At 44.6% G+C, this 144179-nt stretch overlaps 2 protein-coding genes across 7 annotated transcripts; one reads left to right on the top strand and one right to left on the bottom strand.

Annotated features, from left to right (window-relative positions):
* Positions 1–7346: 7346 nt before the first annotated feature.
* LOC129343979 (ATP-binding cassette sub-family C member 12-like) lies at positions 7347–88187 on the bottom strand. 6 transcript variants are annotated; one of them, XM_055000423.1, is made up of 31 exons: positions 88119–88187; positions 77911–78036; positions 74204–74370; positions 73229–73381; positions 68912–69059; positions 67395–67628; positions 66362–66535; positions 64471–64618; positions 63971–64119; positions 62963–63070; positions 58936–59199; positions 56317–56388; positions 54455–54579; positions 48898–48970; positions 45765–45968; positions 43507–43641; positions 41544–41649; positions 41387–41452; positions 39446–39535; positions 37775–37878; positions 36085–36279; positions 33846–34072; positions 29405–29542; positions 27458–27644; positions 22773–22862; positions 20791–20980; positions 19671–19830; positions 16830–16908; positions 14999–15112; positions 10284–10448; positions 7347–8385 (listed from the first exon to the last, which is right to left on the bottom strand). In XM_055000423.1, exons 2-31 carry the CDS (start codon positions 78007–78009, stop codon positions 8293–8295), a joined length of 4257 nt encoding a protein of 1418 aa, XP_054856398.1. In that variant the 5' UTR covers positions 78010–78036; positions 88119–88187; the 3' UTR covers positions 7347–8292. The 6 variants fall into 6 exon arrangements, 5 of the variants coding, with proteins under 5 accessions (XP_054856398.1, XP_054856397.1, XP_054856400.1 ...); XM_055000422.1 differs by having other exon boundaries at positions 39446–39538; XR_008598355.1 differs by lacking the exons at positions 7347–8385; positions 10284–10448 and having other exon boundaries at positions 15093–15112; positions 19681–19830; positions 39446–39538.
* A 4960-nt stretch (positions 88188–93147) lies between these two features.
* Positions 93148–143782, top strand: LONP2 (lon peptidase 2, peroxisomal). The gene is made up of 15 exons (XM_055000212.1): positions 93148–93446; positions 95582–95816; positions 97528–97659; positions 98461–98583; positions 100514–100668; positions 101147–101241; positions 101633–101891; positions 113402–113543; positions 124688–124838; positions 125936–126062; positions 128452–128585; positions 135808–135950; positions 139339–139546; positions 140542–140732; positions 142668–143782. Exons 1-15 carry the CDS (start codon positions 93199–93201, stop codon positions 142887–142889), a joined length of 2565 nt encoding a protein of 854 aa, XP_054856187.1. The 5' UTR covers positions 93148–93198; the 3' UTR covers positions 142890–143782.
* The last annotated feature ends 397 nt before the right edge of the window (positions 143783–144179 follow it).

The following is a 144179-nucleotide window of genomic DNA, read 5'->3' on the forward strand; positions in this document are numbered from 1 at the left end:
ATCAGAGCCCTGTCTTGTACGCGTGCCCAGTTTATCATACCCACTCATATGTCTGAAAGCTTTCCAGATGCGTGTGCTGCAATATCATCAGACAGAATCCCTTTCCCCTCCCGCTGCATCGCAAACGGTGTCACTCACCAGCTGTCGTCTCTCGGCAAAAGTGCCGATGCTAAATTCATTACTGTTCGAAATGCTCGGCTCCTTGACGGGCCTGGCTGGGAATTTGCTGTCTGCTAGACAGCAATTATTGTTGCTGTCACTTCACCCTGCCTTTCCCCTCCTCCTCCTCCTCTCCCCCCCCCTTGGGGAAGCCTCCCCAAACGACCCTGTTTTTCATTCTGATCAAGAGCAGAATTTCTACAGCATTCGGCATCTGCTCCAGGAGAACATCGCTGCTGCACACCCACGCAGGGTTTTTTTTTTCTTCCAAATCATCTAACAATCCTTACTCAAACTCCATTCCTATTTTCTTTTGCATGTATTTTATTCCTTCCTTTATCTCCACTTATAATTCTAGGCCCCCTCAAATCACTGCCATATATCACTGTCATCAGAGAGAGCAGTTCCCCTTGTGTCAATGTCAGCCAGGCATCAAAGACCTTACCTACAGCTATGATCTCTCTTCTACCCCATCTCCTCTCTGCTGTTGCTTTGCTTCTTGGCCCCATGTTCCCTGGCTCTGCAGAGAGGGTGTCATACTGGGCATTGATTTGTCTACCTACTAAAGGTTATACATTCTGGCTGATCTGCCTTTCAAAAGATTACTCAGAGGAGTTAGCCAGTAGGGAAGATCTTGCAGTAGCACAATATAGAGTTTATCGGGAGACTACTTCATTTAGAATAATGAAGTTAGGGTCAGGTGGGTAGTTGTGTTCGTCTGTAGTAGACGAGCCAGTAGCACCTTAAAGACCAGCTAGACAGACAGACAGACAGACAGAGAAGGCTCATTGGTTTACAGTGCAATCCTAAGGCAAGTTCCACCCTTCTGTCCATTGACTTCAAGGGGTTAAAAGGGTATAAATTTGCTTAAGACTGCATTATTAAGGATTGTTTCATAGCAGCGTTGAATAATATTGGATGTTGCTTTGGAATTTGTATAATTTGCTTCCCTTTTTATCAGCAAGCTGGTTCTGACTCTAGAATCTGCAGAGGACCAAAACAGCATATGGACAAAAAATCCTGGGCCGTCGTCACACGGCCCCTTATTTCGTCAGTTTTGTGCTAGAAATCGTTTCCTCTGTTATCATTATCAGAACGGATTCTCCCATCTTTTGATGACTGCTTGTGCTGCCAGTCGGTCACATTACCAGGGAAAAGCACAATTGATGGGCAGTCAAAGTGCCTCTGGAAACGGGGCCAAAAAATCCCACCCCCTTTAAAAAAAAAAATTCTGCATATTTGAGCTATATCGCACTTCTGTTATACCAATGTTGCACTGGGCCAACACTGATATATATATATATTAAAAGGGGGGGTCAAGACGGGCAGCGAAGCAGAGAATCCACTGCTACTTGGCACTAAAATTTCAGAGGAAATGTCAGTGTACTCAGTTGGTGTAAACTGCTTCAGTTGTTCTTGCATGGCAGAATATCGCAATAGCGCTATAAGGCTTACCTTTAAAAAAAAATTACTTCGAGGCTTAATTGCGGGTCACTCTGGGGCTTGTGGGAGTGTGGGGTGGGAGAATCAGTGTTAGGTGGGACAGATGATTGGGAAAATGAGCACTTTGGCATTGCAAAGCGTTCACAGTCAATTCAGGGCATTCACATGGAAGCGGATGAGGACGACATAAAGAGTTACGAAGTATGATTTGGGGAGAATGGCGAAATCGCAACAGAACCGGAATAAGGTGAGCATTCAGCAGGAGATGGCGCTAGTTTGGCGCTAAATTTATGGTCGTGTGACGACGGCCCTGGTCTAAATCCCAGAACTGTATGGCCAGGCTCTTTGAAAGGGAGATCTGGGAATGACGTCCTTCGGATCCGCCAGCTCCTTCTTCCTTGCTGACTCCCCTATCAGAATAACTTTTTGTGCTCAGAAAAAAAAATCTAGATAGGCATGCTATGAGGCTCTGTCTGCCGATGGCGATCCTCACTGGAGACATTACTCTATGTATCCTCGTTTCCACAGACTAGGTAGATAAGCACTGTAGGCAGGGCCTTTTCTGTAGTGGCACCCAAGCTCTGGAGCTCCCTTCCAACAGGAGCTCTCCAGGTGCTGAATTTACAAGCTTTTAGTTGTTAAGTGAAGATGTTATTTTTTATGGTGTTGCCTGCTTTGCTTGTAAATGGATTGGCTGATATAGCAGTTAAAACGAGTGCAAGGGTGACGCCATTGGGGCTTTTAATTTGGAAAAAAGGCAACTGGGAGGACATGTCCGAGAACTGCCGACTCCCTGCTGTGAAAAGAGAGTGACCAGAGAGAACATTAGCTCTTAACTCTACAATTCCTGTCATCTAATGAATGGTTGGGCAGTCAGTTTGCTGTTTCTCCACATGCTGAAAAACTGAAATTTATTCTCTTCCTGCACAGAAATAAATGGAGGAAATCCACCCAATAGACTCGGCAGGAATGATACAGAGGAAGCTAAACCATCAATTCTTAACTTAGGAGTTCTCTAGCCGCAGGGGACAGGTGAACAGAGCTGATGCTATCTTGATTTTAAAGGCTCCAGTGCAGGGCTGTGGCCACCCTACCTCACTAGGTGAAGACTTGCAAGAAATCAGAGATTTCTTCAGCACCAGCAGAAAATTCAATAACCCGTTTCAGGGCTAGCTCATGATATTTTGCAGCTCGTTTTGGGCTAGGATTGCCAGCCTCCAGGTAGTGGCTGGAGATCTCCCAGAATTACAACTGATCTCCAGGCCACAGGGATCAGTTTCCCTGGAGAAAATGGCTGCTTTGGAGAGGAGACTGTATGGCATTATTCCCTGCAGAAGTCCTTCCCCTCTACAAATCCCACCCTCCTCAGGCTCTACCTCCAAAATCTCCAGGAATTTCCCCGCTAGAACCTGGCAACCTGCCCAGCAGCAGTTAAGTTTAGGAAACAATGTGCCTCTTCTGGTTCCTGGTTTTGCTGATTCCTGGGCATAGAATTCCCAGGGCCCCCCTCCCCTCCTCCATCAGGCCCCCTGCACTCATCTTCCTTCCCTCCCACCTATCTACATGCCCCTCACCTGCCTATATGTCCTTATAACAATAATATCAATAACAATAACAATAACAACAATAACAACAACAACAATAATAATAATAATTGATTTATATACTGCCCTTCAGGACAACTTAATGATCACCCAGAGCAGTTTACAGAGTAAATTATTATTACCCCCCCCCAAATCACCCTGTGAGGTGGGTGTGGCTGAGAGAGCTCTGAGAAAGCTGTGACTGATCCAAGGTTACCCAGCTGGCTTTAAGTGGAGGAGGGGGGAATCAAACCCGATTCTCCAGATTAGAGACCTGCTGCTTTTAACCACTACACCAAACTGGCTCTCTTGCCCATTTGCAAATCCTCCCACTGCTCATGCTTACAGATGCCCAACCACCTGCAGCTGTTTCCCCTCTGGCAATGGTACTGTGTGTAGTTTCTTCCAATTTATGGGAACTTCTCAGAAGCTAAGCAGGATCAGCCTTGGTTAGTAATTGGATGGGAGACCTCCAACGAAGACCAGGGTTGCAGAGGCAAGCAATGGCAAACTGCCTCTGTTAATCTCTTGCCATGAAAACTGGGGAAGGGGGGGTGTCACCACAAGTCAGCTATCACTTGAGGGCACTCTCTGCTACCCTTGCTGTAAAGACACCAGATGTGAGGCTTCCCCAAATCCCAGATCCAGGACTGCTTAGAAGTATTTCCCATGGAATTTAACTAGATTTTGCTTTCTAGACTGTGTTCTGTGGTTTGTGCAAATCAGCAAGTGCAGGTGTTAAAATCTAGGGGGCATGTCATGCTGTTGGCAGCCGCTGAGATAATCACAGGGTTTCTCCCTTAGCTTGAGAGAGAACGTAGGATCCTATTCTTCCAGAAACATTTCCCCCCTCTTTTGGCCAGTATTTCAAGGCCTGTTAAAGGATTAGTCAATGTATTGACAGTCATTGTTCAACCGGCAGGCCGTTGCCAATAAATGCATTAAGGGAATCTTGCTGGGTAGGTCTATCGCACTGTACTGAGGAAGAGAGTTAAAAAAAAAAAACAGCTGTGAGCACTGGACTGGATGGAGCTCAGTCATATGCCCTGGAGTGGTTGTACAGCGTTTCATCTCTCTTGCTGTCAGAATATGCGGCAACGGGTTGCAGGAAGAGCGTAACTTATTGTGAAAGTTGCCCATATTGCGTCAGGCAGAGAGGGGCCAGCCCCTATGGTCAAATATTCATGAGCGTTCCCTTTCAGAATGATCAATAGCCCCGCTCAGAGGCTTGGGCTTAGCAGGGGATCCTAGGTTTGTAGAGGTAAACAAAAAATGTACACTGCTAAATCTGCCGCCGTGTGTAACTTACACAGACAGACTTTATTTTGGATTGTCGTTCTTAGTTCGAGCTTCACTTTCTTCTGCCAGTAGACTGGCCTACTGGGGGGCTTCCGGCAACATTCCCTGTTGCTTTGCTTTTGCAGTCGAGATCTGACGGACCTCGGGCCATTTATCTGTGCCGTCTGCCCTTACAGCATTTTCTCCGATCTATTCAGTGCCGTACTTGGGTTATTATTATTGTATATTTTATATTTATTGACTATTGTCAATACATTTTATCTTTTATATTTATTGATTATTGTCTATTTTATGTTTATGGACCTGTCTGTATTGTATACTTTATATTTATTGACTATTGTTTATATATGATTATCTTTTATCTTTTTGTATGTTTACTACTGTTGTAACTCGCCCTGAGTCTACTTGCAGGGAGGGCCAGTTAAAAATCCAATAAATGACACAAAACTAAACTACAGATGAGTCATATGCTTGATACCAGTTTAACCAAAGAGGATTTTGCTTCCCCCCCACTGGCGTTTCGAAAGGCACCTGAATGCATCCCTCGTAACTGTAGCTATTGTGCGTTACCCCTCAGGCGTACGATGTGCTGCTTCGGTATCCCGTAGGAACACTTTTGGATCACTGCTTGTAGCTACTTGAAAGCACCTCTCGTGCTCTTTCTGTTCCTCCTCCAAAGTGGTGAGAAACAAGAGAATTGCTTGGTAAAATTAAAGCTAGGAGATGGCCAAGGTAATGAAAAAACCAGCAATTAATGCAAAACTCGAGCCAACTTTATATAATAAAGATATAAAACAATGCTGACAACCTGGGAGCTTTAGAGCTGCAGTAACCGGCAACTATTAAATGGGTATATTCATACTTTCCAACAAGACTATTTATTATCAATTTTGAGCGGTCATAGGATATGTAAATATTAATCTAGGGTGTGCATGCCTGCAATTTTGCTATCCTTTTGAGAGCTCTGCTAATTGGCCCGAATGGCCCTTCCATGTTTCCCCGGGTGATAAATAAAGTTCTTCTGTTTTGCAAAGAAGTAAAGAATGGGCCACTATAGACGAGGGCATAGGCTGGGAGTTGATAGATGATATTGGATCCTGATCAATCAGTGCTTCAGGATCAACTTGGGCTGTTTGGTTGGTAGATCACCTGGGATTTCATGGAGTTACTCCTCTCTGCAATGCAGCTTGCTGAGGGAGTGGTTGTTGAGAGAGTGTGCGGAAAGTTTTTGGAAGGAACGGGATGGTGCAAGTTGCAGTTGCTGAACTGATGTTGCTTTTGGACTACAACTTCTTACTTCTGCAACTGTTCAGATTGCTCAATGGAGCTCTTTCTTACCAAAAGAAACAGAAGAGATAAGCTTCCTTGATTTTCCTACTGCTTGGAGGAGGATGAGGGCAAAATCAAATTGTACCTATAAACTTCAAAAGGTACAGCGTGCATCCGTGGTGCCCCCTGCTAGAAAGGGGGGGTTGTTCTACTGGTTTAAACTGGAACACCACTTGCACTGGGCCACTCAAAGACATATTGACTTTGTAGAATTCCACACTCAAAGCTGCTCTTTGCATTCTGTAGCTGCTGTCCTCCTTCATGCCGCATTTCTCTTGGGGATGTGGCCACAATTTACAGGAGTACAGCCTCGGGCTGGGACCTGAAATTCTCCCAGAATTTCAACCCGTCTTTAGACTACAGAGATCAGTTCCCCTGGAGGAGATGGCAACTTTGGATGGTGGACTCTATGACATCATATCCCTTGCCCCCGAGCTGCTTTCCTTTCCCAAATTCTGCCCACCCAATGGAGAGAGGATTCCAGGGGGAGAGCCACTTAAACTGGAGGATAGATCCTAAGGTTGGACCATTGGCTTGGTTCAGATATACCATGAAACCGTAGTTTCTGTTCATTACAGTTAGTTTGGGAAATCAGGATTCAGCTCACAGACGGTCACTCCAGTCCTGGATGGCCTTGACAGATGCTGGTTGCATCACATTTGTCCAATAGCCAGCCAAGTAAGCCAGGAAGACGTCAGAACATCTGTGTTCACATGCAAAATCAAAAAGAGTCCAGTAGCACTTTTAAGACTAACCAACTTTATTGTAGCATAAGCTTTCGAGAATCACAGTTCTCTTCATCAGATGCATAAAGCTTATGCTACAATAAAGTTGGTTAGTCTTAAAGGTGCTACTGGACTCTGATTTTGCTACTACAGACTAACACAGCTAACTCCTCTGCATCTGTGTTCACATGTTATCTGAAGCCCTAGTTAAGATGAACTGCAGTCAGTAAACCAACTTCAAAACCATGGTGTTTTTATTCTGGTTTGACAGACCCTAACTGGCCCTAGTTACTTTAAATAAGCCATGGTTCCACATGCAACCATTGGCCAACTCAACCATTGTTCCACTCGGGGCTCCCAAATGGTTAAAAGCAAACTTGATCATAAGCAATGTGTTTGTGTGCAAAAGGCAATGGTGGCTGTGAAATATTTCTGTTGGAAATAATAAATTAGTAGGAAATTGAACAAAAGAGGGGAAACAAAGACGGCGTGAGACTGGGTGAGATTTTTTTGCTATCTAATCCAATGACAAAAGAGGAAAACAGCTTGCCATGTTTTCTCCAAGAAGACCATCTTTTATGTCACTTTTGTTCCTGACTTGCAGAGAAGAGTGACAATTATTACAAGAGATGTGGGAATACCGGCCACTGATCCAGCCAAAGCTATGCCTTTTCATACCCCAGCCAAAGCTATGTCCTTTCATACCAGCTTCCAACGGGTAAGTTATTCCTGGACTTAAAATTGCTCCTTTTGGAATCTGTGGTACCTCCCGTGTTGCCTGGATCATGTTCACTAAGTTCACTCAAAATGTTACAACATATTTTTATTGCATACATTGAACTGCATGCAAAAAATAAAGGCCGCAATCCTGCACACAGCCAGGCTGCTTAAATCCCATTTGAGCCCCTTGGATTTCATCAGCTAAAAGCTCCCCAAAATTCTCCAGAACTATACTGGTTCTTGACAAGCAAATGCTAGGTGTGACTAAGAGCGGGACCACAAGTGACGCCTGACACAGATTGGACACTTGTCAGCTTCCCTCAAGTTTTGATGGGAAATGTAGGCAGCTTGGCGGAATGTTGGACAAGTGACAGTTGAAAGTGCATTGGACAGCAGTTGGAGAGTCAAGCTGCAAGACCAGGATGCCTACATTTCCCATCAAAACTTGAAGGGAGCTGACAAGTGTCCAACCTGTGTCAGGCGTCACTTGTGGTCCCACTCTAAGTTCTATGGAACTCAGTGACACTTGCTTTTGCCACTGTTAACTTACTCCATTGGTTTCAAGAGCCATGTCTACTACGGCTGAATCGGGGACATTAAGACTGCATTATTGAGCTTTATGTCATTTATTTGTGTTGGACTATAAATAGTTCATTCTTCTTGGATGCTAAGCATCTAAGATAATGCCCCTCTAGAATGTTTATTGACCAAATAGCCATTTTAACATATTTGTGTTTCCATAGAAGAGGCTATTTTTTTTAAAAAAAAACTTTGAACGTGATACAAAATCAGTGGTCCATTGATGTGTATATCGGCCTGAAACTTCTTATTTTCCTCATTCCATTCTTCGTTTGGACATCTAGAATTATACCAAGTTTCCAAAGTTCCTCATAGACATGACCCTACAACAAAGCTTATTATATTCCTTTGTTGATGGTGGTTTGGATACTAGATTGTTTTTTCCTTTTTTCTCTTCTCCTCCATAATGTCCGCGGGGCCGAAAAAGCAAACACCAAATATGACTTTTTTTGTTTCTATGATGTAATTTTGTTCATGGCGGCCAAAAGTGATGCAAATGCAGAGTCGGGATTCTGTGTGAGCTCATCCGGCTTGCCAAATTCGGATACCTGAAAGTCAGCAGAAAAAAAAAATTGAATAAATGTCAGCTGCATTGGTAAATGTTAAGTAGGAAGCCAGAATACAGTGAGCTTTTTTTGTTTGAGTTTCCAATCCTGTAAAAATTGTCTTGGGGATGAACAATAGAAAGCAAAGAAGGAGTTACAGCAGGAAAGATTTTCTTCCTAGAAACTTCAGGGCAGCAAACAGTGTACAGATGGGGGGGGACCCCACTGAGTAGGGTCTTGGGACACTTAAAACAGTCCCTCCCTTCTCACTGCACCCTGTATCAAAGTATTGTTTTTCTCAGGTGGGAGAAAAAAAACCCTAAATATGCAATGACTGCCTCCCTCCCTATGTCCCTCGATGGCAGCTTTGCTCATCTGAACAGGGTCTCTTGCAGGTACCAGCCTGCATATGGGTGAAATCAACAGCAGCCTGTACACAGGCTTTCTTTGTGGTGGCCCCTACCCTGTGGAACCGTCTGCCTGAGGAGGTCAGGAGAACCCCCACTCTCCTGGCTTTCCGCAAACGATGCAAAACCGAATTATTCAAAAAGGCTTTTTACTCAGATAGGAGGGAAGTATTGTAGGGAGGGGATCTCAGATGCTTTGCTAATAATCCGCCCTGAGCTTGCTGATGCGGGGAGAGCAGAATATAAATCCAATTAAATCGATCGATCGATCGATCAATCAAGCAATCAAGCAATCAATCAATGAGTTAGGGACCATAGACTTCGCCACTACGTTGCCTTGCATATTATTTGTTGCTTTGAATATGTACTCCTATATACTACCTGTACTTCATGTTATCTGTGTCAGTCCTAGAATTGATTCTGTGCTGTTTCAGCAATTCTTCTACTTTGTATTAGATCCTTGCTAATGCTGTATCTTTGTAAAATCCTATGATAGTGTTGTGGAAATGTCCTTGACACTGTATGGAAAAGTCTCTGATATTGATTGTACTAATCTCACACTATGTAATCCACCTTGAGTCTCAGTGAGAAAGGCAGACTATAAATGATATAAATAAAAATAAATGAACTTGAGCCTGCCAGTCAATTAAGATCCTTCTTTGCATTACTCCACTTTCACAGGCCAAATGGGTAAGCTCTGGAGTCAAGGTCTTTTCTGTAGTGGCACCCAAGTTCTGGAGCTCCCTCCTTATAGATGCTCACCTGGTGCCGAATTCATGAGCTTTCAGGCAGCAGGAAAAGACCAGACTCTTAAAATTCCCATCCCCCCTTTTATTAGTTGCTTCTTTGCATCATAGATCCAGAGGAGTTAGCCATGTCAGCCTGTAGTCGCAAAATAGTAAAGAGTCCAGTAGCACCTTAAAGACTTGCAAACTTTATTGCAGCATAAGCTTTCGAGAACCACATGATGCATCTGATGAAGAGAGCTGTGGTTCTCGAAAGCTTATACTACAATAAAGTTGGCTAGCCTTAAACATGCTACTGGACTTTTTACTATTTTGCATCAGCCTGCTTTTATCTCATGGTTTTCCTGATCAGCCTTTCCTGGTTTTCTGTTGGCAATGTTAGGATTTTTAAGAGCTCCCTGAAGCTATACTTAAAGCTATGTTAAACACTGCATTGCCTTTTCTCTCTCTGTTTTTGCTCCTGTTTTTAATCTTGTATCTTGTTGTTGCATTATTTTACTGTCTTTAGATTTTGTTTCAGGGCATCTCACTGTTATTTATATGGAAATGAATATATAAACATTTATATCCACCTATTTATATGATGAATTTTGGGACAGCTATTCTGCCATTCCAGATCTTCTCATTAAAGAACTCTGATATCTTCTAAGATATTCAAGGGATTTTTGAGAACACTGCTTGGAAGCCCCTGGAATAAAGATGGACTATGAAGCTTTAATGAGCTTTTCTGACTTCTCTAATTCGGTACCTTTCCGTTGTCCATAACTAAAATGCGATCACATTCAAGGACGGTGTTTATACGATGAGCGATGGTCAGAACTGTGCAGTCTTTGAAAGCTTCTTTGATGGTCTGCTGAATTTTCGTGTCTGTCTCAGAATCAATGGAGGCTGTGGCCTCATCCAGAAGTATGATCTATACGAGAAGCAGGGTTTGTGTTAACACTCTAGAGAACTCCTCAAGCAAGATAGGTGTTTCTGCATGCAGAAGTCAAAGGGGCCAAGTCACGTGTGACTCCTCCCCACCCACAATGTGGGAAGGGGAATCTTGAATATGTAAAGGCAGGGCTTTTTTTCAAGGTGGAACGGAGTTCCGGAACCTCTTGAAAATGGTCACATGGCTAGTGGCCCTGCCCCCTGATCACCAGACAGAAGGGAGTTTAGATTGCCCTAATCTCAACTCCCCTCTGTCTGGAGATCAGGGGGCAGGGCCACCAGCCATGTGACCATTTTCTCCAAGGGCAACCCACTGAGTTCCACCACCTCTTTTCCCAGAAAAAAGCCCTGTGTAAAGGCAAGGAAGATGTCTATGTTATATAAATGGGAAACATATAACCAATCTTATCTTCCCCGTAAGGGTGCTACTCTGGTTGAAACAGACACCTCCATATGTGTTCGGGAATTTTTGGGGTGCTCTATTGTTTTCTGTATGTGACTCTTGTTTGACTAAAGAACTTATGAATAAAACCCTTCCCCTTGTGTGCTCATCACTAGAGATGGGTACAAACCGGGAAAAAACCGAACCATGTGGTTCATGGTTCATCAAATTTCACGAACCATGAACCACGAACTTTCATGAACCTGCCCCTGGTTTGTGAACCGGCTCGTTTGGTTTGTGAAAACATCACATCCAGGTCAGAAAATCATCACTTCCAGGCCAGCAGAAGTTCACTTCCGAGTCAGCAGAAGGTCTGCAGGAAGTCCATCCCCTGTTGCCTAGGAAACTGATTGATTGGCACCAGGCTGTCTGCAGTGACGAACCAAAAAATGAACCAAACGAACCAGCCTAAAAGTTTGTGGTGGTTTGTCAGAAATGGGATCTGATGAACTGTGGTTCGTGAACCACGAACCGGCCTGGTTCGTGCTTAATTTTGGTTCGTATTTCAGTTTGTGCCCATCTTTACTCATCACCCCTCATTCTATTCTGTATTTTGGTTGTAATAACACAAAGGCCTAGCTGTGTACAGTCAGTTTGCACACTGAGAACAAATGAAGGGTACATGTTTCTTTTTTGCCCTGTTTTTAGCCTTGGGGATTTTCTTCCTTAGCCATGTAGAGTTAACCACAGAGCCTTTCTGATAGTTTATGTTACATGACCTGAAAAGAAACATCATCTTGACCTGTCAATCTATCATGTTCCGAACATCACAAGACATTCACTGGATTGTTTATATATTCTTGTAATGATCCTCTGTACTGAAAGCAATTGTTGTTTACTTGCATCATGCCTATGTGATGGTATAAATGTAAGTGCTGCTTGATTTTTGGCATGCACCCTGCTGTGACAGCGTGTGCGTCCGGCTTATCTGAGAACTCATCATAATAAACCTTTTCTGCTTCTAAGATCACTACGTTTGAAGCCTCGATTTATTATTCAGACAAGGAGAGAAGGGGGACCTAGTAACTGGCAAACAGAGGTAATTAAAGTTTCCCCCTTTGGAATTTGGAAATGAGAAAAGGCATTTCACCCAGTCCAACTTTTTCCGTGCTTGCATTCTCACGGGGCATAACTGGGCCCTTGTTTTTCTCCCTTTAGCTAACATTGCTTGACCAGGTGGAGAGAAGAGGAGTGGCCGGGGATAGAGGAGAGGTACAGAACCTCTAATTCCCTGTACTGGCTGCACTGATGCCTGCTAGGGTTGCCAACTCCATCTTGTGAAAATTCCTGGAGATTTGGAGGTGGCGCCTGGAGAAGGTAGAGTTTGGGGAGGGGAAAGAGTTTAGCAGGGATACTATGGAGTCTTCCCTCCAAGGCAGCCATTTTCTCCAGGGGAATGGATCACTGTGATCTGGAGATCAATTGCAATTCTGGGAGAACTCTAGGCCCCACTTGGAAGTTGGCAACATGAGTATGTGCCAATGTATATGCCCCTTGGAAGGAGGGGGCAAAAACAGGGCTCTGTTATGTCCTGTGGGGAGATCTGTCCATGTGGATGCAGTTTGCCCAGCTGATTGTGTTGAGGCCTTTTATTTTAAAATATGGCTTGTCAGGGCTTTTTTCTGGGAAAAGAGGTGGTGGAACTCTCAAGAGGGAAATGAGGGAATAACACACGGGCCCCCTTACAAAATGGCCATTTCCTCCAGGGAAACTGATCTCTGTCTGGAGATCAGGGGGTGGGGCCACTGGGCACGAGAGGTGCCGGAACTCCGTTCCACTGCGTTCCTGCTGAAAAAAAGCCCTGTGGCTTGTCTTTTGAACTCAAAAAGGCAATAAGGTTGCAGGTTTCAAGCTGTGTTTTCTGAGAAGGAAGCTGTTAAACATTGTTTCAAGTTTTGAAATTATTTGTGCATCAAACTATGATCCCAAGAAGAATGCCCTTAAAGCCCCGACCGGTTTTCCCTGAGTGACTATTTAAATGAACAAATATTTAGACTCATTATTAGCCAGCACTGATCAAGCTGACATTTTCCAAGAAAGGCGTGTGTGTGCTTGTGTGAAAAAGTGTGCTGGTAATCTAAGCAACAGCACCATCTTCCTATTCGGCTGAGAACAACATCTCAGGTAGCAGCATCAACAGGAATGGAAGAAGGACCCCTGGCCCTGCGAGAAAAATGTGTAAAATGGCTGTACATCTTTAAACAGCGAGAGGATCCCGGTGTTGTCATTTCTTTAATACACTTATCACTTATATCATGGGATGCATGAAATGAGCCTAAATATATTAACAGTGCTCCTTGATTGTGCTACAAACAGTTTCATCATGCTTGTGAGAGGAACCAAAGCTGTATAACAAAACAAAATGAAGCAAAACAGACACTGCCATGGAAATAGATCCAGAGGAGTTAGCTGCATTAGTCTGTAGTCGCAAAATAGTAAAGAGTCCAGTAGCACCTTTAAGACTAAACAACTTGATTGTAGCATCAGCTTTCAAGAACCACAGCTCTCTTCGTCAGATGCATGGAGGGTATGCATCTGATGAAGAGAGGTGTGGTTCTCGAAAGCTGATGCTACAATAAAGTTGGTTGGTCTTACAGGTGCTACTGGACTCTTTATTTCTATGGGAAACAGCTGAATGGGGGTATCCAAGCAGAATAAAAGAAGGAAAAAATGGAAGAAGTCCAAGGCATCAAAATTATCTACCTCAAAAGCTTGTGTAGCTTTACAAGCTGCACAGAAGGGAGACTTGCAGGAGGCATGCAATCACTGCAAATTGGAGCAAGCAGAACTAAAATTCTGGTTGGACCAAGCAGGACTTACAGAGATGTGAATTGCCAGCATCAGAGCAATGAATCATATCATACTGTGATGTATCAGAGTGATAGTTTGGCTACCTAAACACGCCTGTATTCGGAGACTTGGAATCCAAAAAAGGGGGAGGGGTTGGAAAACTATTTGGGGGTCTTTCTTGACACTACTATGGGAACAGGTGACATGCTGAGCCCATCTGTCCAGCTTTTCACGTCTGATTTTTGGAAGGATCCTTATTACAAGATGATAAGACAGCCAAGTTACCCTGGATGAAAGACTTCACTGCCGGGTAATCTAATTATCAGTATGCTCTCAGACTCAATTGATAGGCGATGTTGACAGCGCTGTATCTTCAAATCCAGGTCTGTTCCGACCACATCTAAACCCCAGTGGGGTGCAATTAACATGGCCAGAGGAGCGCATCGGTGATGACGTCACCTTTCCTCTCCTACCTGCTGCTCTTACCCCTGCAGTCTGTCCCCAAAGATTCCTCCCCCTTGCGGTAGGCTTTGATGCCTGCAGCCAGTTTGGCAGGCAGAAAAATTGCCCAGGGAAAGGAATGGCAAAAGTTGACAAACAGGTGCGGGATGAATGTACACAGAGCAAGAGAGGGAGTGCGTGAAGGGATGAGCCGCTGCTCGGCTCTCGTGACCAGGGTAAATGCCCATCGTCATTTTGGGGTCAGGAAGGAATTTCTCTCCAGGCCAGATTGGCCAGGGATCCTGGAGGTTTTTTGCCTTCCTCTGAGCATAGAGCAGGGTTCACTGGGGGAGGTGAGGGGGGATAGCTGTGAATTTCTGGCGTTGTGCAGTAGGCTGGACTAGATGACCCTTGGGGTTCCTTCCAGCTCTATGTTTCTATGATCCAACCCCTCGTCTCTCCGGAGCTTTATCTTATTTTGTTTCAGACAAGATTAAGGCAGCCACATACCTGTTACTATTATGTATAGTGTGAGCCTATACATAATAGCATCACACATGCAGTGTGAGCCTATACATAATCAGCATGGAGAAAGGCCTTCTCTGACATCTGCTGGCCATGATCCTTCATGGGAGAAGTAAGGAAGTGCGTCTTTTGTATATGACATGAAAGTGTGTCTTTTGTATCTGAAAAGCATTTGCTCTACCACAGAGGCATCAGTTCCTTTGGAGCTAGTGGACCTCTTGCACAGTCACCATACAGCTAACCAGAAATGTACACTGCACAGTCCGTGTGGGACCTTCTTTTGTATTCCAGACCGACCCTAGTAGCGCCAGCTGGGCTGTTTCACAACTCACTCTGGAATTTCGAAGGAGGGCTCTTGCCATACAGAGTAGCTGCCGTTCCCCCACGGAGAAATTTTCTCCATTCTCAACAACTTCTGCCTGAAGCTTTCCTGGCAGTTTGGAAACCTGAAAAGAAACAGGCGCATTCTGTTATTGCTTGCGAATGCTGCACTGCATCTGGCTACCGCCCCAAGATGCCTGCCTGCCAGGTCTTGGCATGCGCCATTGATTTCTTGATCAACTCTTCCTCCAGCCAGTTTCTGTCCTTCATACCACTAAACATTCCAACGGGCTTTCCAACTGCCTGGGCCCAGAGGAGAATTCCCTACCACCAGCTTGCATCTCCCAACCTTGAGAAATTGAGGAGTGGGAGAAAAAAAAATGGCCTTCGTATCGACACTCTAGGAATTCCCCTTAATCTCTTTACCATAGAAATTAGGGGAAATTCCTAGAGCATCAGCAGGAATTAGCAGCACGCCCTCCCCAAACTCTACACTCCCCCAGGAATCACTTTCCAAATTTGGAATTTGCCTAGATAGTATCAGGGATTATAGTGCTACATCTCATTTGACCCTAAGATTATGGTTTCTGGTGAAGTATCAGGAAAGACTATTTGTCAGATGTTGTGTCAAAATGCTACTGAGCATGCTCAGTTACCACAGAGCATGTGCTGTAAAAGGAGGTGAAGCTTTTTGCCCTTTTCTTGCCCACAATTTATCTACAGATTTATCTATACAATAGAGAATTTGGTCAAAATAAGTCTAACTTAAGAAAAGTAGGCTTCGTGCCTGCGTAACGATATTTTAGACCCAAATATGGAAATAAACTTGAGGAGGGAGCAAGTAATAATAAAAAATAATAATAACTGTGGTTATATACTGCTCTTCTAGACAGATGAGGGCCTCACCCAGAGTGGTGAACAAGTTAGTGTTATTATCCCCACAATACAGCTGTGGCGCTGGGGTTGAGAGGAATGGCTTACCCAAGACTGCCTACTGAGCTCATGGTAATAGAGGGATTCAAACCAGCAGAGTGCTGATTAACAGCCAAACCACTTGACCACTGTGCCACAGCAGCTCTCTACAATAGTGAGGCTGTAATGCTGCAAAATACCTCTAAAACAAATAGTTTCTGACACTACATCAGTTACTCATCAGGTTCAACGCTTCAAATTGCCCCAGCCTGGTGGGAAATTCCACCCTTGAGAAACTGAGGAGTGGGGGGGGGGGAATGGCCTCCATAGTGATGCTCTAGGAATGTCCCTTAGTCTCTATGGTCTTGCATAGAGCTTAGGAAAATTCCTAGAGTGTCACCTAGAAGTGACATCACATCCCCACAAACTCCCTTGGCACCACCACCCCAAATCTCCCAGTATTCGCCTAGGCAGTGTTGGAAACCCTATCAGGTCCAGACCAGCTTAACTTCGACAATGATATCAGTTATGGCACTCCCTGACCATCCGCCCGCTTCTCTCTTTGCAGTGTGGATGTGGTACCCTCATATTCAAAGGCCACCCTCCTCCCAAATCTTTTACTAATCATTAAGATCTGCCATATGCTGCAATCATCAATTATTTCTGTCATTTAAAATTTTAAAAAGGAAGGAACAATGGGGGGGGAAAGTATTTAGAGAGCATTAATTGTTTAAAAATCTTAATGGGATGGAATACTATAGTGCCACCGCATTATTCGTTGCGGCTGTTTCCGTCTATTGTGATTAATGACACGCAGTTAACCAAGAATCACAATGTTCAATTTATTGTCATTTTAAATCAAGTAAATAATAGAGAGGGATGGGGGTGGGGGGTGGGGAATCTAGGGAAGTGAAAAAATAAACAACATACTGTGCTTTGCATAAATGTTCCGTCCAGTGCTTGCCAGATTTGATCATCTGTATAGTTGTTAAAAGGATCTAAGTTATACCTGTAATGCAGGAATTACAAAGAAAGAAACACGTTCATTTTTTAAAAAGAAATCCAAATGGTTGTCTCCTGTAGTATTTCTAGTGGAAGGTTCACCTGATCCATAAGCACTTCAAGAAAGATTGCTGGGGGCACCTTGTTCAGGGGCCTGCAGTACTGGACCGCTTGGTCCAATTTCCTTGAAACTTGGCGGGTCTTTAGTGGGCAGGCAGCACTAAGAGCCAAGCTACAAGTGACGCCTGACACAGGTTGGACACTTGTCAGCTTCCCTCAAGTTTTGATGAGAAATGTAGGCATCCTGGTCTTGCAGCTGTAATGGAGAGCTAAGCTCTAAAACCAGGACGCCTACATTTCCCATCAAAACTTGAGGGAAGCTGACAAGTGTCCAACCTGGGAAAGGCGTCACTTGTAGCTTGGCTCTCATCACTCTCCTGCAATTCTAGTGTCATTTGGTTGAAAAATGGCCAATCCAGCCCCATCCAAAACTCCCACACAGGGAATAATAGCAGAACCGTGTATCTCCTTCTTGAGTCTGTGAAAGGAAACAAGCAACAGAACACAGCAAAAAAGGACACTGGATGCAGTTTTCAGCAGAGAGGTAAAAATTTCTTATTGTTATTCTTATTGTTGTTCTTAATAGTTAGGAAAAATGGGTTAAAATAGTTAAAAATCAAAGTTACAATGGATCTTGAATCAATAGTTTGCTTTTAAAAATATTTACTTCTAAAGGGAAAAGGTACACAGGGTTCCTACAAAATAAGAAACTCTACAAGCTACATCTTGACACTATGGAGTACAAACTTAAAAACCATGGACAATCGAGATTCTTCTTCTTGACCTTTTGGGAAGGAAGTCACCTGACCTATTGACCAATAACTGTCTACAAACACATCAGTTTCCCCGGGATTTGAATCAGATAAGGCTATTGGCTCTGTGTCAGGTTTTCTTCCAGGTCAACACAAACTCTAGAAACACTAGGTAACACAGTAACCCCACAATGACTGAATGTCAGACCTTGCAACATGTATTCCAACACTAACAACTGTAAGATTAGGAAAATGAAATGAGCAGCTTCAGCAGGTCTTACTTAGGAACAGTTTCTGAAACATGGCATGCACCACTTATTCACAGTTTCTAGATTGTACACTTCCAGGAGAAAACTGTTTAATGCACTTCCATAAAGGAGCATGCTCGTTTATAGCCTATTGCCACTGGTATATTTAACAATGGGTGCCTTTCAGCCTCAGCTCCCTGGGGGAATCGTGGGACATGTGTCTGTCAAGTGTTGGGAGAAGTAATGTTAGCTGGGAAACGTAGTTTTGAAAGACAGAACCGGCGGAGATCACTCTGGAGGGGATGGATTCTCTCATGGCCCTTCATCGCTTCTTGTGTGGCGGACTGTCTCCCCTTCTGGAGCTTTTACCCTGCCGCCCTTGTTGCTTAAAACTTTGAATTAACCAAGCCTCGGCAGGGCACTGGTGCCAGAAGGGGAGACATCAGAGACAGCAGAGGGCTGTGAGAGAATCCATCCCCTCCAGAGCGATCTCTGCCGGTTCTGTCATTTAAAACTACGCTTCCCATCTAACATTGCGTCTCCCAACACGTGAAAAGCACGTGTCAAAAATATTGTGTAGATTGACTCTCAGACTTCTAGTATGGCGTTAGAGAGACAGGCAGACAGGCAGAACGACAGACAGAGACAAGTGACAGAGATATCAACCATTCCATGCATGAAGTCACAACTGACTTATGGCAACCTCAACAATGGGAGTTCAAGGCAAGTGAGAAGCAGAGGTGGTTTGCCCTTGCCTTCCTCCACAGAGTCTTCCTTGGTGGTTGCCCATCCAAGTACTGACCCTGCTTAGCTTCCAGGATCTGACAAGATCAGGCTATACACCGTGCTACCCTTCCCTCCATCAACCATTTCAGTAAGCAGCAAATTGATTCATCTCAGTGCAGTAAATACTGGAAAAGAGGGAGGACTCTCCAGTCCTCAGGAGATACATTCAGGGAGTTGTGCGCAATGAAAGGATCCAGATTGCAGCGGGAGTGGAGGAGGGCAACTGTTGTAAATTTATATGGTTGTAATATTTATTGGCTCCAGTCCAGATATAATCTGGATCCTCATCAAGCAAGACTCCCTATTATTTTTAACAACTGATTATTTATGGTGTATTATTTGCGTGCTGTCTTTGACAGCTCCTTATGAATCACTCCTTATGAATTTAGACACTAGTCCTTTTCACATTACGTTCCAAGGATGACGAATGAAAATGGGAGGAGGAGGAGGAGATCACAGCATCCTCCTTCACACCTGACTGAAACACATTTGTTGCCAAGTGCGCATCGGTTGTATGTGTGTATGAATGTTCACACAAAGGCAGCTTACTGTACCAACATTCCTGGTAATGGGGGAAGGAATCATATATCTGTACCAGGACTCCTATGTTCTTACTAGCAACCAAGCCCGTTTTTTAAAAAAAACAGTCTCTAGAAAATGGAGCGCCATTGGGAGGGATGGGTCACGTCCCCTGAGCTTCCCACAGTGGTGCGCCCTCTAGAGGAATGGGCTGCCTTGCCTGGGCTTCCTATTGCGGCAGCGCCCTCTGATGGTGCACCAGGATAAAAGGTGCATCGTCGCCAATACGGCTTGCCTTTTATATAATAGGAAATGAAAATGGAGAGGGTTCCTTGAAAATTAGCATTATTGGTTAGGTTTCGCTTTTGCAGGAGGGGTTAATTTGTAATTATGACAACAGCTACCTTACTGTACCTACAAACAGAACGGGATCTTGAGGAATGACTGAAAGCTTCGTCCGGAGAGATTCCAAACTTATTGTACAAATGTTGACCCCGTCGATCAGGATGGTGCCGGCAGCGGGTTCTACAAGTCGAAACAGGGCTACCCCTAATGATGATTTACCTGTCGGGGTTGAGAGAGCAGCATTCATTATTACAAATTACACTGTGAGAACAGGTGCCAGACAAGATTTTCAGGATTATGATATCTGAGGTTTAAAGCATTTTTTTAAAATAATGAAAATGACAGGCAATTTATAACCCAGCTTCTTCTGCAGATTCCAGTTTTTTGGCAAAGGTTCAGTAAAACCCATATAATAAATGGTGGGCTGGGTATCATCCAATTCATGTCACGAGTACCCAACAGTGTCTTCGTCTCAGGGTTTACAGCGGGAGAGTTTTCATCATACAGGACTGGGTGAAGAGGTAACGTAGTGCAGTGGTTAAAGTGGCTGAGAAGTTGTGGGGAGATCTGGGTTCAAATCCCTGCTCTGGCATGAAAGTAGATGGCTGATTGTAAGGGATGTCGCTGTTTCTTGGCTTAACCTACCTCCCAGGGCTGTGGAAGAATGAACTGTTGATTGTATCGGCTCGATGTATTGCTTATGAATAGTTGACTCCAGATGGATTGATTGTGTATAACTTTTGCATATATTTGTTTATTGACTATTAAGAACACACTGTAAATTCTGGATATATATTTGGATATTAAGCATTGATTGTATGGTTTGAGAACCGTTCTGGGAGCTTTGTAGTCTTTAACATTGTATACTCCCAGGTTTTTGCCCTTTGGTTTTGTGCAACATTCGGAAAGCAGCATGGCTGATCATGGGGAGGTATGTGCAGACATCGCCTTTGCGCATCATGCACGGCCAGCGTGTTCATGCCTAATTCAGATCGCCACACATCCCTTCAGTGCGCAGATACATCATGCATACGGGCCTTTTGGCTTTGCACTCTCACATACGTATCCAGAGGTTGTGCAGAGAGAATCCCCTCCGCACATGTGTGCTCCGCCAGTCATCAGGACAGATGTCTCACTGGCCAGGACATAAATCAGCAAAACAGAAGCCGAGATTCTCACCAGAGCCTGTCCGGCCAACAATCCCAATTTTTTCTCTGCCGTGGATGCTCAGATTTATGTCAATGAGAACCAAGGGGCTGTTTTCTCTGTATTTCATGTGATAGCCTTTAAACGTGATTTCTCCCTGGTCTGGCCAGTTTGGGGAAGGGCTGACAAGTCTGGCACCCTCTTTGGCCTCAGGAACGCAGGTCTGAAAGAAAGGGATATTTAAAAAAAGTAATTTTAATCTTCTGCCACAGTACTGGGAGCCAGTATAGTGATGAGAATAAGCTATGATCTGGGAGGTCCTGGGAGATTTGTCTTTCAAATCTTATGAACTCACTAGGTAGCCTAAGGCAAGACTCACTCTCCCTCTTCCCCCTGCTTCCCCCTCTCTCTTCCCCCTTCCCCCTTCCTCATTCCCCTCCCTTCCCCTCCCCCTATCCCTTCCCTTTCCTCTTCCTTCTCCCTCCCTTCCCTCCCCGCCCCTCCCTTCTCCCTTCCCCTCCCTCTCCCCTCCCGCCCCCTCCCCTCCATCTCCCTGCCCCTTCCGTGCCATCTCTTCTTCTCTCTCTCCCTCTCCCCACATCCTCAATTTCCTAATCTGCAATTTAGGGATAGTAATATTGGGCTACCTTACAGAGTTGTTGTGGGGGTTACCATAAGATAATATATAGGAAGCGCTTCAAAGCAATGCTGGAGTTACTATAGCAGGTCTAAGGACAATTATACAGTTAGTCATGGATCGGGGTTGTTAAAGAGACTGGGACATTTCCATAATTGATGGTCAAGGAACATAAAAACATGTTGCCGCTTTTCATAGGGCTTCAAAATCCTTGTGTCAGACTCGTAGCAAAGACAGATGTCACATTTTAGTGGAGCAAAGATGGCTCAAAAGAGCCTTTGTTCCTCTGAATACACAGTTTCATATCCTGGGGCAAGCTTTGCTGATATTAACTGCGCAAGGTTTCAGTGTACTAGTGAAAAACTCGGTGGGGTGAGGCACTACCTGGCTAGGAGCTGTGCTGTTATTCACACACTCCATTCTCCAGAGTAATATCTTTTCTTCAATATATTTGGTAAGGCGAAGAACAAACATACACACAAAGCAATGTGGTACAAATACCCATCATGAATAACAGTCTCAGAGTCCCTCTACACAAAACATCTTACATGGGGACGCTCAAGTGACTTACTTTCTGTGTGGTCTGATATTCAAGCACACTCTGTCTCCCTAGCATGTGTATCCACAATGGGAGAACAAGTATAAAATCTTTCACTTGATCCTACTTGTGTAAGATGTCTTGTGTAGAGAGAGACTCTCATTTACCAAACACAAAGCATAAAATCTATAATGGAACAAATTGCTATATCAGATGAAGGAAACAGTAAAACCAGCTTTCTGGCTGCATTTATCCCAGGTTCACAAGGAGTTAGCTAAAGTGAAAGTTGGCTGGAAAAGGAAGGCATTAACCAGGCTCCTAAACACTGGAAAGGATGGTGCCAGAGTTGCCTCTGGGAGGGGCAGATTCTACAGTCGCGGTGCCACCACAGAAAAGGTCCCGTCCCATGTGGCCACCTGCCAAATCACTGATGGTGCTGACTGAATGAACATCATGACCCCATTATCCCAGTAGGCGCATATGGGAGTGTGTGGCCTTGCATATATATTATATACATACGTGTGCATGCATATGCGCATGAGCACATGTATGAATAAACACATATGTTGCTTGAAATGATATTGTTTAAGAAAGACTGTCAGTGTACCTGAAACACATGGGGAGGTACAAGACAGAACTGACCGGCATTTGAGTCAGACTGTAAGTCAGATTGTAAAACTGGATTCACACCATGTATTGAAAGTCTGCCACGACTGCTGCTAAGGTAAAAGGGTCTGTCTTTATTAGGTCTGTCTTTATTAGCATCCTAGTGAGTAGGTGGTCTGGGAATCTAGGACTCCAAACAATCATTTTAATTCTCCAGCCAAGATCCTGCCTTACCGTGATATATTCCATGACTTGTTCAACAGAAGTAAATTTAGCTTCAGTCTCGGTTCCGGTTCTTACACACACCTGAAGGAGTCCACTTAACTATAAAGAAAGGGAGAAAGAGGAATAATTGTTACTAGCTACCTTTATGTACAATATATGCAGAAATGTGGCAGCACGTCACAGTGAAGGCAATAAAACCCAGTTCCCGAGATCCAAAGAATGGCCCGACTAGAGTTCTGCTGGTATTTCCTGCAAAATAAAAAATCATGTGTGGACGTCACCTATCTGCATATGTACATATTTGCATCCTAGTCTATACCAGTCCAGAAAACTTGGCCCAATCAGGTTTTCCTGTACGTTGATCTTTAAATATATCCACACCCACACATTACATTGGGTTGCAAAGGGTGATAAAAGGTGGGAGGCACTGTTTTTGATATCCATGTTTTTGTCTTTTCTTCCTCTAGGGATTTTACAGTTCTCCCCCCATTTTGTCCTCGCAACAAACCTGAGAAGTAGATTGGGCTGTGATGCAACGACTGGCCCAAGGTCACTCCATAAATTTCTTAATCTGAGGGCCAAGCTACAAGTGACGAATGACACTTGAACGGCAAGTGGATTGAGTGGAGGGCAAGTGAACAGGGAGAAATACACTTGCCGTTCAAGTGTCATTCGTCATGTGTAGCTTGGCCCTGACATTCTAACCACCACACTCAACTGGCTATCAATGAATGCCATGATGACAACTTAACAAGAACTCTGAGAGGGGATTTATAATCAGCCCAAAAGCTGTGTCCTCATACCCACAGCTGATTTTCTTTTGGCAATCAGAACGCTTAATTCCTGTTCAACTTGTATTGCTTAAAAATATATATATATATATATTTAAACAGAGATCATTTCGTAGAAAAAGAGCTGGAGGAACTCATTAGCATGACTCATTAGCATAACTCATTAGCATATGCCATGCCCCTTGACAGCACCAGAAGTGTGTCATTGGCATAACTGATTTCCATATGCCACACCCCCTGACATCACCTGTCCTGGCTGTTTTGGACCCAATCCTGGCCATTCAGGGCCAAAATTGGGCCCAAAATGACAAAAAGGGGCTGAAAATGGCCGAAAAGGGGCCCAAAATGGTCAGGATCAGGTCGCTGCTGAGTGGGAGAGTGATCCAAAACCTGTCAGAGACCCAATCCGGGACATTTCGGCCCCAATCTAGGCTGAAACAGGCCCAAAATGGCCAAGAGTCAGGTGAGTGGGGCCACCTGACATGTGACCTTTTGGGGCAACTGCCGGAACTGTGTTCTGGCACATTCCCCCTCAAAATGAGCCCTGTATTTAAATGTCCAATGTAGATCGGTCTGTCTCCTCATGGCACAGATTGGGCCTTTGCCTCAGCTTCTTCCAGTTGTCCTCTTGCTTGCTGGATCTTGGCCATCCCAGTGTCCTGGGCTCTTTGCTCAAGCCTCTTAACAAACATCTCTTTGCCCAGATCAGGGTGACAGGTCACTGGTAGTCAGGCAGAAGCCAAAATTTTTGTCTGAGACAGGCCTTCTAAAAAGGCCCTGAAATCCCTACATTAAGGGGGGGGGGTGGTCTCAGTTCCAGGTTGGGAAATTCCTGGTCATTTTGGGGGGTAGAGCCTAGAGAGGGTGGGGTTTTGGGCAGGATGGGACCTCAGCAGCTTATCATGCCATACAGTCCAACCTCCATAGCAGCCATCTTCTCCAGGGGAACTGATCTCTATGGCCTGAAGATCAGTTGAAATTCTGGGAGGTCTCCAGCCACCACCTGGGAGGTCTCCAGCCACCAATATACACAGATGCTCCTCCACCTAACCAAGACCAATATAAACAGAACAAACTGTATGCAGAGGAGGAACAGTGATAATGAAAATACCAATTAACCCAAATACCAATGATCAGTTTAGTGATTCAAATGGGTTGATTGGTATTTTCATTATCATTATTTCACCACCTGGAGGCTGGCAATGCTACGAGGTAGACTTGAAAGGCCTGTAATTCTGCATTCATACATTTTCCATAGTCTAACAGGATCAGGTAATAGATAATGTGAACAACCACTGCCTGATAACCTCGAAAGCTGCCACCCATCTGAGCAGACAATACTAATGCTGATGGACCAGGAGTCTGGTTTGATATGACAGAGCTTCTTGCGCTCAGTGGACTTAGATGGGTATAATGTTGCTTGGGATGGCAGAGTGAGTCACTTCAAGGCTAAGAAGAAACCTAAACCCAGTCCTAGCCTGACACTCTAGCTAGGGTTACCAGCCTCCAGGTGGTGGCTGGAGATCTCCCAAAATTACAACTCATCTCCAGGCCACAGAGATCAGTTTGCCTAGAGAAAACGGCTGCTTGGGAGGGTGGACTCTGTGGCATTATAACCTGGCAAGGTCCTAACTCTAGCCACTATAGTACACAATAGGGTAGCCAGGTCCCCTTGTCCTCCCAGTGGAAGTGGGGCAGATCTGGCTCTTACCTGTTTCTTGCCTTCTTTTTCCTTTGCTCGCATGAGTGCAGGGCTCGCAGGTCTGCAGCTGCATGGTGACATCACCAAGCAGGCACAGGGGGCGCGCCCACTTCACAGCAGGCCAGGTAAGTGGAGGCAGGGGGGAGGGTGGTAGTGGGAGATCCCCTGCCCTCACCCTAGCACACAAGCTCTTGGCTAAGGTGTACCGTCTTATGATAGGTTGGAGCCAATAGTTCTGCAGAACAGCCGTATACTAAAGCCATCTTGCTATGGGATCACACCGGCAAGACACTTTTATCAGTGTATATTGGAGAAGATTCATGGGTAGTGGATTTTCTATCTTTTAAAAAAAAAACGGTTGTGTGTGTCATTCCTACAGGGTTGCCAACCTCTAGGTGGTGCCTGGAGATCTTGCAGAATTACAACTGATCTCCAGGTGTCTTCAATCGTCTGAAGAAGGGAGCCCTGACTCTTGAAAGCTTACACCCAGAAACTCTTGTTGGCCTCTAAGGTGCTGCTGGACTGAAATCCATCAGACCTCCAGATGACAGAGATTCTCTTGGAGAAAATGGCTGTTTGGGAAGATGGACTCTATGGTGTTATACCCTGCTGAGGCCCTTCCCTCCTGAGTTCCAGCCCCTGAGAATTCATCCACAACCATCCATACAACCTGTTGCTTTTCCTGGACAGCTTTTCCTGAGCAAAGTGAGAGGAACTATTCAAAGCTGAAAAGAGTCTTTAAGGAGAAGAAAGTGACTCACAAACCCAGCAACCAATCTCCACGCCCTGAAGCAATTTCAGAGCTATTACAACTGCCTGTGGAGACTAAGAAACTACAGTCCTTGAAAAAAATATCTTTCACAATTTGACTATAGGGGCCTATGTTTCACTGACTTCTCTGCTGACTCCTAGGAAATGTATTTGTCCTTTGGAAACTGTGTTAAATAAAGCAGGTTGTGTGATTCACCATGAAGAAGAAAAGAATTAGCTACCTCATACTTGAGGGAAAATATTACACTTTAGGCAAAAGTCTGCCTTTCCCTCCTGTATTAATGTGTATAAAATACATGCTTTAGTAGCACATCATTAATCCTGAAATGGTAAATAGAAGGGCTCTTGGGATTCGCTGTATACAAGCTGTAAATGTCACGGAGGGAACTCCTGGCCTGAGGTGAGGAAAGGTTAAGACGACAAATGCAGATAAGTGCCTCAGAGAGAGCGAGTAAAGCTGGAAATATTTCCATTCCTGGTTTGAAAGTGGAAAGGTCAAGGAAAGAGTGTGTGTGTCGGGGGGAGACACCATGCCCAAACTACAACAGGGGTTGTAGATAAGGATGCTTAGGGTGGCTTTTAACTAAAACAACATATTGATTTCTATGTACGATTAAAATCAAAGCACCAACGTGCTTGGCGTTTCTTCACACACACACACACACACACACACACACAAGCCTTCGACAATACAACACACAGGTTTGTTTGGTAGAACTTGAAGATGACTTATTGCAGGCCGTACATTGATCCTCTATCCTCCATTTTGAGAGGCAATTGCTAACTACAATTGATGCTGGCTGGCCATTCTTTTGTGGGACAATTAAGAGCCAAGCTACAAGAGACGAATTACATGAGGAGGAGTACGTGAAGAGAGTCGCAATGTTAGCTGCGAAGCTGAGTTTTAAGAGAGATGAGAAGGTTTTGTCAATTTCCCCTCTCTACAAAGCCAGGGAGATCCCTGCTCAGAGGGTTTGTTAATTTCCTCTTCTCCTCTTAGAAGGGGCAGTGAAACTGACAGAAAGGCAAAGAGGAAATTAACAAACCCTCTGAGGAGTGATCTTCGCTGGCTCTGTAGAGAGGGGAAATTGACAAAGCCTTCTGATCTCTTTTAAAACTCAGCTTCCCGGCAAACACTGTGACTCCCTTCACGTGCTCCTCCTCTTGTAATTCATCTCTTGTAGCTTAGATCTCAGACAGCCAGTTTTGTGTGGTGGTAGAATGATGGACTATGGCTGTGGATACTGACTTTGGGGCTGACCTTGAGCGAGGCACTTTCTCATCTTAAGCTACCTGGCAGCGGCCATTTCAAAGACAGAATGGAGAAGGGACAATGGTATACACCAAACAGAATTCCTGGGAGGAAAGGGAGGAGGAAAAGCCATGAGAGAGAAGTGTGAGGTAATCGAGGATTCTCACATGTCTTTCACCTGAATAATGTAAGACAAAGCCAAGCCTTTGGCTGCGGCACTAATAGAAGAAGGGGAGAGGACCACAAAGAGGGCTACGATCAAGGTCACGGTGTTCATGAGGACGTCGGTCCTAAGGGCAAACCACCGCAGTGCGCAGTTAAACAGCATGAAGTGGCCCGAGTTCTCGTCATTCAACTCTTTAAATCTGAAAGAAACAAGCAAGCAAACAAAGATGGATACTCGCCACAGTTTGGCTTGAACACACAAACGCTGGGCTGTTTCTCTGATTTTATCAGCTGCATGTTTGTCAAAATTTTCATTCCCGGCTTATAGTCTGTTGGAATTATTTATTTATACAGTTTGCTTGGGGGACAGTCTGCAAATTTGCAGTGCGGTCCTAACCACAGACTTCACTGAAGGCCACAGACTTCGCTGGCTTTGGACAGAGTTTGGCAAAAGCTGGACTTTCAAACCCGTGCCCAGGCCAAACTTTTCAATGCACAAGCATGCTTTTTCTTATAGGAGAAAAATATCCTGCACTGATTTAGTTTACCCATGTATGATGGGTTTTCCTAACATACTTCCAACCACCCACCTCCAGTCTATGAATTTGGGATGATTATTAATCCTGAGTTTTTGACTCAAAAAATCCATGTTTTTTTTCATTTCTGCTTTGTGTGACAGACAGTGGAAGCATGGATAGCTCCATCAGTAGCTATCAGTCATGCTAATTCAATGCTCAGAGGCAATACATCTCATAATGGGGCAGGAATTGGGGTGGGACGCTTTGCCCTATTTGTGCATCTTTCAGGATGTTTGGTTTACTCCTACAGGTAACAGGATGCTGCATTAAATTCACCACCTAGTAGAGCTCTATTTACTTTCTCATGTGCCCATCAGTTTTTTAATTTTTTTCCCTGCCATTTTATATTTCTTGGCCCCAAATTTCTCCATACCATATGCTCATTATTCAGCCCTATTTGTGCATAAATAATAATAAAATTAATAACAATCAATTTATATACTACCCTTCAGGATGACTTAACACCCACTCAGAGTGGTTTACAAAGTATGCCATTATTATCCCCACAACAAAACACCCTGTGGAGTGGGTGGAGCTGAGAGAGCTAGAAGCTGTGACTGACCCAAGGTCACCCAGGTGGCTTCAAGTGAAGGAGTGGGGAATCAAACCTGGCTCTCCAGATTAGAGTCCTGCTGCTCTTAACCACTACGCCACACTGGCTCAAATAAATCAGCATTACACTTTGCACTGGTACCATATATATAAATGAGGCACATCCATATAAATATTGCATACATTGATGCAAAATTATCGTACGGCATGCAAAAGCAACAGTGAAAAGCAGAGGACCAAAATCACCGGGGGGAAAAGATGTAAACCATTACAAAAAGAAAAGAAATAAGGAACGTTGACTAATCCCTAGGAATCGATGTTGGGCGCATAAAGACTTCTCTGGGCAATTCCACTAGCTCAGATTTGTGGGAGCTGCTGGCCCAGGGTGTTTCGGGTGCCCTTCTTCCTCAGCTACCCTCTTGGTTGCAAGACTCCTGGGTTTTGTTGAAATCTTACATCGAGAAAAACCAGCTCTGAACAATGGCGCCCTGCTTGGAAAGAACATAAAGGACTCCAAGGAGGAGGCCATGCGACTGCGCGCATAATGATCTCTTTGAGACAATTTTGAGAAATCCACGGAGCAAAACCGGCAGCATCCCCACGGCTTCTCATTTTCTGCAAATGAAAAAAAAACCACAGGGCCTCCACTGCCTATGTAGCACAATAACAGAGCGGTTTCATCAATGTCTCGGCAGGTGTAAAACCTGCAGTATTGGTGGCGAGGTGGAGAATAACAGCACTCTTTATCCATCCTGTCCAAGAGACCGACTGAGCAAATACAATTGGATGGGGGGGGGGAAGGAGAAAGAGTGCCAAAGTAGGTGACTTACCGGGCGATATAAGCATCCTTCTTGTTGTAGGCATGAATCGTACTAAGACCTTGGACCGAAGAAGTTATCAGAGAGAACCAAGGAGACCTGCTCATGTTTTCCACTCGTTTTAGTTCACGGATGGCCCTCTGAAAAATGCTGCCGCAAAAATGCAATATACAGTAAGATCGTGGCTTTGGACTCAGACTTGCAATATCCATTTGTGACCAGCTTTCTAGATTGGACAACTCTGAGAGTACCAAAAAAAAAAAACCCTAAACAGATGGGCTGCTGGGAGATCTTTGATTGAATCTTCCCAGCACCATTAGAAGTTCAGAGTCGCTCTACACAAGATCCAGAGGAGTTAGCCATGTTAGTCTGTAGCAGCAAAATAGTAACGAGTCCAGTAGCACCTTTAAGACTAACCAACTTTACTGTAGCATAAGCTTTCGAGAACCACAGTTCTCTTCGTTAGTTGGTTAGTCTTAAAGGTGCTACTGGACTCTCTACACAAGACATCTTACACGGGAACGCTCAAGTGACTTACTTTCTGTGCGGATGGCCCTCAAGTGTACTCTGTCTCCCTAGCAGTGCATGTGTATCCAAAGTGAGAGAACAAGTGTAAGATCTTTCATTTGATCCTACTTGTGTAAGACGTCTTGTGTAGAGAGACTCTTAGAGCCAAGCTACAAGTGACACCTTACACAGGTTGGACACTTGTCAGCTTCCCTCAAGTTTTGATGGGAAATGTAGGTGTCCTGGTTTTACAGCTTGGCTCTCCATTACAGCTGCAAGACCAGGATGTCTACATTTCCCATCAAAGCTTGAGGGAAGCTGACAAGTGTCCAACCTGTGTCAGGTGTCACTTGTAGCTTGGCTCTAAGTTTCACATATATGGAGCCCCTGATTTGGATTGGGGCTGTCCAAGGTGATAAGAGGAGTTGAATCCTTCCACCCCTGCATTGCTTTACCTATCAAAAACACCTGTTCCCACTCCTGTTCACCTTGGAAGGAAACATGATAGGGAAAACGACTTTTGAAGGGTGTATTTTCTCCCTTTCAGGATTTATAGCAACACAAAGAGAAGGTTTTTAATAGGCAAATTCATGCATGGATGGACATTTTAATCTTCCTACCTGTCTCCCTGTGCTGAGCTGAAGTGTGTGCTCCTGAAACTGAGATTTCAAAAACTGATGGGAAGCCTGTGATCTGGCCATGTCTAGCTTGACCCAAACAGTGCAATCTTAAGCAGAGTTACTCCAGTCTAAGCCCACTGGTTTCAATGGGCTTAGACTGGAGTAACTCTTCTTAGGATTGTACCGAAAAAGTCCTACCAGTAGATACCTTGAACAATTTTGGAGGTTAGAATAGCTGGATGTGTGTGTGTGTTACAGCTTATGGGTGTACAGTTTGAAGGGGCATGTCCCCTTAGCCTGGAAGAGGGGGGCCCTGTAACCCCTATAATATTCTGATGCTGCGTCTGACCTTCTGCATTCTCCCATTCACATCACTGGGTCCGCAGCCAGCACACAACCTCGCCACCCTCTGCAATGAACCCTGGTTTCTAGAAATACATCTGCAGTGTTTTTGAGGTGTGCTTGCATGCAGTAAATAATGAAAAGCGCTGCTGGTTTTTTCCAGCAGAGTTACTGAATTGTGGCGCATTTGCCACAATCGCTTGCAAACGCTTCATGCGCCACTGAGCCTGTGTGCGATTTGCCCCTTCTAAGCCTGGTTCTGTTTTTGACTCACAACTTCTTGTGGGTCTATGGAATCCCCTCCTTTTCTGAACCGTGCAGCCTGCAATAAAGGTAACCAGAGCTTCAAATAATGCCTCTTCTTGCATTCTCTTCTACCACTCCTGTTTCCAGAAAAGGGGTTTCAGAGGTCTTTAGAATATACTTGTTTATCTCCATATAATGGAACGAATGGTGAATAATAATGCAAGCTCTGATGTATTCCATTTGATACACTAGCGACAAGAGACTCATAGAACATTAACATTCTGCTTGTACTACGTGGCTCATTATGTCTCTGAGAGTCTACCTTCTTATCCCCAAGCTACCTTATAGTTGCTCTGCCGTCCCTGGACTGCCAATGCTCTCTAGGCAGGCAGGTAGAGAATGAAGTGCAAGGTATCAAACTCTGGGGCACATCCAGACAGTCCCCACACACATGTGGGCAGCACACTCCATATACTCCCATTGTCCTGATTTAACTGGGATAGCCTCAGTTTTCTGGAATCTGATCAATCACTATTCCTGCTTTATTTTTCATTTTGCTTTTTTCTGGTTGTCTCATTAAAAAAAAATTGATTAGCGCTTCTTATTAGTTCTTTGTCTTTAACGGTTAGGTGCAAATAAATCTTTTGACTGCAGGGCGCATGAATTTAAAGGCATGCACATGAACAAAAAAGGCCCATACAGCGCATGGTGCAAATGAAACACCTGCTGAGATTTTATTTTCAACTGCTGAGAATGCATTACATTTTTCAAATGATTTAAGGTTTTTTTCAAACAGCAAAGGATAGGCTAGGGCAGAATATCTGAATACATAATTATACATAACTTTCAGAGTCTCTATACACGAGACGTCTTACACGAGGATGCTCAAGTGTACGCAAGGTTAGCCGGGAAGCATAGTTCATAAAGACAGAGGTTCTGTCAATTTCACCTCTCTACACAGAGCCGGAAGAGATCGCTCCTGAGAGGGTTTGTTAATTTCATCTTTGTATCCCCCCCCCAAAGGGGAGGTGAAATTGACAGATCCTTCTGGGAGGTAAAGATGAAATTAACAAACCCTCTCAGGAGCGATCTCTGCTGGCTCTGTGTAGAGAGGTGAAATTGACAGAGCTTCCCGGCTAACATTGCGTCTCCCTACACTTGAGCGTCCTCGTGTAAAAAGTCTTGCGTAGAGAGTCTCTTGGGGCCAAGCTACAAGTAATGAATGACACTTGAATGGCAAGTGGATTGAGTGGAGGGCAAGTGAACAGGGAGAAATACACTTGCTATTCAAGTGTCATTCGTCACATGTAGCTTGGCCCTCAGTCATAAGTAATGGTTGGGGCTTGGGTAGTAATTTTTGGAATCGGAATACAAACATATTACAAGCATGCCCTATTTTTACTACACGAAACACTGGAAGGCAGGGCTTTTTTTCTGGGAAAAGAGGTGGTGGAACTCAGTGGGTTGCCCTCGGAGAAAATGGTCACATGCATGGAGGCCCCGCCCCCTGATCTCCAGACAGAGGGGAGTTGAGATTGCCTTCCATGCTGCTGAGCGGCGCAGAGGTCAATCTCAAGTCCCCTCTGTCTGGAGATCAGGGGGCGGGGCCACCAGCCATGTGACCATTTTCAAGAGGTTCCGGAACTCCGTTCCACTGCATTCCTGCTGAAAAAAGCCCTGCTGGAAGGTATGGTACTCTTCATAATGGATAGGCAATTTGCCTTTCAAGAGTGACTCCAAGAGGAGTGGGGTGCAAAAACCTGTTTTGTCTGAAGAGCACATGCATTCAAAGGCATTCGCGTGAACGATCAGGTCTCATGGTGTGGACAGCACAGGATTGCTACTTTTTGTTTTTGCAAAAGAAAAACTCGGTAACCAACGCAGGAAGTGTGAATCTCTGTCATGGCCTTTCCGGGCCCCACGATCACCCTGTGAGTAGGAAAAGGTGCAGGAATGCACTTCTGCAAGCATAAAACAGGGTGGTTGGGCATGCCACTTACTCAGTGGGGTAGGAGATCTCCTGCCTTCAGCTCATATTACTTAAATTGCCATTGGTGTGATGGTGTTGCATCACTTCTGGGGAATGAAAACTAAGAAGTGACATCACTCCAAAAAGTGACATTATATCATAGAGTTTCCAGCAATTCCTAGAGTTGAGTGACATCACTTCTGGGTTTTCATTCCCTGAAAGTGGCATAATACTGTTGGCTGACAGCACCCTCATGTCCCTGCCCCCTGAATGCCAGCCACCAGCAAGCAGCCTAACTGGGTATGCACATTGGATGCATATCTGCTTTTATATGTTTTTATGTAAATTAAAATGTTGTGCTCCGCCCTGAGCCCACTCGGTGGGGAGGGTGGACTAAAAATCTAATAAATAAATAAATAAATAAATAAATAAATAAATAAATAAATAAATGAATGAATGAATGAATGAATGAATGAATGAATGAATAAATAAAGGGTTATGCCTAATTATGCCTTGCTTTAATACACTGCAGGTTTTACTGGTGTGTGATAGATCAAGATGGGTAGCTGTGTTAATCTGTCTGTAGCAGTAGAAAAGAGCAAGAGTACAGTAGCACCTATAAGACTCACAAAATTTGTGGTAGGGTATGAGCTTTCTTGAGTCACACGAAATCTGAAGAAGTGAGCTGTGACTCACGAAAGCTCATACCCTAACACAAATTTTGTCAGAACACAACTTAATTCTTATAGAAGCAGAGCTTCCAACTTACTGGAAGAGAAGAATGAAAATAATCGTTATGACAGCCACGACGATGAGGAGGAAAGGAAACACAACAGCAATTATGACGAGGATGGAGACCACCATAAAAAACTGCTGTAGAAAAATCTCAGCGTGAAATGGGAGCCTCACGTCCAATTCATCCATATCCTTCGAAAAACGGTTCATTAGTCTGCCAGTGGGAGTCATATCAAAGAAGCTCATTGGACTCTGTAAGATCTGTAGATAAAAGGGAGGGGGGAACCCCCCCATTAACAACAACAACAAAACAGAATGGCAGATGTGTCTCTTACAGCATTGGTATGCTGTTCCTTTTGTTTTGTGACTGGAGAGTGGTCTTCTTTGTTTAAAAAACTCATTTCAAGAAGAACAAACGTATTTTTGTTTCTCATTGCCGCAGTGGCTTAAAAAGGGAAGGAGGAAATACTGTAAAACTCTCCAAAATCACAATAATGGAAATAAACGATACTAGTCAAAGCTGGCATAATTTCAGGATGCCTATCCTGGACTTGGTAAAACACATCATAGGATAACACTGTTGGAAAAAGCTGAAATGTGTCTGTCCACCCCTTCTCGGTCTACACAATCCATATTACGTGTGGGCAGAATACTTCAGAAAAAGATCTGCAAGGCAAGGAGATCCAGGTATCTCGAGGAAGAAAGCCAAGCCAGACCTTGCAATGGAAGGCACACCTAGATTCTCTAGTCTGTTTCCCCGTGAAAAATTGTCACTGTCTGGCCTTGGGAGGGGCCGTGGCTCAGTGGCAGAGCACACGCTTTGCATGCAGAACGTCCCAAGCAGAACCTTTGGAATCACCAGCTAAAAGGTGATATGAAAGCAGAAGGTGACGCAAAAGAGCCACTGCCAGAGTAGACAAGACTGGCCTTGCTAGATCAATGGTCCACTCAGTATCAGAAAATACCGTGCTCACATGTCTAAGGTCATTGGTTGGCTGCCAGCATTGTAGCTAGACCTCTGTCCCCCTGGATTGGCTCAATGGCAGGGCCACACTGGTTGGGGGGGGGGCATGGATACGGTGAAGAATCAAAATGTCACAGATGAAATTTTTCAGTGTATGAAAAAGGAGTTTTGAGGGATCTGAGAAAAATATTCTGGAAGTTTTCGCTCAGTTTCACTTCTTTTTGCTACCATTACAACAACAACAATATTCGATTTATATACCGACCTTCGGGACAACTTAACGCCCACTCAGAGCGGTTTACAAAATATATTATTATTATCCCCACATTAAAACACCCTGTGAGGTGGGAGGGACTGAGAGAGCTCCAAGAGAGCTGTGACTGACCCCAGGTCACTCAGCTGGCTTCAAGCAGAGGAGTGAGTAATCAAACCTGGCTCTCCAGATTAGAGTCCTGCCGCTATTAACCACTACACCAAACTGGCTCTCTCTCTTCTTAATAGCTGTTTTCATGCTATTTTTCAAAAAGAGAATTCATGTTGGTTGCATGACCTAGCCAATCAGGGATCCCATAGCCATTGGGACAAGATCTCGGCACACATGGCCAATTAGATTTGGCTACTTGGTACTGTTCTGAAGCCAAGCCAGAGTGACGGCAATGCTTCTTCCCTCACTTGGGACGGAATTACACGTGCTCTCCATTTCTTGGATGCTCTGAATGAATGACTGCCAAAACAAGAGTTCAAAAGAAGAAAGTGTGCGAGTTTTTTTCCCCGATGAAACAATCCTCCCTTTCCAATTTTGGCTCTCAGCTCTGTTAACTACGTGATAAGAACGTGCAGGGCTCATTTCGAGGGGGAACGCGCAGGAACACAGTTCTGGTAGTTCCCCAAAGAGGTCACATGTCAGGTGGCCCTGACCACCTGACTTTTGGCCATTTGGGGCCCGTTTCAGCCTGGATTGGGGCCGAAATGGCCTGGATCGGGCCTCTGATGGGTGGTGGATCACTCTCCCGCTCATCAGTGGCCCAATCCTGACCATTTGGGCCCCTTTTCAGCCATTTTTGCCATTTTGGGCCCAATTTCGGCCCTGAATGGCCAGGATTGGGTCCAAAACAGCCAGAATAGGTGATGTCAGGGGGTGTGGCATATGCAAATCAGTTGCACTAATGACACACTTCCGATGATGGCAAGAGGCGTGGCACATGCTAATGAGTTATGCTAATGAGTTATGCTAATGAGTTCCTCCAGCTCTTTTTCTATGAAATGACCCCAGAGAACATGCATTTGCAAAAAAATAAAATTGTGGTACCTTGCGAAACATGGTGTCATGGAGAAATGATGAAGCTTTTAGCGTTGTCTTGGTGAAAACAAAACCTTTGATGATGCTCAGAACTATCATGGCGACCATGCTCATGCCGTAGATCAGCTGATAGAAGTGCAGATTTGGGTTATCGGTGATGCTTCCTGCGTTGCAAGTTGTGTTCGCTGCAAAGCTGCAGTTCGCCTTTAAAGAATGGGTTAAAAAAATCTCAGATAGAGTATTCCCCCCCTCCCCTTAAATAATGACAAATAGAGACAAAGGAACATCGGACAGTTCTCTGTGCTAGCTAATACGATAACTTTGCCCAGTGGGCAAAACAGTGATTACATTATAAAGGAAAGGAAGCAGATGGTGTCGCATCTTAAACAATTAAATCAATTCCAGAATGGGAGCTCTGGCGACCAATATGTCAAGCTTTGCTTGCTTCGCTAGATCCCAGAACTGCACTTTCATTCAAAAATTCATTCCATAATAAGGCAATTGCTTCTTATGTGACTTATTCTGTAGATATTTATAAATTGGGGTTTTGGACCCACCGGAGGGCTGCAGGAATCTTGGAAAACAGAAGACCAATTTGCTAGCCATTCGGTCCGGAGACCATCCGTGTGTCAAAGTGTCAGGTGTGCATGAATGAAGTAACACATACATGTAAGACAGGCAAAGACAGGCATACTATTTGGACCAGATTCTTTCTCAATGGTGCTAGCCTGGCTTCTTCATTTGAATGACCACACCAGAGAATCAACCTCTGTCTCAGCTAGATTGGAGCCCAGTGGCGCCTTAGAAACCAACAAAGGAGTAAGCTTTTGAGAGTCAGAGCTCCCTTCTCCAGACACCCTTCTTCTGTCTCAGGGACAAGCTACACATGACGAATGACACTTGAACAGCAAGTGTATTTCTCCCTGTTCACTTGCCCTCCACTCAATCCACTTGCCGTTCAAGTGTCATTCGTCATGTGTAGCTTGGCCCTGAGCCATCACCCTTCCTTCTCACACACTTCAGGAATGGTTGTGTTTCTGATTCCTTATTATTTAAAGGACTGCATGTCAGTTGATTCATGGAAACTTAATCCGTGGCCTTGTTTTTAAAAAGGGGGACATTCTGCAAACCATTACGAAAACACTTTGGAGTTTGGGGGAAGTGCTTTGCTGATGGCGCAGGTGCTGGTAATCAATGCTATCTGCTGTCTTTTTTTTTTTTTGCAGAGGCAGGCATGAAAACCCCTCTAGGGGTTGCTGTAAGTCAGCTGTGACTGAGGGCGCTCTCCTCTTGGTGGGTAAATGCCTGGGAGGGCCATTGGCAGCCAGGAGCAAACTAAGCCACGTGGCCATTACGATGCTGTTAATGCTGCACGGGCCATTTGACTCCCTTTCTCCAGGGTTGTTTGAACATCCCAATTCACCCTGGAAGGATTGGAATGTCCTCTCCACTGGAAGCCGGAGAGGAGGCAAAAATTGAAACCAGCAGCGATTAATGCACAAAACGGGATTTGTTACTCACATCAGGAAGACTAACCCAAGTTTGTTGCTCAAGCTTTGGTTGAAATAAACCATGGTTCATGGTGACACCTGAATGCAGCCTGAGAGGCTGAGAGCATCTTAAAGGGGAATACGTTTATTGTAGTAGGAGCTTTCGGGGGCCACATTCTCCGATTCAGAGTGCTGAGTGACATGCTTACCCCTGAGCCCTGTTCCAGCCAAAAACTCAACCACCAGTTGCTGAACGCCGAACAGCCAATCATCAAGACGAAGAGCAGCACAATGAAGAACGATAATAGGAAACCTAAAAATGGAACATCGGACCCAATGAGTAACTGTTGGCACAGGACCCCTTCATGCACTGTACTCATGTGTGACTCTTTGGGGCTGCAACCCAATGCACAGTGCACCTTGGGAGTGTGTCCTGTAAAACTCAGTGGGAGTTTTTACATCTGTGAAGCGGGTTGATCCACACATTACAAGGTCCATGTGGCCGACCTTGTCCGGATGTGTTCTAGGAACTCTGTGCTTGAAATGTAATTCCCACGTGTCTGTGGGCTCAATTCAGATTGGGGTCATGGCATGCACGAAGAAGGGCCTGAAGTCTTTCCTCTGTGCTGTTTTCCCTTCCTGAAATGGCCACTGTTTGCCCTGGTGGGGAAGGCTAACATGTACTAAGGGCTACAGATAAGCTTCCCCAACTGAACAAATACGAAGTCCATGGAACAGTTCTAACTTGGGAAAATGCCACAGCAGGGGGGGGGGAGACATAAACCCCCTCCCCCTGCAAGCTGCTATCCCTATCCAAATTGAGCCCACACATGCCCAGGACTTAAGTTTCTAGCACAGAATTCCTGGACCACATCTCTCCACAATCCACAGGTCTTTTTGACAAGTAGATTGGCCGTCTAAGTAGATGTGCATTAGAGACATTCTTGTTTAACCTTTGTACTTAACTTTGTGCAGAGCTCTCATTCTGGCACCATGAACATAATAATAATTCTAACAGTAAACATAATGGTCCGATACCTTGGGGCAGAGAAACAGGGGAAACTGGAGGGGAAACTGGTCCGTGAATTCTCAGCATTCTCACAAAACTACAAGCCCCATAATTCTTAGGGCAGGTATAACAACCTATTTCAGTGTGTATTGCAGATGACCCCACTGGTTCAAAACATATGTTGATGATTCTGCACTCTAGCCAGAGTCCGTTTTGACATAAGGCACAGTGAATTTTTCAGACAAGTTTGAGTCCCAGCTATTCTCCTTTTACAAATCAAACGTTGCTGGTATTAAAAGAGTGCTAGGTTTCGCACTGAGAGCCAGTGTGGCTACAGAGGCATTCCCCCATCTCCTGGAGCTTGTGGGGACATTTGGAGTTTTGAAAATGGAGCTCATAAAATGTTAGGAGGTTCCAAACCAAGCGTCCTTCCACAATGGAGGCAGCCATTTGTGAATGGAGCTCTCTGTATACACAAATGTTTCCTGGGTTCTAAGCCTCATCTGCTCCAACAAGACGTAGGAAAGCTGGGAAAGGCTGTTTGATTTGGGGAAAGGATGTGGGGAAGGAAGAAGCAAATGGGTGCTATGAAAGCCCTTGTGCCCATGGGTGCCATGTTGGGGATCCCTGGGTTACAGTGTTGGCCTAAGCCTTGGGAGACCTAAGTTCAAATCCATCTTGGCACTGAAGGTCACCAGATGACCTTGCATCTATCACTTGACCTACTTCTCATGGTTGTTATGGACACACATTGTGCAGGATAGCCACTGTAGGCTGTCTTGGCAGGAGAAGAAATGGATAGCTACACATCAAGCATCTTCAAACAATGACAATCTCGTCTCCTAGAAAAGCAGTATATTGTGGGATGTACCTCCGGAGGCCTTAATGTAAGCATGGTAAGTTTTCCACGTCACCGAACCTTCTTGTTTTTGTTCTTTCTGAACCAGTTGGTTTACAGGAGCTGCTGCAGAGAAAACATCAAGTATTTATTCACCCCCAAACATGCAGAGCCCACAAATCTCACGCATTTTAGGTAAAATTGGACATTACCCGAGTCTATCCACTAAAATAAACATTTGAGGCTTCGCGGGCGCTTCGGCAACATTTATTCCCACTGCCAGCCTCCCCAGGATGAAACCATATGGTAAACATTCCCTCTTGCTTTCTAATGGCTGTTGAATGAATCGGAATCCGTGAGCAGAATGGAAAGGGAGAAGGGCATTGATTGGCTGAAAATGATCAATATCCCGCCGCTCGGAATGCAGAGACTTACTGATATGCCTGGTCTCCCTTCTGATTGTATAGAAAATGAAATGCAAAGGTCAAGAAGGGGGGGGGGAATGGAGAAGGGGCCAATTTCTGCTTTCACTTAAAGTTGTCTTTATCACCAAACTGTTTAAGTTCATAATTCATCCTCAAGTGGGGACACTGTTTACAGCTGAACTGTGACAGCTGAAGAGAACTGTGATTCTCGAAAGCTTACAATAAAATTGGTTAGTCTTAAAGGTGCTACTGGACTCTTTTTGATTTTGTTTACAGCTAGTATGGCAAAACGGTTAAAGAATTGAACTAGGATGGGGAGAACTCAGATCAAATCTCCTCTCTCTCATGGAAGCTCAACAGGTGACCTTGGGCCAGTCACGTTCTTTCCCTGCCTAATTCAAAGGATAAAGTGGAGGAGTAGAGGACGATGTGATAAGCTACTGTGGATACCGATTGGGGAGAAACGTGGGGCACAAAAAATGCATACTAATAATTTCTTTTCCTATCTGGACTTCTGTAGTATCCCCGTAACTTTGTTTTGCCCCCCCCCCCAAACATCTTCTGCATGCCCTTTCCTTGAAGAAGTTTCCGGAACACAAATGTGACAGGTTTCAAAAATAAGTCACATTTCCAGCCCAATAGAGCATTTTATAAAAGGACTGGAGGAGGGAAATCAGAGAGAATGGCTCAGCATTAATTTTCTCCTGCTACAGGGCTCGTGAACTGTTCAGGGCAGAGATTGCCAACTGATCTCCTGCCGATTGCCAGCCACGGCCCGGAAACCCTGGTTACTGGACAGTCCTGGCATTACTCAAAGCGGTGTCAGCAGCCAAATAAAATAAAGTAAAATGAAAAATGGCCTCATATGAGCCAAGGCAGATCTGTGAGTTTGCCCAGTGTGGTAAATAGTGACTCCGTGGGTCATCTCAGGACAGGGAAATGGTTCAGTGGGGAATGCACATGCCCCCTTCTCCCTGTGGTCCCTATCTGAATTGGGCCCCATATGCCAGAGAGTTAAGCTTCATGTTTGGTTGGACGGAACCTGGAATGGACCTGGAAACAGTGAAATATGTCATTAGACTCTTGGACAGTTGAAGAAATGCCTGTTACTGGATGCGTCCATCCTAACGGACACCAAATGCTCCAATCTGCCCGTCTCCTTTCTCAAGGAGTGAATGACCTCTCCGTTGGTGAAGACATTTTTGTACGAGGTAGGGGTTGACAGAGAAGCTGTGCGCTCAAATCAAGTGCAGTTCAGCATGTGAGCATCCATTTCCACTCAAGTGTGGACATGTTCAGAAATATATTCAGCTGGTAATATGAAGTAGGTGAGCCTGATCTCATCGGATCTCAGAAGCTAAGCAGGATCAGCCTTGGTAAGTATTTGGATGGGAGACCTCCAACCAAGTCCAGGGTTGCAGAGGCAGGCAATGGCAAACCACCTCTGTTAGTCTTGCCATGAAAACCCCACCAGGGGTTGCCGTAAGTCAGTTATGACTTGAGGGCACTCTCCACTCCAAACTGAAGCACAAGGGACTATGTAACATACCTGTGTCTGTTCCTTCTTCAGGGTCCTTCTTGGATTCCTGCTTCGTTTCCTCAGATCTATCAAAAGCTGCAGAGAGTAGGAATCAATCAGGAAAGCCTTCCTTGCTATTAGCAAAAAGTAGATAAAGGCTGGCTATGTTTGTAATAAATTATTTTACCAGGGGTTTCAATTCCTTTGCCATTTGGTTCTGTGGTGTTTTCCTGAACTTCCTCTGGCGTTCCTGTCACTGAATTTGAAATAAATTTGTAATCATTGCTTGGAGGCTGCAATAAACAAATACATAAATGCATATTTTACTTAACAGCGTAACAACAGCCTGTTGGAACAGACAGTGAATCCACATAGTCCATGAAACCATTTCATTTCTGTTTCATCTTTGGTCAGTATCCAACACTCCATTTTTAATTTTATATTCTTGACCTGGCTATATAAGATTTACGGGCAAAGGCAACTCTTACAAGGCACATTGCCCCGATTTATTTCATACTGTTCTGGGGCAGAATTCCCTCCATGTTATTTTCAACTTCATCCCAGCCTTCTTTGTGTGCTAGGTCATATATGTTTAGTTTATGTATTTTATTGATGAGATGCTGTCTGTGATATTTTCATACCACTGAGGAAGGCTTTGGGGTTGAAATGCATCTGGTTTTATTGGTTCGGTACATAAAGCAATGAGCTGTACTATTATACCTGTATATTAGTAGTGATTTTACAAAGTTTTAGCATGTATATGTAGAACCATATAATGTTTTAAATCTAATTTATGTTTTTTTCATTAAACTTTATACCTGTTTTTAATTCATATTTTTAGTTATTTTTTACAATTTTATTTTCCCCCCTGTTGTTTCAACCTTCTTCGTTACCCTTGGCTTGCAGGGTGGTTGTTTTCTCTCTCTTTTGTTGTCCTTATTTGCATTAATTTTGGAGCCAGTTTGGTGTAGTGGTTAAGAGTGCGGGACTCTAATCTGGAGAACCGGGTTTGATTCCCCACTCCTCCACTTGAAGCCAGCTGGGTGACCTTGGGCTAGTCACAGTTCGCTGGAGCTCTCTCAGCCTCACCTACCTCACAGGGTGTTTTGTTGTGGGGATAATGGTAACATACTTTGTAAACCGCTCTGAGTGGGTGTTAAGTCATCCTGAAGGGCGGTATATAAATCGAATGTTATTGTTGTTGTTGTTGTTGTTGTTGTTAATGCAGGGACTCCATATCTTTCTTGCAACAGATACACTGGGCAAATAGGAAGCCAATTTGCCTGTCGAGTGACTTGACATTCACAGTTACGAATGACTTAATTATCTGTACCTACTACAGAATAAGCTATAGAAAACATTTATTATACTGATGTTCCATGTACTTGAATATGCCTACGGATAAAATTTGGACATGGTATAGGATGAGGCCTCCAGGACTATGACTGCAGCGTAGGAAATTCCTGGATATTTGGAGGTGGAGCCTGGGAACGGTGAAGTTTGAAAAGGAACACAGCAGAGATGTGATGTTATACAGTCTACCCTTCAAAGCTGCCTTTTTCTCCAGGATAAGCTTTCAAGAACCACAGTTCTCTTCGTCAGATGCATCTGACAAAGAGAACTGTAGTTCTCGAAAGCTTATGCTACAGTAAAGGTTAGTCTAAAGGTGCTAATGGACTCTTTACTATTTTGCTACTACAGACTAACACGGCTAACTCCTCTGGATCTTTTTCTCCAGGGGAGACGATCTCTGGAGATGTTATAATTCCGAGAGAACTCTAGGCCCCTCCTGGAGGTTGTTAACCCTACCCAGGACTATGCTTGGCTCTGGGCCAAGCATTCTTTCTCTGCTTTCTGGGCCAATAGTCAGACCTGTAGCATGTAAGTCCATAAGAACATAGGAAGAATCCTGCTAGCTTGAGCTAATTGTCCACCGAGTCCAGCATCATCGGGCCAAGCTACACATGACGAATGACACTTGAACGGCAAGTGGATTGAGTGGAGGGCAAGTGAACAGGGAGAAATACACTTGCTGTTCAAGTGTCATTCGTCATGTGTAGCTTGGCCCATCATTGCAACAATGGGCAACAGGAAGTCCTCATGCTAAAACATCACCACTCCATAAGAATATGTTAAATACGTAAACCCACCGTTGTTTCTTCCATGTGCAGATTCTGAATGAGATGAGCGTAGCGCCCGTTCGCTTCCATCAGCTCTGTGTGGGTTCCACTCTCACATATTTCTCCATCTTCTAGCAATATGATTTCATCACAAAACTCTAAATACTGAATTTTTTTTTTAAGAAAGGGAGAAAAATAGAATGTATGGGAAACAAAGATTTATGTACTCAGAATATTCAAAATAAATGGCTTGGATCAAGAGCTGCCATCCCAAGGCTAGCAACCAGTGGGAAACATATTGATGGGAGAGGGGGGGGGTTCCTCTGTGGCAACACGACATCACTTCCGGCATGACCTGGAAGTGATGTCATTGTGTGGGAGCAGCACTATAGCATTTGGGCAAATGGTAAAGAGTCGCCTCAACGTGGTGACATCACCACTGGGTTGTGGTAGAGGTCTTGTCACTACAACCCTGGTGATGGTGACTCCCCCCCCCCCCCCCCGTTCTTCTTACTGCTGGCTTACTAAGAGCTGCAAGTATGAGGACTCTCACCAGACCAGGAGATTTTGAAGTCTTATTTAGATACAGCAATGCTCAAGCCAAAGCATAAAGAGACATAGCACAGTTCCACTTGCGCAAGATCTTGGGCAACACCTAGCACTTTCTTCCCCTTATATTACAGTGCCCATGAATCAATCACATGAGATCTTGTACAAGCAGAAATGCAAGTGGGGATACAGCAAGTTGGACTTGGCACAAGCAGCTAATACGGGGGTTTTCTGGCTTCTCCGCTTATGCAAGAAGTCTAGCTCAAATGGAAATTTTGTACCGGATCCAATCCAATATCAGGTTTCAGTTCATGGTTCAGAAAGTATCAGAAGATCTATGTCCAGTCATGGTTTCCCAGACCTGGCCCAAGCAAAGGAGCTGACAGAAAGCTTTGGGAGGCATTGCCACTTGGTGGCAGAACCCGTGGCTTGTATGTCAAGCAGTTCCCCTAATTTCAAGCAACACAACTACTCAGAGTTTCTTCCAACCAAAAGCTCCATATCTCTGTTTTTCTGTTTTATATTTTTGAATCTGTTCACCTGGCTGCTTGTGCCGTGATTTTTATGCCACCTACTGGTGTATTGCTGTTATATTTATCACTTGAGGAAAACACACGCACAAAAGAAAAAGCCATAAAAGAGCCCTGTTGAGATAAAGCCAAACACAACAGCAGGAAGATTGTTTTCACAGAGTCCTCAGTCATGAGAAATGAATCTCTGGAAGCAATGATGTACCACCAAACATCTTCTGCCAAAGAAATCATAAGTTTCAGGTGCAGAAAGAGGCTATAGGAAGCTACACTGGTCCAAAGCAAAATTTGTAAACAACAACTTTAAAATCATGGCCTGAGACAACTTTTTCTCCTTGCCCCCCGTCCTAAGAAAACAACCAGACTGATGAAACGTCCTAGAGAACTTGAAACATTGCACACTATTTTTGGTGTCATTTTTGTCTGGTCCTAATAAAAGCTGTTATGTAGCTTTCACTTTTGAAGTTTCAAAAAAAAAAAAAAGATCTATCTGCTTTGTGAAAGGATTTTTCTTTCTATCCTTGTCTGTTCTCTAAGGAACTCAGAACAGCATTTTACCTCAAAGCAATTCTGGAAACCGATCCAAAGATCTTCTGCCTGACTCTTTCAAATACATGAGGAACAGTCAGGCAAGAAACTTGTTCCAGGGGCCTGTGATATATCGTTGCCAACCTCCAGGTGGGATGTGGAGGTCTGGGATTACAATTGAACTCCATCCTACAGAGATCAGTTCCCCTAAAGGAAGTAGCAGCTATGGAAGGCAGACTCTTTGTTATACTCTAGAGTCTATGGTATACCATAGAGTCTAGGAGAAATAGAAGTCCTAGACTGACATCACATCCCTGCTAAACTTCCTCACCAGGAACTGTCCCCAAATCTTGAGGAAATTCCCAAGCCAGAGCTGGCAATGCTTGAATTATGGTTGAGAACCTCCAAGTGAGGCTTAGAAATCACCCAGAATTACAACTAATTTCCTGGCTATAAAGATCAGTTCCTCTGGAGAAAATGGCTGCTTTGGAGGGTGGGCTCTTTGGCATTAGACCCTGCTGAGGCCCCTCCCTCCATGAATCCCACCTTCCCTAGGCAGCACCCCAAATCTCCAGGAATTTCCCAACCTGGAGTAGGCAACCCTACTGCAATGGCAACCCATGGCAAAAAAGGACCACATTTCCAAAGAACGTGAAACCAAAATCTTTTTTCATTCATTACCTGCAGCTGATGAGTCACTAGGAGTACCGTTCTCCCTTGCAGAGCTTCTTTGATGCATTTTTCAAAGATGTTTTTCCCGACATGTGCGTCGACAGCGGACAACGGATCATCCAGCAAGTAAATATCTCTGTTCGCGTACACGGCACGAGCTAAGCTGATTCGCTGCTTCTGACCTCCAGAAAGATTAAGTCCCCTTTCACCTATCTGCAGAAGGCAGAATTGTGATACAAGTTCATAGGCGGTAATCTATTCTATTCTTTATTTTGAATATTTGAGAGCCAGTGTGGTGTAGTGGTTAGAGCACCCGACTAGGATCTGGGAGACCCAGGTCCGAATCCCCACTCTGCCATTTTTTAAACCCCCAAATATCTGGGTTGATAGGAATGATGTCTTGAGAAGCATAAGAACGTAAGATGAGCCCTGCTGGATCAGTTTAGTAGTCCATCTAGTTCAACATCCTCTTTTCATTCATTGGACAACTGGGTGCCCTAAAAAACCAACAAACTGGGCATAAAGGTCAAGGACATCCCCTAATGTTGCCCCCTAGCACAAAGTTTCAAAGGTTTGTTGCCTCTAAATATGAATGATGATGATGATAGTTCAGAAATCTATGAGAACATGATGCTATGTCTATTCTTGGTATCTATCTGAGGGCCAAGCTATACATGACGAATGACACTTGGACAGCAAGTGGATTGAGTGGAGGGCAAGTGAACAGGGAGAAATACACTTGCCGTTCAAGTGTCATTCGTCACTTGTAGCTTGGCCCTAAGTCTGTAATCCTAAGACCGCTTTTCTGAGAGTAAACCCTTTGAATAAATGAGACTTATGAGTAGCGTTTCTTAGGATTGCTCTGTGAGCTTCCCAGAGTCAGGGGACATTTAAACAAGATCACTGCTATCATACCAGAGATCTGTGACTCTCGCACATATGCCAGGCCATTATGCTAAACTTAGGCCATTTCCACATGTCCTTAAAGGGACGGCCCACTCACCAAATGCTGGCAGCTTTCCCCTTTGACTCCAAATGTCTCTGTTTTCAGAACGGTTGCAGGCTGCTTGGCTTCCATTTTTTCATTGGAAATTGCAGTCCCAGAAAAGGTGCCAAAATATTGCTTTAAAGTCATATGGTTTATCTCTCTACAAAGGGAGTCCACATGGGTGTATCTCCAGATTTAGAGTTGGATCAAGGGCAAAATTTCCTCTTGTGCTGGAGCTCTTGTGCAAGTGGAAATGCAAGGGTGGGAGGGGAAGCTTGCAGTAGCCATTTGAACGAAGAGCAACTTATCGTATCCCAACTTCTTGTATGTCAGTCTTAGGAGACATTATAATTCCCCACGCTTGCCAGTTTGTTCTGATTCATATCCCTATGAGATAGTTACATCTTTGCTTATTGATAAGGATCCAAAAATGACCTCACAAATGCAAAATTATTTTACTCTTTTTGGAGAGTGGGTAATAAATGATTAAGAACAACTATATGCCGCTCAAGATCACTGTGTCACAGAGCTTTTATTGGAAGAGAGGAGAGGAAAGGATCTCCACTTGCATTTTTGCTTGTGCAAGATCTTCTGCAACAGATTTTGGGACACTATAATAAATAGGGAGGAAAGTGTGAGATGTTACACAATATCTTGTGCATTGCTGGATCCAAGCCTTAATCTTCTAGACACATGTCCACATGACAAGCACTCAGAAAATGTCTGCAGATGGGACATTCAAATGAGGCACCCAGGGTTTGTGTGTGTGTTTTTTCCCTGAATACCTGTAGCAATTGTACTGTAATAGCCAGTCCCGAAGTACTTTAAAAAAAAACCCCTCAAATCCCATGTTGAGTCATACAAAATGTTCCCAGTTAAGAATGCTTCTAATAAAAATTTAAACTGACAAGATGGCCTAGAGGGACGCATTGCCATGTTCTATTATTGCCACATCCTATTATTGTAGCCTTCTCCCCTTAAAACCTTATTTCAGTCACTCACATGGAAACAGGCAGCAAGAGGGTTTGTAAAATGGATCAAAAAGGGGAAGATCTAAACAAGGTTCTCCTCTTTGGCCCAACTCACCCAACAGGGTTAAAATGGTTGAGGGAAAGACCAGAGAGCTGGGGGGGGGGGACACCATTTCCCAGCAAGGTATTGACTGTTGCAATCATTGTACATCAGGAATTGGATGGGAGTTTAATGCTTGCTGGACATCACTGGGCACTGGGGGGATGCCAAAGTTGCTAACCTTCAGGTGGTTGCTGTGTTGTGTGTGTGTTATGTGCCATCAAGTTGCCTCCAACCTATGGCGACCCTATGAAGGAAAGACCCCCCCCAAATATCCTATCATTAACAGACTTGCTCAGATCTTGCAAACAGGAGGACGTGGCTTTTTTATTGAGTCAAGCCATCTCATTTTAGGTCTTCCTCTTTTCCTACTGCCTTCCACTTTTCCTAGCATGATTGACTTTTCCAGAGAATCTTATCTACTCATGATGTGATCAAAGTACGATAGCCTCAGAGCCAAGCTACAAGTGACATTTTTCACGTGAAGGACACTTGATCGTTTTCGCAAGTTTTTCTGGGAACTGAAGTCCCTCTCCCCCACCCCTTTTCCTTCTGTTCCTTTCCCTCTCTGTTAGAATCGCTGTCTGAAGAGCCAGAGAAAGCCAGCAGCATCAGCTTTTGCAAATCATCTTGCTCCTGGGGAGCTGCTCTGGAGAAAGCTGACATGTTGGTGAAGCTGAGCAGGATGCCCAGGGAAGGGAGAAAGTTGCAGCTGCCCGCCCCCAAAGACCGTTGAGAGCAGGCTTGTGACTGGAGGAACGATTTGCAAAAGCTGCTGTTGCCTTAGGCTTTCTCTGGCTCTTCAGGCAGCGATTCTAACAGAGAGGGGAAGGAACAGAAGGAAAAGGGGCGGGGGAGAGGGACTTCAGTTCCCAGAAAAACTTGTGAAAACAATCAAGTGTCCTTCACGTGAAAAATGTCACTTGTAGCTTGGCTCTGAGTTTTGTCGTTTTAGCTTTTAGGGAGAATTCAGGCTTGATTTGATCTAGTACCCACTTCAGTCAACAGCTGAATTGTGAAAAGACCAGCTTGTCTTTGGAGCTGAAAAATCTGAATGAAGTCAGTTTGTAAAATGATACTTACTTCAGTCATGTCTCCGTATGGAAGAATGGCCATATCTGATTTCAGACTGCAAACACTGATAGCGTAATTGTACCTAAGGAATCAGAAGGAAATGGAATTCAGTCTTCTTTCACATCTGTTCTCTTTAAAACCAAAGGTCTTCCATGAACTAGCTTTATACATGCTCATTGGAATGGGAAGTACAACGAGCGTGGCTTTTTATCCCGTGAGACCCTTTTGATGCCTGATCAATCATCTTAAAAAACAGGAAGGCTAATTTGGTTGCACAGGATTGATATTCTGCATTTATACAACTTTCGATGGTATGTATTTATGGCCTAGCTCAAAGCAGGGCTTTTACAGTGTGATCCTATGGAGAGTTACTCCAGTCTAATCCCATTGACTTCAATAGGCTTAGACTGGAGTAACTCTTCATAGGATTGCACTGCTAATCTACAAAGTGTGTTTGGATTTTATTGCATTAGTGTTTGCAAAAGTCCTAAGAGGTACGTCAATATTATTACTTCCATTTCGGACATAGCGAATTGAGGCCAATGGCCTATCCAAGGCCACACAATAAATCTATGGCAGACATGGAATTTGAGCCCATATTTCTCCTATACGAATGGCACCTCCTCCCCTCCTCATTCTCCTGTAATGTGTGAATCAGTTTTTCATGTTGAGGAAGGTCAACAGAGTAAGAAACAGAGCCAAGCTACAAGTAACGCCTGACACAGGTTGGACACTTGTCAGCTTCCCTCAAGTTTTGATGGGAAATGTAGGCATCCTGGTCTTGCAGCTGGAATGGAGAGCCAAGCTGTAAAACCAGGACGCCTACATTTCCCATCAAAACCTGAGGGAAGCTGACAAGTGTCCAACCCGTGTAAAGTGTCACTTGTAGCTTGGCTCAGAGAAAGGCCTTTTTTTTAAAAAAAGCCTTGGCAGGTCTTCCTGTTTATCACATGTCTGTTGTGTCTTTTCCACCACTGGTCTTGGACGCCTCTTTTAGCCAGCATATACATTTTAAAAAATCTTCCCCTTCTGTTCCCTTAATTCTCCCATGATTCTGTTCATGGCCTCATCCTCGTCTGCTTTCTTCAGTAGCACCAGGATTAGCTAAACCAGTCAACAGCAGTACAGAACGTGAGCACTGACCAATTGGGCCAGAGATTGACCCAAATGGTGGCAGCTGGAAGGGGGGCAAAGAAAGAGGAGGGAAGAATGGGATTAAGCTGCTCTTGTAGGTCACATAGATGAGGGGCGGGCAAACTACAAGAACAGGAATTGAGGGAACTGACAGAAAGAGCCACAATTCTGAACAAGATCATCCTGGGACCATTTGGTGTAGTGGTTAAGAAAGGCAGGACTCTAATCTGGAGAGCCCGGTTTGATTCCCCACTCCTCCGCCTGAAGCCAGCTGGGTGACCTAGGGTCAGTCATTAAGAGCAGCAGGACTCTAATCTGGAGAGCCAGGTTTGATTCCCCACTCCTCCGCTTGAAGCCTGCTGGGTGACCTGGGATCAGTCAGAGCTTCTCGGAGCTCTCTCAGCCTCACCCACCTTCAGAGTGATTGTTGTGGGGATAATAATAACATACTTTGTAAACCGCTCTGAGTGGGCTTTAAGTTGTCCTGAAGGGTGGTATATAAATCGAATGTTGTTGTCATTGTTATTTTGAATATTAAATTAGCCATGAACACAGCAATATTTTTGTTGCTCTTTTCTTTCAGGATGGGACACAAAGAAACCGAGATGGAAGCAAATGGAATACAAGCCTAAAAGAGGCCCAATAGGATTGCCACCTCAGGGCTAGGGGATTTGTGGGCTGCAGCCTGGCACGCCTACTGCCAGCTGCCAGTCTCTGGCCTGTTGATGTGCTCATGTGGATCTGGCACATAAGCAATGGGAACGTTCTTTCCTTTGCTCTATTGGAAGCTGCTCTCGTTACTCCCTAGATTTTACATTACTGGATTCTGATGAAGTACTCTAAAGCCTGTGATCTTGAAATAAAAAAGAAATGCCCTGTTGAACACAGATGTCTGTTTCCAGCAGCCAATATTCTATGCCTACTAGAGTGTGTTCCTGTAGGACCTGGCCAATGCTTATCCATCTTATGTAATGCTTGGGTCAGCAGGGTCCTCTTCCATTTGGGGAGTGTTTTTCTGCTATGCATATTATCTCCCTGCAGCAACATCGACTGTTAACAAGACACTACAGCTATGCCCTGGAGTCATTTTCAGGAAGTGGGAAATGAAAGGGGGAGGTTGTGTTTTGTTTTGCTAAACAGGGCTCCAAAGCATGGCCTCCTATAACAAGAACTGCTGCAACCTAATTGAAGAACACACAACAAAATGTTATACTTGGCTCCTATTTAAGCACATTCGTGTGGGGAAAATACCTCGTAAACTAATAAGGAGAAAATTGTTTCTTGATTTCTTTAACTACAAAGGACTGGCTGGGGACGAGCCATCAGAATTTATAAGCAAGGAAATTCTGCTGCTATAATGTAATTTTAGACCATCACACACAATGAGATAGTTAGCAACGGTTTCCTCTTATGGTGAGGCATACAGATGGCTATGCATACCCCAGAAAGATGATATACTCAATCTATAGAAGATCTAAGGTTGCCCACTCTGACTTTAGAAATTTCTGGAGATTTGGGGGTAGAGATTTCCCTGATGGGAAGAATTATGGCTGTGAAAACAGGGGTTTGGAGCAGTGAGGACAGTAAACATTACGTTTTGGTCAGCGACTCAAAGTTCAAACTTGGGCTGTTGCTGTGAATCAGCGGGGAGAGGCCGTTGCTCCGCAGACACAGAATGTCCCAAGCTCAGTCCCTGGTGAAAAAGAATCTCAGATAATCTAACTGGGGAAAATCCCAGAAAGCCACTACCAAGCAGAACTCGATGACCTAGATAGCCTGGCTCAGCGTGAAGTCGTTTCATGTGACCCAGGTGCAGAGGTCAGAATCTAAAGCAAATGTCTCAAATTTGAATGCAGGGCTTTTTTTCAGCTGGAACGCGGTGGAACGGAGTTCCAGAACCTCTTGAAAATGGTCACATGGCTGGTGGCCCCGCCCCCTGATCTCCAGACAGAGGGGAGTTTAGATTGCCCTCTGCGCCGCTCCAGCAGCGCGGAGGGCAATCTAAACTTCCCTCTGTCTGGAGATCAGGGGGCGGGGCCACCAGCCATGTGACCATTTTCTACAAGGGCAACCCACTGAGTTCCACCATCTCTTTTCCCAGAAAAAAAGCCCTGTTTGAATGCAATTATCTCTTCAAAACAAAACAATTCAGTCTCTGGTCATTCCTAGGTAACAGGGCTGGTAAAGAGGTCTATCTGAATCCTTGAGCTACTGCCAGTATTTTATCATTTTTATTTATTTATTAAGTTCGTAGTCCGCTCTCCCCGCAAGCAGGCTCAGAGCGGATCACATCCATTTAAAAACTCAAAGATAAGCAATTAAAACTGGTAGCATAAAAGAGCAGTTGCAGTTTGACAGCCTGCCCTCAGCAGTGCACATCGTACAATCCCGCATATAGCCATTTGGGCCCATGGTGGCTGATGGCGAACAACAGATAAAAAGAGCAAATGGGCTAGGAGGGGACGCTCCCCCCTCCAGTAGGAGACTGGAGAGGAGAGCCATTTACTTCAGCCACCGGAGGCCTGGCAGAACATCTCCATCTTACAGGCCTGGCGGAATAATAGTAAATCCCACTGGGCCCGAGTTCTATCAGACAGAGAGTTCCACCAGGTTGGGGCCAGGGCTAAAGAGGTCGAGGCAAGACAGACTTATTTGGGGCCAGGGACCACCAGTAGTTGTTTATCTGCTGAGTGGAGCACCCTCCAGGGAATAGGCAATACCAGGTCTGAGTAGGGTTGCCAGGTCCAGGTTGGGAAATTCCTGGAGATTTGGGGGGTGGAGTCTGAAGAGGGTGGGGTTTGGGGAGGGGCCTCAGCGAGATATAATTCCATAGAGTTCACCCTTCAAAGCAGCCATTTTCTCCAGAGAAACTGATCTCTGTTGCCTGGAGGTCTGTTGTAATTCCGGGAGTGTACAGGCTTCTGCCCTCTTCCATTTATTCTCCACAACAATGCTATGAGGTCAGTTAAGCTAAACAATGGGTCCAGGGTCGCCCAGGGAACTTCATGGCAGAGCGGGGATTTGAACTGGGGGAATCTCAGTTCTTCTTCCAACCCCTTTCTGGCTCCCCAGTCTGACTTCTCTGAAAGCCAATTTCCTTACGCTCAGAAAAGTACGGTTTAATTATTCCCACAAAATTGAAAGCCGGTGTATCCTGATTGAAGTGACACCAATTAACCGTGTCAAGTCTCATTAGTTTGGATTTCTAGGGACGCCTCTGTGGGTGAGCCGGTGGCGTATTTAACACCTTGGTTCTTTTTTTACTTCCTTCCTACCCTCTACTTTGGAGATTTAGACACACAAGCTGAAGCAGCTGTAATCTGACACACGGTACATGTTGACATGAAAAGAGTGATAATTGAACTGCCAGGACGGGAAGTCGTGTCCTCAGGAACCAAAACACATGGCTGGCAAGGGCAAACCCATTAAAAACAATAAAGGCCTACCGTTGCCAAGCCTAACACTTCCTCTGTTCCCTGAGACAGTTTAAATTGCAAACAGAAATGTCTCCTGTAGGCTTAAAGTGTTGGGAAGAGTAGAGAGTAGTGATGGGCACAAACCGAAATATGAACCAAAATTAAGCATGAACCAGGCCGATTCGTGGTTCGCAAACCAGCGGTTCGTCAGAGCCCATTTCTGATGAACCGCCATGAACTTTAGGCTGGTTTGTTTGGTTCGTTTTTTGGTTTGTCACTGCAGACAGCCTGGTGCCAATCAATCAGTTTTCTAGGCAACAGGGGACGGACTTCCTGCAGACCTTCTGCTGACCCAGAAGTGAACTTCTGCTGACCTGGAAGTGATGATTTTCTGACCTGGCTGTGATGTTTTCACGAACCAAACGAACCGGTTCGTGAACCAGGGGCAGGTTCGTGAATGTTCATGGTTCATGAAATTTGACGAACCATGAACCACATAGTTCGTTTTTTTTTCCAGTTCGTGCCCATCTCTAGTAGAGAGACTAGTTTTCTTGGATTCTTCAGAAAATCCACTATTCATAGGGTTGCCAACTCTGGGTTGGGAAATTCCTAGATATTTAGGGTGGAGCCTGGGAAGGTAGGGTTTGTGGAGGGGAGGGACCTCAGCAGGATATAATGCCATAGAGTTCACCCTCCAGAGCAGCCAATTTCTCCAGGGGTGTTGATCTTTGTAGTCTAGAGATTGGTTGAAATTCCAGGAGATCTCCAGGCCCTACCTGGAGAATGGCAACCCTACCTCTATATTCTCCATGTAGCCAATTACATGGGGTGGGGGAAGGTAAATCAAGGCAAAAATACAGGGAGGGAATTTAAATGCCTTCCCTGCCCAGCAACCTTTTTTTGCTCAAAGACACTGTTTGTTTGTTTTTTAAGTTCTTAAAACTAATTAGTTTAAACAAACCCAGCTTAAGTCCTACTTGAGCCATGCCTAGGTTTGACGCTCGTTTATCCTTTACCTTTGCTCCTCAAATGGTTCCCCAAACAGGATGTTTTCTCTGACGCTCCCATGAAATATCCAGGCCTGCTGAGACACGTACGCCAAAGTGCCATCCACAGCAACTGTCCCTTGATGCAGGTGCATCTGGAAGGAGGAGACCGGGAGTAAAAAGATCAAATATGCCTCTCTGGGCTCAGCTGCTATTTACAAATAGGGATAAGCCAGTCCAATGACTCCCATTGCTCTCTGATTCGGTGCATTGTCATTGTCGTGGGTGTCAGTTTGCCTCGTTTTTGCGGTGGTTGTCGATCATCATTTTTGCTTTTTTTCATGCCATTTCAGTGCAACCCCCGCCCCAGTTTTGTGGTCCCAATCCAAATCAGCCCCATTCCACTGGCCCTGCAGCTGATACTTAATAATAAAACCCATAACGAGGATCTGTTCATCGTCTTCTGTCATCTCACCATTGGCCCATAAGATGCCTTAAGGCCACTTGCTGGTATATATTATCCAGATCCAGAGATCCTTATGTGCTTGGGTGCACATGGATTTTTCTTACATGTGTAGGATCCCTTGTCCCTGCTAAAGGCTGATAGAGACCTATATGTACAAAGGAACTGTGGTACAGGTTGAAGTTAATGGTTGCGCATCAGAGCTTTGAACTTGGAATTGAACTCTGCATTGAGGTGCGTGCAATTATGATATCAACACATCAGGAAGGCACTGGGTATTCCATAACTTCTATGTCTGCACTTTGCAAGCACAGAATGTTGCCATTTTTATTGTCTCAATCCACATTACTGATTTAGGCAGAAATTACCATTATTTGTTCACTTAACCCAGATGACATTAGTAGCAGCTTATTGCATCCCACTGTTTTCTGCACTGTTTTTTCTGTTTTCTTCCCAGACCCAATTGATTATTTCCTTACAAGCAGTTGTAGTGATACACAGTCTCATTTGGGTGGCCAGCGCATGACTAATGTTTCTAAGGGCTACTCTCCTTTAAAATTTTCCTTCTGTCATTTTACTTCTAGCTTAATGAATTATTCCCAGTTCTCTCACTTGCAGCATTCAAGAATCAACTGTAAAGTGTCTATTCTTTTTTGAGAGACTGTGTGTGGGGGGTAAAAACAGTCTTTCACTTTGTAGCCAACCAAAGTCACTGTTTATTTATTCCATTTTATTTTAAGTTTTTCCTGTAATTTCCCTATTATGAAAATGAGCAGAAGGAAGACAGTGAAGAAGAAGACAAAGACAACGAAGACAAAGACAAAAATGAAGACGACGAGGACAAAGACAATGAAGAAGAAGAAGATGAAGACAATGAAGACGAAGACAAAAATGAAGACAAAGATGACAAGGACAAAGAAGAAGAAGAAGAAGAAGAAGAAGAAGAAGAAGAAGAAGAAGCACAGCAATGACTTGGCTGGTTATAAAATTAAAAATCCCTTCCTTTCCTCCCCAAAGGAACAAGAACAAATAATAAAGCATTGATTCACAAGTGCTTCTAGACGACAGATCATTCATCAGAGAACAAAAAGTAATCAATGAGGTTGAAAACAAATGGAAAAAAACCAAATGGAGAAAAAAATCAAACAAAAAGCAGAATCTTTCCTTACTCCTGATATAGTAGGATTTTGCCCGTGTGTGTGAATTTTTAAGGGGGGAGATAGTTCTATATTAACAGCCATGCAGAATCAAATCTGCTTGCCAGTGAATGATAAAAAGGACTCCTACAGCAATGCAAGTGTTGCAGCATGGACTACACCAAATTTAACAGGAAAAATAAATAAAACCATAGAAAACATTCCACTCTGTTTGGTCTTGGAAATAAGACTGATTTTAAAAAAAAACAGAAAAAGTTGCAAATATTGCATACCTGTCCTAGTATTGCTGCTATGATCGAGCTCTTCCCACTTCCAACATTTCCACAAATTCCTAAAACCTGGCCCTAAAATATATATAATAAGGTATAAACATTGAAGATTATGTATTTAAAGCTGTATTGTATTTCCCCAAATGAATGCTTTATACGCAGAATCAATACTCAAAATACTTTTCTAAAATATAGTACCATGGCAATTCATTGGAAGCTTAATAAGGAGCAACATTCTTTTCTCAGCAAAGATATCCAAAGTATTGGTAATGTCACAGAAAGGCTAGCATCTGAAGTGTGTTTGGATCTCAGACTTAAAAAAAAAATATTTAAGCACTTCTGTTTTACTTTTCAAAAGTACTCAAGATACCACTGACACAAAAAAAATTTAAAAACACAAATTTCAAAATATTAAAACAATAAGCAACAAGAGAATCCATCCCACCCCTTATTACTGAACTATCCTCTGGTACCTCCTTTAAGGATTTAAAGATCAATTAGCTCTTTGAATTGGGGCCAGAAACTACGGCCAAAGTATGGGTGGCGGGGAGGGGGGGGTGAGAATCTGTATATTTCACTAGGGCCTCGGAGAGAAGCCCTGTTGCTGTTACTGTGATATGGTTTATTTACATCATTTCTAAAATAAAATTGGTTCTTTTATGAGGCATAAAATGTTTCAGGTGAGAGGTAATCATGTGTGTGGATATGTCAGGAAGGAGTGTTATAAACCCATTCTCAGACCAGGGAAATTATTCTTGGGCCTGCCCTGAAAACCAACTGGAAGCTAGTGAGGTTGGGATAAAATTAGAATGAAATGCCACCGAATGTTCAGGGTGATTTATCACTTTGCTCTTCTTCTTAGCTCTACACTTAGCATGTTTGCCTGCATTTACCCAAAGTGAGCCCTCTGTGAAATTATACCTTAAATGTTCTCTGTCAAATTTTCCCAGTTTAAAAGAGCTCTCCCCCCACCCCCACCCCACGCTTTTTCAAGTACTGAAATGGCCACCTACCCAACCTCTTGGGAGTTTTGGCACTTGAAAAGGCATAGGGGGGAGAAGGAAGTAGGGTTGCCAGCTCCAGGTTGAGAAATTCCTGGAGATTTTTGGGGTGGAGCCTGGAGAGGGCAGGGAGAAATCTCTGCAGGGTATAATCCCATACAGTTCATCTTCCAAAGCAGCCATTTTCTCCAGGGGAACTGATCTCTATGGCTTGGAGATCAGTTGTAATTCTGGGAGATCTCCAGCAACCACCTAGAGGCTGGCAAGCTTAGGGAATGAGCACCTCAGCTTGCTGCTCTGTGGGCTCAATCAGGATCAGGCCCTGTTTGTATTTTTAAATAGCTTTAAAATGGCAGCAGCATCCATGGGTCGGATCGATAGATGCCGTCACGTCTAGTTTAGCCCATGATAAAGATTTTTTAAAAAACAAAAAATGTAGGGGGATAAGAAAGTGGGTAAAGAGTATGTTTCCCACCTCTCCTATAAAATAGAACTTGGGGGAACCTAAATGATGTTGAGGGGCGATAGATTCAGGATGGACAAAAAGATGGAATTCTTTACTGAACATATGGAATTTGCTTCCAGCAGAGAAAATGACGGCCAGTAACTGAGATGGCTTTGAAAGGGCAACAGACAGTTTTGTGGAGGAAATGTCCATCAATGGCTACTAGCCATCATGACTAAAGGGATCCTCATTATGGAAGCAGTACACTGTTCAAGCAAGGCTGCCAACCTCCAGGTGGAGACTGGAGATCTCCCAGAATTTCAGCTGATCTACAGATGACAGAGATTAGTTGCCCTGGAGAAAACGACTGCTTTAGAGAGTGGACTTTCTGGGATTGCTGAGGTCCCTCCACTTCCCAAACTCCACCCTCCCCAGGCTCCACTCTCAAATTCCCATGAATTTCCCAACCTCGAGCTGGCAAGACTCAACTGAAGACCAGTGGAAGCGGGCAACTTGGGGGTGGGGGTCCTTGCCTCTTTGCCGTGTTTGCAGGACCTCCGGAGCAACAAGTTGGCCACTTAACGAAAGAGGATGCGAAACTAGGTGGAACACTGCTCTGATACAGCAAGACACGTTTCACGTTTTTAAACATTTGTAGTTAGTTTGAAGCAGGGCTTTTTTTCAGCAGGATCGAGGTGGAACAGAGTTCCGGAACCTCTTGAAAATGGTCACATGGCTGGTGACCCCGCCCCCTGATCTCCAGACAGAGGGGAGTTTAGATTGCCCTCCATGTAGCAGTGTGGAGGGCAATCTAAACTCCTCTATGTCTGGAGATCAGGGGGCGGGGCCACTGGCCACATGACCATTTTCTCCGAGGGCAACCCACTGAGTTCCACCACCTCTTTTCCCAGGAAAAAAGCCCTGTTTTGAAGTATTTCTAAAGCGGAGAAGGAGGAATGGAGGCACCTCTCATGTTCTTATGCCACAATGACCTCCCCAGCCAATCACTTGTAGAATCCCATCCCCTATCCCTGATCTTTTCTGGGATATGGAGAAGGTGACGGGGGAAGGAATGCGGCGGACGGTAAGCAGAGCAACCACTTTATCTACATCTTAAGCAGCTCTATGCAAACTTCAGCTGAATTCAATGTACATATTATTTTAAGGTCTACACACTTTCTTTACAGCAAAATGGATCTTGCGCAAGGCCATGCCGTCATTCTTCTCCTTGGCTGGTTGAATTGATATCTGAGAGTGGGAAAGGACAGGTTGCAGGCCTTTGTGGGCGCTGTTCCCATTAGCGATAGTTGCCTCTCCGGATGTGGCAGTGCGTTCACTCGGACTTCCCCAGGACAGCGTGGCATTCTCCAGCACGAAGGCGTTTTCAGAGTCGTTCAGGTTGGTCACATAGGGAGGAGGAACTTTAGCGAGAAGAATTTTCTAAGAGAGAAGAGCCAGAGTCAAGCACAACACAGCAGTGGAGAGCTCTCAGGGCAACCAAGGCCGTTTACACATGGCTTACCTTCTTCCGAAAACTTCCGAAAAACAGCGTCTTTGCACGCGAAATCATACAAGAAGACATTGTTATCATGGAAAACAGCATCTTCTCACGCGATTTCGTGCGATAACAGCTTGTGAAGACGCTGGTTTTCGGAAGTGTTTGGAAGAAGGTAAGCCGTGTGTAAATGGCCCGACTCAGGTTGCCAGCTCTGTAATTCAGAGGTAGAGAACAAACTTGGCATGCCAAAATCCCCCAGGTGTGATTCATAACCTCAAGAAGAATCTTAGGAAAAGCTTCTGTTGGACAGTCTACTAACGAGAGCATGCAATACTGACCAAGACAAACTAAGGGACTAGCAGTAGGGAAGGAGCCATGATAAAAGAAAAGAGCATCTGCTTGGCATCTCCAATTAAAAGGACCAAGTAGGAGGTGTTGTGAAAGACCTCGGCCTAATTTCCTGGAGACCCTCTGCCAGTCTGAATAGACAATACAGATCTTGTTGGACCCGTGGTCTGATTCAGAATAAGGCTGTTTTGTGTTCAGTACAAGGCTAGGTTTAACATCTAAATCATTCATTCATTCATTCATTCATTCATTCATAGTCCACCTTTCTCACCGAGATTAAAGGCAAATTACAACAGTATGAGTGGAAATACAATATAATCGACAGCTAGGACATACACTGAGCAAAATGCAACAACGATCAAACAGTTAATGACATTCCAGGAAACAGAGACAATAGAGAATGGTAGCAATTTTTTTTTTAAATAAGCGTAAAGCCATGCACAGGGATGAAATCTTTCTGAAACAAAGCATAACTAATTTCCATGGCATAATCCGGAGGAAAAGGGTATGGGGGCACTGTGGCGGGCTAAGAGGGAAGTCCACCAATTGCATGTAGTGATGGCACCAAAATTTACAACTACTTAGTTTGGTATGTCAGCAGGATTTGAGTCCAGTGGCACCTCTGAGACCAACAAAGATTTTCAGGGTATGAGGTTTTGAGGGTCAAAGCTGCCTTCTTCAATGGTTTGGTATATGAATTTGTCCAGCTTGTAATACTTGACTTACAAGCCAAAGGTACTTGTACAATGCTACAATGCTACTTCTCGTTGAAGTAATTCCCCAACATCAGTACATTAAATACAATTCCGCACATGCAAAATAAACGTTCAACAGAGAGCCACTTGGGCCAAAGGCACAAGGAAAGATGCCGTTTAAAGGCTCACTTCTCACTGAAACTCTCCCTGATGGTGGAGCATAACCAAAGCACCTAACCAAGCACCCCTTTCTTTGGTGACTCTCTTTGCTGTTCAGGTCACTTCTCCAGATTAATTCTTGCAAATATTTTATGTAGTTTTTGTTTTCCCCATACCCCGACCCTTGTCCCTAGGTGTCTGGATTTGGGGGCTAGGGGCTTGAACATCCTAATAGTAGGGTGGGTGCAAGGCAGGTGAGATTCCCAAAGGCACGATCTGTATGTCTGTACTAAGGACAGGGCTGTCAGAAAATAGATGAGCTTTGTCTGAATGCTTGCCAAGATGATTCATAAATATCGAGGAGATTCCAAACTTGCCCATCACTTGGTTGTTGTACACTTACAGAGCCATCATATGCAGATAGCTTTAGGTGGGTAGCCATGTTGCTCTTCAGTAGAAGAGCAAAATTTGGGTCCAGTAGCACCTTAAAGACCAACGAGATCTCCAGGGTACGAGTTTTTGAGAGTATGAGCTCCCTTCATCAGATATAAGGAGTGGGAAAAGTCTTCATATCTGACAAAGGGAGCTCAGACACTCGAAAGCTCCTACCCTGGAAATCTAATTGGTCTTTAAGATGTTACTGGACCTGAAACTTGTTCATCATGAGTGTGTGTGTTATGTGCCATCAAGTCAATTCCAACCTATGGCGACCCTATGAATGAAAGACCTCCAAAACGTTCTGTTTCTTACAGACTTGCTCAGATCCTGCAAACTGGAGGCCGTGGCTTCTTTTATTGAGTCAAGCCATCTCGTTTTAGGTCTTCCTCTTTTCCTGCTGCCTTCCACTTTTCCTAGCATTATTTACTTTTCCGAGAATCTTGTCTTCTCATGATGTGACCAAAGTACAAGAGCCTCAGGTTTTGTCATTTTAGCTTCTAAGGAGAATTCAGGCTTGATTTGATCTAGTGCACACTTATTTGTCTTTTTGGCTGTCCACGGTATCTGCAAAACTCTCCTCCAGCACCACATTTCAAATGAATCAATTTTTTTCCTGTCAGCTTTCTTTACCATCCAACTTTCACATCTACACACGGCAATGGGGAATACCATAGTCTGGATTATCTTGATCTTGGTTCCCAGAGAGACATCTTTATCTTTAAGCATCTTATCTAGCTCTCTCACAGCTGCTCTTCCAAGTCTAAATCTTCTGATTTCTTCATTGCAGTCTCTCTGTTGGTTGATGATTGAGCCAAGGAATAGAAAATCTCAAACAACTTCAATTTCCTCATTTGTCTTCTTGATGTTCAGTTGTAATCCTGCTTTGGCGCTTTCCCCTTTAACCTTCATCAGTGGTCATTTCAAGATTTCATTATTTTCTGCCAGTAATGTGGTGTCATCTGCATATCTCAAATTGTTAATGTTCCTTCCATCAATTTTCACTCCACCTTCTTCTAGATCAAATCCAGCTTTCCTTATGATATGCTCTGCACAGAGGTTGAACAGGTAGGGAGATAATATATATCCTTGTCTGACTCCTTTGCCAATTGGAAACCATTCTGTTTCCCCATATTCTGTCCAGACAGTAGCCTCTTGTCCAGAGTACAAGTTGCACATCAAAACAATCAGATGTTGTGGAACTCCCATTTTTTTTAAAGACTCTCCATAGCTTTTCATGATCTACACAATCGAAAGCTTTGTTGTAATCTATAAAACACAGGCTGATTTTCTTCTGAAATTCCCTGGTATGTTCCATTAGCCATCGTAAAGATGTTACTGGACCTGAAACTTGTTCATCATAGGCAGAGTTATTCCTCTTTAAGCCCATGGACTTCAATGGATTTAAAAGGATTTAACTCTGGTTAGCATTACACTGTTGAATAAACAACTCCTGGAATTCTAATATGTGTTGATAAAAGGTAAAGGTAGTCCCCTGTGCAAGCACTGAGAGCCAGGCTATAAATGACGCCTGACACAGGTTGGACACTTTTCAGCTTCCCTCAAGTTTTGATGGGAAATGTAGGCATCTTGGTCTTGTAGCTTGCCTCTCCATTACAGCTGCAAGACTAGGATGCCTACATTTCCCATCAAAACTTGAGGGAAGCTGACAAGTGTCCAACCTGTGTCAGGCGTCACTTGTAGCTTGGCTCTGAGTCATTCCTGACCCCTGGGGGGACATCACATCACAACGTTTTCTTGGCAGACTTTTTGTTACGGGGTGGTTTGCCATTGCCTTCCCCAGTCATCTACACTTTACCCCCAGGAAACTGGGTACTCATTTTACCGACCTTGGAAGGATGGAAGGCTGAGTCAACCTTGAGCTGACTACTTGAACCCAGCTTCCGCCAGGATTGAACTCAGGTTGTGAGCAGAGCTTGGGCTGCAGTACTGCAGCTTAGCACTCTTTTTAAAAGAATGGTATAATATAGGGACCTTTATCAGTGGCCTTTCCCCCCTGTAATCTCAACAAATCCAAAACTATTTACGATCGCCTTTGGTGCCTTACCTTCAGTCTTTTAAGAGAAACATTTGCTTCCGCTGCTGCTTTCACAGAGAAAGGCAAAATGGCGATTGAAAACCTCATTACGTTCAGCATTGCGATTACACTGAAAGCCTGTAAAAGAAAATGTGTTCGCATAACCTTAATATTACCTTGTAAGCATGCTTTATGTTTCACCTTTAACTGGGCTTCCAGAACAATAGCTATCCCTTAATTATTACAGTAAATGGGGATACTCACTGAGGTCTGAGCAAAGTGAGGTATTCAAAGGTTGTTTGAATTCAGTTCTGTTGGTTCTGTTTTCAAGTGCCCATCCCTCGTGATTCCAGCTCCCCCCCTCCACCATCGTCTCCTGAAATTCTGTGTGTGTGTTTTGCAATGTGGACAGTAAGAGTTACCCTTTTCATTTACGGACAGCACTTTAAGTCTGCATTTTATAAAAAGAAAAAAACCGGGCCCCTCTATGAGTTTCTCTACACGACACATGAAGAACACGTGTCGGGAGATACAATGTTAGCCTGGAAGGGTAGTTTAAAAAGACAGAGCTGGTGGCAGAGCAAAGGCTTTGCTAGTCACTGGAGCTGTGTGAAGGGACTGTGAAATGCCAGAAGTGAAACATCAGCCCATGATAACCTCTCCAGGTCCAAGCCCAGCTCTAGGAGGCAGCTCCAGCCCATTTCCATTCCTCGCTGCCCTCCGGTTGTGATCCCACACCATTTTAGACTGGAGAGTGACATTGACAGAGCCTTCAGGGAGGTAAAAATGAAACTAAATAAACCCTCTGAGGAGTGATCTCTGCCGGCTCTGTCTTTTTAAACTGCACTTCCCGGCTAACAATGCCTATCTCTATACTTGACAAACATGCACTGAGGAGTCTCATGTAAAGAGACTCAATGACAGGCTGTGAGACTGCCTTTTATTAGGAAAGTGAGTGGGTAGCTGTGTTGGTCTGTAGTAGAAGAGCAAAAGACCAAGTAATTACACGTTTAGAAATTGACCTAGGGTAAATCTTACCACTGAGGCTACGAGTTCTTGTTTCAAAAGGGTGTGGAAGGCAAATGTCATGACAATGGCCAAGGTAGATACAATTGGCGCAAGGCCCGAGTTCACACTCTGGACATATCCCGCTTTTTCTAATATTTTCCTCTCCGCTTTCCTGATGCCTGCAAAAGGTATTAACTTGTCATAACGCAACAAAGTGATAAATCACACACTCTTTAAGACAATGATATGTAATTCTGTAAATGATGGCCTGGCAGCTTAAATGATCAGTGAATCACAGATATTGTAAGGAATTATCTAGTTAAGGCACTGCACTGAATTTCAGAAAGAAAGAAAGAAAGAAAGAAAGAAAGAAAGAAAGAAAGAAAGAAAGAAAGAAAGAAAGAAAGAAAGAAAGAAAGAAAGAGAAAGAAAAAGAAAAAGAAAAAGAAAAAGAAAAAGAAAAAGAAAAAGAAAAAGAAAAAGAAAAAGAAAAAGAAAAAGGAAGAAGGGTCTTTATCCCCTCCCCATACCTCTGACAGTTTTTGCAAAGGACATTTCCCAAGCGTACATCTTGATCAGCTTGATACAAGTCAAAATCTCATTCATTATCCTCACTCGTTGGTCGGTCACCAAAATGGCACCTCTCCGGAATACGGCTGTGAGTTTAGCCATGAGCATCTGTAAGGAACAGGCCAAGCACCGTTAATATGGAAATAAGCAGGGGTGCAAGATCAGTCGGCTGAATCTTCAAGTTACAATTGTTTTGCTAAATTAAAAAAACACACATGCAGCAGAGGAATGTCTGTAATTTATTAATTTTTTTGCATTATGGGCTAATAGCATATGCAAAGAGTATTTAGACTGGGAAAGGACAGAGTTTGGCACCGCCGTACTCAGCTCTGCTGCTCCAATTGAAATGGGAACTCCCCCACTTTCAATTTTACAGTTTTTTTAAAAAAACAGGAGCTCAGATAACTGCAACTGTCTTGCTTGTTAGTGTGTAAAGACCCAGGGACACTCAACTTGCTGTAGGTAAGTAATCATTATCAGTAATTATTATTGTTTGGAGGCATCTAATTTTCAGTATCTGGCAAAGTGGACTACAACAGTTTATAGAAAGGAGTAAGAGTCCAGTAGCACCTATAAGACTAACAAAATTTATGGTAGGGTATGAGCTTTCCTGAGTCACAACCCACTTCAGATACAGCTAGAATGTGAATCCATCTGTCCTTATATCTTGGTGAGTGGAGTGATTTCAGATGCTGAATGACAATAACAGGTAAATGACAATAGCTGGTGAATGACAATAGCAGGCGTGATTGCATAGGGTGGGGTATGCAGAGGAGTGGTGGGTATGGAGAAATCAGCATTGGTAATGAGACAGGAAGCCTAGGTCTTGATTCAATCCAGGTGCATGCATTGTCTTGAGCTTCATTATCAGTTGCAATTCAGGAGTCTCTTTTGATCTGTCTTGATCTACAAAAGTTGATGTTGGAGTAAAGACTAGAGATGGGCACAGACAGAAAAAAAACGAACATGATGTTTGTTGTTTGTTGCCATCCACGAACAGGGACTCACGAAGATGGCCGTGTTCATGAACATGTTCGTGGTTGGCTGTTCGTGGGGGCCAGCAGGCTCTCCTCCAGCCATCATCCAAGTCAAGATCCCTACTGCACCACTCCCAGAAACCTGACCTGAGCAGGCACCAGGAAAGGTACCAATAATAAATAATAACTTGGCCCAGAGCCTGGCAGCAGCCCTGGAACTTGAAGGGTAGATCCCTATCCCACCACACACAAAGAAAATTCAAGCTCCAATGCACTCTCTATCAAAATGCCAACAGCATCTGTCTCTCTCCCTCTCCACTGTCTGCAAAGTCAAAGCTGGGAGCCCCCCTCCCCCCTGCATTTGCTCCCTTGTTGTAACAAATTTGGAGCTCCACACTTGAAAGGAATACCTGCCTATCAAGCTAAATTGGGCTTACATTGGGGTTTCCAGGGCAACAGCAGGAGTTCAGACAATCCCTGCCTAAGTTGCCAAGGGAATTGATTGCAGGTGCCAGATTGTCTAGCTTAACAAACAGCAACGAACAAGGCTTGCAATGACCACCTGTTCATTTAGAATGGGGTCTCACGAACAGCTTGTTCGCAAACAGCAGATTGGGCTGTTTGTGGCTTTTTTTTTTGTTCGTATTGCTGTTCATGCCCATCTCTAGTAAAGACTTCCCTTTGGCTAGATCCATATATCATTGGCTATTGCACAACTGTTGCACTATATAGCAATCTTTTGCCTTTGGACTTCCCTGGAGCAGTCAGAACAATCCAGTTATGAATGGCTGCTATAGTTCAATGATTGCCCAATATTCAGCAACAAGCGGATGCAGCCTAAAACATTCATTGTTTAAGAAACTGATTGTGTTACCTGTAAGGGTATGAACAGAATATAAACAAATGTTCCGATGAGTGCCGTGGGACCAAGAATAATACACGAATAGATGGCACAGACAACCATTAGTACAGGCACGGTGATTGGTAGGGGGCAAAACAAGGCAGCTTCAAACATCCGATAGCCGTCGTTGGCTAACAAATTGATCACCTGAAAGACGCAAAGGAACAGCAGTGAGTTCGTGGCCAATCAGTTGGCCAGGCTGGATCAAAGGGCTTTGGTGCTTTCAGTGAACTGTGATTTTGCCCACCCTGCCTTCAATATAGAGAAATATGAGAAATACAGTCTTTGATACTTTTGTAGTGCGTGCATGCTCATTAGCCAATGCACATTAGCCAATTGCAAATTTTCCTGGTAAGTTAAACAGGCTCACCTTTCTCACCTGTTTGGCACCTGCCCTCCTGCTTAATCCGGTTGTCAGTCAAGTGAAAAAAAATCTACATGATCTGTGTTTCCAGAATTTACGCACAAAAGGTTATAGGGCCAACTCAACATATCACAAGAGATCCATGATTAGGATCTCTCCCAGTTTTTCAAAACTAAGTAGCAACTCCAGGTGGCTGCTTTGAAAAATAGAGAAAAAGGTGATTAGGGGAAGAAAAGTGTGACCCTTTCTTTCCATGATTCTTTCATGGTTCCAGGCTACCATTAGCTTCACAGAAGGAAAAAGACAGGTTGTATCTGTCTTTTTACTCCCACTGAGAAAACTGCAGCTTTAGTTGGGAATATGGGCTATAAAAATCATGGAAGAGGCATAAGTTGTAAAGTGTTAGATGTTCACGCCCGAATGGACCCTCCCTTATCTTCAAAGCTAGTGTTGCTAATTAGCTTAAGAAAAACAAAGGTGGGACATTCTAATAATCTTCTATCGGTCTAGTTTGGCCTTAGACGAATGCAAACACAGCACTGATATTTTCTTTTTATAAATGTTTCCCCAAACAGCTATTCCAAATGGAACTCTCCAGGTGATTTACTTGGATACAGAGGTTTACGTTTTCTAACAACTTACTTCTCCAAAGGAAATGTGGGACAAAGTTTTAAACGCCAGCAGATTCTCGAAGGCCACGGTGGACACGGCAACTTTCAATCTGATAGCGGTGCGGTAGTTGATAGCCCATGCCAGTGCCCAGAACGTTACTTTAGTCAATTCTGCAAGAAAGAGCGCTACACAGAGGCCAATCCCCCGAAGTAGGTCTGTGGAGCCGCTTTCGCTGTGCTGGAGGATGTTATGTATTAGTAGAGTCTGCAAAGGAATTTCCAAAATTATTTTGAGAAGTGGGAAAGTGCCTTACAAACAACGTTAGGTCTATTCACCTTTCGAACTTACAATATTGTGCAGTACAGAGTGTTCTATTTTCCTATCGCTTTTCCAAGACACTAAAGAGGCCTTAAAAGAAATCAATTTTGTATCATTTTGAATGAACACAACATGCTGTCATACACTAAATCAGGCCATTGCTCTATGGAAGTCAGTGCTGTATTCTTTGATGGATGACAGCCAGGGCTCATTTCGAGGGGGAACGCACAGAAATGCAGCTCCAGCAGTTCCCCAAAGAGGTTACATGTCAGGTGGCCCTGCCCACCTGACTCTCAGCCATTTTGGGCCCGTTTCAGCCTAGATTGGGGTCAAAATGGCCCAGATCAGGCCTCTGACTGGTGGTGAATCACTCTCCCACTCATCAGCGGCCTGATCCTGTCCATTTTGGGCCCCTTTTCGGCCATTTTCAGCCCCCTTTTGCCATTTTGGGCTCAATTTCGGCCCTGAATGGCCAGGATTGGGTCCAAAACAGCCAGGATAAGTGATGTCAGGGGGTGTGGCATATGCAAATCAGTTATGCTAATGACACACTTCTGGTGATGTCAAGGGGCATGGCATATGCTGTTATGCTTATGAGTTACGCTAATGAGTTCCTCCAGCTCTTTTTCTACAAAATGACCCCTGACGACTGCTCAACAGGGTCAAGATCTTTCACATCTCCTAGTTGCTCATCTTCTGAACTGGAGATGCCAGGGATTGAACCTGTGGCCTTGTGCACACAAAAGAGAGAACTCTTCCTTTCATGGGAGGCATGGGCGGACAGCTCTGACAATAAAGGAAAGGAGTAGGATCCCCTCCAAACATCTATATTGGGACCAGGGCTATTCTACTTAATAATAATGGGCTACTGAAAGCCAGTTACCGTGGGGAATAGCAGCAGGTTATCACCTTTTTGCCCTGCTAGTGGGCTTTCTGTGGTATCTGGTTGGCCACTGTGGGGAGGAGATAGTGGGCTAAATGGACCTTTGATCAGAACCAGAAGGAGTCTTCTTACACAAAAGGTGGCCTTCTATTGAACCAGACCAATGATGTTAGCATTGTCTGTTTTGACAGCGTGTTTCCAATGCAGGGTTCTTCAGCCTTGCCAAATCAGATCCTTTTAAAATGGAGGACAGACCGGGGACTTCCTGCGTGCAAAGTATCCACCTGGCAAAGAGCTAAATACACCTTTCATATATATTTTGCAAAGATCATCTCAAATGACTCACCGGTCCTAAAGAACCAAAAATAACGCAGACACAATTTGCCAGGATGTCTGTCAGAATCCGGGTTTTCTGAAACTGAAGCGCAACTCGTCTGAGAGAAGCTTTCTCCGGTCCAGATTTTGCCAGCTCGGCTTCCCAAAGGAGTCGAAACCTGTCAAGATCAAACCGCCACGTTGAGAGGGGTCTCCTCCAGTCAGAATCTCTGGCACAGGAACCTGCTTTTGTCATCAAATCTCACATAAGGTCTTTGTTGTATTCATTGGTGCTAAACAGGGCTTTATTTCAGGGGGAACGCGGGGGAACGGAGTTCCGGAACCTCTGGAAAATGGTCACATGGCTGGTGGCCCCGCCCCCTGATCTCCAGACAGAGGGGAGTTGAGATTGCCCTTCACGCCTCTGGCAATCTAAACTCCCCTCTGTCTGGAGTTCAGGGGACGGGGCCACCAGCCATGTGACCATTTTCGCCGAGGGCAACCCACTGATTTCCACCACCTCTTTTCCCAGAAAAAAAGACCTGGTGCTAAAGAAATGCCTCGCCATGTCAGTCAAGGGAGCGTCTCTGTAGGCCAGCAATCAATGATGGGGTTTTCCAAAGGGGTGGAACCCTAGGAAAGTTAACACCTGTTGCGAACTTGCAACTGCACAGACGGAGCTGTTTGAGCAGTTTCAGAAGGGCAGATCTATGATAGTGCTGCCCTAAGCAGAGTTACAACCCTTTAAGTCCAATGAACTCAAGAGATTCAGAGCCAAGCTACAAGTGATGCCTGACACAGGTTAGACACTTGTCAGCTTCCCTCAAGTTTTGATGGGAAATGTAGGCGTCCTGGTTTTACAGCTTGGCTCTCCATTACAGCTGCAAGACCAGGATGCCTACATTTCCCATCAAAACTTGAGGGAAGCTGACAAGTGTCTAACCTGTGTCAGGCGTCACTTGTAGCTTGGCTCGTAGAAGCATGTACCTCTGCTGTGAGGATAGGACATCCCAAAGGCAAAGAAATGTACTGGGGCAGAAGCTTAAGTGTAATACAGAACACATTGGTGATGAAGAGCGTTCTCAGACCCTCAGCTTCAATACCACTTCTCTGCTCCTTGTAAACTGCTCTGTAACAAGTCAACTCAAGACTGCAACCTCCTGAGCCATGCTCTTCTGCCTCGTCTTGGTGAACCACTCATGCTGGCCCATTAGGATTGGTGGTGCTGTAATCATAGCTGACGTATGGTGACTCGTGCTGGGGTTTTCAAGGCAAGAGACTAACAGAGGTAATTTACTATTGCCTGCCTCTACAACCCTGGTCTTCTTTGGAGGTCTCCCATCCAACTACTAACCAAGACTGACCGAGATCTGATGAGATAAGGGTTGCCTGGGCTGTTCAGGTCAGGGCCCGTTAGGATTTCAAGGACTCAAATCTTGGCTCAAATACACAGGTTTGGGGCCTTTTTCTCAAAACCTCATTGTGATAAGAGGAACTCAAAACTGGCTCACATACTTCATGGCTTCCTTGCACACTGTCTACAGCACAAGCAAACTGGAGATGGGAGACAATAATATTCACTACCAGGGCATTTTTTCATCTGGAACATGGGGGAACGGAGTTCCAGAACCTCCTGAAATTGGTCACATGGCTGGGGGCCCCGCCCCCTGATCTCCAGACAGAGGGGAGTTTAGATTGCCCTCTGCACCACTTGGCACGGAGGGCAATTTAAACTCCCCTCTGTCTGGAGATCAGGGGGCGGGGCCACCAGCCATGTGACCATTGTCTCCGAGGGCAACCCACTAAGTTCCACCACCACTTTTCCCAGAAAAAAAGCCCTGTTCACTACATTTTATGTTCAAAACAGTTAATCTCCATCTTATTATTATACATGTTTTTGTTTGGAGAATGTTTTTTCTCTTCAAAACTGGATAAATGTGAGAATATGCATTCACAGATATCCTGTGGCAAAATTCCTCGTGGCATGTGGAAGTATAACCATCACTACTGTTAATCAATCTGAAATCACCAAGCCTCGTCCAGTAACATCATCACACCCCACCCCCTGGTATGGTAGGTACTAGACCACAGTACATAGCCCTATATCCATTTTGAGGGTCTGCTGAAGAATTCTATTCACAATTTTAAAAATATTTTTATTGTGCGAGTAGAACTCTTTCAGGAAACCATATTTTGGGGGTATAATTGTTCAACACTGTAATATTTTGAAGTGAATAAATTTTTTATTGTTGTGGGTTTTCCGGGCTGTATTGCCGTGGTCTTGGCATTGTAGTTCCTGACGTTTCGCCAGCAGCTGTGGCTGGCATCTTCAGAGGTGTAGCACCAAAAGACAGAGATCTCTCAGCGTCACTGAGAGATCTCTATCTTTTGGTGCTACACCTCTGAAGATGCCAGCCACAGCTGCTGGCGAAACGTCAGGAACTACAATGCCAAGACCACGGCAATACAGCCCGGAAAACCCACAACAACCATCGTTCTCCAGCCGTGAAAGCCTTCGACAAATTTTTTATTGTTTATTAAAAATATATAATTTATGGATAATTGTTTTAATATAAGAGACAATTTGTTTTACTTCAATAAGGAAGCAGTTAATTATCTTATTAATAGAGGTTATATAAGAGAATCAATTAACTGTAATTTATGTGGGGGTATCCCTCAGCAAAAAAAATTGATGGGCCCCTAGTCCCTTCGGCCTAGTCAGCCTTAGGAATAATACAGCCCTGAAGTGGGGAGAACGGCAAACCTTAAAGCCTGTAGCCATAAAATTTACGGTGAGAGAAACAGGGAATTATTGCATGACAACTAATGCAGAAATATAGATAGCCTAATACATTTAAAGCTATTTCATATATATTTGATAACATTTAAAGATGAAGACCTGGATGGTCCAGACTACCCTGATCGTAGAAGCTAATCACTTGAATGGGAGACTTCCCAAAAATCCCAGAGTTGCCAAGCAGAGGCAGGCAACGGCAAACCTCCTCCGAACGTCTCTTGCCTTGAAAACCCAACTGGGTTGCCATATCAGCTGCAACTAGACTTCATCAAAAAACAGATGAAGAATGAGTGCTTATCTGTTATGTCAATGCTTTTGCATTCATTGACTGGAACACCGGAAGGGAAGCATATTCCTTGGTAAGCAATTAAGCAGAACACTGCCTGTGTGCTTTTGCATCTCTACAACTAGGGGCACTGTGTGATATCTTTAAGTGCAGGGCTCATTTTGAGGGGGAACACACAGAAACATAGTTCTGGCAGTTCCCCAAAGAGGTTGCATGTCAGGTGGCTCCGCCCACCTGACTCTCGGCCGGTTTGGGCTTGTTTCAGCCTGGATTGCGGCCGAAACGGCCCGGATCGGGCCTCTGACAGGTGGTGGATCACTCTCCCACTCAGCAGCAGCCCAGTCCTGACCATTTTGGGCCCCTTTTTGGCCATTTTCAGCCCCCTTTTGCCATTTTGAGTCCAATTTTGGCCCTGAATGGCCAGGATTGGGTCCAAAACAGCCAGGATAGGTGATGTCAGAGGGTGTGGCATATGCAAATCAGTTATGCCAATGACACACTTCTGGCAATGGCAAGGGGCATGGCATATACTAATGAGTTATGCTAATGAGTTCCTCCAGCTCTTTTTCTATGAAATGACCCCTGATTAAGTCTAACAGATTTGTTTGGGTAGAAGCTTTCCAAGTTACTTCTACAAATAAGAAGGGGTTTATTTGTTAAATAAAAGCTGTAAATTCAGAGAGGGGGTCTGAAACAATCCTGGGAGGTCCAGGGCCCCCTGAGCTCGTTTTGGCTATGGGCCTGGACTCAAGGCTGCTGAGAAAAAAAGATTGCACTGTCCTCTCCAGTTCCAGCTTAGCTCCACCCCATCTTGGCAGCTCATTGTCTACCCCCCAGCCTAGCCTGGCCATCTTTATCTGAGCGACTGTCGGATTCTGGCCTTTTCTCTCTAGGCACAGCCACAAGGAGAAGAAGATAGCTTTAAAGATGGTTATTTCATTTTCCTGTCGTGTTCTTCCTAGCTCGGTTTCTCCTCTGCACAATGGGACTAATAAGTACCTTCTCCAGAAAGCCACTGTGAAGATGAACGAGAATAAGACGATAAAAGTTTAGCATGCAATGAAAATTGCTTGCACTTTGTTTTGCTTCCCACCCTGCCTCACCACTTGTTTGCAGGAAAAAAAGCAGCAGGGTGCTTTAAGGAGTATTATTTAGCAGCTAAGAACTTATTACACTCGGAAAGCCCAAGAAAATGCAAATCATCGTTCTTTTAGGCTCTTATCCAGAGAGCTTTTAGGTAAACAGAGATGTCAAAACAATGCTACCTATTAGCGTTCACCTCCGAACTGTCGTAATACGATAACGGGGGCAAAGTGTCTATGTCGATGCCATGCCTGCATCCTTTGATCATTAAAAACGAAAGCCACGAAAACGTTGCGAACGAGACCAACCCAGCATCATCCACCGGACTGACAGATCTGCAGGGAAATAATCGAATAATTGAGAGATTTTCGCAGTGTTCCTGCTCGAAAAACTAGCGTTGCCACCTGGCCAGGAGAAAAATGTCCTGTCCCTTGAATAGAAGCTTAATACATGGAAATGGGCAATTGAATTTTTTCATGGCACCTCAGTTAAATGGAGAGCCAAGCTGTAAGACCAGGACACCTACATTTCCCATCAAAATTTGAGGCAAGCCGACAAGTGTCCAACCTGTGTCAGGCGTCACTTGTAGCTTGGCTCTTAGTCAGATATGCATCTTGAGAAAATTATATCCCTCCCCCCCACACACACACTACCTTTCCCAGTTTTTTCAAGGTATAAGAAATTGTGTACACTATTGTATATAGTGTACACTGTCTGTTGCTGTAAGTATGATCTGTAATTTGTGCATCATTTAACATATCATATTAATACTTTTGCTTTGTTTCAGTTCCGTTTTCAGATTTCTGCTTATTTTCAGATTTCTGCAATCCGAACCTTATTGATTAGATGTCCCATCCTGTCAATTGTGTCTGATTGACTCTGTATAATCTACCATGAGTCTCAATTAGAAAAGTGGACTATAAACAAACAAACAGACAGACAAATAAATAAATAAATAAATTGTAGTCAAGGCATAGTAAAAAGTCTCCCCACCCCCTCCAGAAATTCAAAAGCGGTCCATCCCTTCAACATTATTAGCAAGCTATGCTCTGGGATAGATGAGAGAAAACAAAGACAGTCCTTTTTCAAGACAGTCTTTTTAATGTACTTTATTGCCATATTCAGATTTTTTTTTTAAAAAAAAATGCAGAACCTACCTTTTTTTCAGGCGGATAGGAATCATAGTTTTTAAACTCGGGGAGTATTTCCGGCAGAAGGTCTTTTCTTCATCTCTGTGGTCCAAGTCAGGACGCAGATAAAACTCAGAAGACATCATCCTGGACGTTTGCAGGTACAAAGACTCCTTGTCCACAGCTAAATTTCTCTTCGAAACAAAATAAACAAAAAAGAGGCTATTAATCTTGAATGGCTTTCCTTTACCTTTCTCTTATGAAATGTAAGCTGGCTTTGCTTTTGCTGGGAAAGAGAGACGTCCTGGCAGGACAGGGAGGACAATATTGTAAGCCTTGGAGAGGAAAGTGGGGTGTAACTATCTAAATAAAATAAGAAAAACATGAACAGCCCGTTCATTCTGGTATTAATTTGGTGGCCACTTGCTTCCCAGCTCGGTAAACTAGTCTCAAAGCCTGCAAATGGCACACAGATAAACTGGCTCCGATGGAAGAGCATCCATTCAGTATGCGATTAGGGGCATGTTGGCTTCCCCCTGTGCTTCCATTTCCACGTGCATTCCCCTTAAAAGATAAGATCTGGCTGGCAGGCAAACATACCAACATGGGCTGAACCTGTTCTACGCTACCTCCTGTGAGGCTGCGTTGCCAGCAGAGATTGTCCACGGGGCTAGCCCGAGGGGTGTTTGGATGCCCTAGGCAAACTACAACTTTATGAACCCTCTACTAGTCAACAGAGAGAAAAACGAGAAGTCTCGAATGAATGTTTTATTTACCGAGCATTCAATATGAACAATGTGAAAATAAAACCAGATAAGCGCTTCAAAAGCACTCCATGTTCTAGCGTGGCATTCACTGAAGACCGGAGTCCACAGCCTACAGAAGAGAGTTCATGCCAAACTTCTCTTCAAGCCAACAGAGAAAGCTCCGGTCGGCTTTTTAGCATCCATCAAAATCTGGTGCCTTAGAAAGCTGCCAAGTGAATGGGACGGATCTGTCCCAGATCTGTCCGTAATGGGTTGGACCCTTCTAGCATCTGAGCTGGAGGAGCTTTTTTTAAAAAGTCTATACTAGAGACTGTGGGACCCACATGGCCAAAAGTCCTGTGGGACGGGGGGTGTAGGGAGGAAGGGAATTGGGGGTAGGGGGTTGACATCCTTCTAGAATTACAGCTGATCTCCAGACTACAGCAATCAGTTCCCCTGGAGAAAATGGTAGCTTTGGAGGGCATTTTTTTTTACCCCTGCTGAGCTCCCTGCCCTTTCCTTTCCAAACTCTACCCTCCCCCAAATCTCCAGGAATTTCCCCAGCCAGAGTTGGCAACCCTACTTTTTTAATCGGAGGACATCAAGCAGAGGTCCTCAGAGTTGTTTTTCCCTTGGCTGGGCTACCAAACCCAGAGGCGAGTCCATCTAGGATTAAAACAATAAAAAGACTTTGAAACCACTTGGGGTGAGCTTGCAGGGGACAGTCAGTGGGTGGCAAAGTTAAGACACTCTCTGCTGCCTCTTATGGGGATTGCCAACCTCCAGGTGGTGCCTGGAGATCTCCTGGAATTGCAACTGATTTCCAGGCAACGGAGATCAGTTCCTCTGGAGGAAAGGACTGCTTTTGAGGGTGGGCTCGATGGGATTGTACTCTGCTCCCTCCAAATCCTGCTCCCCAAACCTTGACCTCCCCACACTCCACCCCCAGATCTCCAGGAATTGGCAACCCTAGTGTAGCTGTGGTACGTGCTATGAATGAGAATGAAAATCACGCACCTCTCTGCCCTTTTGAAATATTCCTCTTAAGAAGCCCTGCTCTACTCGCTTTCTACACGCGGCACGATTCTCCACCACGCTCAACACCCCCCACTCTCTGATAGTTCACTTCCACCAGGAAGGAACCCTTTGTGGTTTTCATGCCGATGGAACAATCTTCCCCAACTGACCGGCTTAACGGTCATTCTGAACCAGCAGCCAGCATTCCAGAACAGGGGAGGGACTGTGACTCAGTGGAAGAGCATGTGCCTGGCATGCAGAAGGGCCCCAGGTTCAATCCTCAGCATCTTTAGTTTAAAAAAGATCATGGAGAAAGTAATAGGAAATACCTTTTTTCTGAGACCCCAGGGAACAGCTGCCAGAACAGACAAGACTGACCTTGATAGATCAACAGCCTGGCTCAGTACAAAATAGTAAAGAGTCCAGTAGCCCCTTTAAGACTAACCAACTTATTTGTAGCATGAGCTTTCGAGAACCACAGCTCTCTTCATCATGCATCTGACGAAGAGAGTTGTGGTTCTCGAAAGCTTATGCTACAAATAAGTTGGTTAGTCTTAAAGGGGCTACTGGACTCTTTACTATTTTGCGACTAGAGACTAATACAGCTAATTCCTCTGGATCTATGGCTCAGTACAAAGCAGCTTCATATGTTCAGAGGGCCAGTGTGAGTAATGATTACAGCGACAGGCTGGGAGACCCAGGTTCAAATCCCACCTCTGTCATGAAGCTCAGTGGAAGTTCTTGGACCATTCATTTATTCATTCTCATTCTTGCCTACCTCTTAAGGTTGTTGCAAGTGATGATGTTTATGCCTACCTCTTAGGGGCGTTGTAAGTGAAGATGTTTATGCCTACCTCTTAGGGTTGTTGTAAGTGAAGATGTTTATGCCTACCTCTTAGGGTTGTTGTAAGTGATGATGTTTATGCCTACCTCTTAGGGGTGTTGTAAGTTATCATATTCACGTGCTCAGCTCTCTCTCTCCCCACCCTGCTCCACGCCAGCTTCTGTTAAAGAAATGCCATCCCAAATATTCTGCCTGGTTGTATGGAGGAAAAGTGGGAAGTGACTACAGAGAGAATCTTTCCTTTTCATGCTTAAGGCTACAGCAATGGAGCAATTGTATAGTAGCTGCATAGGGAGCAATGGCCAGGGAGCCGGCCTTCCTTCCCAGCACCTCTTCTGCCCTTTATTTTTAAGATATTGACATTCTTTAATAATGAAACGGGTGGCTTCTCATAGGGTTCCCTCCAGCAGTCCCTCTTGCTTAGTCTTCCAAAGAAAAACCTGAACGATTTCCATCAGCAACATGCATTTGGGATTAAAAATAGTTCTATGGCCATTATTCTTGGCTGCCTGATCGACAACGTCTGATTGGCCCGATCACTTATTCCTCAGAATCATAAAATTACCAAGACCACCCCTCAGGTCAAGAACGCGCACACTCTGCCCAGAGACATGGCCTCGAAGCACTTCGAATAAACGAGCAGATATCCAAATGATAAGCGATTATAAGAGAAACGAGAGGGTTGCCAGCTGGCCTAGAGAAAAATGTTCTATCCATCCATCCATCCATCCATCCATCCAGGGCTTTTTTTCAGGGGGAATGCGGTGGAACGGAGTTCCGGCACCTCTTGAAAATACTCGGCAATAGCGCTTGAAAATAATATTATTTCAAAGAATCCCGTGTGTTTCTTCCTCATTTCCCTTCTGAGAGTTCTGCCACCTCTTTTCCCAGAAAAAAAACCCCTGTATCCATCTATCCATCTATCAGCTTGATGTGTAGAAATGGTTAACTGAAGCCTTTTCATAGGGAGGCAAGTAACATCCCATTAATTCTCTATTAAAGGGGCCGTGGGCCTATACAAACCTATTAGGTCTCTAGCTTCAGTACTATTCAGAGCTCTACCTTTAATAGGGGTGTAGATCTCTACACTGCGACCACTTTCCCATGACCTGAACAGATATACTTACGTAGGTCAAGGCAACGATTCCGGTCTTCTCTGCAGGGTTCTTTTCATCAGCCATATTATTGCTGGACTCAGAAATACACTTATTCGTCTTCCTGGACATTCTGTTTTAAGATTGCAGCTCTGGGATCTTTGCAGCATGAGAAAGGAGAGACGGACGGAGTTAGAGACTGCTCAGACATGTGAGTGCCTTGAGAAGCACCTTCAGGAACATCCCCCAGCATCCGGTTGTGCAATAGGGATGGGCAGGAGGGAGGGAGGGGGGAAATCGGAATCACATTGACACCAACAAAAAAAAGCAAATTTTAATTAGAGTAAACTGGTTCTCACATTGTGGGCGTTACTTTCAGCTTTCCACATTTTGCAATGTGTTTTTTTTAATTAAAAACCATTTTGATTCCTTTTTAAATTCAAAGACCCTGCACAAAATAAATAAATAAAATACCAGACCGCACCCTGCTTTGCTCCCTCCGACTCTTCTACAGCAAGTACCAAGGATGCCCATTAACTCGCCCAGCTGGTGAGGCTCTGGCAGAAGCGACAATCCAAGAGCCTTCGAGGCTTTCTGAGTTGCCCTTTCTATGGTCACTTCCTTGGAAGTAAGTCACATGGATCGCTGTGCCAATACCACCTCCTTGTTTTGCTGTGTCTCCTTGGGTTCATTTACAAATATTGCTAGTATGGAGTTATTAAAAAAAACAACAACCCAAACTCTTCTCCCTGGTACCTATGCAGAGTGGAAACAGCTATGCAGTTTGATAGTATGATTGTCATAGAGAAGAGCTAGAGGCAGGGGAGGAATGCATTTATTTGGCATGAGGATGGCTGAAAGACGGCTTTGGGGTTCGTTCTTCGTTCTCAAGCATCTCCTGGTGCGAGTAGTTCTTGGCATCAGTGCTATGTCCTCAGCTTACACAACCAACTGGCATTCAACTAGGCCGAATAAAAAGAGATTCTTTCATGTGAAGTCATAGAACTGATTGAGTGGGGGGGGGGGGAACGCAGTGGCAAAAGCTCTCTCATGAGAAAGGTTATTTCAAACCACTTTCAGCCTGTGCATAGAACCCTTGCCTCCTTATTTAGATCAAGCGAAATATCCATCCTCCTAAGCAGGGTATGAAAGCAATGGTGTTACCCTGTTTGTTTCCAGAGGTACGGTGGTGGAGAATGCCTTCAAGTCATAGTTGACTTATGGCCACCCCTGGTGGGGTTTTCATGGTAAGAGACTAACAGAGGTGGTTTGCCATTGCCTGTCTCTGCAACTCTCGTCTTCGTTGGAAGTCTCCCATCCAATTAATAACCAAGGCTGACCCTGCTTAGCTTCTGTGATCTGACGAGATCAGGCTCACCTGGGCTATCCAGGTCAGGGTTCCCAGAGGTATACAGGGTCTGAATATAGAAATTCCACCTAGCGATCGGGGCTGAATTGGCTGCATTCTGGACAAACAACATCATATCAAAGTTGCTTGTATAGCACATGTTCACTGGAGAGGGCCCACAAGTCAGAGGAAGAGTGCCTACTTTGCATGAGAAGGCACTAAATTCAATCCTTGGTGTGGCTAGTTAAAGGATCTTAAGGGCTAAACTACATGAGACGCCTGACATGTGTTGGGTTCTTGCAAGTTTACCTGGGCAGTGTAGTCGGCCAACAGTAGCAACAGGATGGGAGGGAAAGAGTCAGCGAGGGGAGCCTAAAGCTGCCAGACTCAACCATCTCTTCTCATAGAGAGGGGAAGGAGACTCAGTGGCGGCAGCGGTGGCAAGAGCTTCAGCAGCTCCTTCTGCCACTGCTAGCCACCTGGCAACTTCGGGCTCCCCTCGTGGACTCTTTCCCTCCCGTTCTGCTGCTCCTGCCCCGACTACAGTACCCAGGTAAACTTGCAAGAACCCGACACATATCGGGTGTCTCGTATAATTTGGACCTTAGAGATCAGGTGTCGGGAAAGTCCTTTGTCTACCTGAGCTGCGGCTGCCACCAGTCAGAATAGACCAGTGATCTCCAACGCAGCGCCCAAGGGCACCTTGATACCTGCTGGTATGTTTCCTAGCACCCACTTGTTTCTTCCTGAAGGCACAGAGCCAATCCTAGCTTTCTTTGTCTTCACTGGAGATGCTTCAGAAGCGTAGCCAGAAGAAGTGGCCTGGGGAAGAACAGACAGAAAACTTTGGACTCCTCTACACCCCTGTCGTTAACATGCCTCATCAGCCAGTAAAGTAATGATCAGGGGAAAGAAGTGCTGTAATTATTTACTGGGGGTTGATTGAATCCGGAGGAGGTCTCTCTCCAGTGACTTGGCTGCTTTATGGGGGTCCCCCCCCGTGAGAATCACCCGTCGTTCTCTTAAATCGTGGGTTATGCAAGGAAAGTCATCTGACTTGTTATAAACCAGAGGCCAACTATCATCAGGAGCGAACCAAACAGTATAAGAAAATGTTTAACAAAGGTTCAGACATTTGCTAGAGCTTCAATGGAGGAACCATAGCTCAGAAATAAAGCATCTGCCTGGCATACAGAAGGTCCCAAGTTCAATTCTCTACACATCCCAGTTTCATGAGTTCAAGGTATACCGGTAGATCCAGGTACAAGTCCCCTCGGTGTTATGAAATTCACTAGACGACCTTGGGCCGGTCATTTTCTCTCTCGTTATCACCCACCTTCTAGGGTTGTTGTGAGGATAAAATGTGATGTGGTGAGCCATGTATGCTGCCCTGAACGTCTTGGGATTAAACTATTGATACGAATGATTGATCGGTGAACTAAATGTTCACCAATTTGGGTTCCATCATAGGAATAAATCCAAAAAATAATAGCTCCCAAGACAACAATAAAGTGAGTGTCCCAGTGCACTTGAGAACAGTGGAAGGATTTGAACCTGGGGCTCCTGCACTGGACTTACTGAAGATGATTTTTTAGCCTGCTTTAAGATGGCCTTGCATGGGGTTTACAAAAAAGAAGAGAGAGATCCAGGTCCAATAGAACCTTAAAGACCGATTATATTTCCAAGGTATGAGCTTTCAAGAGTCAAAAATCTCCCTTCATCAGATACCAGTGGAAATCTAGCTAGCTTTTAAGGTGATTGCTCTACAAAAATAGTCGTCTATTCCAGTCTGTTACAAAGTCTTCAGGTTGTTCCTGCCTCTCTTTGCTTTCTCCGCTCTCCTTCCAAGTTGTCCTGCCTATCGGACGAAAATGTTCCAGGACTTGAGCAACAGTATCTGCCCCACAACTTCTGCAGGTTCAACATTTATTACTATGCTGACTCTGCTTAATGTGTACATTTATAAATAAAGCAAATATTATAACAAGGCCAGTGCTCTCCTCTCCAAAGGGAACCAGCCTGGGCATGTGGTGTCCCTGGAACATCTTGCCACTTGCAGATGTGGGGAGCGTGAAATAGCACATTGGATGAAGAACTGGAAAAGGCTCTTGAGTGTTTGGAAGCAGATTTAGAGATACATTCTGCCGATCTTTCTTTTATTCTCTCTGCTCTTACGATTGCAGTCTTGAGCATCAACAGTTCAACAACAAAAAAACAAACTGTAATGATAATAATAGTCACAAATAGTAACAGTCGTGAGAAATTTAAGCATTACATCAAAAACACCGGGTTGTCCAGCCCTGGCTATCTGTTAGATTTGATGACATATGAAAACAAACATTGGCTATTGCTAAAGTCAGGGCTTTTTTTCAGCAGGAACGTGGTGGAACGGAGTTCCGGCACCTCTTAAAAATGGTCACATGGCCGGTGGCCCCATCCCCTGATCTACAGACAGAGGGGAGTTTAGATTGCTCTCCGCACCGCCGAGCAGCAGGGCCACCAGCCATGTGACCATCTTCTCCTGGCGAAAGTAGTGTTATGATCGCTTCAAGCCAATAAAATCTACAACTTGTGGTGAGCTGGAACACAAATCAAATCCTTTAAAAAGGGAGAAACAAACATGGTTCTATACCTATAGAATTTTGAATATCGACAATGGAGCCAGGTGCCAAGGCACCTTGTATCACAGTCACATAATCTATCTGCTAATGGAATCCTTCTATTACATTCTGCCAGTCTTTGATGCGTTAATTACCTATAGACTGTGGGATTCCATTCCAGACAGTAAAGGAGTACAACTGATCTTTTTTATTTTGTGGGATTCTTGTGGATGAGGTGGAGGGAGCGTAGGAAAAACCTTCTGTACAGATCATCCGATATGCAGAAGAGCATTCCTGAATCACTATGCTTGCTTTTCACATCTCCCCGTTCTTGACAAATATTTCCAAATCAATCGCAACGCCCCCATTTTGGAAGCGGAGCAACAAATTATGCAAAAGACATGCAAATTGGCTTAAGCTGCACACTTTATTCTGAGTGACAAGAAACGTATCTTCTTGGCACAGAGTACAAGGAGTCCCGATTAGCAAACGAGTGTGAAATTAGCGTTATTAGTCATTCTTCCCATTCTTCTTATTGATTTGGGAAATTACACACTCTGTCTTTTTCACTTTGGTCATTAATGTGGAGAATATTTATTGCAAATGTCTACAAGACAATTAGCAACGGGGTGGCTGTGGAACAGGCACCAGACAGTGGTTTTTGCAAATGCATTTTGCAAACAAGGTGTCTGCGATCTGGATCAAGGTCAGAATCTCTGGGCAAAAGGGCCCAGTCATTGTACTTTATCATGAGAAATGAGACAAACATTTTCCATGTGGTTTGCGGCTGTAGTAGCCCATGACTTAGTGCCTGGAGTAAACAATGAATATTCCTTACAAGGAAGATCTAATCTCCTTCCCCAGTACATGAGTGCAATTTCTTTGGATCTAGGGTTGCAATCCTCCAGGTGGTGGCTGGAGACCTCTTGGCATTACAACTGATCTCCAGGTGACAGAGATCAGTTCCCGTAGAGAAAGTGGCTGCTTTGATGGGTAGATTCTAGGTATTATACCCCTTTCCTTTATTTATAAGCTCACTTGACCATAGGTCTTAAGCTTAAACCACAAAATTACATCAATTAACAAAGTTTAAAATCATAGAAACTTCATAATTCACAGTCAAAATAAAACATTCAAAGATAAAATATCCCAGTAAGATAAACATAAAATACATCTTGGGAAAAGTGTAAAATAAGATCTGATCAAATTAAGTTTGTCCTATCTAAGAGCCCTTTAATAAGTCACATAAGTATACCCGTTTTCTTTTATTGTTATCACAACCCATTCCTTTGACGTGTTAGAGAAATTACTAAAATTTTATCACAGAGTGAGTTATATGCCACCGAGTTCCCTCCTTTCCTCAAATCCTGCCCTCCCCAGCCTCAAAATCTCCAGGAATTTCAAAACCCAAAGCTGGAAACTCTATTTGGAACTACAGATGGGCACGAACCACACAAAAAAACGAAAAATGAGGTTCGGGGATTTTCATGAACCAGGAACCACGAACTGGCACGAACTGGGGCAAGTTTACAAACCGGTTTGTGGTTTGTGGGGTTTAAATGCTCCTTTCCGGCTGCTTAGCAGCGGCAGGGAAAAGGGCATTTGACAGTTTAAAGGGTCCTTTTCTGCCTTGCAATTGGCAGATTCCTTTAAACTATCAGCTGGGAGATAGCAGCGGGGATCCCCCCCTCGCCTCCTGCCAGCTGATAGTTTAAAGGGACCTGCCACTTGCAAGCAGCAGGGCCCTTTAAACTGCACAAACCCCAGCCCCCAGCCCAGCCCAGCCCTTCCTGTATTTGAAAAAAAAGCAACATTTCTTAAGAGGGGTGAACAATGCTCGAGATGGAGCTGTCTGTCTTCTGGCCCCTCTTAACTAGGGCCCTGTTCATTCAGACTTTTACCTGTCTCCGGCCATTTCACATAACCAGAGATACCTCTTCAATTGGGCAATTTCTATTTTGGTGGATCCTTTAACCCACTTAGCATTAACCATTAAGAAATAGCCCAGAAGTAATTCTACTAGGGTTCTGTACTTTGTGATCCTAAAATTAAACTCTGGATCACATGATCTCAGCCTAACCTACTTCACAGGGTTGTCGTAAAAATAAAAATAGAGGAAAGGAGAATGAAGTGAACTTTGGGGAGAAAAGCTGGTCATAAATATCTACATAAATAAACAAACTATTGTTAGGGTGATGACATGCATTTTATCTGTTTGTCTGTCTGTCTATCACATTTCTAGGCTGCCTTCCCATGTATCTCAGGGTACCTAAGGCTCAGTATTACTTAAGTGACTAACAGTGCAATTATAAGCAGAGTTACACTCTTCTAAGCCTTCAGTGAGCCCCATGGCGCAGAGTGGTAAGCTGCAGTACTGCAGCCCAAGCTCTGCTCACACGACCTGAGTTCGATCCTGGCAGAAGCCGGGTTCAGGTAGCCGGCTCAAGGTTGACTCAGCCTTCCATCCTTCTGAGGTCGGTAAAATGAGTACCCAGTTTCCTGGGGGTAAAGCGCAGATGACTGGGGGAAGCCAGGCAATGGCAAACCACCCCGTAACAAAAAGTCTGCCAAGAAAACGTCGTGATGCAACGTCCCCCCGTGGGTCAGTAATGACTCGGTGGTTGTACCTTTTACCTTAAGCCTTCAGTGAACTTGGAAGGATGTTACTTGCTTAAGGGTTGCACTGTACCAGTAGAATCCTAGAATCCTAGAGCTGGAAGGGGCCATCTAGTCCAACCTCCTGTCTAATGCAGGAACAGCCTAAAGCATCTCTGACAAGTACTCATCCAGCTGCCCTTTGGGGGAACCCACCACATCTCTAGGCAGCCGATGACACCGCTGGATTAGTTTTCACCTTCCCTCCTGTAGTCGATACCCATTGTTTCAAGCCCTATTCTCTGTTGCCAACAGGAACAGCTCCCTTCCCTCCTCTAAGAGACAGCCTTTTAAATACTTAAAGAGAGTAAGCACGTCTCCCCTCAACCTCCTCTTCTCCAAACCAAACATTCCCAAGTGCAGTCCTATGCGGAGTTACTCAGGTCTAAGCCTACTGAAATCAATCAGCATGGTATAACTCTGCTTAGGATTGCATTGTAAGTAGTATTTAAGTAAGTATTATCATAGCCCAGGAAATCTCGTCAGATCTCAGAAGCTAAGCAGGTCGGTCTTGGTTAGTAATTGGATGGGAGACTTCCAACAAAGACCAGGGTTGCAGAGGCAGGCAATGGCAAACCACTTCTGTTAGTCTCTTGCTATGAAAAGCCCACTTTAAGGGGGGTGTCGCCATAAGTCAACTATGACTAAAGGGCAGGATTTCATTTCATCATGGGGAAAGGGCTAGAACTCGGTTATAATAATTTAGTTTCACAACACCCTCTTCATAAGAATACCAACTGGATCAGACCCATGGTCCATGCAGTCTAGAGTTCTGTTTCCTATAGGCCTCATCCAAGTGTTGCCTTCCGGCAACTGGCATTCAGGGTTATCTTGCCTCTAAAAATAGAGGCTCCATTTAGCCATCATAGCCATGGACAGATCTATCCTATCTGAATGTGCCCAATTCCCCCCTTTAAAGCCAACAAAATTCATCCTGCGTCCTGGGGCAGTGAGTTCCACAAGATAATCTTGCATCGTGTGAAGAAGCCTGTTTTGAATTGATTGCCCATCAAATTCCTTGAGCTCTTGTTAATTCTTGTAAGGAGTGACAGAAAGAAAAATCCCCTCTGTGCACTCTCCACGCATCATACTGGATTGCCAAACTTCAGGTAGAGGCTGGAGTTTCCCCAGAATTACTACTGATCTCTAGGAGACGAAGATCAGTTCCCCTGGAGAAAAGTGCAGCTTCGGAAGGCAGACTGTATCATAAAGGTACTGCCCCCAAATCTTCAGGAATTTTCCAAGCCAGAGTTGGCAATCCTAGTCATACATAATTTTAGAAAATTCTTGTTATGTCCCTCATATTGGTTCAGTTCAATTCACGTTTATTGGTCTTGGCTGCAAATCAAGGGTATTTTATTTATGAGACTTAACTAGCTCTGGCTTAGTTATTGCTGATTATTATCTTGTTTTGAATGGATGACTTCATTCTCTTATGTAAGCTCTCTCGGGATCCATCCGCATTGAGAGGGATTTTTTTAAAATGCTGGATATAAATATTTTGAATAAACAAACAAAAAAGTTCAAAACGTATTTGTTTATTAAAGGGAACGTACATCCTGCCTCGTAACAAAAATTCTCAAGTGGACTTACAATCTGTTAAGAGACAATCTGTTAAAATCAACCTGGTAATTAAAAAAAATCCCAACAATTTTTAAAATTTCATTTGGCAATATCAAGTCATGGAAAAGGAAGGCAGCACAGTCAGGGAAAATCGTAATCATCCATCATCTCCTAAAGTCAAGGAAATTCACAAAATCTTCATTTGAAGTCTGAATCTCAAAAGAGTTAGGTGCCAGGCAAATGAATGCAAGCAGGGAATTCCGTAAGCAAAATGCCATAACCTCGAAAATCCCTTTCTCTTGAAGCTGCCAATTTGAGGATGGGCAGATGGGAAAGCGAGGAGCACATGAGCCATTTATTTGTGCCCATTTATTTAATGGTAAAAAATGCAGTACGTGTTGAATGCAGCAACTACGACGCACTCCAGAATTAAAATTTCTCATCAGGAACAGCAGTCAACAATTTTCTCAAAATGTGACCCAGTGCTGATGTCGGCCTTGCATGTCAAATTTACAATCAGTTGCTCGGGGAGTGAGAAAGCTTGACTGAGAGAATAGAACAGTGCCAAAGAACATGAGCATAATGTAAGAATGTCGAAAAGGCCTTGCTGGATCATTCGAGGGGTCCATCTATTCTAGCATCCTGTTTCATATGGTGGCCAACCAGTTGCCCTGAATGTCTGGCAAACGGGACATAAAGACAAACACCCTTCCCTGGTGTTGCCTCCCAGCGCTGGCATTCAGAGATTTACTAACTCTTATTTATTTATTTATTTACATCATTTATAGTCCGCCTTCCTCACTGAGACACAAATCAGGTTGCCAGGTCCCCTCAATCGCCTGACGAGAAGTTGGAGGCCTGGCACTTACCTTGCCGGTGCATGTGTGCAAGCACACATACTCCTGGCAAGCACGAGGACATCACTTCCAGGAAGTGATGTCATGATGTGGCTGCCCTGGGGCGCATACCTGTGCTCCAAACAAGGCTAAATCAATCTGTATTGGGCCCAATTTGGCCAGATTTGGGTCAGATTTGGGCCTGAATTGGCCCAGATTGGACCGCTGCAGAGCGTGGGAGTGTTCCTATGTTCTGCAATGACCGGATTTGGTCCAGATCTGGCTATATGCTTTTTGCCTCAGAACTGGGAACACTTGTCCGTGGTAACTATAAAGGTTCCCTTTACTGTCTCTGAATATAAAGATTTGCTTTATTTACTCTGATTATAAAGTTCACTAGCAGCCATTGATGGACCGGTCCTCCATGAATTTGTCTAGCTCTCTCTTAAATCCACCTACTCTAGCAGCCATAACTACATCCACTGGCAGTGGATCGCATAATTTCATTACTCGTTGAGTAAATAAGTACTTTTTGTCTGCCCTGAATCTCTTACCACCAACTTCATTGGGTGCCCCCTGTTTATTATAGGATAGAGATACAATATTCTCCCTCTCCTTTTTCTCCAACCCATGAATAATTTTATAAATCTCTATCATGCCCCCCCGCTGTCTTTTTTATTATTATTATTTCTTTTTTAAAATAGATAAAGGGGTACAGAAAGGAAAGGGGGAAAGGGGACAAAAGTATAAAAATAAAAAATGGAAGGTTATGCATTACAAGGACTGTCAAAGTACAGTGACCGTATAGCATTTAAAATACAGTTTTAGAGTATACAACACCAACAAAACTCATATAACACAACCATTCTCTGGAATATTTCGTCTCTCTCTCTCTTAGTAAGTATCATTATTAAGACATCTAGTGGATATTTGTATTATGTTTTTTTAAAGATTTTTACTGGCTGTCTTTTATCTAAAATGAAAAGCCTCGGGCGTTTTAGCTCTTCCTTGAAGGCAAGGTATTTCACCTCCTTAATCGTCTTGCTTGCCCTCTTCTGCACTTTTACTAGCTCTGCACACTTTTTTGAGAAAAGGGGCCATAAGCTCTTTTGTCCCGTCTCCCCTCACTGCCCTTAGCACACATTACAGAAGTTGCAAGAGAAAGAATCTCTGCTTTGAATTTCTCAAGTGCTGGGCTGTCGTGATGAGCCATCATAGGAGAATCTGAAAAACGGTTACCGTATCATGTGAGATCAGATCACTCTCCTCCTCCTCCTCTCAGGCAAGCTGAAATGTGACAAAGTTCTTCTGTCAGTCTGTGTTTGTGTGTGCGCATGCATGGATGTGTTCGTACTGTAGTATTACCTAGAACTCATTAGTTAGTCTAAAGGTTGTTAAGTTGCAGATTCATGATGAAGAGTTGTGAACTTTTATCGGGTCAAGACCTTGAGTTTTCCACTCTCTTTTCAAACTTGTCGTACAGTAGAAGGGAAATTTCCTCTAGGTGTTGGAGCACAGGCTGGGGCCCTTTAAAGATAGACTCAGCGCTTCTGTTAGCTGAGTCATACTGGGCTGAGGGTTTTTTTCCCCCAAATGAAGAACCCAAGATAACGCTTCACTAATAGCCACCAAAGGTTTCTGTCAGGGCTTTTTTTCTGGGAAAAGAGGGGGTGGAACTCAGGACTGCAAAATTACGTCACTTTGGGCCAGCTGGAACAAGCGGTGAGTTTTTTAAAGTTTAAATCGCCCTCGGCGAAAATGGTCACATGGCCGGTGTCCCCGCCCCCTGATCTCCAGACAGAGGGGAGTTTAGATTGCCCTCCGCACCACTTGGCAGCATGGAGGGCAATCTCAACTCCCCTCTGTCTGGAGATCAGGGGGCGGGGCCGCCGGCCATGGGACCATTTTCAAGAGGTGCCGGAACTCCATTCCACTGCGTTCCTGCTGAAAAAAAGCCCTGGTTTCTGTTAAGAGTGGGCAAAGATAAAGATTGCTCCCAATTAGAGGAACGCATTCCCTTTGTTACTGTGCGTTACTGCCCCTCAACACATGAAACTATGAAATCAATGCAAGGGGAGAAGGTACATATGTGCTGGCTCCACTTCCTGCCTACACAAGATTGTCAGCTTGTGAGCATGGAATTTATGTGCACTGGAAATTTTATTTTTTAAATTTTTATTTGATACTGCCTCTCCTTGAATAAGGCTGTAAGCAGTTTAAAACAATTAAAAATAATATATTAAAAACAGTTAACAACAACAACAACATTTGATTTATATACTGCCCTTCAGGGCAACTTAACCCACTCAGAGTGGTTTACAAAGTATGTTATTATTATCCCCACAACAACGAACACCCTGCAAGGTGGAGGGGGCTGAGAGAGCTCCAGGAAGCTGTGACTGACCCAAAGTCACCCAGCTAGTTTCAGGTGAAGGAGTAGGGAATCAAACCCAGTTCTCCAGATTAGAATCCCAGCATTCTTAACCACTACACCAAACTGGCTCTCTTTAAACAACAAGAAATCTGATATGTTAAAACTAAAAATATAATACTCCATTTAAGTGGTCCCAGAAACACAACCAGTTGTTATCAGCCCCTTTCCTGTTCCCCTTCCCATTTGGTGGTGAAGGAGACTTATGGTGACCCTTGGTGGGGTTTTCATGGCATTTGCAGGTTTTTGAAGCAATATGAAAACCTACTAAACCTGTTACACAGAGGAAAATGAGATGAACCCGCACGCCATGAAGAGTGTTCCCTGATTCAAGGCCCCTCTTCACTCCATGAAAAAAAAAGCTATTGTCAGTCTCCAGCCTAGCACACTCACAAATGAGGTGGGCAGTTTTGGGAGATTTTGCAATGAGAGAATAACATCCATTAAACTGGACACAACTTTACCTCTGTACGGCTTTACTTCTGTACACAACGGTAATTGATCAAAGTGCACCTGCGGTTCCCATCACTCATTAACAGGGATCTGATCACACCACAAATGAGAACATTTACCACTCCCTTTATCATAGCAATAAAGTTGCCTGACAGGTTTTTTTTCAAAGAGAAAAAACCCTAATTCTATAAATTGTACAAGCAATCCCTGTTAATGTTTTCTGATTTTGCTGAGCCAGAACCGAACAGTACAACCTTCTAGCATTTTGGCACAACATGGACATTGTGCTTATGCTGGTGCTTCAGTTAATATTTGATTTCTTGGAATTACAGTGGGATTCTCTGATGCCAGGGAATTATAGGGGGGAGAAAATGTGCAAAGAGAACGGTCATAACTGGGCGTTTCATTTGCAAATATTTCTTATAGTGCTGGATTTCTGCAACTCCTTAATTAAGGGAGGTGGGAGCTATGGCTCAGTGGAAGAATCATAAAATCATAGGGTTGGAAGGTACCTCCAGGGTCATCTAGTCCAACCCCACCCTGCACAACGCAGGAAATTCACAACTACCTCCCCCCCACACCCCAGTGACCCCTGCTCCATGCCCAGAAATGGCAAAATGCCGATCCCTAACCAAACTGGACTGGGGGGAAATTGCTTCCTGACCCCAAAGTGGCAATCGGCATTACCCTGGGCATGTAAGGAGGAGCCACGAAAACTAAGCACTGGTGTAAAGCTTCCTGCTCTTCCTCTCATGATCTGCGTAGGCTCACAGAATCAGCATTGCTGTCAGATGGCCGGCTAGCCTCTGCTTAAAAACCGCCAAAGAAGGAGAGCCCACCAGAGGAAGAGCCTCCGTTTTGCATACAGAAGGTCCCAGGTTCAATCCCCAGAATCTTCAGTTTAAAAGATCAGGCAGTAGGTGATGTGAAAGAACTCGGCCTGAGTCCATGGACAGCCACTGTTGGCCAGAGCGGATCTTGACAGACCCACGGTCTGATTCAGTTTAAGACAGCTTCATGGGTGTTCCATTTCAAGACTGATAAGGGATATATAAACAGTTGCATCCTCCAGACACAGAGGCAGCGGTGAACTGCACTGCTTCGTACCATGAGCTTATCTACGACTAATATTGAGATCAAAATCAACAAAAGTTGGCAACATGACAGGAGGGGATTCCTGCCATGCTTTCAAAGGCGAACGCCGGTTGATCTCATCACTATTGCTGCAACGACAGCCGTAACAGCACAATCGCTGCGAAAACAAGGTGTCATTCAGGAGATCAGATCTCAGACTCGCAAGGCGGCCTGAGGCAAGTTCTTTTGTTCTCACCTCATTCCCTCGCCTCATTTAGAAGATGGAGATAATACTATTTATCTGTTATGTTTATTTATCGGTTTAAGCAAGGCAGTGCATAGGGGTTTCCCCTTTTCCATTTTAATCACAAAGCATGAGATAAAGTAATTGCTCCAAGTCGCCCACTAACTTTCATGGTTGAGCGGGTGTACAAACCTGGGTATCCCAACACTCTAACCACTATACAATGCTTTCTCTCATGTAATATTTGGCATACCTTACCAGGCGGTAAGGACTGCAGTAATCATGTATGGACAGGTGTGGGATGAATGTTTATTATTGTTATAGATCCAGAGGAATTAGCTGTGTTAGTCTGTAGTTGCAAAATAGAGTCCAGTAGTACCTTTAAGCAGGGCTTTTTTTCTGGGGAAAAAGGTAGTGGAACTCAGTGGGTTGCCAGCACAGGGGGCAACTCTTGGCAAGAGGTGGTGCCCCTGGTACCACATGTGTGCATGCAAAGTGAGCAAAGTGTGCACACGCTCCCAGGACCAATTACGTCACTTTGGGTCAGCTGGAATAAGGGGAGTTTTTAAAAGTTTAAATCGCCCTCGGCAAAGATGGTCACATGGCTGGTGGCCCCGCCCGTTGATCTCCAGACAGAGGGAAGTTTAGATTGCCCTCCGAGCCGCTCCAGTGGCATGGAGGGCAATCTAAACTCCCCTCTGTCTGGAGATCAGGGGGCGGGGCCACCAGCCATGTGACCATTTTCAAGAGGTTCCGGAACTCCGTTCCACCACGTTCTGGCTGAAAAAAAGCACTGCCTTTAAGACTAACTAACTTTATTGTAGCATAAGTTTTCGAGAACCACAGCTCTCTTGCATCTGACAAAGAGAGCTGTGGTTCTCGAAAACTTATGCAACAATGAAGTTGGTTAGCCTTAAAGTGCTACAGGACTCTTTACTTTTTTACGTTATTGTTATGCAAGTCTCATCCAGTGCACATTTACTCCTACTGTGCTCAATTAGACTTACTCCTAGGTAACTGTGCATAGGGTAACAGTGTTTCCATATGTGACGCTAAAATCTTGGAGGCTGGAAAGGGTCGCCAGATTGTTAAAGTGGGCTAGGAAGCAGAACTTAGCCAGTTTTATATTGTAGGCTTTAAACTGCCGTTAATGAAAAATGCAACAATGAAACGCCACAGGAAAAACTCTCACCACGCTGCACAATCCAGCATGGCGAGAGAGGCTCAGGCGCCCCATTCATTTCACAGGGATTTAAATGAATTTGTGAACGGGATTATTATGGGCTCCGGCAGGTGTGGAAACTGTTTTGTTTGGAAGAGGAAAGGTGGAAATCAATGATCTGTGCTACCCTGACACCTAGTGGCTGCAGGAAAATAAAGCCGTATGATGAGTCTAAAGCTTTTGCTACTGATAAATGCTTACATTATAGTACTTACACACAGATGCACAAAAAATGACCCAAATCAGTTTATACAACTATTTTGCTGCATTTGAGGTGGGGTCTTTTTTGCACAATATCCTGCCTTAGAGTATTTCCCAGGGATGGTTCCATGATTTGATAGGACTGCTATTTTGGCTCTGTCTATCTGACAGACATACTGTATGATCATTATACAAAAAAATGGCCACTCACTTTCACCCCTAATAGGGTTGCCAACCTCCAGGTGTGGCCTGGTTCCCCCATAATTACAGCCAATCTTCAGATTGCAGAGATCAGTTCCCCGGGAGAAAATAGTTTGAGGTGGGTAACCATACTGGTCTGTAGTAGAAGAGCAAGATAATCTGACAAATGAAATCCTGCTCTCAAGTTAGACTTATGGCCACCCTTGCTGGGGTTTTCCTGGCAAGAGACTAACAGAGGTGAACTCCCGAAAGCGTGTTTGCCCTTTTTAAACCCATCCCAAACGATTTAGGCCGGTATAAAACCATTGATTTCAATGGGCGTAGACCGGCGCAACTCCGCTTGGGATAGCACTGTCATGCACTTTCGAGCCGGGCGTTGCGATGCCGCGGGCGGCCTGCAGGTGGCAGCGGCGAGCAGTCCCGGCCGGCGGGTCGGGTTTGGCCTCGCCGGCCGCCGTAGCCCGGCCCGGACAGTCTCCGCGGCGGCCGGGCCATGGCGTCGCCGTCGTCGTCGGGCGGCAGCCCCATCCAGATCCCCGGCCGCCTGCCGCTGCTGCTGACGCCCGAGGCCGTGCTGCTGCCGGGCTCCACCATGCGGGCCAGCGTGGACTCGCCGCGCAACATGCAGCTGGTGCGCAGCCGCCTCCTGAAGGGCACCTCGCTCAAGAGCACCATCATCGGCCTCATCCCCGACACGCGCGACCCGCCCAACGACCAGGACCCGCTGCCCCCGCTCCACAGGTACCGTCGCCATGGCGACCAACGGCCGGCCCCGCCCCTCTGGCCACCAACCGCCGCGGCCGGTGCCCCACCCCTGTCGCCATGGTAACGACCCCGCGCCTCTTCTGTCGCTGTGGCTCCAGCAGCCTGCGGTTGCCAACCTCCAGGTGGGGGCTGGAGTTCTCCTGGCATTACAGCTGGTCTCCAGGCCACAGGGATCAGTTCCCCCTGGAGGAAATGGCTGCCTTGGCAAGTGGACTCTGTGACATTATACACCAGTGAGGCCCTTCCCCAAACCCTGCCCTCTTCAGGCTCCCCCCCACCCCAAATTTTCAAGAGGTGGTAACTTTAGTGGTAACTGCTCCTTCTGGTTCTCCTGCATCACTTCAGGGGAGGGGTTGGATAGGGTTGCCAGCCTCCAGGTGGCAGCTGGAGATCTCCTGGAATTACCACTGATCTCCAGGCCATAGAGATCAGTTCCCAAGGAGAAAATGCCTGATTTAGAGGGTGGATTCGATCGTATTATACCCTTATGAGGTCCCTCCCCAAACCCCATCCTCTCCAGGCTTCACTCCCCCAAATCTCCAGGAATTTCCCAACCTGGAGCTGGCAACCCTAGGCTTGGATCATTGCCAGACCCTTGAGGGGTTCCTGGAAGGAGCACAAGATCCGAGTCCAAGAGCACTTTATTTATTTATTTATTTGTTTATTTATTTGATATTTAGCACATCCTCTTCACAGTCTGGCTCAGGGCGGGTTACAACATAATTAAAACGATATATAATTAAAAGCACACTCATTAAATATAAGTTTAAAAATCTGTAATAAAATAAATAAATAAACAGTACTAAATATTGCTAAAACATTTGATGGTGTCTGTTACAGAATCAGCTCATGGTACTTGTAGATGACTCCACAGTACAATTAAAGAGCAGCTGAGGTGCTGCTGGACCCTGATCTTGCTCTTCGACTGCAGACCGACATGGCTACCCACCTAAATCTGGTGTGTGTCGGGGGTCAGTGGTCTGGATGCAAAAGAAGAGGCGAGGCAGCGGTGCCCAAAAGTAAAATGAATGAATCGATAATTTATTTTTAGCTTCCTTCATATCCCGCTTTTCTTCCCGGTGGCGGCCCAAAGCAACTTACATCATTCCCTCCTCCTTTTTACCTCACAACAACACTGTGAAGTAGGCTACACCAAGGCAGTGTGACTGGTCCAAGGTCCCCCAGCAAAGTGCCATGGAAGAGCGGGGATTTGAACCGGGGTTTCCCAGATCCTAGTGTGACACTTTAATTGCTACGCCACATGGTCTCTCCCAGGGAACTTCTCCCCTCCTCATTATGTAAAGGATAGGATACTTTCCACCTTCCTTCTTACGGCTGCCTTCTCCTCAGCAGTTTATATTGATCCCTTCTACTGCATTTCATCCTTACAACAACCTTAAGAGGTAGGCTAGACTGGGTGTATGTGACTGGCCCAAGGTCACCCAGCGAGCTTCCGTGGCAGAGTAAGGATTCGATCCTGGGTCTCTCAGACCCCAGTCTGTTGTTTTAGCCACTACACTACACTGGCTCTCTAAGAATTATAATGATGGTAGCGAGATGGGAGCCGGGGCTACAGAGGGAGGAGGACCAGAAGGTGCAGTTACCAGGGAGGTGGAGCCTCATTGCTGAGGGGTGGGGCACAGCTGTTTATTGGAGGCACGTGCTAGCAAGAAGAGAGGTCACAGAATGTTTCTGCTGCGAATGGAGTTCTTCCTCCCTTGCATATGCAGTTTTTTGGATCTTGACCATACTCTTGCAAATAGTCCAAATATACACATGTTATGGCCAAAAACAGCTGTCATAGGGGGAACCACTGGCTCTGGGCTGAAAATGATGGAGTATGGCAAGGTAAAATACAGAGGGAGGGGTCGCGCCCATGCCCACCTACTCTGTTTTTGTTACAAAATAGTACCCTGCTTGAGACACAAACGGGTGGCCGCTTGTAAAATTGCATGTGGATTCCCTCCTCCCCCATGTTGTGTTTAGTTTGGCCTTTATTCCTACTGCCTTGAGTAAAATGCTGAGAAAGGGAGCAAAGGTCTCTTATGCTAGTTAAACTAAAATTCTTGCTAAATCACAGCAAATAAGATAATTCTTCTTAATGCTTTCAGGATTGGCACGGCGGCATTGGCAGTTCAAGTGGTTGGCAGTAATTGGCCCAAGCCTCATTACACGCTGCTGATAACGGGCCTCTGCAGATTCCAGATTTTGGAACTGGTGAAGGAGAAACCCTATCCGGTTGCCGAGGTCGAGCAGCTCGATCGGCTGGAGCAGTTCACCAACAAGTCTAACTCCGAGGAGGAATTGGGAGAGTTGTCCGAGCAGTTCTATAAATACGCAGTGCAGGTTCGCTGGTTTGGTTCTGGAACTGTGGAAACCTCAATTGTGGAAATGGCTTTAGGATGTTAAGTGTAGGGAACAAGCCCTGTAGCTCAGTAGCACAGCACATGATTTGCGCATGGATGGCCCCAGGTTCAGTTTTTGTCATCTCCACTTGATTGCAGGTGATAGGCGCTGAGAAGGGTCAGAGATCCCGCTTGTCCGAGTATACAGAATAGAGAGAACGTAAAAGGCAGAAAACTTTTCCTTGCTCCCATAATAATAGAATTCAGGGGCACCCACTGAAATTGATGAAGAAAAGGAGGTGGTACTGTGCATGATGCGTAATCAACTTATGGTATGCAGTGCCATAAAATTTAGTGATGGCAGCCATCTTAGGTGATTTTAAAAGGAGATAAATTCATGGAGCATCAATCAGTCAGGGCTGTTAGCTTTGATCGTTCCATGTTCAGAGGCACCACTGAATGATGATGTCTGGGGAAGCAGCAGAAGGCAGGAGATTAGCTTTTGTGCTCTGCTGATAGGCCTTTGGGTGATCTTGTTAGCCACTTTTGGGAGAAAGGGTAGAGGACTAGACAAAGCAGGATTTCACAAATCTCAGCCACCAGGTTTCCATGACACCTAGAAATTTCATTGTGGCACTTAGTGTTTTCTATAGTCGCAGTAATTAGAAAATATGGTCATATATAACCCTGATGGCAGAAAGATGTCTGTCTCCTAAATTTCTGAGCTGACTTGTAGAGCAAAAGAAAATTTGTCAACACCTGAGATAAAGGATTGATGTGATCCAGCAGGGCCCTTTCAGAACATGTTGCCTTCTCTACAATAATACGGAGCAAGATTTACCAAAGGTATAAAGCGGTTCTGTATGTGTCCCTCCATACTGTAGCCCTCCAACTAGAGAATTCTTTTTGAATTATATTTAAATTTGATTCAGTGCCACTACAGTAACCAGTTCTCTGTAGGATAAATTGCAATACAAGGATGAGCCCTATAGATCAGGTATGCAATACCTGTTCCTTTGCCAAGGGGGAAAAAATCACAGAAAGCTTAATGTGTTAGCCTGCATGAAGCAGCTGGAAAAATTGGTACAACTTGTTCCTACAGTTATGTGTGGTGGCTTGCTCAATTCTTCCTATCTAAACGAGCACCAGAGGCTCTCGCTGTCCTGGTCTCTTCCCATCTTGCTGTCGAATTGCCTGAGAACCCTTCGAGGTACGGAAATGGTTGCCTGCCAGGCAGAAGAGGTTTTGGTCTGTTGTTTTGCTGATCCTTCCAAATTCTATAAGGAGCACACCAGGTAACTAGTCATGCGTGCTATTTTAGGGCATGATTCATAGCTGTGTGCGTTCCAGCATCTGTGACTCTGGCTACAAGCTGCTTCTTGCCCCGAGGAGGGGGAAAAAAAGATTGTGCACTTCATGCAAAGTGAGCAGAGAATTCTGAGGATAATAGCACCAGAAAGGCATTCAAATAATGCGGCAGAAGACCCCTCTAGCTCTGTCGTCAACTGCACTAATTGGCCTCAAGGAATCTGTTACCTTTGCTTGTTCAGGGAGATGCCTGCAGGTGGTTCGCCTCGAGGCAAATGGTGAAATTCGCAAGCAAAGGGATCCCAAGAAGCTTGTTTTCTTGTGATAGCGTTGGTTTCCACAATCCAAAATTATAATAAAAAACAACTTTAATGCATATTTTTTTTGTTCTTTCTCTTATGAAGCTGGTCGAAATGCTGGATATGTCAGTCCCTGCAGTGGCTAAACTAAGACGCCTGTTGGACAATCTGCCTCGGGAAGCTTTGCCGGATATATTAACTTCAATCATCCGCACCAGTAACCAAGAAAAGCTGCAGGTACAGGCTGTCGTTCAGACCAGTCAAAATACCTCGCCCCTCTACGTTTGTTTTCAAATTCTTCATCTGTCAAAATGATTAATAACAGTAAATTGGAAACATAATAACTGCCTGAAGCCCATCACCGTAAATTTTAAAAAATATTTAAAACAATTATGTATGTAGCTTGGGTAATTGAGATATAAGCTCTCTCTTTAGAGTATTATACTCCCTTCCAGTACAGCTTCCTTCAATAAGGGAAGGAATTAGTAGGAGTCATTGGATCCAACATGGCAGAAGGGAAATAACTGGATACAACCCAGTTACTTTGACACTACTCACTTTTCTGTGCCCCGACATCACATTGGGGAAGCATAAACCCACATAGCATTATGTAGGAAGCATGATCCATTGAGGTCACAGCTTTCAATTTTGGGCTTTATTTGTCCAGCGAAAGCTTGGTCACCATACTGTAGATATTTTTGATGCGAATTAGTGCTCTGTTAGAGCATATGCAAATGGTCCTAGGTTCAGTCCCCGGTATCTTGTGTTAAAAGATCTCAGTTAACAGGCCATAGAAGGAGCTTGAAAAGCTGCTGCCACTCAATATTGATTCAGGCTCGATTGATCAATGATATAAGTTAATAAAAAGCAGTTCAGAGACATGTTCGTGAACCTGGTTGCTTGTCGAGTATCTGTCGATGTTCCCTTACAATGGGCATCGATACATCCAGTGAAGCAAATGTCTCTGAGGCAAAGGATGGATGTTTGAGAATCAGGACAACAGTTGGAAACTACCCGATGGCGTTCTTCTCCCGTTAGATTTTAGATGCTGTTGGCCTGGAGGAGCGATTCAAGATGACAATCCCTTTGCTGGTTAGGCAGATCGAAGGTCTGAAGTTGCTTCAGAAAACCCGAAAACCGAAACAGGATGACGACAAAAGGGTTTGTTACATTTGTTCCATGTTTTATTTAAAAGCTTTTTACATGCAAGTATATATATCTGAAGTTGCGAGGCCAGAAAAAAGGTGTTTTTTTAAAAAATGCCTTGTTTACAGTGGTTTCAGGTAGGTGACCGTGTTAGTCTGCAGTAGAACAGCAGGATTGGAGTCCAGTGGCACCTTAAAGACCAACAAGATTTCCAGGGTGTACGTTTTTGAGAGTCAGGGCTCTCTTCAGATTCTCATATCTAGAGAACAGAGCTTTGACTCTCACAAGCTTATAGCCTGGAAATCTTGTTGGTCTCTGAGGTGCCACTCGACTCCAGTCCTTGCTTATGATTGAGCAGGAATAGAAGACCGCCAGTTGAACAAAAGTTAAATTGTACCACCTCCATAATTAAACAGTCACGCTGAAGCTAGGCAGTTGTTATTTTCTTCTCATCTAAGTGCTAATCAGCACAGACATGAGGGGATCGACGCAAACTGTTTGCTTGTTGGTGCCTTTTTCTTACTAAAATGCAGCTGAGGCAGATCCCTGATTAGGACTAGGACAGTGGTGGATGGTGGGTGGATGTGAGAGGTAACGTGACGTGGTGGTCAGTTTGTCAGACTAGGATCTGGGAGGCCTGGGTTCAAATCTCCCACTCTGCCACAGAAGCTTGCTGGGTAAACCTGGGCCAGTCTTCTCAGCCTAATCTACAGGGTTGCTGTAAGGCTAAAATGGAGGAGAAGAGAACAACGTAAGCCGCTTTGGGTCCTCATTGGGGAGAGAGGCAGGTTATAAATGAACTAAATAAATGTAAACTCTTCTCCCGAGGCTGTTTTCTCACCAAATGTGCTGTGGGCCCCATTTGGACTGGGGAGGCTGCAGCTGCTGTACAGAAATTTTAAAACAAAGTACTTGCAGATTTTTAAAAATATGTCTGGGGTGACCCTTTCTCTGTTTAACAACAACAATATAATAATAATAATAATGTTTGATTTATATACCACCTTTCGGGACAGCTTATCGCCCACTCAGAGCGGTTTACAAAGTATGCTATTATTATCCCCACAACAATCACCCTGTGAGTAGGTGGGGCAAAGAGAGCTCTGAGAGAACTGTGACTGACCCAAGGTCACCCAGCTGGCTTCAAGCAGAGGAGTGGGGAATCAAACCTGGCTCTCCAGATGAGAATCCTGCCGCTCTTAACCACTACGCCAACCCCCCTCCCCCTTCAATATGGGGATAATCCTAGTCACTTACCTTGTAGGGTTTTGCTGTGATTGCAACATGTTTGGAGAGCACACAACACAAAAGCCCTGGCTGATGCTAAATAGAGACCACTTGGGTCTGCGCAGGGCTGGGCAAATACCTGTAAGTGCCTTTGAACACCATGATGGATGGTAGAAAGGCTGAGTATGAATGCAAGAAATAAATGTTGGAAAGCGCTACAGGAATGCAGAATGTTGTTATTACTGCTTATGTGCAACCAGCCAGAAATAAAGGAAACTGCACACTTCAATTATATTGTGAGCTACTTGAAGACACATTCCGTATTATGTGATGGAATTAGAATGTCTATCATGTGTATGGTATAGCAATTGCTGTTTGACAAGTATACTAGAACAGCAGTTGTCTAAAACACAGAGGCTTAATTGTACGTTATCTGCTCTGCTTGGTTCAGCTTTGACGAGCTTATGTTTTATGAGAAGGAGCTGAAGAAAGGGAATGTTATTATCGTGATCTGTTTGAGTTACAATTGATGTTTTAAGATGTGGATTCTCAAAGCATCCTGCATCTCTCAGCTCCTAGCCATTTATATTCATCAACAGTGCCTTATTATATTAATAGATCATGCGCTCGTTTGATAGCTGACAGTTTATGGCAGTAGCCATGAAATTGTGCATGCAAAGCCGCTTTTTTTTATTTTCTGGTGCCTCACCTTTTTTAGGTTGTTGCTATACGTCCCATTCGAAGGATTACGCACATTGCAGAAGACGAGGAGGAGGACGAAGACCATGATGACGTTGTCACGCTTGAGAAGAAAATCCGAGCCTCCAGTATGCCTGAGCAAGCTCTCAAAGTGTGTGTCAAAGAGGTAAAGAGGTAGGTTACGTCTTTAAGGATGAGGCATTTTTCAAATGTAGCACAGTGATAAAGTGGTTCAGCTGCGAAGCAGCACTCTACTGGTTCGAATCCCACTACTGCCATGAGCTCAACAGGTGGCCTTAGGTGAGCCCCTCCTCTCAGCCTCAGCTCCCCAGCTGGATTGTGGGGATAATGATAACACTAACTTGTTCATCGCTCTGGGTGAGACACTAATCTGTCTAGAAGAGCGGTATATAAGTGCAGTTGTTGTTATTAAACCATTCTTACTTTGTGTGTATGCGATTGTTGCTGTGCAAGAATTGGGTTCTGTGTGGGAATTTTTGCTCAGGCAGATATCATAATCCTAAATATTTGAGCTAATATAGTGTCAATATAACACTGAAGCAAACAGCGTTCGAACGTAGCATTCTTCGTTTTTGTGCCTTCATATCTGACAGTTAGAGATTGGGCTGTTAGCAATCAATTGATCTTCCAGGTTGAAGAAGATGCCTCAGTCAATGCCGGAGTATGCCTTAACTCGAAATTATTTGGAGCTCATGGTGGAACTGCCGTGGAATAAAAGTACAAGAGGTACATTCTGCTGTTTCAGAGGCTGGGGTTGTACACCATTCCGAAAATGTGCAGGGCTTTGGGGAAGGGCCGTGGCTCAGCAGTAGGGCATCTGCTCGGCATGCAGAAGATCTGAGGTTCAATCCCCAGCGTCTCTGATTGGAAGGACCAAGTAGGAGGTGATGTGAAAGCTCTCTGCTCGAGGCCCTGATGCACCATTGTCCGTCTGAGCAGACAGTGTTGACTTTGATCGACCAAAGGGCTAATTGGGTGCCAGGCACCTTCGTGTGTTTTGCTCGTAAATATTGGTAGTGTGATCTGGGTTGCCGGTTCTTCTGGTGCGTTTGAAGAGTGGCAATGTCTTAGCTTGGTTTTCTTTTTCTTTCGGTCAAACGTAATGTTCGGCCAACAGATCGCCTGGATATCCGTGCAGCCAGAATTCTCTTGGACAATGACCATTACGCTATGGAGAAGCTAAAGAAGAGAGTGTTGGAGTACTTGGCGGTCAGGCAGCTTAAGAACAACTTGAAGGGTCCCATCCTTTGCTTCGTGGGCCCTCCTGGAGTTGGAAAAACGAGCGTGGGAAGATCCGTGGCAAAGACTTTGGGCCGAGAGTTCCATCGTATTGCTTTGGGAGGGGTGTGCGACCAGTCTGACATCCGAGGTCACAGGTACCTCTCTCTCAATTACTCCTTGTGCTAGCAATACAAAAGAGTGTTCATTTCAGCATTTTTCCCCTCAGTGTTCTTGTGATATGCGAGGTGGCTTCCCAGTGGAATAAGGCATGCTGCAATGTGCGGATCGCATTGCACATACACTTTTCTGTTGCTTTTTGTTGCCAGGGTGGAATGAAGCCTAGCAAACCTAAGTGCCTCCTACAAATTGTCTTTGTAGAATACACGAAGAGCAATTTTAATTAACAGGCTGAAATGGAAATCTTAAAAGGTTTGAAATATTAATATTAATAGTATTTGTAAGTGGGAACACGGTGGCTGGACGTGGTATCTAAAGCTAATATTCATTTAGCATTATTTACTTTTGGAGTAATATATATTTTGGTGTGGGTTTTTTTTGTGTCCCATCTCCCCATCCCCCCCGCCACCAGAGGACAGACTGCTGTAACTAAGGCAGCATACAGATGCCATGAGAAACCTTTGCTTGTCTCTTATGGTCATGAACGCATCTCGTTCTCAGGTTTCTGTATGTTCCTCCCTCCCCTTGAATGCAGAGCTCATGTGAAGGCTTCCTGGGTTTGGAAGTATTCACCCAAGCTTCAGTTTACCATGGCATAGGAATGGAAGCACCTTGCGGAATTGCAGGATTTGTGTCCAGTAGCTTCTTAAAGAACAGCAAGATTTCCAGAATATTAGCTTTTGAGACCTTGCTCTGCTTAATGGGAACCGGTTAGACCTCAATGGAGTACTGCATTCAGTTTTGGGCACCACAATTTACGAAGAATGTTGAGAAGTTGGGATGTGTCCAAAGGAGGGCAACAAAGATGGCGAGAGGTCTAGAGACCAAGTCTTATGAGGAAAGGTGGAAGAAGCTGGGTATGTTTAGCCTGGAGAGGAGGCGGCTGAGAGGTGAAATGATAGCCCTCGTCAAGTATTTGAAGGGCTGTCATAGAGAAGATGGAGCGGAGCTGTTTTATGTTGCCCCAGTGAGTTGAACCAGAAACAGCGAGTTAAAATTAAAACAAAAGAGTTTTGGGCTAAACATTAGGAAGAACTTCCTGACAGAGTGGCCCCACAGTGGAACAGGCTTCCTCGGGAGGTGGTGGGCTCTCCTTCCTTGGAGTTATTTAAGAAGAGGCTAGATGGCCATTGACAGTAATGTATCAATATGAATGTACGCAGATTTGGAGAGGGAGGGCATGAAGGGATGAGCCGGTGCTAGGCTCCCGTCTTTTCTTTTACACTCAGGGTAATGCTGATCTCCACTTTGGAATTATCCTACAGGCCAGATTGGCCAGGGGCCCTCGAGGTTTTTTGCCTTCCTCTGAGAAGGGAACGCTCTGGGGAGGTGTGAGGGGAGGTAGGGAGGTGAATTTCCTGCTTTGTGTAGAGGACTGTACTAGATGACCCTTGAAGTCCCTTCCAGCTCTGTGTTTCTTTGTTTCTGAGAGTCAAACCTCCCTTTATCAGAGAGTTTTGATGATCTTTTCAGTCTCCAAGGTGTGACTGGACTTGAATCTCGCTTTTCTACTACAGACCACCGTGGCTGCCCACTTGAAACTATCTTGGGGAACTGACGTTTGTTTGTAGGGCAGAAACCATTTTCTCCATGCTTGCTTTCCAACATCGTGGCAGCTTAATGGATTTCCAAACCAGGAAGTTTTCTTCGTGGAAGGAGAGGGAGGAGAAACTGGGTTGTTGAGGACAGGCTTGTGTTTGTCACATCACAGACAAACGAAGATTGTATGGATACGATGATTTGGAAATACATGCTAATACCATGTAGGTGATATTTAAATATACAAAACTCTTCATTCTGTTGTGTGTGTGTGTGTATGGATTAAATAGGCGAGTACAGAATAGTGAGGAACACCCAGCTTTAAAGCTAGTGTGTTTTCCCGTGATTACATTGTGCAAAAGAGCACTTCTTCAAAACCAAGACGAGACATTTTGCGATTATAGCTGACAGACTGATGGGTCTGCAGTTAGCAGACTGGTTCCTGTCTCTCTTTCTTAAAGACCGGGGAAACTGGGCTGTGCTTCCCACCCTGATGAAACACAGCCCAGTTATGTTAATTGAATCAAATAGGGAATTATGTTAATTGAATAGGGAAACACCATTGGGTATGACACTTGAAGAAGGTATAAAATCCTGAGAAAGCTGCTGCACTGGGTAAATAAATCTCAGTATAGAATATAACTGGTCCAGGGTCCTAACTATGGAGCTCAGATCCGCTGCCCTGTTTATGAAATGTGCTTTTTAATGGCATTCATATGTCCGTGTATTGGAGTAGTACCTGGGTATGTCAACTGCGAGAACTCTGATGTACCTTGTCTCATAAGATGTCATGTACTATGCACTGAATCGTGGTATATTCTTGCTGTATATTGATTACAGTGTGAGGATGAAGCAAGGAGAACCTGATGGTGCTTCATTTAGCCCTTGCTGTCAGTAACTCTCTCGAAAAGTATTTTACTGCTTGCTGCTATTCACCTGGGAGCCACTAGAGGTTGTTAAATGCTTTTTCACTTATTAAAAAAGAAGAAATACTTTGTGGAAGAAAATGACTGCTTGGACCTCAGTCTGTAGCCTGCTAGTTTTATCAGCTGCATTCTGGCAGATCAGAACTTCAATACCAAGGCGCCCTTTGTGCGCACGAGTGCTTGCATCCTTTGCTAGGCTCACCCTCTTTCTGTCTTCCTTGCACGCATGTGTACGCACACCCCAAGCATCTCCTTAGGTAGCATCAAAATTCACTTTTGAAATTCGTTTGAGTGTTAAGAGCACTGTGTCACATGATGCTTGGGTCTGCTTTTGGCGGGATGGGGGCATGGGAGACATCCTGGAAGAATCTCTGGATTGGTGCCAAAACGAATAAGTAGCAAGGTATGTTGGCTTCAAATCACCCCTCCAACATACCCCCAGCTCACTATTTTTTATCGCAAAATAACATTGGTGTTGGCTTTGCACCGTCCTCAGAGTTAGCAGCTAGGAAAATAACCCATCCCATTTTCCCCCCTGAAGTTTCAAATGACAAGAGTCTTTCCTCCCTGCCCAATCTGTGACTTCGAGATAGCATCCATAATGCTAGTTTGGGGTTATTGCAGATACAGAACTGCAGATAAAATCTGTGTTTCTCCTTTATCATCTGCAAAGGTCCTCAGCTTGTTGATTTATTCTCAGTGAACCACCCCTGTTTATGGTTCCTCAGCAGTGCAGAGCCATTAAATATGACTTTGCAAATCGTTCAGGGGCGGTTCACAATATGTCTGCCCCACCCTTGAAAATGACACAAGCCAGAGCTTTTTTTTCTGGGAAAAGAGGTGGTGGAAGTCAGTGGGTTGCCCTTGGAGAAAATGGTCACATGGCCGGTGGCCCCGCCCCCTGATCTCCAGACAGAGGGGAGTTGAGATCGCTGCACGGAGGGCAATCTAAACTCCCCTCTGTCTGGAGATCAGGGGGCGGGGCCACCGGCCATGTGACCATTTTCAAGAGGTTCCGGAACTCCGTTCCACCACGTTCCTGCTGAAAAAAAGCCCTGACACAAGCCATTCAAGGCTGGTGGTTGGAAGAGAATCGTGGGAGCCTGAAGGCCAATTTACAGGTTCCAGGGTCCTCCTGGCCTTCCTGAGGGGTGTCAGTCAGGTGTGTTTGGGGAGTTCTGCACTCTACACTTCATTCCCAAGCATGCCTGGCAAGATTCAGGTCAGGACCATGGCACATGGGGAAAGGGGGCTTAAGTTCCCCGTTGCTCTGTTTTTCTACGCTGAAACAGCCGGTGGGAACCACTATTTGCCTTGGTGGGGAAAACTTTCATGTACTTATGGCTGTGTGTAATATTTCTCAACACAGCAAATAGCAGTTCCCCTGGATCATATCAGGATGGGGAAATGGTACAGTGGGAGGTAGGAGGGAGGCTTAAGTTCCCTTTCTCCACATGTTGCAGTTCCGATCCGATTTGAGCCCAGGTATGCCTGGGAATCAAAGAATTCCCAGAACACATCTGATTAAAAATTCTCAGGGCCTTTATCACATGTGAATTGGCCCACCCTTTGAGAGGAGAGGGCCCAGGCGCCCAGAGGTTAGGACAGGGCCCTTATCACAACAGCACTGTTGCCCCACCTGCCTGGCCCAGTTTTTCAGAATCCAAAGATGTGGTTCGGAGAGGCCAGAGGATCAGTAAGGCAGCAGAGACTCTGAATTCTAATGTGTGAACTGTCTCATTTTGGGCTTTAAAGACCTTCTAGCCCTTTAAGACCAAGTAAGTGTAGTTAAGTTGTAGCAGATGGTGGCAAGGGAGAAAGTTTGTGTGTGTGTGAGTGCATTAGGAACCCCAGATCTCTATTTGCAGGGGCTCAAGTTATTCCCCAGAGGCAGCATCCTACCTTTTTGATCCCCGACTTCATTCACTGGACTGCATGTTGCTGCTTTTTCTTTCCTCATTTTGTTCGGCATAAGACTTCATGGATCTTAACAGATTTAGGAGGCACCCCCCCCCCCTGAATAATGCGTCTTACATAGACAGGAAGGATGCACTCTGAACAACAGCTTGCACGAGGAAGCCTTGCGGCCAAAGCCAGAGTGAGAGCACAGCTCCATGTGAGATTCAGATATTCCATCTAAGACCACCACTTCTTCTGGGGCTGCCCTCGGCCATCTGCTATGCCGGTATTCGGACTCCCAATATGTGTTTAAATAGCCTGCTCCTGGACTATTTTAATGACTAATTATTATTGATTTTATGTTTTTGTGACTTTTAATGTATTTTTTTGAATGTTGTTAGCTGCCCTGAGCCCATCTGTGGGGAGGGCGGGGTATAAATAAAATCAAATAAATAATAAATAAGTAAATATTGGGAATACCCTGATCCTGCCATGTCAGAGCAGCTCATGTGCTTCTCGTGGGAGCGCATGTGAAATCTGTCTTCCATTAGGGTGCCGAGAGATTCACTACTGTTTTCCAGTCTGAGAAATGAAGTCAGCTTAAAAATGTAAAAGCCAAACCAACGCTTTCCAGATGTTCTTTTGCTTTCGCTCTGCTGCTGCTTCAGTCGGTAAACCTCCCCCTACCCAAGGTGTTACATTTCAGACCAAAATGATTTCTGAAAAATAGAATAACGGGAGGAGCGTCAGAATTTCAGTTTCATTCTTAGCATAGGCTTGGCTTCTTTAAAAAGAACTAGCCTGGGGTACAGATTCTGATGCTTTAAAAGGAAGTCCTTCACTTCAGGCATTCCCCTTCAGGTAAAAGCGAAATCAATATAGTTATGTACATATGAAACATGTCAACAGCAAGGCTTTTTGTGGCATTATCTCTGTTAAAGAGCAAAAGGGCACTTAATCCTCTATAGGCAGCCTATGATTTTGGATGAGAATTCCCTTCTGCTACACTTTTAAGGAAAATCAGTTTTATAGAAAAAGGAATATGGTGCAAAGTGAGGCACATTTTAAGTCCTAGTGGGAAATATTTAAGGGAACAGGTTCTGCATGGGATAAATCAGGTCTTAAGATGGCTGCCAGGTGCCCTTACAAAAACCCTTTTGCCCTGTCCAACTTTCTAAGATTGGGTTTCTTGAGGAAAGGAAAGTTGCCCCAATGGTATCTTTTCTGCAGTAACTCCCAGAGTCCTTCCTCTTTCCCAGAATGGATAACCTTCTAGCTTCAAGTTCTCTGAATGTTGGCTCAGCATGAATACTTTGGGGGTGGGAATAGGGAGTTGGTTCCTCATCTCAGAACCCTGACCTATACTAACTCCCTTCTAGGTGCTTACCTTTTTAACTAACAGAATGTAAATATTGTAATAAGCAGACTTAAGTAGCGAATGTGAGTATTTTTCTCACATTCCATAAGGTTGACTTTGAATGATTAGCACGAGCAAATGGAGGGGTGGGTGGGAGAAAAGTCTCTTGTAATTTCCATGTTTAATTATATAATTATCACTTCATGTATCCCTGACAGCAGCTGCAAAAGCGTTTTGCAACAAGTCACACACTGAGGGTAGAGTTCCTGTAAAACAAAACAGGCAGGGTTTGGTGGGTGAAAATGAGCGAGAAGAGGCAAAAGTTACAAAGTATGGCGAGGGAAAAGTGACAAAGACTCTCTTCAGAATAAAGATTTTGGAATCAGATGCTAAAAGTCCTGTGTCTGTGTGTGTGTGTGTTGTTCAGCAGGGGAACATTGGGAAGTTTACACAAAATCCCAGTGAATCAAAAGGCTGCTTTTAACATCTGCTTCTTATATACTTCTGTGTTTATATTAAGTTCCATTATTTGTTTTAGAAACAGGTAAACATGGTATGCCAGTGATGTCCAGGATGGTGCTTGTGGGTACCATGGTGCCCGCCATTGGGTTTTCTGGCACTGATTTGCTTCTTTGGCAAAACATCTGTTCTCCAAAGCAAAAGGCCAGCCCTAGCTTTCTAGCTCCTCACCAAGAGCCAGTTCGGTGTAGTGGTTAAGAGCGGCAGGACTCTGTAGAACCAGGTTTGATTCCCCACTCCTCCGCTTGAAGCCAGCTGGGTGACTTTGGATCAGTCACAGCTGAGCCCCACCTACCTCACAGGGTGGTTGTCGTGAGGATAATAACAGCACACTTTGTAAACCACTCAGAGTAGGTGTTAAGTTGTCCTGAAGAGCAGTATATAAATCAAATGTTTTATTATTATTATCATTATTAATAAGAATTGAGGAGGCATCACCTTTGTGTCTTCAGCAAGCACCCCGCCAGAAACCCCTCCATTGGCTTGCAGCCTTCTGTTATTTTGTGATTGGCCCCCGTTGACATGGCAGCCATTTTGTGATTACCCTGTTGTGACAGCCATTTTGGTAATGGCAACCAAAAATTCCAAAAGTGCCTGCAAGATAAGGGACTGGTAGGATGCTAATCTGCCAGATTAGTGTTTTACTGAATTTATTCTTATTGCATCAGCTTTTTCCTTACTCCAAAGAGGCACGTTGATTTATTCATCACAAGCTGACATTTTGGATGTGCAAACAAACCACGACCTCTGTTAGTGAAAGTCTTATCAAAGTTCTTCCTGTGCTTTTGAGAATAACATTACAGAGAAACATCCACCATAGTGGCATTTTAATGCAACCAGTCTTTGACATTAGGATCATTAATCTTGTTTTTACATCACTTATTACTGCTTTTCAGTAAAAATGGAGATTTTGGAATGGATGGGTTAAGTGCCATTACTGATCATGTCATCATGTCAAAAATAGCCATGTTTAAGGGGCTGGTAATTCTGATGTTCTCATGAAAGCAGGCATGTCTCCATGGGAGCATCAAAATGCTCCTCTGTTGAAGTCTGGCTTTCACGTAGCTAGTCTTGATGTGGTGAATGTCATGTTTAGCTAGGCTCTTATGCTGCAGATGCTTATTGCGGGCAGCTATTTATTTTGGAGCAGCAGTGGAAACCTTAGAATTTGGATACAGTCTAAGCGAACAGTTTTCTTTTTCTGGCCGGGAAGAAAACCAACATAAAGATTTCAAGCAAAAGGTATTTGGAGCTTGTAAACAACAATTCCAGCCCAGGGCTGACAAAGTGAAGTCTTTAGTCTATTTATTGCACAGCAGCATTCAGGATTAAAAACTGGAGAATGTCACAAAATGATTGTGTTCTGTTAAGCCTTCCCAGCCATTGGCCGTGTTGTTGTGATGTCACAGAATGTTCACAGATATGTTCAGAGGAAGTGTTAGGTCAGGGTTTCCCAACCAGGGTTCCATGGAACCTTGGGGTTCCTCAGGACATCTTTAGGAGTTCCATGTGAAATTGGCCAAGAATTCAATGTTTATGCAGAAAGAAAACAGCCCAAATAATCACACTGAAAGTAAACGTTACGTTGACTTTGGGTGTGGACTTTATTTTGGTGTTTAAAGTAAACTTTATTTTGATTCGGTACTTTTGATATTTGGGAGGGAGGAGATCAGATAATACAAAAAAGGGAAAAAATCACTTTTTTCTTACAATGGAAGCTGACATTTTATATATAGAAACTCTTTACAAATAAATCTTCCTGACAGTAATTTAGCTATAATTCAGTTGCTCTGACCACCATCAGCTTTTTCTGGCCTGTAAACATTTTCAAGAATAGGGTTCCTTTGTGATGGTAGAAAGTGTCGTCAAGTCATAGCAGACATATGACGACCCCTGCTGGGATTTTCAAGGCAAGATAGGATTTGAAAAAAATAATTTAGGGGTTCCTCCATGGAAAAAAGGTTGGGAAACACTGGGTTAGACCTTAAGAAAAGACAGCTCTGGGAGTAGGAAATTACAGTGCTTTGAAAATACACTGACCCATGGGGATTTAGTGCCAAGTATGGTACTTATATTCCCTCCCCTCTCCACTGGAATTAATAGCAACTTAGGTTGAAGGTAATTGTATTTTTTTAAAAAAAATATGTCATTTATAGTCCGCCTTTCTTACTGAGACTCAAGGCAGATTACACAGTGTGAGATTCGTACAGTCAGTATCAAGGAGGACATTTCCATAAGCAATGCCATAAAAACAAGTTTACAAAGACATAACATTGGCAAGAATCCAATACAGAGTTGAAGAAATGCCGAAACAGAGCACAAGCAATTCTAGAACTGACATTAGACAACATGAAGCATGGGTAGCTCAAAGGAGCACATATTTAAAGCAACAGATAGTATGTAAGGCAACACAGTGTTGAAGTCTATGGTCCCTAACTCATTTGTGAAGCATTTGAGACCCGGTCCCTACAATTCAGCCCTCCTATCTGAGTAAAAAGCCTTTTTGAATAATTTGGTTTTGCATCGTCTGTGGAAAGATAAGAGAGTGGGGGCTCTCCTGACCTCCTCAGGCAGGCCGTTCCACAGGGTAGGGGCCACCACAGAGAAAGCCCGTGCATGGGCTGCTGTTGATTTTGCCCATGTGCAGGGTGGCACCTGCAGGAGACCCTGTTCATATAAGCGAAGCTGCTGTGGAGGAACATAGGGAGGGAGGCGGTCCCACACGTATGCAATTTAGATTGTATAAATAGCGTGGGAGAAAATATTAACCCCGTCATGACTTTTCCATTAAAATTTGGAGCCCTTGCACCAAATCTAAGGGGTTTTATTATTATTAAAATAGGTGAGAGACCCAGTTGTGGATCTCTTGCCTCATGTAGGGTCTGTAGTTTTATCGCAGATGGACTTTCTCGGTGCCTTGCCTTGAGTCCTGGCGCTGGAGCCCTGTTGTGTGCCATTCGCTGTAACCTGCCTGCCAAGCTCTGCAGCCCATCCGTGTCCAGGACTGTAAGTTCTGCCTCCCCAGCCTTGCCCCCAGCTGCTTGGCAGTGTTTCTTCTGCATGTTCCAGTCCAAAGAGGAGAGTGTGGTTGTTGCTGGCTTTTCTTCAAGGAGCGGGGCGTGATTTGCCCAGACAGCTGAGCTGAGATACGTAGTTTTTTTGATGCCCGTTTCTCCACCTGAATTTCTCTGAATTTCTAGCTGGGCTCTCAGAGAAAAGCAAAAGGAAATTCTCACTCGAACCCCTCAATGGCACTTCCTTCCATTCGGCTTGCTGTGACGTCCACGTTCCTTTCCCAGCTTTCCTTGGCTCGTTTCGCTACCCTGCTTATGTATTCGTAGCCAATTTCAGCTCTTGCTTGCCACACCTCTCATCACACCTCCTTTTACATATTGCTTTAAGACCCCGAGGATGGGGTCTTCATCCTCCAGCCACCTTGAGATGTGCAGGTCTGGGAAAAAATAGAAGAATGGAAGGGGTGGGTACATTTTTAATTTTTTTCTGTTAGAAAAATTGAGGGAACCCTGAAAAGAAACTCCTATGAAATATTTTGTCTTTCAGAATGAGTAAAACAGTTCATGAGGCAAGGGTTTTCACATTAAAAATGTATAGCATGGAGAAGGTCTGAGGGCTTTTTTTCAGTTTTTCCATGGAAAAATTGAGCAATTTGAGGTAAGCACTGAAAAAACCTCCTGTGAAATATTTTCCCTTTTTGAATGAGAAAAATCTTGTCTTACGAAGCATTTCACTCATTCCAAATGTACGGCATGAAAAGTCTGAGGACTTCTTTCAGTTTTTCCAAAGTAGGACATTTTGACGGAAATTGCGGCGGCGGCGGGGGGGGGGGGGCGAGAACCCTCTTAATCTGAAGATGTATACAGTATCTTCAAGATGGTTTCAATTTAAGCAATTTGTCAACAATATGCTAGAATGTATTTAATGATAATGCATTATTAAATCATTCAGTGTTTTCAATGTTAAAAAGTTAGCTTAATATCCAAACATGTTGGTAGTTGTACTTACTGTGACTGTAAGAGAGTTTATGTCCAAATAATACACTTTCTTTTGTTTACTAAAGGATTTGTTTTGTACCTTCGATTTTTATTTTTCCTATCTCTCAGATGGCAACAATGTGTTATGGTAGCATAGGGTGCAGCAGTTTGCAGCTCTTTCTCAGGTATTTGGTATACCTTTAAATTCCATGAATACGCCAAATAATAGAACTTTAGATGCTAAATTATAAATAATGCATTTCATGTTAAATTGGTAAAAGCAGTTTCAGTTTGATAGGAAAGTAATGCGTATATTTTAATTTCCCCCCAAATTTCCTTCCCCCATTGGGGGGAAAAAAACCCCTTTCCCTCTATGACTTCAATATTTCTGGTAATGTAACATCTCTGGATTCTTCATCAGGAACCCAAATACAAAATTACCTAAGTTTAAATGCCAAAACGGACATGTGCCACCATCAATAATGCCAATGTGTTTTCAGTGACCAGAGTTTCCCTGCAATTAATGTGTAAGTAACAGATCCAGAAGAATTAGCCGTGTTAGTCTGTAGGAGCAAAATCGAAAAGAGTCCAGTAGCACCTTTAAGACTAACCAACTTTACTGTAGCATAAGCTTTCGAGAATCACAGTTCTCTTCGTCAGATGCGCATCTGACGAAGAGAACTGTGATTCTCGAAAGCTTATGCTACAGTAAAGTTGGTTAGTCTTAAAGGTGCTACTGGACTCTTTTCGATTGCGTAAGTAACAGTTTATGAATGATAGGGTCTCCTCTCATTGTTTATTGTGTGGAGGCCCTGGCCATGAAAATAAGCATGTGTTTATGGAGTGATGTTTCAGGATGACGGAGAGGCGCCATATAGCTCAGTGGTTCACATAAGCAGACAGGTTTGGTCCCTGACATTTCCATTTTGAAAGGTAGTATGGCTGGTAAAGAAGATTTGCCTGTTAGAGCAGGCAGTCCTGAATTCAATGCCACCGTCCTCTGACTCAGAATAAGATGCATCTTCATAAATTCATAAAACTGACCAAGAAGTCATTCTCATGGTTCTCAAATACTTTAAAAAATGTTAGATGTGCCCCGCTTTACCCCTGTGGTTATTTTGGCAATAGCTACCTTTTAAATGTTTTATTTTCACGATATCACAAAAGGGCACGTAAAGATCTCTCGTTTCCAGGGTCGCATCTTTGCCTTTTCGTTTTGCTGTGGTCTGTCTGTCAGTCTCGCTTGCTTCTTTCAGGCGCACCTATGTGGGCAGCATGCCCGGGCGAATAATCAATGGCTTGAAAACCGTCGGGGTTAACAATCCCGTGTTCTTGCTCGATGAGGTGGACAAGCTTGGGAGAAGCCTGCAAGGGGACCCGGCAGCAGCTCTGCTTGAGGTAAGGAAAGGCATAGCCTGATTCTTGGTTGCCTGCGATGCATTTTTCCAAATTGGTGCTCTTGTTCTCGCCTTCGGGGGACTGTCCGATTGAGAGATTGGATTTTGGAGGCAGAGTCAATATTGAATGAAAGAGAAGGAAGAAGATTGCTGCTAGCAATTCTGCGTCTTGTTCGTCAGTCAACAATCGATCCTGGTTGGCTGCCTCTCCCAGCAGGGGCCAGCATGGTGTGTCAGGGAAGCTTGTTGCTAATGAAGCCGCATCGCAAGAGACAGGCAGCAACTTCTGCGCAAGTTGCTGGAGAGGCTCAGATGCCTGTGATGGTTGTCAAGGCAACCACTTTGGGTCCCAAACTCTTAGAAGACTCCTAACTCTTGCAAGAGTTGGGAGCATAGAGAGGGCTGGTAGCCGGTTGATGAGGGCACGCTGTGGGCCAAAGTTGAGAGTTTAAAAAAACTTGGGTCTGGGCTCCCAGTGCAGCAGCTGCAAGAAATGTCTACCAAGCCATTCAGGCTTGGAAGGCTGCTGCAGGGGGAGGAAGGACTCCTACCTCTCCCCCTCCCCCCTGCAGATGCTTTCTGCACCAAAATGGTGCTGGGGGATTATTTCCCTGTTTTTGCTGCCCCAGGTGCACAGCATGCAGCAGAAATGGGGAAATAATTCCCCCCTCCTCCCATGTGGCATTCCAAGCCCAAATAGGGCTTTTCTTTATTTTTTAGCAGACACTCCCCGCAGCTGCCATGTGGCTGTGGGAAATGCAGACATATCTGTTTTAAAATCTGTTGAGTGGCAGCACGCAGGAAAATAGGGAAAGCTCTTCTGATCCAGGCAAAGCGTCTTTCTCTGATCCAGTATCTTGTTTCCAGCGGTGGCCAGCAAGCTGCCTCTTGAGTGCCCCCAAAGAGATGTAAAGGCAGCATCCATGAAAACTGTCATATCTTATAATATAATAATAATATAATAAGATTCGATTTATGTACCGTCCTTTAGGACAACATAATGTCCATCCGAGCGGTTTACAAAGTGTGTTATTATTATTCCCACAGCAATCCACCCTGTAAGGTGGGTGGGGCTGAGAGAGCTCTGAGAGAGCGGTGACTTATCCAAGGTCACCCAGCTGGCTTCAAGCGGAGGAGTAGGGAATCAAACCGGGCTCTCCAGATTAGAGTCCTGCCGCTTTTAGCCACTACACTGAAGTGGTTCTTGTCAGTACTCCGAAAGAGTCATTGGTGGCCCATTTGCTTTAGGCTCAAGTCAGGGTTTGGCCTATTAAACCCTTAACGGTGTAGGAACAGGGTATTTGAAAGGCCGTCTGCTTCCATATGAACCTGCCCTGCATATTATGTCTTCTGAACCCCTGGTCCAGTTGTTGCAACCTTTTGGGGGTCAAGTTGGTCACTATCCTAGACAGGGATTTAGAGAGGGGGCAGATTCCCTTTGCATGTAATACCCTTTCCAGGCACATTCAACTGACAACTTTACAGGCACCAGCTGAAAATGCTTCTGTTTTCCCAGTTTAGAAGCTTTTGATGGTTTAGTGTTGTGGCTGCTGCTGTCATATTATTTTAATTTTGGAATGATGGTTGGTTGTTTCTATGGTGAAGTTTGCTTTTAAGCAGCCGGTGCTGTTGTCCCCTAAAAACTGCATTAGTGGCTTGCGTTTTAAGGCTGTTGGCTGCCTGAATCTTTGAAGTGGGTTTTAAATACAGAATCAGGGGAAACCTTGGCTAGCCCACATTGTGCCTGTATTGTTTGAGAAACTAAGGAAAGCCGTTGAAGTATCATTCATATGAGCTGTCTTGGGCTGTCCCATGGGGGAAGGATATAATAATATTTATTATTTACTTCATTTATACCTCACCTTTCGACCCAGTGGTGATACAAAGCAGTTTACGTCATTCTCCTCTCGTCCATTTTCTCCTCACAACAAACCCTGTGAGGGAGGGTAGGCTTAGTGTGTGTGACTGGCCCAAGGTCACAGAGCGAGCTTCCATGGCGGAGCGGGGATTAAAACCAGGCTCTGCCAGATCCTACTCTGATACTCTTAATCACTATACCATATCAGTTCTCTTATTTAAATACTTAAATTAATTAATAAGTTGGCTCACTTTGCCCTGGATTTAGAAAAATAACTGGTTAAGCTGATACTTGGGATACTTTGGGGCATATTGAGACCAATAGCTAATTTTGGATAACATCATATATCTAATTTCCAAGTGCCACAGAGAGCGGATGCTTAAACCCACAGATTGTGACCAGTTGAGCGGGGAGGGCAGGCCAGGCCTGAACAGCAGCGTAGTGCAAAGAGCCCCTCGCCTCTTGGCTATTGTTGCAGCACGGAGGGCTCCTGCAGGGCCATCCCACAACCAACAAAACTTGGTAACAGGCAAGGGAGAAGGAGAGAAAAACAGTAGTGGGGGGGGGGGAGTTACAAGAAGGAGACTTGAGTGAGTTGAGAGGGCAAAGCTCGCATGGAAGGTTGTTTGGCAGGGGGAGAGACAGAGGAACACCAAAGAGTGTTTGTGGGGGAAGGAACATGGAATGGCCTTTGGCAGGGGAGAAAGACAAACAGGGAAGGGTGTTTGGGAAGGGAGAGGGTTGGAGAAGTGGGGAAGAGCAGCGACAAGGAGTAGCGGTAGGGAGCCACGCCCGGCTCTCTCCAGTCCTCTCCCTCCCCCCATAATTTTTGCACCTCCCTGCTGGTATTTAAAAAAAAAATAGAAAACTTGGACAACTGCTGGAACTTAGTCTAATTTACTAAGAGGCTGGTGTTCTTTCAGAAGAATTACATTCTTATTTATATCTCACAACAAGAGGAAGGAAATGGTAGAGGGAGTGAATAAAAGTCCTGCTGCACTGGTAGCATGGCGTGTATTTTGTACTGGCAATCCTTCTGCAAGGGAATGTAACCCCTTGCAGCATCTCGAGTCCTGAGAATAATAAAGAGTCCTTTTATGATAAAGTATTATTTTCAGTGGGAAACAAGAGTAGGTCTTGGACACGATCTGGAATGTAATCGCCCAGTCAAAGGTGCTCATTGTGGAAGGAGAAATGTTCTACTTAGAGCCTCGTCCATGTTGCGTTCTGGGATTTCAGTCTTTGAGATCCTTCTTTGGGTTGTTAGGTTTTTGTGCGTGTGTGTACATGTGGCAGGCATTCTTGGATTAATTTCTTTCAGGCATCCTTCCCAGAGCAGGTTCACCTGGGCTGATGCATTTGTTTAAGTGCTGTTGAAATATTTCACATTAGGGAATGAGCTTGTATTCCAGAGCTGAAGAAGAATTTCCCGTTTCCTAGGCGCCAGCCTCCAAAATGCTAAGAAGGGAGCCCCAGATACGTTGGCTTCATGCAGGGCTGAAGAAGTATTTCAAGCTGTTGTGACAAAGCTGAGAACGATTCAGGAAATGGACTCAGCAAGACTTGGGACACACTTGAAAGGGAACGTATGTTTTCCCGCCCCCCTACACTTTGCGGGGAAAGGCAGAGGTTTTTTTTTTCTTTTTGCCTTCCAGAATTGGATATCTGGATCATCCAGATGGTGGATGGAGGTGCATTTGTTGCTTGAGCGGAGCAGAATGTCTTCCTATTTCCAGTTACTGTTCGTCAACAAGGGAACATTTGTTCTATATTTAGATGACCCCTGTTGAAGGTTGGAGGAGACAGAAAAGGATACAAGTGCTTGCTGGAGAGCTTTCTCAGGCAGGAAAATCGAGCAAAATATGCAGGCATGCCATGAAATGTCTGCAGAGAGGATCCTGCATAGTTTGGAAATGGAGCAATAAGCATGTCTTGAATGGAGATGCCCCTTTTTCGTTTACCTTTTTCTTCCAAAGACCTCAGGCGAGCATAGTTGGGTCCAAATCTCCCACCCTTTACTTTGTCCTCCTAACTGTTCTGTTAGGAGGTTAGGCTGAAAAAGAAAATGTGTGTTACTTTTTCATCCAACCACCACACTCCATCGATCTTTGTAGGTTAAAGAAGTGCTGCCTCAATCTTGGAAAGTGCCATTTTTTGTTGAAAGGTTTCCTGAATTCGATGGGGCACTGATTGAATAGCATCGTAATTCTCAAAAAGGCCTGCGGGGAAACAGAAAGGGTAAAAGTGATTGAAACAGGAGTTCGTGGAGGACTAAAGCTCCTGTGGCCTTCCTAAAACAGATGGAGAGTCTGTCTCCTATCCCAACCCTCTGGAAAAGGTGATCATTCATGGTCTTAATTGTTGAAATCCAAGTTCCACTTTCATAATTAAGCCTCTCCTGTGGTAGCAGGAACTTTTTTGCGAAATGGGGTAGCAGAAATTTGTTAGAACTGCATGGGAAGTTTCAAAATCGGAGCCAGAACTCATCAGAATGAGTTCCTGTTGAGAGTCGTTTTGGACCAGAGGCTCATCTCTCTTTCTCTCTCTAGACCTCCCCCCTTCAATTTTATACTTTTTTTAAAAAAGGTAAGCTAATTGAGGTCACTATCTCTTCTTGACAAGTGTTCGAATTCTCTCTGTGTGTCTGTGTGTGCATGGGCATGAGAGAGACTCACATAAAATTTTAAATACCTGCACACTTTTGGGCCATAATTCAAGCTGCTAAACAAAAGGGACACTATTCATGCCATAGTGGAAAGGGATACATTATCTTGAGGGCCGTGTGCAATTGCTTGGGTATCGCGGAGGTCCTTTTATGTCTTGTGTGAGAACTTTTCACAACTCCATCGTGCTGGTAACGCAGGAAGGGAGAGTGCCAGAATAATTCTAGGGTTGGGCTTGACAGGTGCCACGTTAGCAGCAAATGTGGATTGCGGTTCCGTTACATTTATCAAGAAGCAGGAATGCCACACAGGTGGAGTTTCAGATGACCAAGCTGAGTAAGGAGGGGTGGTCATGTTGCATTTGGATCACTCGGACGCCTTGGATAATCAAGGTTTGCATAAATGGGGGAGAGATTCTTTGTATTTTCATGCATCTGGGTTTATTTTTAAGCAATTCGCCATTGATAAATTTAGAGGCTCTCAAGCATTGTAATACAACTGGGGGATGAAATCACATACGGGACACGTTTACATCTGCACATACAAGAAAACTCATGATGAGAGCGGGATGTGAGTACTCCTGATTTGTGCCCATCTTTCCCCTATGAGAATTACACATGTACTGCTGAATGTTGCTAACCTCTTGTACTGGATGCCGGGGCACATATGGGATCCCTGGCCAGTGAGTGTAAAAATAACTCCAGAGTAGAGTCCATTGCCTCATCTTTTTAATTCTTTCTGGGCCCTGCTTTCAGCCCAGTCTCCCCTTGTAGCTAAAAACAAAGGAAATGCTCTACTCTGTTGCACAACTGAAATGTATTGGGGGCTTTAAAATAGGCAGGGCACATGTTCTATTCTCTCCCTGTATACTCTCAACAAAATCCTCTATATTGTGTGGTTAGAGTGTTAGGTAGGAGCTGGGAGACCCTGGTTCAAATCCGCACTCTGCCGTGTAGCTTGCCGGGTGGCCTTGGGCCACAGTAGGAAGCCTGAGCATAATTACACTCATAACTAGAGATGAGCACGAACTGAAATACGAACCAAAGTTTGTCACAAACCGGGCCATTTTTCAGTTCACGAACCAGCGGTTCATCAGAGGGCATTTCTGATGACCTGTAACAAAACCATTATGATTTTTAGCCAGGTTTGTTTGTTTCATTTTTCGGTTCGTCACTGCAGACATCCTGGCGCCGATCAATCAGTTTCCTAGGCAATGCGGGGGATGGGCTTTTTGCAGACCTGCTGCTGCCCCAAAAGTTATGTTTTCACGAACCAAATGAACCCGTTCACGAACAGGGCAATTTCATGTCAGTTTGTAGTTCGTGAAATGTAACAAACCACGAACTGCCATTTTCCAGGTTCGTGCCCATCTCTACTTATAACATATCAATGGAACAGATCAGAAATGAGATCCTGTTCTTACAGGTCTTCTGTATTGTATGAACATCAGAAGTGAAAATCCCTACCTAATCCTGGGTATTCTGACGTCTCTTCAGTATGGTTACAATTGACTGCGTGAGGCTTGCAAATAAATTGTTTTAAGCATGTATTCAACGGAAGGTGGATTTCAGGTTACTTAATGAGAGGGCCCAGCATGGATGGTGTGCACCAACTCAAGAACTGAGCAACACACCTGCAAACGTCCTGAGATTGTTGAGTGTGTACTTTGGTAAAATGGAAAGCTTACAGCTTCAGACTTGCTGGAACTAGACTTTAAAAGAGCCATGCCCTCTCATTAAGTATAGTTTCTGCTGTGACTTTAATTGCAGGGTTTTCTGTTCATGAGTTGCGCTTTCTTTTAAAATGCCAGCCCGGCTCCTTCAAGTCAAAACTTTTTTTATAGTTCAAGCAGAAGTGCGGCTTCTTTCTGGAAAGTTGTTTTCCTTTTAAAAAGATATATCACCATGAGTCATTTTTGAAACTCTGTACCCAGTACCTAGAAGGATCACTTGTAAGGTCAGCCTGTTTACTTCACTTGACAGAGTTCTGCTACTTACTCCCAGCTATAGGAATTGGCTTTCTCTTGCTGTTTTAGTGGAGGTTTCTGGCAGCAGTTGAAGGGTCCAAGAGAGAGCTTTGCAATAATTGGGAAAGTGTATCTGCATACCTTCCAAATGGAAAGGCTAGTGCCTTGGTATGCATTTAGCATTTCTTTTCAGCTTCCCTGTGCTGCACTTGTTTAATGTCTGTGTTCTAACTGGATGGACACGAGCATTTTTTAAAAACTGCCACCCACCTTCCTTGTTACGACCCTTTTCTTTCTCTTAGGTAGATTTTGCTTTTAAGCCTTTTATTCTTGCCCCCTCTTGGTAGATTGCTGCCACCAGGAATTCAATTCCAGAATAACTTAAATTTCTCCTTTTAGTAATGTGCCCAAGGGTCAGGCCTTATGTGGTACTATGTGGCCCTGAGGAAAGGAATGGGATATAGGAACGACAGATACTCTGGGATCTAAAAAAAAAAGTAAACTTTTATTTTTATAAGAAGTGCATCGGTTTCATATTATTTCTAAAACTTGATGGTTTCAAGAGTAGTTCTCAATTCTTATAGTTACTTTACTTAAACCCAGTTGTACAGATCTTCTCTCAGGCTTCACACACAGTTTGCCTGCTTTTGATATTAATTTCTCTGTCAATTACAAGTAAGACCTTTTCTCAGGTGCACACACAGTTTGCCTGCTTTCTCCTGACTGAATCTTTTCTCTCCACTCTCAGTCTAAAACTGCATTCGCTCCGCCCACCCTCTCAGTCATCGACCAATCATCTCACTCTCTCACCCCTCTCTTTCACCCCCCCACTCTTCATCTATACCACACCAAGCATTTAAAGACACATGCACACATTTACTTAAGATCATTACACTCCTGAAAACACAAATCCTGGATTCCTTAGAACCATTCTGTACTTTACAAAGAATGAGGCAGCCAGCCAAGGTGTTCGTATTCTGGATTATACCATTTTGCTTCCGAGGTGTATGCCACTGTGCAGTCTTATTTCTGAGTGCTGCCCCATGTGGAAAGCTCCTTCCCTGTAGTTAATTGACACTTGCCTGTCTTTAGCTGCACATATGCAGCTCGGCTCTGAGCCATGTCTAGAATTAGGTTAGAACAGGAGAGGTGCTGGCTGTCCAATACACCCATCTTCCTTTATAGTTTTCCAAGTGGCCCCTTGATGGAAAGTGGCATATTTTGGCGTGTCCCTTGAAAGACTGCAGGAGTTGGTGTGGGGGGGCCCATTTGGCTTTAAGTCATGGTCCCGTTACTCAAGCGACTGATGGTTTTGCCTCTTGCCTCTTTGGATAGAGGAATGAGCAGAGGGCACCTTTCTCGCTTTATGTGGCTAAAATAACTGGTTGCCTACGCTGCCGTTTAAATTTATGTCTTGTCTTCAGTTTTCACCTGTTTCAAAAGACTCTCATTGTTTAAAAGGCATGGATGGTCAGTGTTTAGTCTGGAGTGGGCACCTGCCCTTCTCTGTTCATTGGAGTTTCACCCACCCTCCTCCTGTGGACCATGTTCCCCAAAGAGGGTAGGGGCAGGGCTGTTTCCCAGTTTTGGGGGGTGGGTGGGAGCTGGGCAAGATGCCATCCAGTGACTCCACTGCTAAGAGTGCTACTACTGCCTTAGCCTCAAAGGGAGGCTGAGTTGCTACCTGGCATCTTCCAGAATCTCTCAGTCCAGAAACTGGGAGACGATTTTAGGGGCTTCTGGGACAACCTCCCAATTCAGGAGGGCTTTCTTACACAGGAAATAAGAGAGATGCGGTGGTGACTGTAGATTATACAACTGTATACTGTCTGTTGCTGTAAATATGCTCCTCCTGGATAGTTCTGTACTGCTTTATGTATTGTTTCAGCATTATTTTTTGGTTTTGTTGTTTGTCTTCAGCTCTCTGTTGGATCTCTGCTTGTTTTCATGTTTCTAATACCCTGTCATATTGTATTGTTTATTGAATGTCCCAGACTCTGTTCATCTTGACTTAACCTATGTAAGTCACCTTGAGTCTCAGTGAGAAAAGCCGACTATAAATAATGTAAATAAATAATAATCAACCAAAAATGTGCAAGTACTCAAACTCAGAATGAGTGTGAATTCTCCCTCCCTGCCTCCTGCTTGTTATTCATTAAATGATAAGCATATTTGTGAACTTTCCCTGCTTCAGGCTTTAACTTGTGTCGCTAGGTACAATTTGTGCCTCTGGGCTGAATCTGCAAGAACTTTCCAAAGACAGTCGAGTGTTTATACAACTGCCTTTAAAGGCAGGAGTTGACCCAATACACAAATGCACAGCAACACACACAAAAGAGCTTACCGTAAAGAGTTTACAACAAGGATGTTTTGCAATCATACTGGCTCCTTCTGGATATAGCAAAATGCAGTGGACATAAATTTAAAGCGGTTGGATAACCCTATAAGCACATACAACCAAGAAGAGTAGTGATTTTCTGTTGTTTGTCTGATGCAGGGCGCCATGTGTCTGTGCTGCTTTAAAAAAAAAATCAAAACTAGGTTTAGAAACCTCTGCAGCAAATTTGAGAATAGCTCAGCTCTCTGCTGCTGGCCTCTTCCCTTCCCCTGCAAGTTCTCAGGCATGAGGGTTAAAGCACATAGAAAGAGCCACTTTTAGCTAGATACAGAGCTTAAAGGAGAGTTCCGGAGAACTCAAAAGCCTGCACCCTGTTTTGAGTTATTGTGGTCAGCCTTACTAAAATGTTAATTTTTGTTCTGGGAGTCTGCTGTGGACGAAGGCAGCCGGACACTCCCTTTGTCTGTCACTAGAATCAGATTTTACATCTATGGCCTCCTTTTTGTTGCTTCATCTCTAAATGCTACTATAAAACGAATCATTTTTGAAAGAAAGAAAGAAAGAAAGAAAGAAAGAAAGAAAGAAAGAAAGAAAGAAAGAAAGAACATTGACATATACAGAATCATTAATGTGAACCTGAAAAGAATGATAAGATTCCAAGGTTTCTTCCTGCACATTTGTGCCTTGCTACTAAATCAAGCTTTCGCGGAAGAGGCATGCTGAGTTCCCTTCCTGCTGGGGACCTGGTCGAATGAGGCTCTCCTCCTTTAAATACTGACTTCTTGGATGGGAGAGAAATCCCATTCCACCCCCCCCCCCAGCTGGCTCTTTTACGCACATCGTCTTCCCTTCTCCCGACTTTGCCCCTGCTTCACCCCCTACCCATTTGCTGCTCTTAACCACTGCTGGTCTCTGTTTTCCCTCTCCCCATAGCACGGGTCAGCCCGATCTCATCAGATCTCAGAAGCTAAACAGGGTTGGCCTTGGTTATTAGTTGAATGGGAGGCCTCCAATGAAGACCAGGGCTGCAGAGGCAGACAAAGACAAATCCTCTCTGTTAGTCTCTTGCCTTGGAAATCCCTCTGGGGATTGCCATAAATCACCTATGACTTGAGGGCACTCTCCAGCACCACCAGGGGCGACTGGCTATTTAACTTACAGGACAGTTTCCTGATGGACTGTTGGTGGTCAGGAGAAGCACATCCTGATTCCAGCAACTCTGCCAACACCTCAGCGGCCACTTGACTCCAGTCCTGCATCCGCCAGTGTCAATCAGTGTCAGTTTGCCAGTTTCTCCTGCCAGCAAGAAATCGGTGAGCTGTTCCCCATGGTGGGCGCCGCTGAGCTGAGGGGCCTCTGGAGCAGTGGCTTGTAGCATCACAGAGGCTGCTTGGCTCGGCTCACTCCAGAGCCATTTCCACTTCCCAGCCCAGTCTTACTCTGCACAGCATTTTTTCCACTTCCCTCCCTCCCATACATCTTTATTGATTTGTTCCTCCTACCCCCAGTGTTGGCGTTCCATCCCATCACCTACCACAGCTTCTTCCCCTCCTCTTTCTTACCCGTACTCTCACCCCCTTCACCATCTGTTGGAGGCCATGTAACATTGGACATCATTTTGGGTTGTTAGACCATGTCATTTTTTACTTGTGTGTGTGTGTGTGTGTGGGGTGTGTGTGTGTTACTCCCACCCCTTTTATAAACTGTTCAGTTTTTTTAGGAAATTGTATTTTAGGCCTGGATGGGCTTCTCTCGTAAATCTTTTGGCCCAGGCGGTAGGCCACCTATGGAAATTAGGTATATGTTGTCACTAAAAGGGGGATTAAATTTGCTCTTGTGTAAAAGCAGGTGCCAGATGGTTCAGATATAGATTAAAAAGGAGTGGAGCCATTAGGCATCCCTGCTTAACACCGGAGCTCATCATAAATGTTCTTGAAAGTTGCCCTTCTGGCTCGCTTCTAACCTGACCAGTTGGCTCATCATATAACACCTGAATTAGCCATAGCAATCTACGATCAATCGTGGGTTTCAATCGTTTTTGCCACAAACGAGTCCTAGGGATTGAATCAAATGCAGATTCAAATCCATAAAGGCAGCACATAACTTTCCTCTGGTATAGGAAGTATATTTTTTTGCTAGATGGTTTAGCAGAATACAGTGGTCTATGGCTGATGCTCCTTCGATGGACTTCTCTTGTAGATCTTTTGACCCATACAGTGGGACACCTATGGAAATTAGGTATGTGTCTTAACTAAAAGGGGAATTAAATTTGCAAGATTAAGACTCTTTGCATCTGCTATTTTCCCCCTTCCCCTTCAAGGTCTTGGATCCAGAACAAAACCACAGCTTCACGGATCACTACTTAAACGTTGCCTTCGACTTGTCTCAGGTCCTTTTCATAGCCACAGCCAACACCACGGCAACCATTCCACCAGCACTGTTGGATAGAATGGAGATCCTCCAGGTTCCAGGTAACGGAGAACTGACTCTGATAGATTGACTGTGGCTGGTAAGAAAGTCACGTTCGTCCTGGCATTGTTTTCAAGAGCGGCCACGTGCCTCCGGGAAGCTTGCAAGCAGGCCATTACAGAAAGTGGCCAATTGTGTGCTTTTCGTGGGCAAGATTCTAGGATCAATCCTTGGCACGTCTCATTTACAAAGTGTTTCAGTAGATGGTACCAGGCTAGTTGGGCACTGTAGAAGGCAACCATGTTTTCTTATGGAAATATTCGTCTGATTCCCCACTGCTCAACATGAGAGTCAGAGCCACACTGCTTCAGGATTCGCGGCATATGCTTGGAGCCATGGAAAAAAGGAGCCTGTGAAACTGATTTGTACTGAGTCAGTCTTACTGGCCTGTCTTACTCAGTAGTGTTGGCTCTGACTAGCAGCAACTTTCCAGAGGTCTTCCCCAGCACTATCACCCAGAATTCTGTATGTGAAGATGCCAGGAATTCAGTCTGGGACCTTCTGCATACTATTTATGTTTTCTGCCACTGGGCCACCGTCTCTCTGCAATGAACATACTGCCATGGAATGCACAGTCCTTCAAGCATGCGCATGTAGCACGACTCAGACTCATTCATTCATTGGTTCCTCTTGCTTGTACCACACCTTTCCTTTAAGGAGCTCAAGGTAACATACATGGATGGGGCGATCCCATTTTTTGCTCTCATAACAGCCCTGATAGGGAGGTTAGTTTGAGAAGGAGCGATGACCCATACTCCATTAGTGATCTTCATGATCTGAACCCTGGTATCCCCAAATCAAATCCAATACCCTAACTGCTACACTCTCTCTGGCCCAGAACTTTGCCAGTGTGGTGTAATGGTTAGAGTGTCAGACTTGGATCTGGAAGACTTAAGTTTGAATTCTCACTTTGCCATGGAAACTTGGGCCAGTCACGTGCTTTCAGCCTGACCTACCTCACAGTGGGTTAAATAGAGGAGAGGAGAACAATGTAAGTATCTTTAGATCCCTATTGGTGGAAAAGGCAGGATACAATTAACGTACTTAAAAGATGAAAATAAATGTTCATGCTTCTAGATAACTTGTCCTGTGTTTTAAGGATACACGCAAGAAGAAAAGATGGAAATTGCACACCGACACCTGATCCCTAAGCAGCTGGAACAGCATGGCTTGACTCCTCAGCAGATTCAGATCCCCCCAGAAGCAACGCTGGCCATCATCACTCGGTAACATTTTGCTACGCTTAAAATTCTTTGCCACTTTGTTTTGTTTTTGCTGCCTGGGAGATAGGTCGTCTTAAATTCTGAATTATTTTACAATGGCGAGAATTTGTTCCAAAAAAGAGAGAGCACTTCCAGGGAAAGAATAACTGCCCCAAGGTATGAATGTTGGTGCCAGTGACGCTCATGGGGTCTATCCTGCCAGCTTTTCCACTGGCAGAAGAGAGAGGACCACCCAAAAAGGCTACATCAGGAATCCCGGGACCCACATGGACAACAGCGGGTAGTGGCTATAGCAAATGGAGGGGAATTGGAAAGAATCTAGGAGGAAAAGATCTTGACGATACTTAGCATGGGTACAGTTGTATCAAGCATTTGAAACATCCAACTGCTCCTTCCCGAAGAATAAGACTCAGCAGAAGGAAATTGCTGGATCTCTCCCCTACCTTGAGAGCGAGTTTGGTGTAGTGGTTAAGAGGAGAAGGACTCTAATCTGGAGAGCCGGGGTTGATTCCCCACTCCTCTTCTTGAAGCCAGCTGGGTGACCTTGGGTCAGTCACAGCTCTCTCAGAGCTCTCTCCTAACCCACCTCACAGGGTGATTGTTATGAGGATACTAACAACACATTTTGTAAACCACTCTGAGTGGGTGTTAACATTGTCCTGAACGGCGGTATATAAATTGAATGTTGTTATTGTATCTGAAATGTTTCGAAAGCTGGATGCCATGTTTTACCTTGTCATTCTTTCAGCAACTCCACAGGTAAATAATGTGTTTCCCCACCCCCCCACCCCACTTGCAGATGGTGGACTGAAAACGAGAGAGAACGGCTGGCTTAAGGCCATCAAGTGAGCTCATGGTAACTGGAGGGCTCACCGATTTGCAGCTCAGTCTTTTTAGATGCTGTGCTCCACCTGCTATCACAGGCCATAGCTCTGCACATGTATTTATACCTGTAAAAGAGAAACTGTTTCTGATGACTCACCTTGATCCCAGAGTGCAGGCGCACTTGCGCACCCCTAGCAGGGATAAGAGGCGAGTCCTCGGCAACAAGGCTTGCTGAGGAAGCCAGCAGAGGAGTGCGCTAGGCCACCTGCCCCCCCCCCCCCCGTAGCACTCCCTGCCACTCCAGCCAGCTGGCCCCAATGGGGCCAAACTGAGCAGCTGTTGCCTGCTTCCCCCCTCCCATCTGGCAGTACTCTCCTCACCATGCCATTCTGTCCCTGCCACGCCAATCAGGGCCGAATCAAGCGCCTTTAGGGAGCAGGAGTGCGTCAGGAGCTTGCCACCCCTAGCAGCTCCCCCAGCCTTCAGAGCCACCTGATGTGGGCTATGGAGGCAGGGGAGAGGCCCAGCACAGCGGTGCCACCTTCCCAAGGCCCTGCAGCAGGGCCCTTGCTAAATCAGTATTCTAGAGTCCGTTGTATTTTTTCCCACAACGGGCTTTGTTGCTAGTCATATGTATTCAATGCATCTTTCTGGGGTGGGGGTCGAGAAACCTGAAAGGATATTGGATAGTGTTTAATAAAATCTTGGAAGCTGAGGGTCGGCAGGTGGGTAGAGGACGGGTAATTGAATAGGATTTGCAGTGCCTGGGGACAGGGTTTCATGGCCTGCCAAAGTGTTTGTCCCTCTCCATGACTCACCAACCAGAACAGTATCCTGGAGGGGGGAAAGGGGAGGGGCTCTTAATTCACACAGCTGCTCTCTGGTCTTCCTGGATCTTTGATTGATTTCCGATATCGCCATGTTAACAAAGCGAAGCATGGCTGGACTATGCTCATCTCCCAATTAAGCCGTCAATAAAAAGAGGGTGTGCTGAGAGCATATTGGAAACTGAAGCTAGACAGAATGGCTTCTGGATTTTCATCTGGGAATGGGGCCACTCTGGTTTGGTTTGCAGAAGAGGGGAATTGGGGTTCTGAAAAGAAGGAACAATGCTCTTTCTTTCTTCCACTGGCAGGTAAGGCGGGGGGGGGGGGGGAGACTCTGATTGTCAGCAAAGAGCTTCAGCTGCATATAGGATATATTATTTCACCATTTCCCAGAAGCTCATCTAGTCTCTTTCCATTTTAAGACTGTCAGATTATTTAAATTGACACAACTGAACTCTTCCGTGCTTCCATTTGGGGTGGTTGTTAGGCTCCACTTCAATATTGATTGCTTTTCAATCCTCCCCCCCACCCCCCGGGGGTAGAATATGAGACATGGATACTGCTTTATTGGTGCTGTTAGAGCATTTGCAGAGAATCATTCGACATGTTGAAGTAATTTATGGAAATCTGGTAGCCAAATTAAAAAAAAATCCTATGCAGTTAATCAGAGCAGTGACAAATTCAGATACATGTCACTAGACTCCTATCAGAAGGGCAACCTCATGGTTTCTTTGTGCTAGGTACACCCGCGAGGCAGGAGTTCGCTCTTTGGACCGCAAATTTGGAGCTATTTGCCGAGCGGTTGCCGTGAAAGTGGCAGAAGGCCAGCACAAGGAGACAAAGCCAGATCGCTCTGAAGTGACAGAAGGAGAAGGTTTGTGTGTCTTCGAGGTTTTCCTGCCAATAGCAAACTCTTGCCAGCTCCCTGACTTGGAAGCTTGCCTGCCGAGAGCCTTTGCCATATCTTGAGTGTTTCATTGGGCATGTTTGTGTCTTGTGCTAAAAGGAATATGCAGAGTTTGGGTTCCGATGTTCTTTGTTGAGAATCAGTGATGGGATCATCTTGCGTTGCATCTTTAGCCATATCTGTAGGTGAGAGGCAACAAGACAGTGAGGACTAGTAGCACAGCCCGAGTTTTGTCTTACAAAACCATTAACCACCACAGGCCAGGCATACCTAAGAAGCCACCACCTCCCTATACTCCCAGTCTCTTTGAGTCTCTCTACATGAGATGCCGGGGTATGTGTCCGTCAGTAGTTGGGAGATGCAGTGTTAGCAGGGAAGCGTAGTTTTGAAAGACAGCTGGCAGAGATCGCTCCAGAGGGGACAGATTCTCTCTCAGCCTTCCGCTGCTGCTGGCATGCTGGACTGTCTCCTTCCAGAGCATTTACCCTGCCATCCTCATTGCTTCAAACTTTGGATTAGCTGAGCCTTGGCGAGGCACAGGATCTGGAAGGGGAGACACCAGAGGCAGCGGAGGACTGTGAGAGAATCCATCCCTTCTGGAGCGATCTCTGCCTCTGTGATTTAAAACTACACTTCCCTGCTAACATTGCATCTCTTGACACTTGAAGAACACGTGTCAAAAGTATTGTTTGTAGAGAGACTTAGATTCAAGATAAGCAATGCCCTCTCTGCACAAAAAGACAGAGACTAGAGTGTTTGAAGAGAGACGGTCCCAAGGATGAGCTCTCTAGAGGTCACGGGGCGTTATGCCCCCCTTTCCCCCTTGCTCTTTTGCCCAGCCCGCCCATCGCGATCTCTAGAGTTCCTGCCTTTCCAAAACAGCTTGAGATGCAGCTGTGGGAAAGTATTCACAGTGCTATGCCACCCCTGCCATGTACGAACTGGCCCAAGGTCATTTCCATGGAACAGTGCATCCAAGTGGTGCCTTGTAACCGTGCTGCTTGGGAAATTTCTCTGCGTATCCCACACTCAGGAGACACGCTGCCTTTTGCTGCTCTGACACTCCCAATCTGAAAACTATACAAGCTTTGAGGAAAAGGGCATTGTGCCTTTGTGAAACGGCAGCACTATTTTGTGTAAACACAGTCATTCTGCACAACAGGTGCTTTCAGGGTTTGCAACTTGTTGATTCCAGTCATTCTAAACAAGCTTATCGTTCGAGCAGTGGGTTAATTAGTAGTTTCTGTACGTTCTTGCCCGGCTGTTCCAGAAAGACATTTTCTGCCTTTAACCACCACATGGAGGTCTAGAAAGAGATTTTTACAGGAGTTATGAAACAAGGGGACACCAGAGTCCCCAAACTTTTTTCTCATTTCCAGGTTTCCTTTTCTGAAAACCCTCTTTCATTTTCTTTCAATTGGTAGCTACATTGTTGATATAGCGATAGCCAGCCATGGACTTATGCCAGCATCTTTTCCAGATGAAGAACTGAACGACACAGATGCCAACGCAACCTTTTTGTCTTTTCCCCAGAATACCCCATCAGTTTGCTTTTTTGTTTTACCAGACAAAACGCTTCTGTTGAGATGCATATTGATATTTTTAAAATTCAAGTACTCTCGATATTCCATGTGGCGAGTGAGCTCTGGTATCTGTGAGCGTGTCTAAAGCTGCCTTATCCAGAACCTGACCTTTTGGTTTCATCTAGATCGAAATCATCTGTTGTGATTGTGGTGACCCTTCAGGATGTTGTGTGGAATGGGAGGAAGTCTTTGTGCCAGCGATTGTTTAGCTGGAGATGGCAGGAATTGAACTGGAGACCTTCTGCATTCGAAGCATGGGTCTCTTCCACTAAGTTAGGATCCTTCCCCCAAGAGACAAGGTTGGGGCTCTCCCAGTTCTACATGCAACGTTTTCTGATTTTTGATCTGGGGACCTTCTGTCTCTATCAGAAAGTGCTTTTCTTCTCCTTAAGGAATGTGATAGAGTCCCAAATGCATTTATCCTTGGGCTACAGTCTGGAGTCTCTTGCAACAACTTGCATGTGCCTTAGGGAGGTTTTGGACTTGAGTTTGATACCTCTCACACCCCAATCCGATATGACTGATCTCTTTTTGAGACTAAGGGGAGTTTCAAAAGCAGATTGTGTTATTGGGGGGGGGGGGGGTTCTCCTCTTGAGCAAAAATACCCGTGGTTTGCAAAAATCGCCCTTGGATGTTCTTAAAGTAGTTTTTATCTTCAGCAACAAGATGATGTAATCTAGACAGACTTAAAATGTTCTGCAATACATTTTAAAATTCTATGCTTCTTTGGAAGCAAAGTGTTTATTTTCAAAGCTTGTATTACGCACTGGAGCTGTTAGATCAAAGCAGCATCTTTGGGCGCTCCGTTGTCTGCCACTCCACTTCAATATTCCCATAAGTGAAGCTCTTGCTCATCTGAAGTTCCTGAAATAAATTGTCTTGGACTGCATAGGATTGTACTGACGCTCTCAGTAAATGCTTTAGTATTTTCTCGTGGCAAAACTTTTATCCGGAGAAGTTCTTAATAGCACTTTCTCACTCCGGACTAAATTTGCTTTCGATCAGTACAGCCACTAGAGATTTCAGTCCTTTGCCTTAAAAAAAGGAGGTTTGTGGCACTTCAAAGACAAACAGGTATATTGTGGCATAAGCTTGAATGGGCAAGAGCCCACTTCTTCAGATGTATGAGGTGTCATCATATATAGACAGGCACACGATGTACATGTATGTAAATAGCAATGAAACAGGAGCAAAAGCCAAAGCACCGTGAATGATAAGAGGTCCAGTCTATGACATTTCTTTGCAAAGTTGAAATGTGTATAAAATAAGCAGTGACCGTTAACACCAAGGGGGTAGTTGTAGGAGGGTAGCTGTGTTGGTTTCCAGTAGAACAGCTGGATTGGAGTCCAGTGGCACCATAGAGACCAACAAGATTTTCGGGGTATGAGCTTTCAAGAATCAGAGGGAGTCTGAAGAAGGGAGCTCTAACTCTCCGAAGCTCATACCCTGAAAATCTGGTTGGTCTCTAAGGTGCCACTGGACTCAAATCCTGCTATTAACACCAACGGTAATAAGTGATAATCTTGCTAATTGGCTTGTGTTAATTTAACCCTTTGGGGGAGGAAATAATTTTCCTGACAGTATTTTTTCAGTTTTTGTTTAGATCTAAGATAGTACTTGTTTAGACCTTGTCTGCGTGCAGTTAATCAAGTCATCTGTCTTTACTAGCGCTTTAGGAGAGAGAGAAGAACTTCAGGTATATGTAATCTCTGCATCCTTCTTCGGTGTTTCTTTGAATTAAATGCTGCGACTTGTTTTTTTTTTACAATCACCTGAAAAAATATACAGACCTCTGACGTTCAGCATACCGTTCAGTCATTCGGGCGAATGTGTTCAGTTTTCTCGGGTTACTGAACCACTCAAGAACTCTTGTCTTCATATGATACAATGACTTGTTTACTATAAAGCGCCGAACAAAAGGGAGGTTGTCTTTGGGAATCCAGCTAATCCAGCGAGGTTGTTGTTCACAATGCTAAAATTAGAGTAGGTCTTGAAACTGCTCCCAGCTAGGAAAGAAACGGGCAGCTGCAGGCTTCCAAATGGTGTAAAACTGAAGCTTTTTGAAACTTTTGCTTGAGTCGAGCCATTTGGAGGGAACCCAAAAGTACTAAGCTGTGAACAGTTGTCTTTGTGTGGCCTAAATCGGCAGCAGGCAAAACCAGTGCATAATAAAAGGGAGCTTGACAAACAGGGAGGGGCTTGCAATTTGGCACTGGGATGGTGTGGCTGCAGAACAGGAAATAAGTTGTTTTATTTCGCAAAATCGAGATAGGCAAAGGAAAAAGGAGCCTAGAAATGAGCGTGCTGGAGCTGCTTGGTGCTGCACCACATCGAGTTGCATAGGACAATCTGTTGCAAAGGAAATGCTGCCTGTCTACCCAAGATATGCAATGTGGCTTCTTGGATGCTGGGCTGGCAGCAGATGCAGGAAGCTAATAGAAGCGTTGGTGATCTGCCTTGATGAGAAGTATTTGACTGGGATCGCATGTTGTACAGCCACATCCAGTAGTGTGGGTAGAACAGGGACTGTCATCATATGGAACTAGGCGTGCCAGTTGCCTGCTTGTGATCACCTCACCCTGTCTCACTATAGAGTCACCCTTGCTAGGCCGTAAGGATTCACATTCAACAGATATGCTCTGGCTTAACAATCCATGCCCAGTCTAAGTTGAGGTACTCCGTGATGGTTCAGACACATGCCCTCGACACGCTCTTCTTGGGACATGCGACAGCTCACACCATCTCTCAGTACTGATTTAATTGCAGTCCTTTATATCCCCCTCTGTGTTGGCTGAATTGGTCCTCAAGGCAACTTACAGCAAAATAATGGGGGGGGGGGAATACACTAAATAAGTAAGACTGGTTAAACAAATCATAGTGCTAAAAGCAACTCGCAGAGGTCTTAAGACCATCGAGTATGTAGAAAAGGTAAATAGTGTGTGTGTGTGTGTGTAAGATGCCAAGTTATGGTGACCCTGTATGGTTTTCAAGGCAAGAGCCATTCAGAAGTGGTTTTCCGTTGCCTGCCTCTGCGTTGTGACCGTGGACTTCTTTGGTAGTCTCCCACCCAAATACTAACCAGGGCCGACCCTGTATTGCTTCCAAGATCTGATGAGATTGGGCTAGCCCAGGCCATCCAGGTTAGGGTGTAAATAATGTAACGCATCTTAAAAGCAGCACATCCAAGAACGTCAAATAAATGCTAATAACAGATAGCGTAAAGTCTTCAGAAGGAAGGGAGGAGAGAGGGAACAACCAGTCATCCAAATGCTGGGGGGATGGGAAGAAACATTTTGATCTGGGGCCAAAAACAAAATACAAATCGTTTCTGGGGACAATGCCCCTTGTTTAAGTTCATGGATGCACAGTGAAAGTCAGGCTTTGAACCCCCTGAGCTTGATCCTTGGTCCTGGCATGTAGAGAAGATACTTTGGTACTCCTGGTCTTGTCAGAGGTTGTTTGGCCTTTTTCAGCTCTTTCATCCCTTGTTGGTTGAAGTGAGTTCAGAGTCTGTTATCCCAGAATACCAGACGGTGTCAGACAGGCCTCGGAGGAACGCAGGCCTTAGGATAGCCAAGTTGGAAGCAGAGCATTGGATCCCTTTGTATCAAAGGTGAGCGGCAAAACTACAAGATTGAAAGGAATGAGATTTGGGTGCAAAAAAAAAAAAACAGTTTTCTGTGTGGATTTTGAAGCATTTGCCCCAACTAAGGGAAAACTGAAAAGTGGGACTCTTCGTTCTGAGAAAACTTGCTTGACACATTGCACAGGCTGCCTTATGCGGGAGTTCTGAAAGTGTAGTCAGGGTCTGCTTTGGCTGGAGCACGTGGAGTTCATGTGTGGGCCATAAAACCTTCAGGTCTTTCTGTGTTTGTATTAAATTCATTTACTTGCTTCACTGGCATGAGGCTGTGAAACACCTAGCAAAAAGTAGCTCTCCTCTTCCTGCATTTGCAGCTGCCCCTTCTTGCCATGTAGCTCAGAGGCAAAAAAACAGAGAAGTATCACGGTAAATCTATCACGAAACAAAAGTTCAAGCCAGCACTTTGTTGAGCTGCATAGCTTTCACAACTTGATTGGTTCTATTGACTGGCCCTTGAAGGTGCAGAACATATCCATGGGATCCAACCGTTGTGTCTCCGCCCTCTTTTTTTTTTTTTTTTTTTGCTCAGCGGTGCCTTGGTTCAGCTATCCCGCTAAACCACAGTTTTATGCCCACAACTACCATGCTGCTCCATTTTCACAACCAGAAATGGCCCCAGGGAGATGCTATTTATCTTGTTGGGGAAACTTAACCTTATAGCCCATCCATACACATGAAGTTTCCCCAAGAGGAAGGAGTAGCGGTTCATCGAGGCCGTTTCAGGTTGAAAAATGGGTGGGGGGAATGTTCAAGTCCCCCCTTTCCCAACATACAATGACTTTGTTCTGAATCCAGAAGCACAGAACTCCCATACCATGTCTGTTGACCTAACCTGGGGACATCATATCCAGGAAAATGCATTGAGTCATTTGGCCTTCGCTTGCACAGTTCTGATGTGCTGCAAGTTAGTTAATTACTCTGTTTTGTTATGGTTGTTACATTAGAGCTGTGTTTTGTGCTTGTCTTCCAAACCAGAGTTTGTTCCTCGCTTTCAATCCTGGTTTGTAAGGCAATTGCAAACCAGAATTTGTTAATGCAAACTAGAAAGTAGTGTGTGTCGGAGTGGGGAGAGACAACGGATCGTGCAAGCAGTCCAGAAGCCCCTTCCAGTCTCATTTCTGTATCTGTGGTTTGGCGTTAACATCTGAGCTGAGCCTAAATCTTTCCATTCTGGTAAATTGACTTGGGAATTGTAAAACCTAATTGTTATCTTCTTATACGATAAGAAAGCAAGTGTTGAGCAGCTGCTTTGTAGGCAAAGGTTTTTTTTAAAATGCAAACCTGCTTTGTTTGGTCGCCTGTCGGGAGCCTGAGGGCTTCATGTAATGCATGTAAATCTGATTATTGGGCACGTCAGTATTCGGCCCACGTTATATTTGTAAATATAATGAGCTAAGAGAGCCTATTGTTTCGAAGCCGAAAATTGCTGTGCTGGCCATTATTGCACAACTTACAATGAGTTACCCCATTGAAATCAGTGGGCTTATACTGGAGTAACTCTGCTTAGGATTTCATTGTTAGTGTACTTAGTTCAAATTTGGGGATACATCCAAAGGGGGGGGGTGAAGGGGAGTCAGAACAGAATGAGAAGGGGCAGGTTACAAAATGAGCTTTGCTAATTGGGTTATCAGAGTATAAAGCAAAGAGAAACTTGTTTTCTGAATAGGGCAGATGGGCTTAGGAAATAAAGAATGGGGTCATTTACAGACCTGTCCGTGTTTCTCACGTCTGTCCGCGTATTTGGAGTAGATTCAGCGTGAGCTACGGCGAGAATCTACAGAGGGTGTGGCTTTCATTGTGGATTAAGGTTGCATTGAGATGTCCCGCAGTTTGTCGGTGGTGTGGAAGCAGATGACGTCATCAGGATCACACACTCCCACATTACTGTATTGATTCGGTCGAGGTGTTTTCAGGGGGATATTTCTCACATGCAAATCTGAAGTGCCCTTTTCTTTGTCTTAGAATGCAAAGAGCACGTTGCGGAAGATGCAAAAGCCGATGCCATCGGTGAGACAGCTGACCTCGCTCTGCCACCAGAAATGCCCATTTTAATTGACTTCCATGCCTTGAAAGATATCCTTGGACCACCCATGTATGAACTAGAGGTAACTATTTTTTCTCCAGCTTGATTTTGCTCCAGTTTGCCTTGGGAGCTTATATGGATGGACTGTGGATATTTTCGAAGGGGGGAAAGACTTTCCTTTTCTCAGCTTGTCCCTTTAAGTTCATGTTTATCTAAAAAATAATCCAAAATAATCATCGCATCCCTTTCCACGGCCATGCTTTTTGGAAGATTCTCATCTTCAGTGTGTGGCTGAGCTGTAGGAGATTCACTTTGTGGAACAGTTCCGTCACGTGCTAGAAACCTTTCTAAAGAATAGCCCCGTTGGAGTAGTACGTTTAAATCCTGCCTGTCCTTTAAAGAGCTCAGGATCCTTCACTCCCCTTTTATCCTCTTGGTAATCCTGTGAGGTAGGTTAGGCTGAGAACCGGACTGACCCAAGATCACCAAGCAGGTTGTTCGGGGATTTGAACCCGTGTCTCCCAGATCCTATGATGATGCTCTAACCACAACACTTTACTGATTTTAATAGTTGATAGGAAGGGTAGTGTGGTATCAAAAACCTTCCCCTTGGGGCACTGACCATAGTCTCAGAACCTATAGCCTTTGGAGAGGAACTTGACCACATTTTGTTAAAACTGGAAAAAGAAAACAGCTCTGCTTATACCCAAGAGGAAAGAGCAGAGGCTTCCCGCCCCCCCTTTAAGAAGATAGTATTAGGTGGGTAGCCATGTTGGTCTGCCATAGACAGAATAATTTGTGTCCAGTGATACCTTAGAGACAAACAAGATTTTCAGGCTGCGAGTTTTCCAGAGTCAAAGCTCCCTTCTTGAGACACAGCTGAAGAAGGGAGCTGTGACTCTTGAAAGCTTACACCCTGAAAATCTTGTTGCTCTCTTGGTGCTACTGGACTCAAATCCTGCTGTTCCCTCCTTTTAACTTTAGTTTTGTACACACAGAAGCGTTAAGTAATTAGAAGCAGTAAAACCGTTCAAGTATGGGTCTAAGACTAGAGACTCGTACGGACAAAATGTCATCAGAATCCCACCAAATATTACACACACTGAACCAGTGGTGGATTTTTGTAACCAGTTCAGGGTGAGTCCGCTTTGAATGTGGCCAGTGGCCCCAGTTGCTTCGTAGCTGTCTTAATCCTTCATCCTTCACTGCTACTGCACGGCAATGAAAAGGCTGCTTCCATCTCTGTGAAAAATATCCCCAAGTGGGTTGCGTTTGCTTTTCTCTCCTGCTGCCTGCGGTGGGCCTCTCCTTCCCTTTTTCTTCCCCAGCTCTGAGAGCTTCACCTCTGACCTTCATTCTGACATCAATAACTAGTTGAAATCAAGACCCAGCAAAGGCAATTCTCATAACAGCGCTCAGCTAGAGTTCTAGCAAAGAGAAATTGGAAGCCTAACATGATGGGATTGATTGACTCGCCAGGAGGAAATGTGAAATTAAAAAAAACCCCTGCGTTGCCCCTGTAGTCTTACAGTGGGAGTCCTTTATAAAGAATGAATTTGTATCAGCCACTTGAGAGAAACTTTACACTGAAGAATCAAAATTACATTTTCTGTGGCATCTTCTGTGGCTTACTTTAGATGGTCTTTAGGAATCTAGTCTTAAATTTAGTGGTTTCCTACCACTGTGAGGCATCTTCCATTGGAGGGAGGAGTCCTTCCTTCAGTGGAATTGGATTCTTCCTTTTGTAAACGAGAACCACTGGAACCAATCCTTTCCCTATGACGCCTGGGGCAGCATGCCTGGGGCTGTTTTAAAGAAAGTTGGAAACCTCTCGTGCCAACATTACTACTTGCTTTTGAAATTGTTTGGAAATACCTCTCTTTCCTGTGGAATTTTGCATAAGAAATAACAAATCCCCTGCTGGATCACACCAGGGGTTCATCTAGTCCACCCTCCTGTACCCTGGAGGACCAACCAACAGAGCATAGAGCCAAAGGCCTTAATGTTTTCTCATAGCACTGGGTTTCAGAAGTTTCGTGCCTCCAAACGTGGAGGTTCTCTCTAGTCGTCATGGATAGTAACCACTGGTGTTGATTCCTCCCTGCATCCATCTGATCCCCTTTCTCTTCCTGTCATCTTCCTCTGTTCTCCCTGAGAGCTTCAAGTGCTCTAGTCTCAGCCGTCATATTTCCTTACATTATTGTACATACGTATTGCTAACAGCTGTTGGAAGCAACATACGCCTTTTAAGATTTCCTGCTCTAATCCACTTAAGAAAAGGAATGTTCCTTGCAGCTTGCCCTGAACATCTGTGAAGAGGGACTCTTTCTGAAAGATGATTGGTGTTTCCCTCATGCAGAATGGCATAACGTTCTCACCCCCTGCCCTTTTCTTTTTTGTTTCTTAATGCAATTTTAGATTTGGAGTTGGGGAGAGGAATCTTTCAGCTCTGAGTCTACATGATAGAATGGGCTGTTGTTCTAATAAATATATCTAAGGCTGTGCTGTTTAGGTAACTGGGTTTCTTAAATCACATCTGATAGTCAGTACGTAAATGTTGGAGCTGCTTCCTTTCTTTTAAAACTAATTTTTGGCAGCTGATAACATATGCATCGCAAGCATCTTCGTTAGTGGCAGATAGTTGGAATAGATTTATTACATGGTCCCGCTTGTACAGCTAGAGACCACTGTTCCTGCTAACGTGCGCTCGTGCGCAATTGTGCACGAATTTTTATAGCTCAACGCACAGCAGGAGAAGCCCAGAGCATGGAGGGTTGCCGTGGGCCCCGCCTTCCCGAGACCTTGGTGTGACTACGTCCCTGGTGTGGAGGAATTTCCTCTCTGGCCTCTCAGTCCCAGTGCTGGGAGCCAGAGAAGGAGATGATGGTGGGTAGCCAGACGAATGGCCTCTCCTCCAGGTCTGCTGAGCGGTCTCTCCATTCTGGTGCTGAGAGCTGGAGGAGGCAGTAGGAGTGATCGGGTGCCCATGCAGCCTCTCTGCCACGCCCACCACAGGGTCCCTCCACCCCGGCACCAGGAGCTTGAGGAGGTGATGGTGGTGGGCGGGTGCCCACGCAGGCTTTCCGCTGCGCCATCCCTCCGTCCTGGTGCTGGAAGCTGGAGGAGGAGGCGGCAGCAGCGTACGGTCACCTATGCAGCCTCTCCGTCCCGGCGACGGGAGATGGCGGTGGCAGGCAGGCACCCATGTGGCCTCTTCACTGGCCTGCCAAGCAGCCTTTCCATCCCGGTGCTAGAAGGTGGAGGCAGCAGTGGCAGCAGGTGATTGCCCATGCAGCCTCTCCGTCAAGCAGCCTCTTCGTCCCAGCACCGGGAGCTGGAGGAGGCGGCGGCGGCGGCAGAGAGACAAAGTGGTATCAATGTAAGTCTGTATCATTATGTTACCATTATATGCAGTAAATTCATCATTTGTTTGCTCCTCCAAAAATCTTGTTTCCTCAATTTCCTTCCAGGTATCCGAGCGACTGAATCAACCAGGTGTAGCGATTGGTTTGGCTTGGACCCCCTTAGGGGGGGAGATCATGTTTGTTGAAGCCAGTCGCATGGATGGAGAGGGTCAGCTGACTTTGACCGGGCAACTGGGTGATGTCATGAAGGAGTCTGCTCATCTCGCCATCAGCTGGCTTCGTAGCAACGCAAAGAAATACCAGCTGACAAATGGTACGTGGAAACCTATCAACAGAGAACATGAGCGTAAGCCTTGGGCGCACCTTGAAAACCTTGGTTTGTTCCCAACTTGTAGGCCAAACACACAAAATGATTTGCTATGGAAGCTAAAGTGACCAGTTAGCTTGCTACCTGAGCACGGGGGGGAGGAAGGGAGGACACAGTTCCTCAATTTTCCCATTCTCATTCACATGACAACAAACCTTGTTTGGCATCTAAGTCGGGAACAGGCCTGCTGTTAGACTGGCAGTCACTGTGTTGCACTGATGGTCATCAGTTGTATTTTGAGTCTGATTGCTCTCCGCTTCGTGAATTTGTATAAATTGAAAAGCAGATTATAAAATGTCTAATAATAAGTGGTTAATAGAACAACCAGCTTGTTACAGGTTTGAAAGAATGCATTAAGATCACCACTGATCACTGGCTTTTATGGTCTCAGAGTGAATGTTCAGATAATCACATTCGCCCTACAATGTTTTTAACAAGCCACGCTTGACATTGTCTGGTTTTCCAATTGTCATTGCTGCCACCACTACCACCACACACACACACTAAAACACTTTATGGCAAACCTGCTTCTCCTCAGCCCTGCATGTGCTTTGAAGGGATAATAATACTGGTCTATCTTGAAGAACACTGTAAGGATGCTAAGATAATTGAATGCAAAGCATCTTGGCTCTTAAGCAAAGCATCTCAAGCCTATATATTATTATTAAGAATACCGTATGTGAGTATTTATGTTGCTGTTACAGGAGATCATCTGGAGAAGTTAAGGTTTACTGCCATGACATACCAGTGTGTTTTCTTCCCTTTCTCCAAAATTTCCTTTCACATTCATCACTGCTAAATGGAACAAATGCTAGGAATTCAAGTCCTCTAAGTGGGGTGGTGGTGTTGTGTATGATTTTTTTTTAAATCAAAAACTAGAAACACCGCAGGTTTGGATTTTCCACACTGATTCTCTCCCCCCCCCTTTCTTTTTCTTAAAGCTTCTGGAAGTTTTGATCTCCTTGACAACACAGACATCCATCTGCACTTCCCAGCTGGAGCCGTCACAAAAGATGGACCATCTGCTGGCGTTACCATAGTAACCTGCCTTGCCTCACTTTTCAGTGGGCGGCTTGTGCGTTCAGATGTAGCCATGACTGGAGAAATTACACTAAGAGGCCTGGTTCTTCCAGTAAGTATTGTTTGGAGAGAATTATATTGTTGAGCCTCCCCACACACATAATGCAAGTTTTAATTCCACCTTTGTTGTGAGCCACGTAGCCAGGCCTGTTATATTTCATTCCTAGACAGCCTTCTGTAATCCTCTGGTATAGTTAACACATACTTGATGTAAAAAGAAATCTGTTCTGCATTAGAAAGTTAGTAATCTTCCATGGGTGACATTTTCAAGAGAACAGAAGAGCAGATAACTGTAATTTCTTCCAGCAGCGGGGGTTAATTTTACTTAATTTGAAACTATGGCTGCTACATTACTTGGATCCTTTCTTTGAAATAGCCTTTCCCGAGAACAAGATTAACCTGTGTTAATTTCTCTCACTTCCACATAGATGACAATAAGTGACATCCCAAGTCTTTAACCATCATGAACTGAAAACATTAAATCCAAAACAATGTATAAAATTCCCCAAGTTAAAAATTTCTCCTCCTACTCCCAAATTAAGGAATGCTGTATTTATGGTGGGAGGAGAACCAGATTTGGCTGGTAGGTGGGGGAAATTCTCTGAGTAAAACAAGCTTAACATATGGAGGGCGACAGAGGAAACAGTCGTATGCATGCATTTAGCCAGCCCCTGTAGGCCCAACCCTGGTCTTGTTCAGCAAGGAAAGCACGCATGGAGACAGAAGCCTGTTGCCTTTTCATAGCATTCGCATCCGGTGATGTTCCACAAGCCGCAAATGAGGCTTGTGCAATCTGTGACCTTCCAAGCTGGGCAGTCTAAAAACCACGGATGGCTGTTCAGTTTGGCAGGTCTCAAATTGCCCAGGCCTTCCCTTGCTGCGCTGTGTTCCTTTAAGCATTTTTCTCCCAGCATCTTTGTCCCACCCTTCCTCCAAATCCTACAGAAAAGCTGTACCCCTCTCATCCCATTTAGGTTATTATATAGTTAAGGCTACATGTACCAGGGTTGTTTGTGTTTTGTGCTCCTGGAAATTCAGATTTGTAACCAGGAAACCCAAATTATGTCTATACAGTCAATGTGCTTTACAGTTTTTCTATTTAATAGTAAAGGTATTGACATAATTTAGAATTTTCTGGAGAAGAAGAACATGACTAAGGGTGCAGAAGTGGAGGGGGAGGAGTTTGAAGAAATTGTGTGGTGGGGCAGATTTATTAGCTACAGGAGAAAGGGACAGAACTGCATTAGAGCCCAAACATGATGTTTCTCTGTCAAAGCTCCTTCACTATATTTTAGGCTTTCTTTGTGTGTAGCCATGAGGGCTAGAAACTTGCTTTTAAAATGAAAGCTAAGTGGACAAAGATGCTGAGTTCTTGCCTAGCTGTTACACATAGCAGCATTGCTTCTAAAGGTTTTGTCAGGAACATCTTTACACCAAACATGAAGAGGAAAGCTTAAATGGGTGCTTCTGCTGCATGTTAGTGAGGAAAACACCACTCATGGGTGTCAAAGGTCCCTGACCTGGATTGCCCAGGTGAGCCTGATCTTATTGGATCTCAGAAGCTAAGCAAGGTCAGCCTTGGTTAGTAATAGAATGGGAGACCTCCAACGAAGACCATGGTTGCAGAGGCAGGCAAACCACCTGTGTTAGTTTTTCGCCTTGAAAATCCTACTGGGATGGGGGATGGTCACAAGTCAGCTATGACTTGAGGGTACTCTCCACCATCAAGCGTCAAATGAATGATTGTGCCAGTTCAGTTGTTTTGTACTTGCACCATATTTCTACTCAGACAGGAGATGTGTTCTTAGTGACTGTCAGTCAGTACTTGCTCTTTAGTTTGGAACAAGGTTCCGAATATTTTTCTGCAACTTGTATCCTGCATTTATAGCATTCAGGGGAAATGACGCAGATTTTAACACAGAAATAACCAAAGCCTCCCGCTTAAATCTCTTAGCTTTCTTCCCATTACATTCTGTGTCTTTAACAGGTTGGAGGAATTAAGGACAAAGTTCTAGCTGCACACAGAGCTGGGCTGAAGAGAATTATCATTCCGCAAAGAAATGAGAAAGACCTTGAAGAAATTGCAGCCAACGTGCGGCAGGATCTGGATTTTGTGATGACTAGCTGCCTGGATGAAGTTCTGAATGCAGCTTTTGAGGGGGGATTTTCTGCCAAGACTAGACTTGATCACTTCAGTAGTAAACTTTAAGAAAGTGACTGACTGGGTTTGCACAAGGAACGAATTTCAAAGCTGATGTTCACCTGGCAGGCTATAAAAATGAGGGAGTATAAAAGCAGGGACATTAGCCACCAGGTTGTCATAGCAAGGGGATCCTCTTCAAAGCGACCCCTGTAAATCTGCCAGCCATTCATTTTGGCCTTAATATGTGTTAATAGGGAACAATCTATAGACACAGATTTCAACCCTAATCTCTTTAATGATGATTATTCCTTTGTAATATTACAGAGTAGACTTCTTCAGGAGCAAAAGTGTATTGTCCTCTCACATGATCCTGCAGGAAATTATTTCCTAACACTACTGTTGATTTTCCCCCTCCAGAAAAATGGAGGTGAATGAGATTTCCCAGCCTGAATTTCAGTGAAATTGGCATAAGCATTAGGCAGCAGTGCAATTCAGGGTGTTTTTTGTTTTGTTTTAATCCTAAGGAATTTAATGCAAATGGTTAGTGCAGCATGGGTCTTGTAAGTACTGAGATCAGTTGTTTTTTGTTTCCTATGAGGTGATTTACAAAGAACAGGTTTTGAGGAGATACAGGGGGTGGCTACATTAAACATATACAACTTGTACTTCAAATGCAGGATTTGGGAGCAGAAGTACCAGGCTTTGAATACTGTTGTTGTATACACTGGAAACAGAACACTTTCTGATAAGTGACTGCATATATTGTTTGGCATCTCCTACTGTTGATCCTCCTTTAATTGTTTTAAATTATAAATTGCTACATTCATCTCATTTCAGTGGGTGGAGGTATTTACTTTGAGGGGGTATAACAGATGAGCTGCCTCAGCTGTTACGGGATTGTTTTTTTTGGTTAATTTTAAAACCTGATTTTTCGCCATTAAAAATTTTCCTTTTCTGGAGAGTTGTAAATTTTGGAGCTGAGACACAGAACAAAAGAGAGGTTGTACAAAGAGCAGCATTTGCCTCCTTTGCGGGTGGAAACATCCTACAAGTGATACACAGCAGGAATGAAAAGTAGCCGTTACATAAATACAAGGAGGGCAATGTTGTGAAAAGGGAATCTCTCTCCACATAGACAACCTCAAGATACCAAGCCTCTGATTCCAGCTGATGTACAAATGCAGGCTTGTCAGTGAAGTAACAGCTGTCGAGTCCGAATGTGCGATCTGACACACATAGACACGAGGGAAGCTTCCTGTGGCATGCACCAGCAAGTTTGGACCTGGGATATTTTTAGAATGGATCCATACCCTATCTTAATTGAAAAGTTGTTAAGAATTTCCATGTGTATCCTCA

Source organism: Eublepharis macularius, chromosome 16 (assembly GCF_028583425.1).
Source record: "Eublepharis macularius isolate TG4126 chromosome 16, MPM_Emac_v1.0, whole genome shotgun sequence".
In the NCBI taxonomy this organism is placed as follows: Eukaryota; Metazoa; Chordata; class Lepidosauria; order Squamata; family Eublepharidae; genus Eublepharis; species Eublepharis macularius.

Bases quoted from the DNA above. Each gene is read 5' to 3' on its own strand.
- LONP2 (XM_055000212.1), top strand. From the start codon at position 93,199: ATGGCGTCGCCGTCGTCGTCGGGCGGCAGCCCCATCCAGATCCCCGGC. The intron at 100,669-101,146 runs GTAGGTTACGTC...TTGATCTTCCAG, and splicing joins TGTGTCAAAGAGGTAAAGAG to GTTGAAGAAGATGCCTCAGT. The intron at 124,839-125,935 runs GTAACGGAGAAC...CTGTGTTTTAAG, and splicing joins GGAGATCCTCCAGGTTCCAG to GATACACGCAAGAAGAAAAG.
- LOC129343979 (XM_055000422.1), bottom strand. From the start codon at position 78,009: ATGTCCAGGAAGACGAATAAGTGTATTTCTGAGTCCAGCAATAATATG. The intron at 37,879-39,445 runs GTACATCCCACA...TTCCATTTTTAG, and splicing joins TTACATTAAGGCCTCCGGAG to GTTTCCTATTATCGTTCTTC. The intron at 16,909-19,670 runs GTAGCTGTTGTC...CCTGCATTACAG, and splicing joins CTGTTTGTAGGTACAGTAAG to GTATAACTTAGATCCTTTTA.